General features: G+C 33.9%; 3 protein-coding genes and 1 long non-coding RNA gene across 18 annotated transcripts; 2 read left to right on the top strand and 2 right to left on the bottom strand.

Annotated features, from left to right (window-relative positions):
• Positions 1–3,407: 3,407 nt before the first annotated feature.
• CAPS2 (calcyphosine 2) lies at positions 3,408–42,472 on the bottom strand. Of its 15 annotated transcripts, XM_016125442.2 has the most exons (18): positions 42,374–42,401; positions 41,615–41,705; positions 40,535–40,642; positions 37,678–37,727; positions 35,612–35,657; positions 33,958–34,134; positions 31,687–31,809; positions 29,492–29,559; positions 28,249–28,368; positions 23,731–23,805; positions 22,764–22,859; positions 22,585–22,678; positions 17,388–17,506; positions 16,363–16,439; positions 14,642–14,796; positions 11,216–11,335; positions 9,491–9,587; positions 3,409–5,643 (listed from the first exon to the last, which is right to left on the bottom strand). In XM_016125442.2, the coding sequence occupies exons 3-18, from the start codon at positions 40,613–40,615 to the stop codon at positions 5,468–5,470; spliced, it is 1,674 nt and encodes a 557-aa protein (XP_015980928.2). In that variant the 5' UTR covers positions 40,616–40,642; positions 41,615–41,705; positions 42,374–42,401; the 3' UTR covers positions 3,409–5,467. The 15 variants fall into 15 exon arrangements, with proteins under 15 accessions (XP_015980939.1, XP_015980928.2, XP_015980929.2 ...); XM_016125443.2 differs by lacking the exon at positions 41,615–41,705 and having other exon boundaries at positions 42,374–42,472; XM_036237207.1 differs by lacking the exon at positions 42,374–42,401 and having other exon boundaries at positions 41,615–42,311.
• Positions 42,473–48,353: 5,881 nt separating this feature from the next.
• GLIPR1L1 (GLIPR1 like 1) lies at positions 48,354–66,888 on the top strand. Its single transcript, XM_016125439.1, has 6 exons — positions 48,354–48,530; positions 53,943–54,188; positions 57,726–57,826; positions 61,352–61,440; positions 66,683–66,709; positions 66,797–66,888. The coding sequence occupies exons 1-6, from the start codon at positions 48,354–48,356 to the stop codon at positions 66,886–66,888; spliced, it is 732 nt and encodes a 243-aa protein (XP_015980925.1).
• On the bottom strand, positions 63,670–107,619 carry LOC107500334. Its single transcript, XR_004955547.1, has 4 exons — positions 107,135–107,619; positions 69,858–69,977; positions 68,329–68,421; positions 63,670–63,777 (listed from the first exon to the last, which is right to left on the bottom strand). It is a non-coding gene; the product is annotated as an uncharacterized LOC107500334 (long non-coding RNA).
• GLIPR1L2 (GLIPR1 like 2) lies at positions 74,357–88,616 on the top strand. The gene is made up of 4 exons (XM_016125438.2): positions 74,357–74,590; positions 78,628–78,873; positions 81,842–81,945; positions 88,502–88,616. The coding sequence occupies exons 1-4, from the start codon at positions 74,357–74,359 to the stop codon at positions 88,614–88,616; spliced, it is 699 nt and encodes a 232-aa protein (XP_015980924.1).
• Positions 107,620–110,491: the final 2,872 nt, after the last annotated feature.

Here is a 110,491-nt window from a genome sequence, read left to right as displayed (position 1 = left end):
AGAGATTCAGTGACATTAAGTAGTTTCCTAAAGTAATAAAGTTATTTGTAGGAGAGCTGAAGTTTGAAATCAATATTCAGTGACTTTAAAGTTGGTGCTCTTTCCACAACATCATCTATATTAAAATATTACCATAAGTGCATACTATTTCTTGATGGAGTGGTCATCTGAATACTTCCTCAAAATTACTTTTCCTTGAAAACATATATTTTCTGAAAATATCTTCAGTAAGAATCTCTTCAACTACTGGATAAGTATGCAACTTGCATAAGTGACACATAATGATTTCCTTGATTTGTAGTCATTTGTTTCACATTGGCTTTTTCATAATCTGAAAATCCCAATTTTTCCATTTATTTCTACTTTTCATTTATATCTACTCATTCAGCCATGGCTCAGAAATCCCATTCTAACTTAATAAAAAGAATACTTAAAACAACAGGGACATTGTTCCCTCCTTGTATAAAATTGGTCATCAAATAGGCAATTTTTATAATTCATATCGTTCCAAATAACTACCTTGCTTGAATATTTAAGAACTATATGTCAGCTTACATGTGCTATTAAAGAGAAAAATCTATGAACACGTATCCATTAATACATCTCTGCAATCTATACAGTTGAATGCCCCCAAATCTTTCACTATTCCAGTTTTTATATGGAACACTTTAATTGCCACCTCAATGTGTTAATAAACTTTATGTTTTCATAGTGGTGAATGATTATTCCTCCTAGGATGACAGACAATACTTCCATGTTCCACTGTGTCTAGTTTATGCCTGTTATACCAATCACGGACTAAGGGTGTTTGAGTTTTTAAATCTACTACTTTAGGCACAAAGGAGATGAATGTACACCGAGTTGCATTTGTCTGCTAGACTGTGCTGAGTCTAAACTATATCACTTTATCTCTATCTGTCATCTACCTATCTATCTATACATGTGTGTCTCTAAACATATCCCTACCTATATTCAATCCTCATATCAACTATACCATGCCATCTTTGGATCTGTGATGCCTCCTGCAGTGTCTGACAGAAAAATGCAGCTGTGAACTGACAACTAAATTGGAGTAATTAAGTTGTGCATAAGTAGTATGTTCTTTATGGTGATTAACTGTGATCCCCCACTAAAATCTTTGAGGTAGGTGAGAATTTGCTGCACCTCCTAACTTCATTACCCAGTCGTAATGAAATAAATTTTAGACCAAATTCTACCACACACACAGATATTTATTGAACAAGCGTGTCTTAGCAAGGAGCCGCAAAGAGATCACGCAACCTTTGCTGTAAGCTCAGTGAAATCCCAGCAGTTTGTCCTTGGGAGTTCCAACCACCACAGTGTGTAAAAGGCTCTCCAGAGGGAACAGCAGCAACATTCCAGGGGCAGGATCTGGTTACTGTATTTTAAAAGGTGGGCACCCAGAAGTTGTTCTAATCTAGAGGAGAATCAAAGATGATTTAGGAGTCTAAGACACTATTTTCATGGGTAAAACCCATTATGCTTAAGAGGCTAATTAACAAGGCATCTGAGGTTGACTGAGTTTCAGGTGACTGAAGTGTTGCCTAGCCACTGAGCAGTGAAGCCTTGTTGATAAATTGCTGATTGAACCACCTCTAGTCTGAATTCTTTATTAGGGAAACTTTATGCCCCTATAGTTGAAGTTTGCATGGAATAGCACATTTATACCCTTTACATGGCCTATGATAAAATGTTTAAATGCAAAAGTGTTCAAATGTAATAAATAACACTTTTATCCAGTCAACAAATACACTGCACTAGACATCAGAGTCATAAAATTAAATATGATACGGTTCCTATCCGCAGTGAGCTTACCATCTATTAGGAGAAACATAAGCAAAGTAGTCACTGTAGTATAAGTGATAACTGTTGAATTAAGGATACATCCCTGTGCCAGTGGGATTCCCAGGAAAGGCAACTGTGTCAGATTTAAGAGTTTGTCTAATTTAGCTTTCCAGAAGAGAGTTAGTTCTTGAGGTAGTATTAGAACACCAGTATGAGGTAATTTTAGACACTATATGGAGGAAATAATTTTAGAGCAAAGCAGCAGACCAGTGAGAGCACAGAGGTCTGAAACCTCATAGTCCATTTTAAAAACTGAAAGTAGTTCAGAATAGCTGGAGGAACATGGAGAGTGAGTTGACTAGAGGGAGATGAACTTAGAGAGATGAGATCATGTAGGTTTATGTGTTAAGGTAAGGAGTTCGAACTTTTCTGCAAACGAGAAATCATGGAAGAATTTTAATCAGAGAAGTAAATAATATACATTTTAGAAAAACCACTCCAACAGCAGTGTATAGGATGGAGAGGAGGCAGAGTTGATGAAGGGGTAATGCACATGAAAAGTGGAAAGAGCTTGAGCAAAGTAATAAGCGTTGAGAACAGTGAAGTGAACAGGTTCAAAAGAAAGTAAGCAAAGGACTTGAGATGAGTGAGCTATATGAGAGTGTGAGGAAAATGCAGAATATCTCAGAGCCTTGGGGAATTGCAGGATAGTGCTACACAATAAGAATAAAGGACTAACAATGAATGAAGTGATGATCAAATGAACAGTAGCTCCAACATGGGGCGTTTTTTAAAAAAATTATATGAAGCCATCCAATAAATGCGTTTGCTTTAGAAGTTTGTATAACCATAAAATAAAATGGAAGGCCGTGACAAGATCTCGTTTTCTCCTGCTTGGCTTGTGTTTGTTGTATAGGCTCAGTCGCTTCTACTTCTTTAAGTACGTTCACTACAGATGTTTGTCCTCACTGGTCAACCTACTGGAGATTATTACAGTTTATCACAGTACGTGTTTTATTTATGCATGCACTATAAACCATAATCCCACAAATGCATGTTAATGTACATAATTCTCTCATGAAGCAAGTGGCAATTAGACTGATTGGAAATCCAAATGTGTTTTATAGCTGTATCAAAATTATGAATTATTCTAAGTGACTCTCCCTTTGTAGTCACTGGTTCATTAAGTATGTATGTTTACATACTATAAAATTTAAAACAGAAACCAACGCTTGTATCTATACTATATGTGTTCCATCATGCAAACACATATCTTTCCTAACTAAAATATAGCTAAAAATTCCTAAAGAATATCAGTTGTTTTCTAATAAAATGTGAATTTTTCCTGAAAATCCCACAAAACTTTATTTATAAGAATAGAAACAGTAAAATATATCAATATATTAAATTCAATAAATAATACTGCTAACTAGAAAAGTAAGTCTATACCAAAAAAGTAACTACATTTAAAAATCTAAAGGACAATGTAACACACTTAACTATAAATTCATGTAACATCATTACAACACATAATTTAATATTCTAAAGTTAATCAAAAGATATTTTAGAATATTAAAGACTATCAAGAATAATTTCAAAAGTGAATTATTATGTCATGGATGTTTGAAAATACAACTTCTATGAAATGCTTTTCTATTGACTTGAATACTACATAATAGATTTTACTATACAAAAGAAGAATGCAGACCATGAGGCAACAAAAGTAGAAAGATTTATTGTGCCACCGGTTACAATTAAAAAAAAAAATACACCAAATAACGCTAAATATGTATTTTTTAACTCTACATGGAAAAACAGTGAAAAATAGGAAATTAACTACAAAAAAGGTTACATCTCCTAAATAGAGAAACTTCCTGCAAATAACCATTTATGAATATTTATATTAAGAGGGTGGAGGTTCTTTTAAAACTATGCTGTCATAGTAATATGTTAAATCGCAGAAGAATCTCCCCCACCATTTTTTAAAAAATAATATGACAGCCTGTATATTTTCTGATTATATTCACAGGAAAATAAGACATAACAATATTAAAAATAGATTTAAGGAGAAAGAAATAAAATTTTATCTACATGCATACTGAGCATCTACAGTGTTATTCATTTTAACATGAGGACAATTTGTAGTGTTTAAGATGCCTATAGCTGGGTAAATTTTTCCAAGAAAAAGTATGTGACTCAGAAACAGTGTTAAAGACATATATTTGCCAAAATAACTTAGAGCACATTGTTTTAATTACAATAACTTAACTGAAGGAAAAATTCCAAGGAATAAAGAATTTAGCTAGTGAAAATGTTTATATATATTTTATACATATTTTCTTTCTGATATTTAAGTAGTTTTAGTACCTTCTCAAACCTTAAAAAAGTGCTACTTTGAATAAATTGGGTTTACACACATCACAGTTTTGATAATGTTGCCAAGGGTATAGATGAACAAAGTTATATGCTAAGAGTTACATCCTATAAAGTATATATTTTCATTTATAAATCATTCATTTTACTCAACATTATTTTTTTCTACTTTATATTAATACATATTAAATTTAAAATTATGAACTTAGAAACAACTCTGTGAAGTTCTCTCTTCTATTTCCAAAAAGAAGTGAGGAACATAAAAGAATTTAAAAAGAATGACGACAACATATCTAACAAATAAAACCTATCTAGAAGAAAGTGTTTCAGTTGTTTAGTATTACACCTCTCCCCGCAACCCCTCAAAAAAGGTTTAGAATAACTTACATTCATCTTAGGACACAAAATATTTTTTTACATTTTGGTTAAGAATTGCTGAATTATCCACTCGTCCATATATTTGATAATGCACTTTCAGAGGTCTTTATTTAAAAATCCAAGAAAACATTCTCCCTCCCATTTTGTATTGTTTCTAGCCAAGTTTTAATTCTGTGCAAGTTATAAGGATTGCAGTTAAAAATATAACAAAAGAACATATAGAACTGGTCACTAGAATAACTGCATTGTGCTCTACTGAACAAACAGCAACACATAATGCAGAAGAAAAGAATTCACAAGACATCAATGTTTAAGCAAGCATTTTAGGGATAAGCCCCCATCATTCAAAATATTTGTTACAGAAAACATCTATAACCATACTGCATGGAAAATTTCTCTTGTATAACTGTAATTCCTTTAACATTTGCATATCTTTGAAACAAACTGAACTATTTCAATCTCATAAACTTTGAACCCAATTCCAATTCATCAAATCAAGAATGGTGACTCTTTTATTTTGAAAAATAGATAACAAAATAAACAATGGACAAGAAACTTGGTTACTATATAGATGACCTCATATAGTTTGATACAGATATTACTTTCCTATGAAGGCTAATAAAACAAACAAAAAAACCCTCTGAAATACATTCAAGATAAGTACTACATCAAAAAAAGACAGATCTTTTCAAACTTACAGACCTGTGCCTGAACACACACATATCCCTACATCTGTCTTTACAAATATTTCTCTTTCTAAAGCCAACTTTTTGAGAAAATAAATAAATAAATAAAAAATAAAGAAGGCCCTAAAAAATATATTCTAGTGTTTAATCGTTGATCATACTTTACATTGAATTTATTTCTCCTTTAAAATGTTTGGTGCTAATGACACACTCACTTAAAAAAACTAAATCCCCCATGGAGTACGTAAGATATTAACAAAATCTTCATCATCTACTATTTCTATACTTAGACCTTCATAGTAATCTTCAAATTCACCGTAGGACACTCCATCAGACTTGCTGCAGTCACCTTTTAATGTTTCTAGAAAAGACAATTTGATTTCTTCCTCTGTGGTATGACCTGTAAAATAATACTGACTGTGTAATAATCTCTTTAAAAGTACAGGAAAATGACATGATGATAAAGAAATACCTAATCACCTTATAAAATCTTTTCAACCATTTGAAATCTTATGTCAAACTACCCTCCAATTTATTTAAACATTTTCTTGTATGAACTTGAATTTAATGCACAGTTGAGGCATCTTTTAAGCTTATGATGGGAGTACATCCTATATGTATAAGCAACATAATAGTTACTAACATAGCTATTCTTTTATTTCTTAATGTTTTAGAGGACTTGGCTTCATTCCCATTAGAAATAAGGAAAGAAGAAAATACATAAATAATTTCAAAGATATACAGCCTGTTAACACAATAATGCAATGTGTGAAAGCCATCTCTACATCCAGGCATTAGTTATTTTACGAATCAGTTACTCATAACCACAGCTAAAAAATATTACTGCAGACAGGATTCAGAGGCCTGTGAAAAATCTTTGCTGGAAGAACTTATGCTTAATTAAATCATTCTATTTTAATCTTTGACATTAAGTAGGCTGTTTCCACTGGGTTATATTAAATATGACAGACTTTATCTTATAGGAAGATATTGAGAATCATATTGTAAAAAAAATTGTAATTCTTTAGATTGTTACTTAAAGAGATAATATAAAATATCTGATCCTTTTTAAAATGCATTTGAATTTTTAATTCAGAAAGAATTAAGCTATTTAAATAAGGAGCTTCGATCATATTATGGTCAGTTAGAGAAGAGTGATTTCAGCTTAACTCCCGTTTTCTTAGTATACCTTCACCGACCACCCCAAATGTAAGTACTCCATCATAGAACTCATCTCACTAATTTACCACCCCCTTCACCCCTCACCCTCTATGCTGATCGATTCCCAGGATCCTAGAATAGAACAGGAAAAAAAGATATTCATTAATTTTTTTTATAAGGAAAGAGAAGTTAAAGATGAAAGGAAGCTACAGAAGATGGTCAGAAAACGCTCAAAGAAAGTAACAGAGGCTCACATACACAGGGAGAAAAATCGATGTGACCGTAAATCATTTTAAAGTCATATTGGTTTTTAAAATAACATACTTAACTGGTAATATCATCTTCATTGTCTAACAGAGTAGGCAAAATTAGGGTAAGATTTGGATCTTTTACAAATACCAAAGGTTTTCTAACAGACTTAGATAATAATTCATTGTAAAGTGTCTTTCAAACTAAAGAATAAAACCTGCTTTGAATAGCAAAATGTTTGCTGTTTTTTAAAACGTATGCGAGAAATAGCAAATAAGTGATTATTTTAAAAAATGACAGGTTGAATAAACAAGGACTAAACAATTACTATACAGAGATGGTACTATAAAACAATAAATTGAATTTGTGATTGAATGTCAGTCAAGGATAAAAATTGAGATCTAATCTATATAAAAATATATATATATCTGTTGGCAGAAGAGGTTTCTCCCTCTGTTGACCATCCATACTTTTGAACAGATAAGTTTTAACACTTTTTTCTAATAAAAACATTTTTTATTTAAATTTATTTCAAATATTCAAGAATTTGAAACCTCTTTGGTGTCCCTACTCAGGAAATACCTACTTTCTATCATTTGTAACTAACTGCTCTTTGCAGCTCTTTGAGAACAGAAAGTATTTTAATAAACAATATTAGACTTCTAATACTATTATACAGAAAAACATCAGATAAATCCCATTTCTATTAAAACTGAAAATACTTTTTTAAGTAAATTATTTAAACAAAGTAAAAAGAAAATATTTTCTGCAGTTAAATGAAATTATGTGTGATACAAAAGTCTTAATTTGAAATGAACTGTAATTGTAAACACTCTATATCCCAGAGATGGGCATCTGAATAAATTATAAGTTGTAATGATAAATAACAAAATAAGGTTTTTGTTTTTCTTTTTTAAAAAACAGTAACAGTAACAGGTTTTCCTCTTAAGACTGTTTACCTTGCTAGCTTACCTTCCGTAATATGAATGCTGACATGGTATATCATTTCTTAAACTAACAAAAGCTTATCCAACAACAAAAACAAAACTCTCATCAACAATTCGATGACACATAAAAAACTAAAGCTACTTAAGTTACTTAATTAAGATTATTAGAGGGGAAGAGACAAAGAGAAAAAAATACAGCATGTGGAAATCACCTAATTTTAAAATAAGTAAACTATCTTGTTCTTATATTTCATATGATTAAATAAAGAAAAAAGTAGAGAATGACATGAGTTTTAAAATAAGATATACTAAATCTAACTAAATAATACTATGAATTCTCTTATGGTAACTGTAGTTCCATTGATAAATAAATTACACTAGTTTGACCTGAAATAGATTATTAAAAATTGAGAAGCCAGTGATGATTAGCTTTAATCATACAAATTCTGTTTTTTTTTCACTTCACAATTAAAAGTAATAAATAAACCATTTATAAGGGTTAATAACAATAAACCAAAGTAATTACAGTGCATCTTCTTTTAATATTGATAAAGAAAAATTATAAAATAGTATTCTATATCATTTAAAATAATATAATAATAAAAATTATGAATTAGAAACGCATAACTGCAGCTAGAAAATATTACTGCAAACAGGATTCAGAGGTCTGTGAAAATCTTTGCTGGAAGAACTTATGTTGATTAAATCATAAATTTATTAAATATAAATTATAAATGATCAACAAGTATACAAAAATATGTTTAACTTCCCTAATAACGAGGAAAACACAAACAAAAAACTTTTTAGCCTACCAGATTGGCAAAAATCTGAAGTGAAATGAATTCTCCACCTAATGACAGTATAATCTGGTATAGCTATCTTACAAAGTAATTTGAAATATCAATGAAAACTTAAAATGTAGATATTCTAGGTTTTGCTATTACCCCAAGGGAACTGCAGAAAATGAGCCTAACAGATAAGCATACCTGTTGCTTCATATTTGCACATCAATAATTAGAAATTAAAAGTCTTCCAATAGGAGATCGGCTAAGTAAATTATAGTACATTGGTTTTTAAAATAAATAATATGCAGCAGATAAAAATAATATGGCTAAATGTAGATTAACATAAAAAGAACTTCAAAACCTATTGTTGAGTGTGAAAAAGCAAACTACACAGGATATTTAGTGAACCTTTCATGAAAAAAATCTTCAAAAAGTATTAGATATTTATAGTACATATACAGCTATGAAAATCCATAGAGTAAAAATCAAAATATATATATAAAATAATAATTTTTAGCTCGATAGAGGGAAATATATTGGAAACAGGAGAGTTACTGTGGCCAAATGCCTTTTGTATAATAAGAATTCATTTGCAAATCAAATATATAAAAATTAAAGTCAGAAGAAATGTCATAGCTAATAAATCTCTAGAATTACTTTGAGATAATTTCTATATCCTCAATTTTCATACATATGTATGTTCATTATATGTGCAGCTCCATCCTTAAAGTAAGACATTACCTCCTTCTACCTAAAATATTTGTTTATAAGCATGTTCGGTGACACTCAGAGAACTTGCACATGTAATTATCTGTTCTCTATATTTATTCTGTCCTAATTCAAATTCCTCATTATCTCCTCAACAGAAAATAAAAGTTGAATCATGATTATTATAAACATCAAAGAAAAAAATAAGCATAGACAATAATAGATCTAAGAAATTTTAAATGAAGAACATTGAGTAGCTCTCACTTTTCTGGTTTAAAAATTATTTATTTCTCCCTTAATGTCCTCAGGTCCACTACAAATTATATTTTATTTAAAGACATTACTTTTATTAACTAATATTTTAGAAATCTAACACATTTTGACTCATAAGAATTACCTGAAATTACTTGAGGATGTTTCTTTGCACAATAACATTTTCTTATGTCTATAATAGGCACGCTGCCGGTTTTGTTGAAATCCAGTTTCATAAAAGCCTAAATAAAGAGAGATGCTGTTTTCTATGAAATCATTAGACATGAGAACCTAATTTTCTATTCTGCAGTAGCTTATTTACAGGTTCTAAATGAGACAGTTTAAAAATACTAAACTGGTACATGAAAGGAGCATCATCAACAAAAGAAAGATATTAGAGCAAGATATTAGGTGTCAACCAATGGTTGTTCATATCAATTCAACTCTAAAAGGAATCCCCAGTTTGGGATGTGGTGGAGAAGGAAACTTTATCCAGTGCAAACAGCTCAACTGCATACAGAACAGCTGTGAAAACAGCATGGCTATAGAACAGCTCAACAGTGGTACCGCTCAATTATGAAACAACATGGCTGTGGACAAGCACAGCTGTGAGGTGGCCCTTGGGTGAGGTGGCCCTTGGGTGAGCCAGCCCTTTGGTGAAGCTCCTCTTAGGCAAGGCAACTCTGCTCTGTTCCAGTCTGTTTTGCTCTGGCCTGGCAAGATGTCTTTCTCCAGCCAGAGAAACAGACTTGTCAGTCTTTGGTGGGAAAGGGAAGTCTGTTCCCTGAGACAGAGGGGAACTGACTTATATAGAGAGAAGCTCTAGAATTTACTTGAAACTGATAAACGGCCAAGACAAATTGAACTGCTAGCCTCCAGAATCCTGAGACAATAAATTTATGTTGTTCAAGCCACCCAGTCTGTGGCACTTGTTATGGCAGCCTTAGCAAACTAATATGGTACTTGGTAACTCTAGTTTTGTCTTCTGTTCCCAGTACCAAGATTTATGAAAGAGACAACCCTTCAGTTTTTATTTCTGATACTCGAACCTATCATCAAGATATGTAAAGTACAAACAAATGCAAACTTATAAAACTATGGGGAGAATTTGTTTGGCTTAAGGTTTTTATTGTGTCTTTTGGCCAGTAGGGATTTCGATATTTTCTATTTGAGATTTATACTTGATGTTACTGTTTATACTACTCTATACACAACAGCTTTCTTTCAGTATTAGATACATATTCATTTTATCTTAGGTACATAAACAAAAGAAAAAGAAAACTACATTGCTCAAAAGTATGCTCTAAAAATTGCTACCAGAACTAGAGTAATATGCAGTTTCCTATAAAAATCAGGGCTCCTGTTTTTAATTCCAATTTAACATGATCATTTTAATCTTCATTTTAACATTTAGCATGCATACTATAAAAAACCAGAGAACAATTTTAGTCATCCTAAGATAACATGTATTGAGTCTTGACCCTCGGAAAGTCAAAACACTAAGAATTTTACATATGTTATCTCATTCAATCCTTACACTAACTCTAAGAGATAAGGAATTGAGGCTCGGAGATATTTAAAAGCACATATAGTCACATAGCTAGTATTTTATGAAACTAGTCATCTGTGAACCAAAATCTGACTTCAGATTTTATTTTCACTTTATAATATTTTCCCACGACATACACATACATTCTTTAGCTTTATCCTGGGAGAGTTGCATGTGTATGTATTTATGTTTTACTAAAATCAAAATACATTACAAGTAAAGGGACTTAAAACATTTCAATGGTAAGTCATTAAAGTTTTAAAATAATGAACCTAATAACCTACCAAATGTAACTATTTGAAGGTGACTTAACAAAGTTACCTTTCGCACAAATGATTTCCTGTATTCATTCATTTCACCAATAATGGCACGTTTGAATTCTCCATAATCAACCTTGCCATTGCCATTGTCATTCAGAATTAGCCATGAAGACTCAAAATCCTAGACATAATTACACAGAGACCACTGTTACACCCTTAAGTTGTATATGGCCACAACATAATAGTATTTTGTTACATCTTTTGCAGTCCAAGACAAGGTACAGGACTTAAGTAATTCCAAAAAGTTATCCAATCAAAGGCACTCAGAAACTATTTAAAGCAGTGGTCTCCAGACTTTTTGACACCAGAAATTAGTGCTCTTATGAGAATCTAACGCCTGATCATCTGAGGTGGAACTGAGGTGGTGATGCTAGCTATGGGGAATGGCTGCAAATACAGATGAAGCTTTGCTTGCTTGCCCACTGCTCACCTCCTGCTGTGAGGCTTGATTCCTAACAGACCACAGACTGGTCCACAGTCCAGGGGTTGGGGACCCCTGAAAAGGAACTCTGTGGTGAGCTGTTCTGTAAAGTTAATAACCATGTAGGAGTGATAATAAGTCACAAATTAACTTTTTAAATTTAATTCTTTGCTATACAAAAATACCATTTATTTTGATTTGAACATTTAATTATTTTTATATATTATATCTGTGACAATTGAAAAGTCACCTCACATTCTAGAATGTCTCCAATAACATTAGGAGTACTAATCATATTTCTGCTAGTCTTTAAAGTATGACACAACTAATGTTATTCCATAATTTACACTGGGAGATGTTATTTTGAGTATATCCTTTATGCCAGTTTACTCATTTTACCATTGCCTCTTACTGCTTTGATAAATGCGCTATTTAATAGAATGTTCTATTCACAGAGTTCCTAACAATAAAAAATTTACAGCATGAGATTTCTTAAACTCAGGTAAATATGTTTTCAATGTTTCAATCACGTTGTTAGCTTTAAATGAGAATGTAAATAAAACATCCAACAAGGCGATTGACAGATAACAGATACTCAAAAAAAATTCTCTCCTACCTCTTCCTAATTTTTCAAATAAAACTTTAGTAAGAAACACTAAATCTTAAGATGCCCTGTCTCCCCACAGTTCTCAACAACCCATACATTTTTGTCTGTCCACATGATACAGACTTTAAGCGTCTGTAAAATGATCTTTTAAGCATGAAAATAAACTTGATCTTTAAAATCATAAGTAAAATTGAAGGAAAACATGAATATGCTCACCCAACTCATGGAATACTAGAATTAAAAGTTAACACTTGAGGCTTAAAATAAATAAATTTCAAGAATTGAATAAATTACCAAAAGTGGCCACAAATTTATATACCTCGTTCTTTCTAATATATGGTACAGGATAAAAAAAAAAATGATAGTTCAATTGAAAAAAAAAATTGAAGTAAATTCAATGATAGTATCTCTATAGAAATCAAGCTATTTAGGGTACATAGCTCCTTTTTTTTTTTTTTTTTTTAAATTTCATACCAGGGAGAAGAACGATACCTTCCAACAAACTAGTTCCGTAATTAGACTCAGATTAGTGATACTTGTATTCTAATTTTATAGTGACTTAATTTTGCTTATCACTGCATGGACAGTCTCCTGTAATACTAGAGGGGGAAAAAACAGGGAATATTATTTAAAATATATGAGAAAAAGGGGAAGTTTACTCATATTTTTATAATACATGTTTTCCCTAGGCTAGACACCTCATATATATATATATATTTTTTTTGGTTTTTATTCCTGAAACTAATGGTAAAAATTTAGCAAATCAACCAAAAAGGGAAGTATTATGATAATGCAGAAAGAGCACCAGACTGGCTCAGATTATCTGGGTTCTAGTTTTATCTCAGTTATTAATTACTTGTGTGATGGTGGACAAAGACACAAGGCTTTCTAATGTTCTATTGCTGTTTCTTTTTGTTTTGTTTTATGAATAGAAGAAGTCAAGTTAGATAATCCATAGTGTGTGTCACCAGGTGGGTCAGAAGGTTAAATGTTGCAAAAAATACAAGAAAGGTATGTCATAACAATAATATACAATATCATATTTGTACAGATTTTATAGTCAGTAAGACATATTCTCATGTAATTTTCTCATTTGAGCTTCAAAGCAACTCTGACTATTGGTACTCTCTCTAAATTGCCCATGCAAAACCTGTCAATTTAAAAACTGAAAAGACCTATTCAAGATCATGCAGTGCAAGTAGTAAGGTTAGGACTTGAACCTATATCTCATAAATTCAATTTCTAGTATTTCTTCCACAAAATACTCTATATCTTGTGATGAGACTGTTCAAAATAAAAGAGAACAATGCAAGAGAATTTTTTATCTAAAACTCTTGAAGTAGATGTGTTTCAAATTCATATACTTTTAGAATAAAATCCAATTTCTTAGCATGGCATGTAAGGCTTTAGTGTAATAGAGAGAAACAGGCTTATTTCCCTCCATCAATTTCTTTTCCTTCCTTCTATTTATCTTCCACTTAAACTAATGCATTGTGTATTTATTCAGCACTTGCTGTATGCCAGGTTCTATTTAAGGTGTTAGGAAAGGAACAGAAAACTAGAAGTAAACTGTTTCCTGCCCTGATGGGGCTTACATTCTACTTACAGGCAAAGTCAAATACTTACAAAGTGGAATGAAGAAAATAAAATGGGTAAATGGTAGAAAGAAGACCAGGGAGCAGATGAGGTGCTCCTTTAGACAAAGGTGTCTGGGCAGTACTCTCAATAAAGAAAATGTGGCCTGAATAATGAGAAAACCCAAGATGCAAAGGTCTAGTGGAAGATTACTCACAGCAGAGGGAAGAGTGTGTGTGAAGGCTCTGGGGGTTGGGAGTGAGGGGTGAACCATCTGCAACTCCTGGACAGGCCACATCCCTTCTCTCCTCCATGTCTTAACATGTGCTTCTCCTCTTCCTGAAATACTCATTGTCTGATCCACACTTCTCCTCCTCTCTTGTCTGCTTAATTTTGCATCCTCCAAAAGTCAGCTCAGATATTTCCTCCTCCAGAAATTCTTCTATGATCTTCCCTCTCTTTCTCCATAACCTAGCTTAGAATTTATCCCATGTGTTCTGTAAGCATTCTCTATTTAACAAATATCACAATTATTTTGTAATCATATCTTTCTATCCTTTAATTATGAATACCTTAGAGTACAGAGCATAACTTCTTAGAGCTTAGAACAATGGCTGATTAATATGTTCTTAATGTATACATGATGGAGGAATAAATGTTGAAATTTTAAAAATCAAGAGGACTTGTTACCTGATGGCTTAATACTAATAATAAGGGATAAAGAAGAAGAAGGAGACAAATCAATTACTAAAATATCGATAGAGAAGTGAATATCATTTTTAAGAATATATAATTCACTGCAGTGAAGTATCTGTGGTACATACCTTTTCAGACACTTCTAAGTGAAATAGTTTTAAAGCATGCTCAAAATCTGCTTTATCTAAAAGTCCGTTTCCTTCCTTGTCTATTTGTTGAAAGTATTTTGCCAATCCAGTCAAAATACGGACACCTCTTTTATGTAGCTGTTTTTTTAGCTTATCTGTTTAAGAAGAAGAGAGGTATAAACCAATAGCTCTTATTCGAAAGTGTATCAAATTGTATTCGCCTCTTGTAAGAAAATTAAAGTTGATGTAACTGATATAAGAAATGTCTACCAAATCACGTACAATGCAAAAAAATTTGGAAAATAAAATGCTTTTAATAAAGAGGGTTATATATAAAACTACATGTAAATATACCAGAACTATAGCACCACTGTGTGGTGAAAGTGTTATAGTTTAGATATATAAAAAAAATAATAATGTCCAATTTATCAGCATGAAAATAATCTAAATGCTACGAATAAAACATTATTTTTCTAGGCATCCTCTTAATCCAACACTCCTACCTCTTTAATCTCTTTCCTCTTTCTTTATTGTTACCGACTAAATTACAGAATTGATGCCAGACAAGTCACTCAATAATTCTCAGTTTGAAATTTCTAAAATAGTTTGCAATCTTCAAATTATAACTTATATATTAAATAGCATTAAGGCTTTGGAGTGCTGCCCTATACTTATACATTTAAATCCCTTTTTCCCAGGAATTCATAAGAGGTTACATTCTCAGGACCCTGGCATTCTCTTTGTGGGTCAGCAATTTCATTTAATGCAGTTTGTGCCATCTTAAGAATATACAGGGAATTTACTAAAGTGGCTACTAAATACAACACACTGGAGAAGTAAATGTCACTAGATACAATAGCGACAAATATTGTATTGACCATGATAGAATAAAGGATTTACTAACAATGACACCAAGAGTATTTGAGAGTTGGAATACCAATTCAGAACATCATTCAAATGTTTTTAGCTTTCTTACTCACTGATCATCTTTAAATGACAAATCAGGATTTATCAAAATTCATAAATTATAGGTTGATTTTCTGTGATTACTTGTTTATGCCTTTCTAGACTATGAAATTAAACAAAGGAATTGATTATTTGAGCCAAGTATACTGTGGTGGTTACAAGACTGGGCTCTAGAAATGAAATCTGAGTACATTTTAGTATACAAAGCCTACATACATTTCATTTATTACCTACAACAACTCTGGAAACTTAATAAAACAGGTTATTTTCTTCATTTGAGCAATGAAAGTGGTGCAAAAGATTTACACAAAGTTATATGTCTACTGAATGACAGAGTCCAAACATGAATCTGGCTTCCAGTCTGGTATCTTTTCTTTTACACTAGGGCTGCCACAAAATCTCTTTAGCATATTATCTAATGTATAAGACAAGTATTATGTTACAAAATCAGCCACATTTATTCAGTTCACGAATAAAATTCATCTTATCTCGTTTTTTCTAAAATTGTGAAATCCATAGTTCATATAATACTAGTTATTCAGTTAGATAGGATCATTAAAGTAGGAGAAATCCTAGAAATATTGTTAAACATATATGTGTGTGTGTGTGTGTGTGTATATATATTAGTCTTTAAAATATATTTCGTGAATATATTAAAACTGACTAACAGACATCTGGAAAATACGGCTTTACTACTCACAAAGAAAATGGTTAAAAATTAAAAATACTTGAGAATATAGTAAAATAATACATACCTTGAATGGCCTTGAAGGCCAGCCTATCATTGGCTTCCTGACTGTTTATATCATCCTCATGTTCCACAGAATCAGTTCTGCAATGGACATGTTCACAGAGATAAAAATACATTGTTTTGTCACTCTGAACATGGAAACTCTAAGCTCTTGCCTGCTCTTGACTCAATGAAACTCTCATCAAAGTTAGAAGAGTGCCTAGAGTTAAGTAAATCCTGCTTTTGGCTGCTGATTTAATTACCAGGAGGATTAAATATGCTAAATCAATGGTCGAAATCCTTGAAAACTTCCAAGAACTACTTTTAACATTATATTCATTTTTGTAGCTACTTTAGTGTTCTTTAAATAATTAAAACTATTAAATTTAAAAGCAGTTTTACCTTGTAAAGTATAAAATGTAAAAGTTATTTTTAAAAGCCAAAAAAATTGCATTCATTTCGAGTAATACAGTAAATAGCAAAGTAAAACAAATTTCCTTATAGGCAATTTGTGAGTCTAGCTTCTAATGCACATATAGTACACCAATTATTGTCACTTTGAATTATATTTTTCACCAAGAAACAGTCAGCAACAATAATAGCATACAGTAGCATATATAGAATTAAAATAACTCAAATTCATTATGTATATTTTCAATCAATGAACACTATTAACATGTAGGACCCAAGACATTTTTAATGCTAAAAAAAAAAAATCCACTAAAACTGTGGGGGAAATTATTAATATTGTATTGTATCCCATCTTTTAAATTTTATTGCCTCAGTAGCATTTTGTAAAATAAAAGTGTTATAGCAAAGGCAAATTAATAAAATATCTTTAACATAAAGTGAGACATTTTTATTCTTTACTTAATTGTAACTATTTCCACACATAGAGTGCAAGATAGCACATAAAAGACAAATACAGCTATGCTTTGTTTTAAAAAATATAAATCAAAAGTCAAAATTCTTTGGGATAGAATCTCATTTTAAGATAATAAATAAATGTTTTCACTTACCTTCAAACTGACAAATGCATGTTTGACTTACCTAAGAGAATCCAAAACTATCTGATCAATATTTGTGATGCGAAGTATAAGTAATGTGTTTTCTTTTATGCTTTCTGGAAGTCTGGGATGATCGGAACTCAAAAATGTCAAGTTTGCCCCCTAAAAAATTAACAGATGAATTAAAATTGAGGAAACTCATAAGAAGTAAAATACAACTAATCGTAAGTTTAAATATTCAATTTTGATTATGTGACATAGTATACTTTTTTTTATAAGAAAGCATATTTAGAAACCACTTAGAAACCACACAGACTTCAGCTAATAATATAGGAAAATAAAGGAAGTAATTTCCCAATCAGTCTCTGAATTAGAACAATCTTCTGTTTAACAATCCCTGTGAAAAAAATAATAATAAAAACTCCATTTGAGGTACTTGTTGATAGTAATGTAGTTATACCATTCTTTATTCCTGTTTTTGATATATGTTTTTCTTCTTACAGAAGTCCCTATCAACAAGTACCTCAAAAGGAAAAGAATTAAGTGCTCCAACCAAAAGATAGAGTGGCTGAATGGATAAGAAAACAAGACCTCTACATATGCTGCCTACAAGAAGCTCACTTCAGTTTAAAAGACACACACACAGACTAAAAGGAAGGGGATGGAAAAAGATATTGCTTTGATAGATCTAAAAGGTATTGCACTGAATGAAATGGGGCAGATAGAGAAAGACAAATATCACGTGATTTCACGTATATGTGGAATGTAAAGAACAAATAAACAATGATAACAACAAAAGCAGAAATAAACTGATAGACAGAGAATATTTTGAGGGCAACTAGATGGGAGAGGGATGGAGGGGACAGCAAAAAAAAAAAGGCAAAAGGATTAAGAGGTACAAATGGATAGTTGCAGAATAGACATGGAGATAGAGTATAGCATGAGGAAGATGGTTAATAACGTTGTAATAAATATGTGAAGGGGATGAGGGGTACTAGATTTAGTGGGGCGATTGCTTTGTCAGTTATGTGAATCTCTGATCACTGAAACTGGCATATTATTGTATGCCAACTATAATTGAAAAAAACTTCACTGAATTGTACAATGTAAATACAAGCAATTAATTCTCTATTATATTTCAATAAAGCCAGGAAGAAAATAACAACTCCAATTTTTATAAGAATCATAGAAAGAAAGGATAAGTTATTCAAATCAAAATTATGACATTCCCAACAGAGACTCATGGACATGTATTATAGACTAGTGGTTACCAGAGGGAAGGTGTACAAATTAAATTTATTGGATTTTTTTAACCGTCACCATAAAAAATAAATTTTTTAAAAAATATGACATTCCCAAATACAGAAAAAGTTATTGATCCACATAAAGATGTACTGTAAAATGATAAAATGTGATATATCGCTCACATTTTTTCACCTGATCTTTTGATAACAAACATCACATAAGTGTAAATCATAATTTTAAACTAATTAGAGAAAAAAGCAAGAGTAAAAATATTCCTCTCAGAAATTCTAAATCCACACTTAGAAGATTTTTATTATTTTGATTTCTGGGTTACTCAAATAAATATGGTCAAATAAAGACAAATAGAAATTTAAAATAAAAAGCTTAATTTTCTCTGTTGAAAATAGTAAGAGATTTCTTTCCTCCTCTTTTTTCTGGAGCATTTACATTAGAAAACTTGTAACTATAAATATTTTCCCCTTTCTTTAAAATGTATATAAATTCTTTTGAAATTATAATATTTGTCTTCGGCTATGCTACTGTGAACAAGCCCGATCCCGTCTGATCCCGGAAGCTAAGCAGGGTCAGGCCTGGTTAATACTTGGATGGGAGGCCACCTAGGAAGACAAGGTTCTATAGGCGTAAAAAATAAAAAAATAATAATAATAAGGGATTGTAAACTGACAAGGTTCTCGCAATCTGTGAGGTCAACCAAGGGTTGCCTCACCTAAAAAAGAAAACAAAAAATATAATATTAAGCAATTGAAGAAACTCTGTGATATGTGTAGCAGGGTTATACATATAAACCTACACATGTAAGCAAATGTGTGTATATGTATATGTGTGCATAACGGTACAGAAGTGAGGTATGTGTCAGTGCATCCAAGGCTAGATATTGCATGTATGAATGAACATATGTCAGTGTATATGGGTGCACTTTATGCATGTGTGTATAGGAACATGTATGTGTGTGTTTATTTGAGTATTATATTAATAGCTGGCACTAAAATATATTTAGGGAGTGTTTAGGAAAAGACCTTGATGGAGCATATAGAAAAAATAAGTTTCACTATAACATCTGGACAGCAGAACCAATGCATCCCCCCCCCCCCAAAAAGGGTAAGGTAGAATATTTTTGCACAAAGAAAAGGAAGATTGTGGGGAGGAGAAAAAGGTGGAAGTATATGAAAAATGAAGAGGCGGGCCTTTACTATGGGAAATATCAAGAGATATATTTTTAACAATAAGAATGTCTAATTAATAATTGTAATTTGTTTACACTGCTGCGATAACCTCCCTCCATTATCTATTTCAAAATGTCTGCCACACACCAAAAGCATCTTATACATGGTTTGTACACGGCTTTCACTCATTCTCTCTCTCCCTCCCTCTCAGCCTCCTTTCCTTCCTTCCTTTCATTTGTTCATGAAAGTCATAAAAGAGAGCAGAGTTCTAGACCTGCTTCAAGTGACCTGGAACAGAAATAAAGAGAATAAATTATAGGCTATACTAAATTGCTGGAGACAATGCTCAGAGCTAGGGGTAACTTTAATCATGAAATAAGCATTAAACAGCCTTCTGTAGTTTATGAAATGGAGTCAGAGCTGATTTTCTCTAGCTCTCAAGAGGCAGACTTGAGCGACATGTCTATAGTTTATTTAATTCAAGTTTAAGATGTAAAGTTTTTCTTCACCCCCAGTTCCTCCCACTACATCTCATTGATTCTACCTCCTGTCAACATTTTAATTTTATTTTTCGAATTAGCTTCACACCCATAGCCACAACCTCTTGCCTAATTCAGGTTGTTATAACCTCCTTCCTAGATTTATATCATTCAATCCGCTCATTGAAATGTCATTTCAATGACTCCTCAATACATTTTATATAACTCTTTAACAGGGCTGTTCTTAATAAACTCTCATTCTTGACAATACCCACCTTGAACTCTGTACTCCAGACAGACTTTCCCCACCCTCTCCTATCTCTTTATCTCAACCTAGCTAACACCTTCTCTAGGTCAAGGTTAGATGGCACTTACTTCAGGAAACCTCTTTAAAAACACAAAACTAAATTATTACTCTTCTTATCTGACTGTCCTTCCTATTACAATATAAGTCCACAAACGGAAGGAATGGGTCTAACTTATTCACTGCTCTCCCTCCAATGCTCAGTCTATGAATGTATACTGGTTACATGAATGATCACTGTGGATAGTGCTGCATTTTAATCATCAAATAATATGTGAAAATAATGAAAAAAACAGAGGCAGTAAACTCTCTGATATTACTAACAGGAATTTCTTTTCAGATTTATCTCCTTGGGCAAGGAAAACAAAAAAATAAATAAACAAATGGGACTATATCAAACTGAAATTTTTGTACAGCGAAGGAAACCAACAAAGCAAAAAGATGACTGACTATTTGGGAGAAGATATTCCCTAATGATACATCTGATAAAGGGCTAATATCCAAAATATATAAAGAACACATACAACTTAACAACAACAACAAAAAAACAAGCAATCCAATTAAAAAATGGGCAGAAGACCTTAACAGATACTTCTCCAAAGAGAAAATACAGATGGCTAATAGACATATGAAAAGATGCTCAAGGTCGCTAATCATCAGAGAAATGCAATTTAAAACCACAATGAGATATCACCTCATACCTGTCAGAATGGCTATCATCAATAAATCAAAAACAAGTGTTGATGAGGATGCGGAGAAAAGGGAACTTTCATACATTGTTGGTGCGATTGCAAATTGGTACAGCCGCTATGGAAAACAATCTGGAGATTTCTCAAAAAATTAAAAATGGATATACCTTTTGACCCAGCAATTGCAGAATATTTATCCAAAGAAAACCAAAATAATAATTTATAAAGATCTATGCACCCCAATATTCATGGCAGCACAATTTACAATGGCTAAGATATAAAAGCAACCTAAATGCCTATCAACAGACGATTGGATAAAGAAATTATGGATCATATATAAATAGAATATTACTTAGCCATTAAAAAAAAAAAAAAGAAATCCTACCATTTGCAATGACATGGATGGACCTAGAGATTATTATGCTGAGTGAAATAAGTCAGACAGAGAAAGATAAATACCATATGATTTCACTTATATGCGGAATCTAAGGAACAAAAAGAACAAACTAATCAAAAACAGACTCACAAATATAATGGATTATTTGGTGACAGACAGAGGGAAAAGGGTTTGGGGGCCTGTGAGAATGGGATGAAGGGTTAAAGAAGTACAAATTAGTAGTTGATAGTTGGTCACGGGGAGCACAGAAGAGAGAATGCAGTTAGCATTAATATGATGGCTAGGTGGAGGCCCAGGGGAGGGAGGTAACAATTGGAAGGATCATTTTATGAACAGTATAGATGTCTATCCAATGTACCGAATACTTGAAACTTATTTAAATAAATAAATGTTTTAAAGAACATAAGAGCAACTCATTCTAGAAAATCCTTGTGATGCACCACAAACCAGGAGTTGTATGAGGTGAAAAAAATCACAAGAAGGATAAGCTATCAGATATATGTCAGCTCCAGAAGCCAAGTACCCCTCTGTGTGGAGAAAACTGTGCTCACTCAGAAGATAAGCACTTTTTTAAGTGGAACATTACTCCTGGTGCTACTGAGTAGCCACTTGCCCAATGGTATAGCCCTGTAGAGCCTTTAAAGGCACCAAGAGACAAGCTCTCCTAGGCTTATAGTGCAGATTTTGGTGGGGGCGGAAGGTAGTGTTTATTTATTACGGGGAATAAATGTTATACTTAGATTCAGACCACTGGGATGTGAGTCCGAGAAGCAGAACCTGCAGAGAAACACCAGCCGTTAGCCATTCACACAAACGCCCCTGCTCAAGAAGGACGGAAGGAAAATCAGCTGAAACTTCGAAACCCTGCTCCTCCAGCACCACAAGATCCCACAAAATCCAACATATGGAACTAAGATATTTGCATGCACACACTTAACTTACAATATAAAAATCACCAAGTTGGTACTGTTTTCCTTTTCTTCGTCCACGCTGATGACTATATATATTTTTTTGAATAAAAGGAAGCACATTTGTTCTAGAAGTTAAACGACAAAAATATGAAATTATTCAGCTTTTCTCAGAAGTAATCTTGACAGTTGTAACAGTGTTTTATGGCCTACCTATTTTTCCCAAATTTCCGATACTCGTAAATTGTAAGGGACTGATCATGAGTAAAAAAGAACCCAATCAGCTCTCTGCAAGCATCACGTCCATTTCTAGTAAAAGAAAATAATATCAAAGATGTTAAAATAGGATAAATCTCAAATTAAATAATAAGCTACAATCCTGCATTCAAAGAGGGATAGCATTAACCCCTCAAATGTGTGGCAAATGAGCAAGGGTTATGAGAAGCCTTATGGTTATGAGAAAAGAAAACATACCACCGCTTGCTGAATGAAGAAAAAAGCTTTATCTTACACTGATATGAATATGAATATACCACAGTGTAAATTACTAATTTGATATAGACTTTAAAGATTAAGCAAAAGATCTTTAAAAAATATTGAGCGTGCAAGAAGCCACAGGATATATTATTATTATATATATATACAATTATCCTTTGTCAGAAAATTTAAAATCACTGAACAAATATGATCATTAAAACATACACACACATTTTACCAATAGTGGACACAAAGAACATCAAGTACTATTATTTATTATTGAAAATTTCTAAGACTAAGAGTTTTAAGAATCATCTACCTTGTCACCTTATTGCATCTGTCAATAATCTACTTTTAATTTAAGCCACAAAAATGAAATTACATACAGCAGCTCACATAGAGGTTAAATTTTAAATAGTTTAGAATCTTCTAGAAGTAATATATAACTTTTTAAAATTCACTTCTATTTTTCTTTTTGAAAGATATTTTAAAATAACGTCTAATTAAAATAACGTCTTAGTGGTCCATACATCCTATAACTTTTGTAACAGATTAATTAATATGTATTACCTAAAAATGTTCTAACTTCACATTTTCACTTATTTGTAACAAACTTAACTAATCTCATTGTTGTTGTTTTTATTTGAAAATAGAATATATTTTATAGTCATAAGATGAAAAAGTTTAATAAAATCACAATTACCTTGATATGATCCTGCTGTCAAATTGCACTTTATGAGAAAGCATATTTTCCGTTAATGCAGACTGGGTTCTTATCCTGTTAAAAAATACATTTGTCATTAACCATATTTAAAATTACCTATATTTGATATAAATGATAAAAGTACAAAAAAAGTTATGTAAATATTTTGAAATGCACAAACTGGATTAAAATGAGGTATAAACCTCTTTGTATTTTAAGACTGCTAATTGTAGCAGACACATTAGAAATAACCCTAGGATAGATATGTGAGAATACAAATGACTTTTAGGTGAGATTGCATAGTATTAAAGTGCTATAAAAGTCAATAGTGAACAGACAGCGCATCTGTGAATGGCACTGCGGTAGTGCCAACCCAACAGGCATTACTCCCCTCCTTCTCCTTGCCTCCCTCCTGCTTTAGAATTTGCTTTCATAGGCTCTAAGAGATCCAATTCTACCACTAAACTTCCAAGAAAGACTTTGTTTTGTCCTGATAACACAGTGGCTTGGGAAGACTTACTGCCTGTGATAGTGGCAGGGATATGACACTAGGAGCCACTGTAGCCATTAAGTAACCATGTCAGAAAGGGACATTTCATATAAGAAGATATTTCGATATAACAAAATCTCAAGGAAGCCAGCCCAGAGCTGTGCCATCTCTGAGCCACTGAACTAAAACCAATAACTGCCTATCTCCAGGAAGCTGGTTGTATAAGAAAAATAAATCCTGACTTGTTAAGCCACTATCAGTCAGGTTTTCAGTTATGGGTAGCAGAAAACATTCCTTACCAAAATAACGAAAGAGTGGAAAAGAGTGTTGAGGTTCTGGTCTTGGAATCGGGCTATGAGCCCTCAAATCAGTTATTTAATCTTTATGGCCTTCAGACAGCACTGAATCATCTTGCAAACATTGCCAGTCCTAAAATTCTGTTTAATGTTATGAAGTAAAACCCAAATGCACACACCTTGACACTCTACTACTAATAATCTCCTTTATGCTAAGAAATCTGAAGGTGCAGTGAGGTATCTTTACTTTCCTTCCTAAATAGTCTTATGATGTTCCCATAAAACTGCGGGTATAGCAACATTGTAATAATGTACGTAGTAAGTGCATGGGGCATTGGGATCTTGAAAGGTTATATAACTCTATAAAATCGAGGTCTCTGTGAAAGGCAAGCAAGATATAGCCAAAAAGAGCCTGTAGGCCGAATGAGTTTGGGAACATCGAGTGGAGCCATGAAAGCTCGGTCATCTCAATTCAATTTAATAAATTTGAATTATGTGTTTATTGAATGCCCACTATGTGCCTGAAACAATTCTAAATCCTGAGAAAATAAATAACAGCAATAATAACTGCTACCGTTTATTGAGAACATCCTAGAAATTAGTTACTAGTAAAGTCATTTTAATGTATATCATTTCATTTAATGCTTGCAATACTTCCAGTATTATTTCCATTTTACCAAAAAAAAAAAAAAAAAACAAAACGATTTTTATAGAGCCATACAGTTAGTACATGGCAGAGCCAGAAAAAAACCTTGCTCATAATCATTACATTACATTGCTTCTCAAAAGGTGAACAGAACTCAGTTTAATAGTGTGATAGGTTTAAGTAATAACTTTAAGGAGTATAGAGTCTCCTGGGAAAATTAAAAGAAGTAAATAGTCTTTTTTATTATAAATGGAAAGTTCCATGTTGAGGTTTTAGGTATCCAGTAAGTAGCACCAATAATCTACCCAAGCCCTTGACCAATATAGAAATAAGAATCAAGTAGATAAAGATCAAAATATGAAATTTACTATTGATGAAGCTGTTGGAAACCATGGGTTAGGAAGGCAGCAACGAGAAGCTAAGTCCTTGACCCTAGACTTCAACAGATTAACTTACTCCTTCCCATTGGGGAGAGACATGTAACTCAATGCATAGTACAGAATGTGTCCTTCTGCAGGTAGCTGAATCCCAAGGAACACACAAGAGTAAGGCTGCATTACACAAGCAAATTTCTACTTCCAACTTTATGAAATAGAATTTTCTCCTCCTTCTCTGAGAATAATAAGGGCAGTAAAATCCATAAATTCAATAATTCTAATCAATATCCCCATAGGATTTTTCATAGAACTAGACTAGTTAAATATAAATTTTCTGTTGAAGACAAAAGGGCCTAATAGGCCAAGACAATATTGAAGATAAACAAGCTACAGGTATTTATTCTGATATAAGTCAATACTATTTAAGACAGGATAATATTGGTACATGGATGCATTACAGGTAGATGAAATTAAAGAAACATACCATACATTTTACAACAACTTGATACATGACATATGTGGCACAATAAGTCAAAGAGATAATGACCTTGTGGTAGGCAGAGATTTCTTTAAAGACAATACAAAGGCTAACAATAAATGGAAAGATTGACAAACTGGTCTACATCAAAATTAGGAACTCTGGTTCATCAAAGGATATGATCAAGAGAATGAAAAGGTTACTGCCAAGTATGAAAGCATATGTCCAACAAATATAAGTAAAAAATGACATATAACTAGATTATATAAATAAGGTCCACTTGTCAATATGAAAAAGATAACCCAACAGATATGAAGGGAAATTTCATATAAGAGGATATCTAAATGACTAATATATATTTGCAAAAGTGCTAAACTTAATTTTTCTCCAGTGAAATGCACATTAAAGTTAGCAATACACACTCATAAGAACTAAAATGAAAAATATAGATAATACCAAGCACGCACAAAGATATGGTACAACTGGCACTCTCTTACTGCTACTGGTGAGAATGCTAATCACAACCATCATTTTGGAAAACTATCTGGCAATATTTTTTAAATCTAAACATAGGCATACTAAACAGTGCCGCAATTCCCCTTCTAAGTATGTACTGAGGAGAAATGAGTACATATTTTTCACCAAAAGGCATGCACAAAGTTCATGGCAGCATGATTCATAAACAGTCAAGTGTCCATCAACATCTGTGAATAAACTGTGATATAATTATATAATGAAATACTGGACAGCAGTGAAAATAAAGGACAACTACAAATAACAACATGGACAAAACAAACATAACACCGAGCAAAAGAAGCCAGATAAAGAGTCCAAATGTTGTGATTTCATCTAAGTTTATAAGCAGGTAGTTCATCGAAAATACCAAGATAGAGAAGTCAACCTGCTATGGCAGAGGACGTGGTTAGTAACTGGCAGACAACACAAGGTGGGGCAGGGGTACAGATAATGTTCTATTTCTAGAAACTTGGTATTTTAGGGTTGCATAAATTCTTATGCTATAAACCTAAAACGTGTTCATTGTGTGAATGTGTTTTAGTTCAAAAAAAGTTTTCTTTAAAAAAAGAGAGATTTAGATATGTGATAACTAAATGATGCCCCCCCCCAAAGATGTTCATATCCTAATCCTCAGAACATGTAAAATGCTCATTTATATGATATGATAAAAGGACTTTGCAGATAGGATTACAGATCTGGAGATGAGAAGACTATCCAGGATATCCAGGTTGGCTAAAATGCAATCACAAGGGTCCTTATAAGAGAAAAGCAGAGGGACGAGGGTCTACAGAAAGGAGTGTCAGAGTGACATCACACAAGAAAGACTTAGCTAGCCATTGCTGGCTGTGAAGATGGAAAAAGGGGCCAAGAGCCAAGGAATGAAGTCAGCGTCTAGAAGCTGAAAAAGGCAAGGAACAGAGTCTTCCCTGAAGTTTCCAGAAGGAACGCAGCCCTGTCAACACCTTGATTTTATGTCTGACTTCTAGATCTGTAAGAGAAGAAATTCGAGTGTTTTAGAACACTGTCTAGAGTAATTTTTTACAGCAGCAATGGGAAATTAATACATGACACCTTCATATATTTAAAGGTCTGAAAACAAAAGTTTCCAGGAAATAAGAATAAGGCAAAAAGATAAGTTACAAGAAAGTACTGCCTGAAAATTACAGCAGTTTGAAAATATAAAAAGCTACCGCAGGAATTGGTAGACTTTCTACGTCTCTTAAAGCCAAGGCTAGATGTCAACAATCAGAGAAGTTGTTGAGAAATTTAAGTGGAATGCACCAAAGGACTGTGACACTCCATCCCAACCCAAAGATTTTATAAAATTAAAAATAAATAATAATAACAATAGCTTTTAAACAACACTCACTAACTTTGAATGTATTTTATCAATGAGATTCAGCCAATACATACTGTGCACATACCAATGTCTCAGTTACTATACTGCACAGTTTATACAGGAGGAGAGAGAGGAGAGAGATAGTATCTCCTAAGGCTGTGGCCATTATTCCTAATTACAAACAGAATACGCCAGGGCAAACTTTACTCCAGTATCTTAAGGTGGAAAGAATATGAACTAAACTCCAAAATTCCACTTCTCTTCGTGTAGAAAAAAGCAAAAACAAGCAAAACCTTTCAGTTAGACACAAAATTACATTTGAAAAATACATTGATAACATATTACATCTTCATTTCATATAAGTAAGCCTACTTACTTTGTTTCATGTAAGGTTCGCTTCCTAACTCGAAGAGGTGCTATGTTTGACTCTGGAAGGATAGGAGCACTTGCTTGTTTCTCCGTGGTTACATTTTGTTCTGGATCACTGATTACAGCCCTACACAGCAAAATACAAAGTTCGACAATATAATGGAATAATAAATTGTGCTAGCATTCATATATTTGTAAACAGATGGAAAATCTCATATTCAAAATACAAATTTACACTGCTATCAGAATTGTATATTTGTCAGATATTAAATGAATAATCGCCTGGTGATGGCATGGTGGGGATGAAAACAAAAATGAAGTAAGTTCAGGAGATAATGGAAGGAGATACTTTGAAGATTGTACGTACGTACAATGATTTCAAAGAATTTACTGAAATGTATGTAGAATATCATTCTCTCTCCCACCTAATGAAACAATAACATTTTTAAAGCTAAACTTAAGTCTTATGTCTTCCTTGAAGAAGTCCTAGACTATTCCCGTTGCTTCGGAAATCCTGTATTATATACATGTTGTCACGCAATTTAGCAAAGCATGCTAAAATCTATATAGTTTTCCAGGGGTTATGAAACTTAGATTAAGTTTTACAATTATTATAGTTAGTGCCACAGTTTCCAAACTGTATACCAAGTCACTGTGGGGTGCCACAGGGAACTCACGGGGACACCTTGGGATGCTTTTAATTTTTGAGGGAAACACAGTGACATTTGGTATTTATTAAATACCACATGAATTACTTGCTCAAGGTAATTTACAGTTTCAAGAAAATATCACGTACTCTCCTTCAGTGATGTCACATCTGTGCAAAGCTGGATTTTCTACTGTCCTGTTTTAAAAAACAAGTGTCATGTGGAATAGAAAGTGAGGATGGCCACATCCTAAATGATTCTAAGGTTTGAAAGACTGTGCAGTCCCCCAAAAGTGCTTACATCCCATTAGTAAGTAAATAAGCCTATTTAAAAAGAAAGAAAAACATTTTCTTTCCATTTATGTATATAATTTTTTTCAAATGGCCATTAAGTTGTTATGAAGTAAATGGTCATTACTTGTTTAGACAAAAATACTTAAATAGAACTGATGGGTACTTCTACTGGCCTACAAGGGCTGTGAAAAAATTACTAACACACTATGAGTACATTGAACAGAGAAAGTTTGGGAACCTCTGAGTTAGTAACTTATTAATGGACCAAAGATATGGGTTGTCATGCACAAAAAAGAAATTTAACACTCACCTAGATAATTGGTCTATCATGACTTGCTCTGCAACAGTCTGCTTCTTCTTCTCAGCAACCACAATTTCCTAAAAAGAGAAAATTAAAAAAATCTCATTGCCTACTAAGCAGAATAACACTACAGTTAACACAAGAGCCCAAAATATAAACCATTCACAGTATATGAGGCTGGAACTGAATTGAAATTATTCGACCTTGTATCAAAAATCTAAAAGAACAAACAAACACCTCCTATTATTAAAAGTATAATAACTTTTTCTATGCATATAATCCATTAACACTTGATCAAAAGTAGAAGCTCCTAAGAAACCTGGAAAATTTGGGCACAATCTTTTAAATGTTACTCTACTACCGAATTTAGATTTTTGTTTGGTAGAAACTTGAGATGCATACTTCACACATCCAACTATGCCCCATATAAGGTGTATATCATTTCATATATAACTGCAGCTTGTGTTTTCTAAACTGGTGACATTTTATAATGTTGTTGCTTAGTAATAAATATAAAATAGCAATTAAAAAGTTAGAAAAACTGTGTAAATTATAAGTAAAGCAAGGTACATTTTTTTATCAAATGCGACTAAGAAAGTGGGCACTGATTAAAACATTAAAATTATATACAGAAAAGGTCAGCCTGAACGTAGATATAAAACCCAGAAAGAAGCAAAAGAGATGAGATTAATGAATATAGAGCCCATGCAGAAAGCCCACCTTGAGTGTTGACGCTTACAGTGGCTTATAGTTTGTAGGAAAGGTTAGACCTACCCTCGGGCACATTGATTTAGAGGTCTGTGAAATATAAATCATGTTAGAAGCAGAAGTCACACCGATGCAAAGAATGTAATTATATTGAAAAATGACAAGCAAACTACAAGATATGGACATAAAAACCACAGTTCACTGCTTCTGTTGTTCACTTCAGTAGTTTAAAATTAAATTAAAAATTTATCACCTAAATTTTAAATGTAAATCAATACTAATTTTTGATGCATTCAAAGTTTATTTACATCTCCTCGAAAAACGCAGATAAGTGAGTGCTACCACAATCACATGAAATGTACTTGGTAGTGAATTTAGATATATTGCCACTGATAAAGTAATTGTAAGGAAGAGATATCTGTCCAATGGGCCTTACATATTGGTGACATGCATTTCAAGTATAATCTTAGACATATCAAAAAAGCCTTATTTGGGACACTATTTTGCCTCATAAAGTACCTTCTTTATTTTTAGAATGATTCTCCTAATACTCTTTATTCTACTTAGCGTAAATATCTAAATGATAATAGGCTTAGAAAATAATGTGTATGTGTTAATAATAAAAGAATTATAGCAAATTAGCAACTTGGGATATCCACAGAAAATCAGACTATCTGGTCAAGATTGATTACACATTGCTGTCGATTCAGAAGATAGTGATTCTGGATGAGTGCGATCTAAATAATATATATTGAATTTTACCTCAGTGACAATGATAATGTGACTGGATAAATCTGCATTGCTTTGTTATTATTTAGGTTATCTAAACCAGAGTTTGCCCAACTTTTGAGCCAACACACATAGGTATTCCATCAATCCATTACAGGTGTGCCTCAGATATTAATCAACTGGGAGTATCTGGGGTGGCCAGTGGACTCCCACTTCACACGGCTTAGTATGAATTCCGCAGGACACTACAGAAATGCTGTTATCATCTATTTGTACCAGAACTGATCTAAGCAATGCTCATCAAACAATATAATTGATTCTGTAGAGAAGATAATTACCGTAGTTAATATTGAGAATCTAGAGTTTTGTTCCCTTTTCCTAGAGAAAGTTTACTTTATTCCTGTTCTTTTCTTTAACTGGTCTGAATTTCTCTAGTTTTATTAGCTTATGACTTTCAAAAAATAACTAGACTGCTTTGGTGGGGGGAACAATGCCAAATAAGCCCACTGATATAAATAGCAGCCAATTAACATTTGCAACAGTATAAACTAAATTTTTACAAACTCTCACATATTCGAGACAATTTCTCCATCATAAATAATATACCAAACATCACTCATCTGTAAAAATGAGGACTCAATTTGCACATTAACGTATGTTCACCACAGTCCAAATTCGTTGTTGAAATTTATTCGATTGTAAGTTATAGACTCTTGGAGGGCAAATTATCTCAATAATGTATCAAATAAGTAAAAACAATAACTTACAGAGTCAGATTTTCTTGTATTCTGCAGTGCATTATAAGGGTTGTCTGCATAACCCTGTTGTAAGAGGGCTTTTCTATCCAGACTTGTAAGATCATCCGTGATTTCTTCTTCTTTTTGTACATACTACATGTGAAAGCAATAAATAAACTCTCATACACATACTTAGAATACTTTTTTAACAAAATAAAGGATTATGTAACCACTGAGCACATCAGAGATTATTTGTGTAGGGGTTAACAGTAGAGACTCTGAAGATCAGATTTCTTGTTTGAACTCTTCCATTTTCTAGCTAGATGACTTCTTTGTGCTTTGGCTTACCCAGGAAAATGGAAATTAATAATAGTAACTACTTCACAAACACATACAGAAAGAGATTAAATAAGATGAGACATGTCCAACACTTATAAAAGTACCTGACAAACCATAAACATTAAATAAAACATGATTACTATTTAACTATCATTGTTCATTTGAGTCTTTATAAAGTTAATAAATGTGGGCACGCCCACTTCTTTATATAATAAAATTTAGAGGTAAAGTACTAAAAGATGGGGTGCATCTTTTGAGGAAAAAGATCCTTTGGGATCCTAAACAGATAAACACTAAATTTTTCACTGAATATAAAATGCACTTATATTCCCTTAACAAAAAAAAAGTGTCTCAATAGGATAGCACCTGCCGAAATTTAATAGATTTCAAGAGATTTTTCCCCCAGGATTTGCTCTTAATTTAGACCTTCCTTGAAAAGTCCATCTTCATACTCTACTCTGTCTTCATGACCTTTGATTGCTACATAAAATTTTGTTATACATTTGTTTGTGATCCGTTGCCTGCCTCTACTGCTGTAAGTACCATGGAGGCAGGAATCCTGACTCATTTTTATTGGAGTATCCCTGGTGCCAAGACAGGACTACGAACTGTAAGCACCTGACAAACATCTATTCAATGAATGAATGACAAATCTTGTTTAAATATTAACTATTGGGAAATCAATTTATGAAGACATCTTCTATTTTTATTTATTTACTTGCTAATATATTTGTCAGATTTTCTTTTGTTCCAGCTTGTTTTTTTAACCTTACAAAAGGGAAACGGTGACATTACCACATGATATCTCAAATTTTACCTCCTCAAACCAGACTTGCTTGTGGTCTTCCCTACCCTTCCAATTGCTCAGGCCAAAAGCCTTAGAGTCATTCTTCATCCTCTCTTTCCCCCAAGCCTACAACCAATCCATTAGTAAATATTTTCAGCACTTCTTTCAAAATCTATCCAGAGTCTTACAGATGCAAAAGGGGTGTGAAATACTCCTGCCAATTATTATACATACTAGATTATTATATTTGCATACATTGTTTGGATCTGAGAAATTCATTTTAATATAAAGAAAACTTAATAATCTCATAACTTTTGTTATTCTTTCAACTAAACATCATGTAATTTAGTTAGTTCTAGATAATTCCTACATGGATTAGGAAAAATAGGTGATATGCCACACCTACTTATAAATTAATTTTTTTCTTACCTATTGGAAAGTGATAAGCGAATACAACTATCAAACTTCCCTGAAAATACATTACTCTTATAAAAAGTTAACTGCATCAAGATTTGTATTCAACTGTTCTCTTCTTTATGGCCAGTCATATCATAAAACTGTTTCCAAAATTTTATTTCCAAAATTCGCAATTTTTTCTGTAAGCTTATGAAAAGCCATTAGATGTTTTATGTTTACTTTGCTCTTATAGTCACAAATGGTGAATTTATACCTAAGTAATACTAAATGAAAGTGTAAAAATTTTAACAATTCATGATATTAAAAAACATCTCCCAAAATGAGATAGAACACAATTATAGAGTAATGACAGTTTTAGAATAAAACAGCATCACAGGAAAGTCTGAAACCACTTTTCAGCTTAATATTTAGACTATGAGCTCAAGAGTCAAGACAGCTACATCGAAAACAACTATATCATACAATGTCTTAATTTCGATCCAAGGCAAGTGAAAAATTTCCAACAGAGAAAACATGATTAGGTCATATGACTAGAGTTTTCACATCCAAAAACTGTGATAATAACCCTTTTGGGCTATTGTGAAAAATAAACTAGTTAATGTAAGTAAAATCCTTAAAATAATCCCTGGCACATAAAAATAAATGTTAGCTATTATACCTATTATGATTAACAGGAAGACACAGTAGACAAAAAGATGTTTCTATCATGAGTGGGCATTTTAAATTTCGTTCAAATTTTATAAAACATCATACATTACCTTGTCACCTATCTTGTTTCTTGGAGACTGTTCATGTGTGATATTTGATTTTGTCTTTTCTGCTTTTCTCTGACTATACCATTTATATCCTTCTTTCATTTCAGTCTTGTATTGCTCATATTTTAGTTTATATTTGCCTGCTGATGACAGCGAATTTTCAGGTATTATGTCCTCCTTCTAAAGGTAAAAGAAAAAGTATGCAATCCACCAGAAAAAAATCAAAATATTAATTTTTCTTATTAACATTAATGAGTTTATCACTTACCTTAGCATTTATGCCTAAAAGATAGACTATGATATCTATCTTCTAAATAGGAGATAGTTAAAATATTTAGCTGTAAAGCATCATGGAGCAATCAGAGCAGACAGAACTGCTCAGAATGGGCAGTGGACTTAAATACTAGTCATAGTCAGCCTGTGCCTTGTTTCCTAATAAAATTCAGTCCCGCTTCTAAAATAATTTGCAAGGACAAAAAACTTTTCTTTCTTTTTAGGAGTTTTAGATAGGCCTATTTTCCCTGCCCCAGGAAAAACTTCATTGTTAATCAGTTCTTCCAGAATAGTAAGAATTAGAGATCACTAATACTGAGAAGCACTGGTTGCCACTTCTAGAATATTAAGATGTTCTCTCTTCTGGCATTATTTGGTTCCCTTCTGCATTTCCATAGGAGTGAGAGACAATGGAGACAGGAGGTAAGAGAAATCTAAAAGAAGTGTTAAGCAAACACATATTGGCCCAGAGAGAGACAGCCACTCCAAAAGGAATATAAAGCCAGTACAACCATTAAAAACTGTTGATATTATCCAAGTTTAACACAAAGGAGAAAGAGGAGGCAAAGCTTCAGTGAAAACTATTGCCTGATACAGATTAGGGTACTACTGGTGCGTTTTATCCAAAATGAGACTGAGGAGAACCAGAATAGGGCCAGTTACATGAGAAAGACTAGCCAAGACAGAAAAGCAAGTCCTAACTCATAGATTACTGGTCAGAACTTGTGTTCATAACATGAAATAAAACACTATATATGGTGTGAAGTAGAAATATGTTCCAAGGAGATAACTTGGAATTAGTAGAGTTACTTATTTATTCCACAGTATACTAGCAGCCTAAAGTAGGAGTCATGTTTCCAAAAGACCCATCTTAAATTTTTCAGCTAGCAAGATCTGATCTAATAGTTTGCCATAATGTTTAAATTCCTAGATTTCCTACTAGAATAAATGTGTACTTTACCAATTTTGCAAGGCATTTTAAAAATATCGTTCTATGGGAGGAAAAAAATGTAAAACAAAGTAAAATTATTTTACCAACATTATTATTTGGGATGTTAATATATAAAATGCTTAGACCAGACAAAATATAGACTGAACATAATGAAATTTCTGGATTAAATATAACGCTAAAATGCAAACTATGATTCTGAATGATGATAATAAGAAATAAATACTAACCATTTAATTTAGATGATGCTGAGTATCTGGTATTTGACATAATGTGACCCAATCAAGAGATGAATTTCGTGGGTCAAAATGAATATGCGCTGTACTAAGTGGAATATATAAAAAATCACCTTAAAAATAAAATTAAATACTTACTATATGCTATATATAATATTGTGTTCAAATGTTATTATATTAAATACCAAGTAAAAATTACCTCATCATCGGAGTCAACAAGGCTTCCCAAATCAAGTTGTGGGACCCTGAAAGAAATAATCTATGCATCTCATAATTTTAAAAATGAGACATTGTAATAGTTTCAAATCATATATACTGGATTTTCTATAAAAAAAGTACACTGAAGCCAGTTGTGTACCAGTGCCTACCATCTGTGATAAGTTTCTGTTCAACGTTTGGTGTTTTTTGAGCTATTAACAAAATATTTTTTTTAAATAAAATTATATACACTTATAATGAAATAAGTTATATTTCAACAATGGTAATAACTATATCAGAAATTTAATCAGTGGGGTTAATTAATGAAGTTTTAATGCTTTATATTCTTCTATCATATGATCTTTGAACTAACTCTCTTCCAGTATAGGAAATGATAATTTTTTTAGGCCTTAAGCTATGCCCTATACAAAAAATCTTATATAATGGTTAAGAACAGTATTTATAACATTTAAAAGCTTAAGCCAAATTAAGACTTCACTTGGCAATAGCTTTGTCACTTTGGGCAAATCACATAACTTTTATCGATCTTGACTTCTTCGTCTGTTAAATAAAGATGGCAGTGCCTTTTAGAAAAAAAGAAAAGAACAAAGGTAATAAATACTCAAAAGTCATCACTTCTTAATAATTTTATTGTACTTCACTATTATCTGTGTCCCAGATGTTATTCATATCTTTGTATCTGTGTGGTAATATAATAGCATGCATCTCTTTCCCCATCTGTGTTCACCGATATTACATCAATAGCTTGAAATCAATCACAGTGGGATTATTTACACAGAAATGGGTAAATGCTATGAATCAGGACTTGATTTATTACTTTGTTGATTTCTGAGACTTAAAAAGAGGGTGGAGAAAATGTCAACAGTGCATATTAAACCTAAAAATGTATCATGTCTTAACTGTCACATCGTGAATAACAAAAAACTAAGGAACTATTATTGCTCCAGTATTCAAAACTACCTCTTGAGACAGCAAAGAAATCTCTCACTTTGTGCTACAACAAATGAAAATATCAACCAACATTCATGCTGGAACTACACTCGTTCATCAATTGCAACCATAGCTTAGCTACAGATACAGAAGTTCAGCAAAAAAAAAAAATACAGAAATTTTTCTGTGACAATCTATTGGCTATATGGAATTTACAATGAAAAGCTTATGTATTCTATTAGTATTTGTAAGTTGCTTACTATATATCCTTTATAGCAGTAAAATTTATAATCGACTTAAAATATACTTAAGCTTATCTATAATTAACAATTAGAATTTATAATAAATTTAAAGTACACTTTCGGAAAAATGTTATGTTGATAACATTCACCAGTGCACAATTGATGGCCATCACAAACTCAGTATCTAGTGCTTCCACCTGGATCTATTGTTGTCTAGATGAGCATACAGGTATCTATTATGCAGAACCACAAGAAATTGCCAATATTTGCCCATTTTTAATCTATAAAAATGTCAATTTCATGTGGCTCAGCCTAAGTTTTTGATTTCTATTTCTGAGAAACTCGGTAATCTAAAATACTTGAAAGAATATAAAAATCACATCCTTCCAAATTTTAAAAGGGAAAAATGTGAAGTATAAAATGAATGTCTTCTAGTCCAAAATAAAATCATTTTAATAACATTGATAAAACTATCATATTCTTCAAGGTAAAAGTACAGATAAAGTTCCCATCAAATTCATTTTGACTATCCTAGTTATAAAATGAAAATTCATAGATATTCTTAAATAAATGCACTTAGCTGAATATTCTAAATAAAGCAACATTAAACTTTTTCAAGAAAATATATTAATAATGTTAAATAAAATAAAATAAACAAGAGAAGTATTACCCTTAATCCTACTATACTATCACAAGAGCCACTTTAATTTTGGCACAGTAATTTTCAGGCCATCCATATTCATATAAATTTTTCTGTGGTTCACAATTATAACTATATGTCTATAACTTTGCCTTCTTTTTTTTTTTTACTTGTCAGTGCATTATATAAATATTTGCCCATTATACAGCTCAAACATGAAGAAATGTAACTTACACAGGTAGACAAGGATTCTGCATTGTCCATGATTTGGAAGTCCATTCTTCCTTCAATTAAAAAAAAAGAGTCAGTACACATATACCCTTTATTTTTACTTTAAAAAATAAGCAATGAGTCAATGCAATAAATCTAATTATAACTTTTCTCAGTAACTTTTATATAATAAATATTTATTAAGCCCTTTACGTCCTTGAGACACAGAACTAGGATGATAAGCAACATAGATAATGCCTACCCACATAGCACTCTATCTGCTGGAGAAGACATTTACTCAAACAATAAAATGAAAAGTAAACTGTATGATAGAATAGCTAAACATAGCGTGTGTACCCAGCTTACTCTAGGGAACTGAGGAATTCTATACAAAAACAAAACAGTAACCTTTAAATGGAGTTCTGAAGGATAAGTAGGAGTTAGCCAGATGAACAGAGAAGGGAGAAAAATCGCTTCAGCCAAGAGGAACAATGCGTGCTGAAGTAGTATACATGTCACTATAAATTTGTTTACTCCTATAAAATGTAGAACATAAAGATTGAACTCTAATATAATCTATGAACTGTGATAGGGATGTGTTATGTCAGTTCATCAGCTGCAACAAATGTACCACTTTGGTGGGGGAGGTTATTAATGGGGGGAGGCTATTCATGTGTGGTATCAGGGGGTATATAGGAAATCTCTGTACTTTCCACTGAATTTTGCTATGAACCTAAACTGTTATAAAGAATAAAATCTATTAAAAAAAAAAAGACACGATATAAATAATCCAACATTTTAAATAAAAGGCCAGGTGGTAAATATTTTTGGCTTCATGGGCGGAGGAGTCTCTGCTGCAACTACTCCCTCCACCCTGCTGTCATGAGAATACACAGATAATTCATAAATAAATGAGTATGGCTGTGTTCTAATAAAACTTTATTTACAGAAACAGCTGTGCCATAGTTTGCTAACCCCCGAGGCAAGGGATTTATAAACTATAATTTATCCTTACTTAGGGTTGGTTAGCACAATTTCATATTCTGGATTGGCCTGAGGATTTATAGACTAATTTATATTTATTCTGGATTGGCTACCACCAAAATGGCTTCAATATTTTTATAATGGTATGTATACTGTTTTTGCAAACCTTTTATTATGAGTTATTTCTACATTACTACTTTAAATGATCATTTTTATATCCATATAATATTCTAGCTAAAGGTTGTAGCATAATTTATGTAATATTCCTCAATTGCTATATATTTTCCATATTTGATTCACTATTTAAAAAAATACTTAAAAAAATCCTTTTTTTTTTCACTTGGCTTTTTCTAGATTTTGGATTATTCCCATAGAACAGATTACCAGAAATGAAATTATACTTGCATTAAATAATTTGACAACTTTTGTAGTTCAATACACACTGCCAATCTCATTTCTAAAAATGTGGTACCAATTTATAATTCAGCAGCTCTAGTTCTATCTTCAATTCACATTTTCCCTTAATTTAATAGAGGCATAAAGGTAAATCATTACATTAATTTTCATTCCCTTAATTATTAGTGGTCTGAACAGCTTTTTATTATTATTATTATTTCCTACAAGTATCTATCAGTTGATGTTTGTAATGATATTTGAAGCATTAAGTACCACTTTACAAAGTTTATGTATTATTTTTTGCTTTTAATTCTAGCTTTTAGAACATGCTAGAAATGGGGCTAATAAATACAATATTGATACTTTGTTGATAAACTCTAAGAAACAATAACCTAGATATCCGATATTATTTTTTTCTTAAGGAATAAGATTTCTAAAATAAACATGAACTTGTCCCCCAAAACTAGACCTTCCTAATAGGGAGATAAAGGCATTAAGACTTAAAGAAAGATATATCTGGACAGAAAAAGTTAATTTTAGAAATCATTTTTTAAGAGCTTAAACTTCGAGCTTTTCCTAGCAACCAGGAAAAAAGTTGAAGCCTCAATAATATAATAACAAATCAGTGGGAAGACTGTAATACTGTACTTGATATTTTGGCTAATAAGAAAGGTTGCTGTGATGCAAATTATTAGAGAATTCAGATTTAAGCCATAATATTGTGAACCATAAGATCCTCAAAGCACCAACTCATTCAAATATGAAAGATGACTGAACACAGAGCTAAGAATACAGAGCTCGAAGTCAGAACTGAAGTTCAAACTCCTGGCAAATCGCTTAATCTCTAAGAGTCTCAGTTCCTCCATCTAAAAAAAGGTTAAAAATAATACCTACCTCAAAGATTTATTGTAAGAATTAAGTGATATAAGTTCTTGAAATATTTATTATGGTTACTGACAAGCATAAGCATTCAATATTTGGAAAAAGAATAGCAAGGAAATATACATCCTTTTTATGTATTTCTAAACTAAAATTTATGTCCACCTAATTATGTGGTAGATACAAGAACAAAGTAGCTTTAAACGTGTACTTCACTTAATCTATGATATACACAAAAGTGAAATTATGAAGGGTGGGAAGAATAAAAGTCCTAATAATAGAAGCCTAAGTTCTCTTACAATCTGGCTAACACAAAATATAAATTGATATTTTTACTTCTTTCTACTATTTTTACATTTTTATATTTTCTGCAGACATACACAGATGTGTTTTAAATAATCATAAGAAAACATTAACGACAATCTTAATTTTTAAAAATAAAGCTAATTCAAGCAGGATCAATTTTCAAGTAATGATTATCTTCAAGTTTAGTGGTTCAATTCTTCAAAGCATGGAAGTATTAATCTTAAATATTTGTGAATATAAGCAGTCATAAAAATATGAAGAGTTAAAATTATTCCATGAATCATTCTACAAGAGAGGAATTCTATAGTACACATACTTGCAACGGCTTCTTTTTTCCAGAGAATGACTGAATTTGATTCCTAGGAGAAGTGGCAATTCCTTTAACCTCTAAGTCCATCAAGTTCACGTATTTATGAGCAGTATACTTCGAAAAAGATAAAATATATAAAAGATAACAATTCTTGCTCTAATTTTAAATGTCTTACAAATTACATAATAATGCAACATGGGAAGAAATCACATGGGCCATCGCTTTTACTTTTGTCTCCACTATTTGTGGAGAAATTACAATATGTGAGATATTTGTGGGGCAAATACTAGTCTGAATAATGACCCCCCCCCAATATATCCATCACAAGGTCCTAATCATCAGACCTTATGAATATGTTACCTTCCTTTACATAAAGGACTTTTCAGATGTGATTAAGTTAAACATTTTGAGATGTGGGGGTTATCCTGGTTTAGTCTAGTAGGCCCAATGTAATCGCCAGGGTTCTTAGAAAAGGGACACAGGATGATCAGAGTGAAACAGAGAAGATGTAAGGATGGGAGCACAGGTCAGAAAGGAACAAAGGTGCTATGCAGCTGGCTTTGAAAATGGAGGGAGAGGTCATGAGCAGCCTCAAGAAGCTAGAAGAGGCAAGGAGGGGATTCCTCCCTAGTGCCTCCAGAAGGAATACAGCTTTATCAACACCTTGATTTTATGTCTGACCTCTAGATCTGTAAGACGAGAAATCTGTGTTGTTGTTTGCTTGTGATCATGGATTGTATTTGCCATGATGATTAGTGGCCAACAAACCCAAGTTGAGACAAGAATGTTGAACAATCAGCTAGGTGATTTTCTCTACACATCAGCCACACAACTATTTATATTTTAGTAACTACTAAGCCACTTCAAATCACTATAGGTCATTTTAAACTACTATAATTCATTTGCAAATAATACAAACAACAAAATTTAAACCCTCAGATTTCCAGGTCCGCCTGTGTAGTGTCTGTCTCTGCCCAAACTGCTGCAACTCATGAGAGGTTACTACGAGCATGCAATGAACATTGCTAACAACAGATCCAAGTCTACCATAGTATCCTTAGTGCTACCAAAATGGAGTAAACTTACCTCCCACTTTTCTCATTTTTTTTAAAAGGATGATTATTTCCAGTTCCAATTATCATTACTTCTCTCTTGACCAGTGATATTAGTGATTAGACTGTTGCATATATCAAATCAGAATGTGATGAAAAGCAAAGAATAAGGTGATCAAATCCAACCCATAATCAAAGGGCAAAGGAAGAGATTTGTAAACACTGTTTAGTATTTAAGCTTCAAGCAAGCGGGGACCAAGTCTATCTCAGAGCTCAGGTGATAACAGACCCAGGTATCTGAATTGAACCTGAGGGCATTCCTAAAAGCCGAGATTATACTTCCAGACGATGTACTAGATAAAACAAATGCTCCACTCTCTTCCGATCTGGGATTCATGAACTGCGGTGGGACACCAGGGACAGCCAACCTGACCTGACCCAACAAGCAGGGTAAAGACCAGGTCCGGAGTGGTAGGATAGAACGATATAAACTGGGGCGATTCCATGGAGAACCCTCTTGAGCCAGCTGGAAAAAACAGGACAAGCTGGAAAGGGACAGCTCCCAGCAAAGGTTCAGGCCAACTCGGGCCTGCGTCTGCAGGTTGCCTGGCAACAGGAGCCTCCGCACTGGGCCTCCAGCTCTTCTCTCACTTCCAGGTAAAAGAATCTAGTCCGCCCAAATCTCTCACTCCATCCACGCCACCCCTCACCCCCAAAGTGAGTGGGCCCTTTCTCCTCGTCCCCCGCCCGCTCCAAAGGTGACCCTGCAGCCAGCCCCCTCAAAGCTACTCACGGGAGAGCCCTCCGTGAATAACTAGCAGCGCCCTTCGGTGCCTCTCCCTGGGACCAGCTCTGCGGCGCCTCTAAACCCCGGCGAGGAGCTGGAGCGGAATCACTCATTGGCTCTTCTCCCGCCCAGAGAGAGTTCCAAAGCCCGACCCAGATCCACGGCGGAAGTATAATTCTTCATTTAAGTGAATTCGATTTAACATATTTTACAGAGCTCTACCAGTTGTCAGCTCCCAGATAGGTGTTTTGATGGGAAAAATTTTTTAAGCATAAGTTCTCAAAAAGCTTGCAATTATTTAAAAAGACAAGACTGCAGTATAGTATGATAGAGATATACAAACATATAAATATTACTTTAAAATGTGTGCACATAAACACATATGCATATATATAACATATTACATATGACTATATAATATATATGGCTACAAATTAAAATACATATATAGTGGGAACAGGCCTAGGAAGCAGGAAACCTCCATTTCATTCTTTGCTCTGCACACAGTGTCTTTGGATATCAATTCCTCATCAATAAAAGGAAAGGTCTGGTTTGAGATATTTCTAAGGTTCCATTCCACTCTAATACGCTGTAACTTCCCTGAATTACACAGCCAAGTGTCAGATACCCAAACTAGAACTAAAATCTTATGAAGCCTAATCCAGTTCTCTTCCCACAAAATCAAGTTGTTTATCTAAACTGCATTTGGAGCCAGGTTTAAAGTAAAAAAAAAAAATACAGTTTTACAGCATAAAAATAGTTATCTGTGGGTATAAGGTGATCTTATTTCTTCTGTCTCTTCCCTGTGCTCCATAAAATTCACATACCCAATAACGCTACCCAGAAAGAAAAGCAAAAACAAACTGAAAAAAAAAAAAGCAGGAGTGAAACAAAAAACTAAACTTCAACTTTAAAAAAATTATCAAGAACCTTAAATTCTAATGCCCAGCTGACCTTGCCTATTCCACAAATAGATATTCAAGGAATGAAATGCCCTTGTATATTCCTAGCACTTATGCTTAGTATGCCAAAATTACTTCAGGATGTTTGAATATAGTTCTTTAAGCCATTAGTAACATGGTCTAAATAAAACACATTTGTTCAATGCAGACAGCGTGTTAAAACGACTATTTATAAAAGCAATGATCTTATATTATGTGTTGATTATATAAATTTTACTTTCTTGCCAGTTTTCAAAATATTCATTTCTCTACAAAAGATCTGTAGTTATTATAGCCAATTAGTTTCTATATACATAAAATTAAACTAAATTAGCTTTATGTTAACCTATAATATTTGCAGTACAAAATAATTTTTATTTGAAGCTTAACAAACATCCATTGAACACCTACTATCTGCACATATCCAACATTAGAAAAAGTAAAAATATATGAGCCTACTTCAGTATTATTTTTTAAACTATCGATTGAGTCTAAAATATTTATCGACCTGCTAGTATAAGAAGAATAAGATTTTGTTTCTAAAGAAGCTCAAAGTTTTATACAACATTATTAGAAAGTTAAAGAATGCTCATTTCTTCAATAATTCATTCAACAAATATATATGGAGGGCAAGAGGGTTCAGTGTCTGCTTTAGGTGCTATAGATATATAGCAGTGAAGAAAATAAAGCCACTGTTTTAATGAAGGTTACAATCTAATAGAGTCACCAAATGTTAAATAAATAATATAATAATGTCAGGTAACAGCTAATGCTATGAAGAAACATTTAAGACATTAAAGGAATAGACGCTGACAGGTGGGGGGTTCCATGATCAGATATGGCTTCACTGACTAGAATCCTGAGGACAAACTGAACAGCAAGGGCAAAAGGTCTGAGAAGAAAGAATCGTTGTAAGCGTAAGTCCAGGGAACGTAGGACAGGGGCAAGAGATTAGTCACAGTCAGGTTAGGTAGTGTCTTGCAGGCCATACCTAGCACTTCAGATTTTATAAGTGTGATAGTGAGTCATTACAGGGTTTTGAAAAGATGGGGGGCTTATGTTTTAAAAGAAATAATCTGGCCATTCTATGGAAAATAAATTATAATGAAGCAAGAACAAATACAGAGAAACTGAGTAGAAGAATGTCACTGCCTTTGTTCCAGCAAGAGATGATGGCAGCTCTAACCAGGATGTAGTCTGCCCACAGAATAAGAAGCAGCATTTGGAGTCAGGATATATTTTTAAAGTAGAGCTAACAGAATTTATAAATTGATTGAATGTAGTGTATGAGGGGAAAAGAAAAAAAGGTAATAACATAGGCTCACGAAGTGTTAGGAAGGGTAAGACAGTATGATGGTTAATTTTATGTGTCAACTTGGAGAGACAGTGGCGACCAGTTGTTTATTCTAACATAAGTCTAGATGCTTTGTGAGGATAATTTTAGATGTGATTAACATTTAAATCAATAAACTTTGAGTAGATTATTATCTATACTGTGGGTGGAAGTCAATCAGTTGAAGACCTTAAGAGCAAAGGCTGAAGTTTCTCAAAGACGGGATCCTGCCTCCAGAGGGTAACATGGAAATTTTGCCTGAGTTTCTAGGCTTCAGGCTCAAGACTGTAACATCAGCTGTTACTGGAATCCTCAGCCTGTCGGTTTGCCCTACAGATTTTGGACTTGCCAGCCCCCACAAGTGTGTGAGTCCGTTCCCTCAAAAACACTGCCATTGTGTGTGGGTGTGTAGGTGTGTATGTGTATGTATATATGTGTGTATAAAGGGGGCCGTGGAGGTATATGTTCTCTTGTTTCTTTTTCTCTGGATAACCCTGATATATACAGGGGGGGAAATAAAAAAATAAAGTAATCACATATAAAAACCATGAGATAATTTAATGGTAAAAGATTCTTCGAAAATGGGAGAATTCATAAAAGGAACTGACATTTGATTAGAGTCTTAAAAGATTCATTTATTAATTCATTCATCAAATATTAAACTCCTCTATTTAGATGCTGGGATTACAGTAATAAAAATAATAATAAATAATAATAAGTATGTCTGTGTCATTGGCCTCACATTCAATTGAGAGGAGAGGCGTTAACAACGTAAAGTAAATTACATCATAAAAGGTGAAGATAAGGGTTATAGAGAAATACACAGCAGAAAAGGGTCGATAAGAAGTGATAGGTGTAGGATGAGTAATATGAATATCATAGTCAGGTATTTTGAAAAGATGTAATTTGAGTAAATATTTGAAAGAGCTTATGAATGAGCCACGTAGCATTCTGGGGGAAATAAGTTCTAGGTAAACAAAACAAAAGCAAACATCTTGAAACAAGAGCACCTTGCCTTTTTCAAAGAACAAAGAGGCCTGAGTGTCTGAAAAAAGAAGGGGAGAGAAGTAGGAGATGAGATCAGAGACAGGCCCTCTTGTATGAGGTCTGAGATATAATCTTATTTTTCTAAAAGATTTTTCATATATAACTCTTCATCTAGAATTTATTTTGGTGTAAGGAAAAGAATGAGATCAAATCTTATATTTTTACATAGAAATAAGTTATTACCAGAGAATATTTATTAAAAAGTCCATATTGTCTAACTCAACAGAAATGCCATCTCTATAATACATACCACTTCTGGGATGGGTATGTGAATACTTCTTGGCTCTTTATTCTCTTTATTTTATCTATTTGCTGTTGTTCCAAGAGCTAAGGCTTATAGTTCATAGTCTCTGACCACAAATGTAATGAAATTTAATCAATAACAAAAAAAGGATAAAAAATACATTTGGAGAAATTAAACAACACACTCAGTAAATCAAAGAATAAGCCTTAAGGAAATTATATAATTTATAACTGAATAGCAATAAAATCAGTACACTCTCGATCCTTGAGTTGCAGCTAATGTCATAATTCATGAACATTAATAACCTTAAATACGTGTATAAAGAAAGAAAAAAAGAAAACCCCATTCTGATTCTTGACCTCTATTGGGTTAATTAAATATCCTTCATCTGTCATTATTCCTTTACTTGTTTGAGATTCCTTTCTTTTAAGTTATTCTTAAATTATTAACATGTGCGCATCACATGAAGTCAAAAAATACTCAATATCTTTATCATTATCTTCTCCTAGCAATTCAAGGACCTTAGACTAGTTCAGGTATAATTACTAAGGTCTCCCATTTTCCACATAATTTTTGCCTAGTATTATCGTTCTACCTTCTATTTAATTTTCCTTAAACACTTCCTCCAGTATCAACATACTTCCCTCTTGCATCCCCTTCAAGTATTTGCTTAAAAGTCACTTTCTCAAAGACATCCACACTGATCACCCTATTTGAAATCAGTATCTGCCACGCCCATCTCTACACGTACACACTGTTCCCAAACTCCTTAGCCTGGATTTATTTTTTCTATAGATATTATCACTGTTTTATTTTATACTATAGAATTTATTTATTATGATTATCATTTATTGTCTGTCTCCCTTCACTAGAATTCCAGAAAGGTAGATTACTTTGTTTTGTTTTTTTATGGTTATAACCTAAGCACCAAGAAGAATGCCTGGTAAATAGCAGACACTCAAAATATTTAGTATGCTAAAGACTATATATGATCACTCTGACTTCTGTCTTGAGAATAGACTACAGGAAGTTAAGAATGGGAGCATAAAGATTCATTAGGAAGCCATTGCAATTATCCATGAAATCAAGGAGGCGTCATTTCGAACAGAGAACTGTGGTCAAGGTCTGAAAATATAAAGACAAAGCCAACAGAATTTACTAAGGCACCAAAGCCTTCCAAGTTTGAGGCCTGAGCAATCAGTTAAAAAGATGAAACTAACATTAACTGAGATAAGGTTGGGATTGGGGTGTGAAATATCAGAAGCTCAGTTTGGACTAAGTATGTAATGCTAATGTCACATGCACTATAATTCTCCACAAACCGATAGTAGACCAGAAATGTTTTTTCTATTGCTCAGTAGAATTTCCATTAGGACCTTTAAATTTTTCCTCATTTTATAATTTAGTTTCCTGATTTCTAAAAAAATGACTACTTACATCATTTTTTTTTGGTAGATAGCTCAATTGACTAGAGTATTCAGTAGCTATAAATATGTGCTCACTTAAATACCACTATAAATAACTTCAAATCACGAAAAAAAATTATTTATTTGAAACATAGATATATACTGAAAATGTCATTTAATATCACAGGAAAAAATGTGGGTTATTATTGAATAACAGGATAACGGATATAATGGGTTTAAAACATTAAGCCAATGAAGTTGATTTATATTCCAATGTAAGTAAAATAAGCAATCAAATGCATTTCGTCCCAGTTTTTAGCATACCAGCTCAAGTAGTCTTTATCTGAAGTTTCCTAGTCTCCAAAAAGGTAGGTCTGTTCCAAACTTATATATCAAAAAGAGAAGATTTTTGTGAAAAGAAACTATTTGGGTACACTTTCCATGTGTCTACTTTTATCTTTCTAGGCAATCGGTCTCTTCAGATAAGAAAACAAGAAAATCTTTAACAAAATTATAATTTAGGATCACACTATATCATCGCTGTATCTCCAATCTCTGAGGAAACAAGCAATAGAATGCTTGTTTATTAGTTTATTTAAAATAGTAAAAAAGTTATACATGAAAGCTGAGTCTATGAAATAAATATATAGTGTTTTGCACAGGCCTGATCCATTGTCAGCATATGATACATGTGATTTTACATTAACACTGTGCAGCCTCCATGTTTCAATCTAGATTACAATCCAAGCGCCCTTCCCAGTGCTTCTAGATTGAGTCCACAGAAAAAACCTTCTGGATAGTTAAAACTCTGTAGCAGAGGACAACTCAAGGCAACTTCTATCACCTGATCTGCCTCCCACAGGCCGTGACCACTGCAGCCTAGGCTCCTGTACATCCTCGCGCTGGGCTCGCGCCTGTACGGGCTAGCGGAGAGCGCGGTCCTCAGGGACCAGAGAAGAATGGCTGGCTGAGTCGTTACTAATCCGCGCACCCAGGACATTCTCTGCGCCCTGCCATGGTTTTCTGGAAGAAATTAAGTTGTTTATGGACCGTAGGTCTCTGTTTAGTAGCCAGTAAATCGTCTCCCAGAACTCCTACAATCACAGACCAGAATTTCATAGACCACTGCGTCAACGTTCACAACGAATTCCGTGGCCAAGTCGAACCCCCTGCCGCCGACATGAAACACATGGTGAGAAAGAACCTGGCTGGGATCTTATTACTCGAGTTCATCCTAAGGTGTCTGGGCGATAGATTTCATGGACGCATTTGCATGAATTTGGCCGGGACTTTCAGCATGCAGTTAAAAATCACACCTTGGCTGGCTGTCTCCCCCAGGGTGGTGTTGGAATGGATGAGAAAGGAAAACTTGAAGCTGTTCCTTGCCTAGTCTTATACACCTACACATTCTATATAAATAAACACACACACACACACACACGCACGCACATACACACGCACACACACACACACATATATACATGTATATATACATGTATATATGTATATATACATATATATGTATATATACATTGTTTATATATATACACATTATATATGTGTGTGTATATATATATGTACACACATATATATATACTATATCTTCCAAAGGAAACAATGAAAGTATGAATGTAAATTGACTTAAATTTACATAGCTACCTGCAGTACAGAGGGGAGAAAGGAATAGGGTGGAGGAGACATGAATAGAAATGAGCTTTCTTTGAATTTATTTTGTTTTATAGTTGGACTTTGTAAATGTGAACTTTTTTACCCTATACTTTATTGAGTGCGCTTCATTTCTTTCTGTGGATCCATATTTCCACTTGGTGTAATTTTACTTTTGCCTAAATGACCTTAACATTTGTTATACTGTTAGTCTGTGGGTAATTAATTATATCAGCTTTTCATGTATGAAAATCTTTATCTCCCCTTAGTTTATGATACATATTATCACTAGGCACACAATTCTAGGGAGAACTTTAAAGACGTTGCCCCACTTCCTTCTATATTCACATGAATTATTTGTGAAAAGAAATCTATGGATCATTTTCTTTTTCCCATGTATATCATATGTACTTTTCCTCTGCTGCTTTTAAGAATTTCTTACCCCTTGTTTTTGAACAATTTAATTATGATGTGTCTTGGTGTAGTATTGTTCATGTTTCCTGGGGTTTATTGAACTTCTTGGATCTGCAGGTTTTAACCACATTAGAAAAATGTCAGCCATCATATATTCAAATATTAGACCCCAATTGTAAGTGTATTATGCCATTTGAAGCTGTCCCACAGCTCACTGATGCTCTTTTCATTAACAAAGAATTTTTTTCTCAGTCTTATTTTGTCTACTAATTTTAACAGCTGTGTTAGGTCTGGTCTAATTTCTGTTGATTAATTTGTCTCATTTTGGGTTATATTTTCTTTTATTGTTGCATGCAGATAATTTTTTATCAGATACCTGATTCTGTATATTTTACTTTGTTGGGTGATGGTTATTTCTGCATTTCTATAAATATTCTTGACTTTTCCTGGGAAGCATTTGTTACTTAGCCTTTGATCCACTTGAGTCTTATTTTTATGATTTGTAAGTCAGGACAAAAGTTGGGTTTACACTAGAGATCATTATCTCCCTCTAATAAGGAAAGTGCCCTCTGAGTACTCTACACAATTACAAGATTGAGGTTTTCCAATCTGACTAGCAGGAAGAGGCAATATTCTCAGTACTCTGTGAATATGAGGTAGTCTGCCTCATCCTTTTGTGTGATGCATCCCCTAGCCTTGGGTATATATATCTGCTGATAAATACTCAAAGCGACCCTATGAACATCTTTGGAGCGCTGCCTCTGTGCAGGTCTCTCTGGTACTTCTTTATGGCCTGAACATTCCCTCAGGGGAGTAAGCTAAGGCAATCATAGATCTCATCTCATTGGTCTCCCTCATCTCAAGGATCATTGGTTCTTGTAGCTTGATGTCATGTTTCTTGGTAACAGCTTTTTCACATATGTATTTTATTTTTATTTTTTTAAGTAGGAAGTAAATGTGGTCTCGTTATTTCACCTTGGCCAAAAGCACAAGTGCTAACTATTGGTTAAGTCTTCAACAGGAGTTTTCCCTATTTTCCACTACTGAATCATCCAGGAAAAAATAGGTACCTCATATCTTCTATCAAATTCTATAAATGTCAGAAAATGATAGACACTGATGTGTTAACAAATAAACTTTGAAATCATGCAGGCTTTCTTTTTGTTTTTTATTTTTTATTTTTTATTGACATACAACATTATATTAGTTTACAGTATACAACATTACTTTGATTTGATTTGATATACATATATATGTATATATATTGCAAAATGATTCCAGTAAGTTTCGTTAAGGTACATCACTTCACATAGTTACTAATTTTTTTCTTGTGATGAGAACTAAGATTTAATCTCTTAGCAACTTTCAAATATACAATACAGTATGCTTAACTATACTCATAATGCTGTACTTTATAGCAATAAAACTTGTTTATCTTATAACCAGAAGTTTGTACATTTTAACTACCTTCGCACCTTTCACCATCCTCCCATCACCACCATCTGGCAATCATCGATCTGTTCTTAAGATTCCACATATAAGCAAGATCATAAAGTATTTGTCTCTCACTGTCTTCACCATAATTCATTCACCATAATTCCTTAAACGACATAGGTTTAGCATCTCACTTACACCACCTCTCCACATCACCTCTTCAAGCAGTACCTTGGGCTATTTACATATCGATTCCATCATGCCTACATATGTTCTTCAAAGTCAGCAGTGAGAAAGTTAGAGGGCTGCACAGAGTTTTTATGATCAAGCCTGGAGACGATGTCTGTCATTCCCACCTGTATCCCTCTGGCTAGAATTAATCTGATGAAATTAAAATGCTTGCATTAAATATCTCTACCACAGATTGCTTTTATGGTCATCAAATAGTCTTTCATTCCTTTTCTCCCATGTATAGAATCAATTCGAGGCTTCCTCCAAAAGATAAAACCTAATATTCTGTCCAGTTACTGAATCAGAGTCTAACATTACTGAGTGGTACACAACAATCTCTTTAACAGGGTTAGTTGTGGATATTCTTGGCCCCATTACTATGTCTGTCCTCCACAGAAACAATAGTCAATGCTAGCACAAAGACAAGCAACCATAACAAACAGAAAGTAGAAGAAAGGGAGCAATTCTGAAATCTTTTGAGTAGATATTATGAAGATATACTAACAGGGGAGTCGGAAAAGATCTTTGATTAGAAGTGGTGGGAATTCCCTTGTCCATTTTTTTTGTAGTCCCTATCTTCTCCCTCTAAATGTTCTTCTCTATCCATCATTCTCTTTGGCCCAATTTAAATTGGGCAATGGGAAGCAGGCCATTTTTGAAGCCTGCATGGCCTTCTCAGACTGCTTTCTGCTCACAGACATTTAAAGTCCAAGGGTCAGTATAAGTATCTGGTGTTCAAAGGCTTTTTCACAAGAGTTTCAAAAACTCTAGAGGTCTTTCAGCTATTTGACTCCAATCAATTCCAAGTATCAATACCCACACTGAAAGAACTATTTAAAAAATTTTGAAGTCTATTTCTTTGCTTTCTCACCCTGTTCCTTTTCTTTTACATCTTAATGTCAGTTACCTTAAAACATGAGTTTTGGGAAAATGGGTACCCCTTTAACCTGTTCCCAAAATTGTAACATCGAGAAGTGAGGAAACAGCTCTTGAGAATTGCTGGCAAACGATATTATATTATGCTAGAATACTGATTTCATGGCAAAAGGAAAGATTTGACAAGTTGATCTTTTCTCTTACCTAAGAGCTTCCACAGTTCAAGTCTCTCCCAGACTCTGAACCAGTGTCTGTCTCCAATGTAATCAGCGACAATGTTCACAAACGTACTTACCATTTATATGTGCCTTTTGTTATCAAATCATGTAGTGAAAGATGCAGGCGTTCACTGTTGGGTTCATACTGAACCCATTCTAAGCTTCGAATAAGGGGAATTTTTTATTTTCTGATAAATTGTGTGTGTATGCGTGTGTGTGTGTATGCGTGTGTGCGCACGTGCACGTGTATGTGTTCGTAATATGTAATGGCCTCTAAAGCCTGTGCCCAGAGCAGGGAATTCTTCCTACTTACACGTTGGGGAGCTGTGAGTTTAGATTTTTCTCATGGCTGCACCCAACTTCCAGCAATAAGTTCTATAAAAGGTTAGGCTAGGCTGTGGTATAAAATAAACTTTGACATCTCATGTATTTATTTTCACTAAATCAACTTCAGTGTAATTTTAATCCTCACATTGACAGAGGACAAAAAGTGTGATCTTTAACAGTTTGGGTACTCCTCTTCCCATTATTATACAAAAACAAAACAACACACACACACACACACACACACACACACACACACACACACACACACACAAAACAATAACCTGGGGTCTTTGTTTCAAAATACAGGGGAAGCATCTTTGAGAATCAAGTCAATAAGTCATCATTACCTTTCTAAACTAGTCACCATTGGGATGCCAATAACATTGTCCTTCCAGGTTTGGATATGGTACTGCCCCCATAACAATCCTATGGCACAGAAATCTTAAGGGAGGCTGGGAAAACCATGAGAGATCTCCTACCTTCCCAATACACTGTCCTACCATTCCCTCCAAAATCTTCTTATGTGTTCCAGGTTCTGATTCTGGTAGTACACTTTATGTTGAGGTTCTAAAGCTTTCAGCCATGCCAAATTCTAGAGGCAAGGAATTATACAGACTCTTTCTACCTTGTTGGGAATGTCTTCTTTGAAGTTATGGAGATAGAAATGGAAAATGCAATGACCATACCCTTAAAGAATCATATTCCCCCCCTCCAAATGGAATAAATCCACTTGCCCTATCTCTCCTGTTAAGTACAGCAAAAACCTTGTGTGTATAAATATGTGTGTGTGTGTGTATACACATACACACATACAAAAACAAATATAAGAAGATTCAAAGAGAGAGAGAAAAAGAAGACAGATCAACTGGGGACTATATGACTCAAGAAATGACACAGATGAGTTCCTTGGATTTTGTGTTTGACTTCTATGCATCCTGGACTCGGTCCTAAAGAAGCCTGAAACTCAGAAATATCAATGAATGTAGAAAATAAAAGCCTCTAGAAAGGCCTACACTCTCTTCCCAGAGAACCTGGAAAGGGGCAGCCTCGTAAGGCAGAAACCTTTTTTAACAATAACTATCCTAGCCTGGATGAACAACAGAGGAAAAAACAACCCTCCTAATCTTTTCAGCAAAGGCCAAATGAAGAGCCTAGATGACCAGCTTCACATTACTTCAATCACATTCAATTATATACTGAATGTCGCTACTCTAGCAGTATCTGCTAGGCACTGGAAAGACAAGATGAACTGTCAGAGGGAGTGTTAATAGAATGTTTCTGAAGCAGAACTAAAAAAGAAATGACTGTGAACATAATAAGTATAAAAAAAATTATATTTTATTAAAATAGTAAATAAAATTTGACCGATTACAGTCATTAGAATAACTTTAACCCCAAAAATTATGCACAATTCACTTTAAATTATTTTTATCTTTCAGACTTGGGATGAAGGCTTAGCGAAGGTTGCTGAAGCATGGGCAAAACAGTGCAAATTTCAACACAACTCCTGTATAGGAAAATCTTTTGAATGCCATCCAACTTTTCAATATATTGGAGAAAATATCTGGTTAGGAGGATTAAGCATATTTTCACCAAAATCTGCTATTCTTGCTTGGTATAATGAAAGTAAAATATTTGATTATAATACTCTTTCATGTTCTGGAGTTTGTGGCCATTATACACAGGTAAGTATTTGACATTTTATTGATTTATTTATTATTTATGCACATTTCAATCACAAGACAAAGTTTTTACCATTTTCTTTGGAGTTTCTTGAGTTTCCTGAAAATTCACCATCATTTGAAAGATATTTTTATTGGGTTTAGAATTCCATGGAGTATTGTGTCTGTTTTTTTCTGAACTTTAAAAATTACTCCACTGTCATCTTACATTATTTCCATTTAGAAGTCTACTGTAAACTTTTTTATTTATTCCTGTGTACGTAATATGTCTTTTTTTTCTGACTGCCTTTAAAAGGTTTTCTTTATTACAGGTCTGGAGCACTTTCATAATGTCCTGAAGTTTTCTTCATGTTTTTGTACTGCAGTTTACAGAGCTTCTTGGAAGTACAGATCTATAATTTATATCACATTTGGAAAAATGTTGGCCATTGTTTCTTGAAATATTTCTCTCACTGTCTCTCACTTGTCTCTTCCCAGCGTCTACTTACCCACGTTGAAGGCCACTTGAATTCTTCCACAGTTAATTGATGTTCTCTTCTCTTTTCTTCAATTGTATTTCACTCTTTGATTATTTCATGTAGTATTGTTGCGCGTATTTAAGTTCACTAATCTTTTCTTCTGTAATATTTAACCTACTATTAATGACATTTAGTTTATTTTTCACCTTAGATGTTAAAGTTTACATCTCTAAAAGTTTGATTTTTGTCTTTTTTATATCAGTAAGTATATCTAGAATATATAATCTTTCATCTATCTTTTTAACAATATGGGATATAGTTATAATATTTTACTGTTTTCCCTGACAATTCTAGTGTCAATGTTCGTTCTAGTTTAGTTTCAATTGTGCTTTTTCCTTTAATTATGGGTCAATTTTTTTACTTCTTATCATTATGCATACATTCCTTATAATTCCAACTTTATAAATTTTGTTTTGATGGATGCTAGATTTATTTATATACCTATAATATTCTTAAACTCTCCTCTAGGATCCAAGAAGGTTACCTGGACTTTGACTCCTTTGGTTCCAGTTTTTAAAATATGTTAAGTGGAAAAAAGGCCATATTTATTTTAGCCTGGGATAATTATCTCCCGGCAGCGAGGAAAAATTCTTCTGCGTAGTCTACTCACTGCCCCAGAAATTATAAAATGTGCCAGGCCGGCTAGTGAGAAAGGCCTTATCCCTGGCTAGTGTAAGCCCCAGTGCTCTTTCCTATCGACTTCGCAGGTGGTTCTTTCCCAAGTCCAGGGTAGTTTCCTCACATCCATGCTTTGATTGGTGCTCTGCTGAAGTGATGAGGGTCCCCTCCAGATCTCCACAGTAGTGTCATTGTTATATTTTCACCTCTGCGGTACTACACTCTCGAAACTCCTGCCTCCTTGGTCTCTCCAGACTCTCAGTTCTCTCTCTCAACTATGCGAATCCATCAAGCTTCTCCTGGTTTCCCTACCATCCCTACCCCACTGGCCCACTGGCCATGGCCTGGAAACAAAGCAATAAGCGGGGACAACTATAAGGCTCACATCTCTCCCCACCCTCAAATCTAAGGGGGCATCATCCTTTGTTGTCTTATGGCTAGTATCTTGTAAAATATTATTTCTTATAATTTTTCCAATTCTTTTGATTGTTTCAGGAGGGAATTTTTGGTGAGAAATGGAAGTCACTTTTTAGCCAAGTTAATCCTAGACATGGCACAGAGCTCCTAGGAAGACCCATTTAAGGAAAAGAAAGAGCTAAATTTCTTCTCCAGAGTTAAACACCTGTATAAGTTAACTAACATATAGTCTTAAAGCAAGTCATTTTTTATCAGAGGTGCACTGAACAAGGAAATTAGCAGCTTCCATGCTCCCCTTCTATTCATCACTCTTTGTCCAACAACAGGATGCTGTAAGTCTGGAAACCCTTCTCAGAATAGATGTTGTATGGAAAGAATATGGTTTGGCTACTAACAGGAAAATTGAGAGAATGGGATCAAATACCAGGTGTCCTGCTAACAAGCAGAATGCAGTATCCCTAATATGATATCAAGGCTGAGTCACAGCCTTTATGTAATCCTTTATCTCCTCTTTTGTTGTAAGGAAAAAAGAACCTGTTTTTAAATTCCTTTTCTCTCTTAGCCTTGCTACATCGAAATGGTTGCTCACCCCTCATTGGCTAATTTACACATATGCTTAAATAATCAGGAATAAGTAGACTTCTAACAGCAGACTTCTAAATGGAAAATTTTTTCTTATTGGTTCAACAACTGTATCTTGCTTAATGTCCTAATAAACTGAGCTAAAATTTTCTTACAATTACCATCTGCAGATATTCATATTGAAGTTACAACCAAAGTTCATATTGTTACATCTAGTTCCTTTAATGAAAGTAATACATTTTAAACCTATACTGTTAATATTTATTTTTACCATTCCCAGAGCCAAAAAAAAAGAATCGCAATTTCGATATATTAAGCAAGTAGAATTTCATGGAGTAGTCATTCATGGACCAAATCTTTAAACACAATCTCTTAAAAATGCATATACATGCAGCCATATAGTTAATTTACTTTCTAAAACATTTAGAATTATTCAGAAAGAATGAGATGTTTTAAGGATCTAACTTAATCTCATTTATTAAGTGGGAAACTAGCTCAGAGTTGATGTCACTCTCCAAACCCCACATATGGTTACAAGCAAAACTTATCTCTTTGCAGTTCACTGCACTTTTATTGCACTTTGCTGCCCCTCTGGCAAAGAGCCATTAAAATATATTGTACAAAACTGTTGATTCTGGCTACACCTGGGCCATGGGAAATAGTGACTAATATATCAGTTTATTAGATATGTCAATGCATTTTGTTAATTAAATTCCCAAATGGAGTAAATAATTATTTTTCCCTTTGTTCATTTGGGAAATGGGAGAAAATTCCATTCTATCATTATCGAAAAGTAATACCAATGATTTCACCACTTTATCTCTCTCTCCATGGCTAAGATTCCATAGGAATTTTATTCTTGTGAATAACTGCTATCCTTTGCAATTAAACAAAAACAAAGATTCACCATCCTTATGGCAGGTATTTTTTTTTTTGCAATAAACTCAATATATTTTTAATCTCTATTTCTGTCTCATGATTTGACAGAGGTAAGAATATGGTTAAGACCACAAAATTTATAATGTGGTCATTAAGTAGAATTTTTAAGAGAAAGAAATAAAATTATGGTTTTCATTTACTGTATGATTTTAATATTGTTTATATGACATACCCATTGACAAAATAAAAATATATTTCATAAACATCTAGAAGAAATTACTATTTTGGTTATATATTTTCTTTTTTGTGGTTTTTTATTTTTGAGAATTTAGTTAGTAGCCTTCAAGAAAGCAGCCTTTAAAAATTGTTTTCATGTGACTATTAGAAAGTAAGAAAAAATAGCCAATAAATATTTCTGTACATTCATTTTTTTTTGTAGCATGACGAAGATTATATAGATTTCCATAATGCACTGTTTATATAGAGTGGTTTTGCATATTTTATTTAAAAATTCCTTTCCTTCCAGGTGGTTTGGGCCAGTTCATATAAAGTTGGTTGTGCGGTTAAAATGTGTCCTGATCTTGGGAATGCTGACACTGCAATATTTGTATGTGACTATGGACCTGCGTGAGTGATTTTGCCATTAAAAATATTTTACACTGAAATATAAATGTTAAGAATTGTTCCCCCCAATAGGATCTTATATTAAAAAGATATATATTTTTTTGACAATCAAAATCTCCCTCTCTAATGCTAATCAAAAGAAATAGACGAAAATAGAAGGGAGTGAAAGAATATAAACTTGTGTAAAGAACCTGTCATGAAATATTTGCACTTGAGAGTAAAAATGATATGAGATCGTTGAGTAAAAAAAGAGATAATATAAACTACATTGTCACATTAATAGCTAAACACTGGGACACAAAATAAGTTAGCTTACCTAATATTATATAACATAACTGGAATGAGTAAATGATTGAGAATGATGGTGAAAAGCACATTTTTCTAAAAAAAAAATACCATTATTTTTAATTGCCTTGATGATAATTGCACATCTAAATAGCAATACAACATAAGCTAATGGGAGGCTCCAAAAATGAAATTTGAACTTTGATCACAATAGATCTGTAAAAGAAAAAAGATAAATCCATTAATAATCCAACTTTTTAACAAATAGAAAAAAATTGAATGAAATTTACAAAAAATAAAAAAAAGGGCAAAGAATAAATATACAGAGTTGGTTAAAAAAAAAAAAAAAAGGAAGCTGAGCTATGCCAAAATTGTTATGGAAAAGTACAAATGTGTATATCTCTGTCTGTATTTTCTTCCACTCTCTCTCAGAAGCAGAAACCAGAATGACAAATGCATAACTTGTCATTACATCAAAGGAAGAGAAACAAAGTACAGATGAAAGAAGTATAATAAATAAGAAGATGATAGCCTCATCCCTACATTTGTCAATAAGCATATCAACTATAAATGGTACAAACACCCATATGAAAAAGCAGTGATTGTGAGCCTGGATAAGAAATTGAGAATCACTTATATGCTGCTTACAGAACATACTTTAAATATAAAGACACGAACAAATTAAAAGAAAAGGAATAGAAAAAGATTGACAATGCTAACATTAGTCAAAATAAAGCTGCAATGTCTATATTAATATCAGATAAAGTGGATTTCAGAGAAAAACAAATATTACCAGGGATAATGTTAATGGGATTAATTAATGAAGAGGCTACTTGGATGAAATAGAAAAATTCCTGAAAGACACAAATTACAAAGAAGAAATAAAATAAAAAGATAACTACAGAGCAATATCGCTTATGAACAGATGTACAAAAATTTTAATCAAAATTTAGCCATTGTATCTAATAATACAGTAAAGGCTTAACATACCCTGTCCAAAAGAAGTTTATTCCAGGAATGTAAGACTGATTTAGCATTCTAAAATCAATCTATATAATATTTCATATTAATTAACCCCAGAATAAAGATCATATGATCATCTCAATAAATTGAGAAAAAGACAAACACTCATTTCTCTAAAAAGTTCTCTGCCAACTGGATAAAGAAACTTCTTAAACCTAATAAAAGGCATCTATGAAAAACCTATATGTAACATTATATCTAATAGTACAAGTTTTTTCTGTAAAGTACCAAACAGTACTTGTTCTTTAAAGAACAGATAGTAAATATATTAGGCTTCACATCACACATACATTCTGTTACATATTCATCTTTGTATTTTTGTATTGTTTTAAATTACTCCATAGAAATATTTAAAAAAAAAAAAATCCTTAGCTCATGGACTGAATAAAAAAAGACCAGAGGTCAATTTGGCCTGTAGGCCATACTTTGCTGACTGCTGGTCTACAGGTCTATAGATAAAACACAACAGAATCTATGAAAACCCTTATAGAACTAATAAGTAGGTTTAGCTATTTTTCAGTATACAAAAACAAAATACAAAATTCAATTATATGTCCATATACTAGCAATGAACAATCATAAGTTGAATAAAAAGACAATACCATTTATAATAGCATCAAAACCATGAATTATCTTGGATAAATCAAGCAGAAGACATAAAATACCCGTCCACTGAAAAGTACATAACATTCGTGAGAGGAATTAACACGGATACAAATAATTAGAGAGATATACCTTATTAATTTAGTAAAAGACCCAATATCGTTAAGATGTAATTTTTATTAAACTAACCTATGGATTCAATACAATCCTAATAAAAATATTGACAGGCTTTTATTGTAAAAATTGACATATTAATTCTAAAACTTATATGGAAATGCAAAGGACTTAGAAGAGTGAAAACACATAAGAAAAAGACCGTATTTGAAGGGCTGACATTATTGTTTTCAAGAATTATTACAGTGTCTGTGGCCATGCTCCCCTGAACAAGCCCCATCCCATCTGATCTCAGAAGCTAAGCAGAGTTGGGCCTGGTTAGTACTTGATGGGAGACCAACCTAGGAAGACAAGGTGCTGTGGGGGTAAAAAAAAAAAAAAAAAAAAAAAAAATTATTATGGCTAGAATAGTCACAAAATTGTGATATTAACATAAAATTAGACACTTAGATCAGGGGAACAGAATAAAGGTCAAGAAATAAACCCACACGTAGTAGACCACATATGTTCAACTAATTTTTCATAAATGCACAAAGGCAATGCAGTAGAAAAAGATTTTTCAACGAACGGTGCTGGAACAATTTGTCCTCTATAACAACAAAAGAAAAATTGGATCTATACACATGCAACCTATAGAAATTAACACAAAATGATTCTAAGAGCTACATGTAAAACCTAAACTATAAAACTTTTAGAAGAAAACATGGAAGAAACCACTGTGACCTTAAGATAGCCAAAGATGTTTAGCTACCACACCAAAAGCATAATCCATAAAAGAACAAAGTGGTAAATTTGGATTTCATTAAAAATTAAAAATTACTGCTATTCAAAGACACTGGTATGAGAATGAAAAGACAAGCTACAGACTAAAAGAAAATCTTTGCAAAATGTCAGATAAAGAATTTATATCGAGAGTAGAGGAAGAACTCTCAAAATTCAGTATTAGAGAAAGCACAAACACAGAGCTGGGGAAAAAAAGTTTTGTTAAAATGTATCAGCTTATATTTTTGAAAAGCAGGCATAATAGCTGCCAAATAGTTGATTAAATGGTACCATTTTTTGGTACATCATCAAAGAACTAAGTAAAGACTATGGTACTATAATTTTACATTAAACCATAAAGCATATGGTTTTAAATGCAAAAACATTTGCAATTTAAATTTGGCTTATTCCATTTACAAAATCAAGTGATAATCCATCCCAGTGTTTTACAACAAAAAAAATTTGTGGCTGACACATACATAATTACATCGGGTTCACATCTAATCTGTCTTCTATTAAAAAATCAAGACTATAACTGCCATATGTATTAGCAATATCCTATAAAGAAGTTTTAATAGTTTCTTTATACAAAAGAAATAAGCATAAAATTGGGAAGAAAGTTACTTTTCCTTTCAACACTTATAACTTAGCGAGTACCCAAATCAACTTGCATAAATGCTTGCACAAAATTAAGAGAAATTAATAGCAATTTGGCTAATCAATGTTTCTCTTTTTTTATAGAGGAAATTTTCCAAACATGCCCCCTTACACTCAAGGAGAACCCTGCTCTTTGTGTGAAGAAAAAGAAACTTGCGAACATAAGCTCTGCCGTAAGCAAAGAAGAAAAAAATATTTGTAATATTTTATTTGGACAGCAAAATTTCCATAAGTTCATTATATTTTAATATTTGGCTCCACAAGTTTAGAGAGAATTTATAAACAAGATTTTATTTCTGCTATATGATCATATAAATCATTTGTCATAAATTATCGTATTTAAACTCAGATGATCCCTCCTTATTCACTGATTTTCTCTCTCAAGGCTAAAAGACAGAAAGAAGTGAGGTAAAAATGTGCTGCTACACAATATGGATGTGCTGCTATCCAAATAATTATTACTTAAAATGTTTCTTATTTGTATTTGCTTCCATTTGCCTCCTTTTATTAGTTATTATTAAAATAGTAGCTCAGAAGTAACATATTAATCAATGTCCAAATTAATTGTGATTTAAAACTAATGTTTCTCTTCCATCATCAGATTTTAAGTTCTTAGAACAAAGATACTTTTTTAGAATAAGTGTATAAATTCTTGATTGATGACAGAGTGAAATGAAATTTTGAAACTAAAAATTTTAAAAAGATGTGATGCCACAAAACAAGACAGACACACACACAAAAAATGCATATTAAATAATTCCATTTCTAGAAAGTTCATGTTCGGGCAAAACTAATTTACATTTGGAGTCAGGATAGCAGTTACCTTTGGAGGAGAAGAGAAGTTAGTAATTAGAACAGGATACCAGAAGGTTTATCTAGTTGTGTTCACTCTGCAATAATTCATCAAACTTTCCATTTATGAAGTATGTATGTTTCTGTATTCATATTATACTTCAATTAAAGAATGGATTAGAAGTATGGTTCCTCTAAGTTCAGATTTCATTCACAGTGATTTAAAATATAAACTTACTGCATTATCTTCCACTAGGAAACTAAATTTTTCTAGTCAAGGAGATATAAAGATAACACCTTTTTCCTTCACTTCCTTTTCCTGCTCAGTATTCAAGCTACTGTCATTTCTCTCTTGAACTAGAACAGTTTACAACTTTTCTTCTTACTCTACCCCAAACCAGTTTACACAAAGAAAACCAGATCAAAGCACTTCTTTTCTTCAAATTACTCAATTGCTTCTTACTGCAGTTAAAAAAAAAAAAATCTAACTCTATACCATGTGGCCGACAAACCCAAGCATGATCTGGCACTTGCCTCTGTCTCCTAACATATTTTTTTTTTACCCTCCCTTTGACATACCTCTTTCTAAAAATTCCAGCATCCGAATCACCTGTGGTTCTGTTTATACTCTCAAGGATTGTTTTTATTTTTGCTGAATTTTGGTAATATGCTGCTTCTTTGTCTTTCCCTCCTTTACATGCCACTCCTCCCATCAAGACATGGAACTTATTTCTCCTCTCCTTGAATAAGGACTTAATATTTTGCCAGATCTGGGCCTAACCTTTAAAGAGACCTGGCAGCTTTGGCTTTTACTCTCTTGGCACCTCTCCAGCATATCAAGACATCCACGCTCTCCTGCTGGGGAGGCCACATTGAGAAAGGCCCTAGAAAAGGAGAGGTCAACTTCATGTTTCAACCCCAACTGAGCTCCAGGGAAATGTAGCCATGTCACTGAACCCTGATGACACCACATATAGCAGGAGAATTGCCTAGTAGAGCTGGCCAACCCAAATAACTCTGAGAAATAAATTGTTACTGTTTTAAGCCATTAAGGTTTGGAAGTTTCACAGCAGTAGATTGTGGAAACATTTGGTATGACTAACAAGTTTATATGTAAAACCACAAGGTAGAGAATTCTCTTTTCCTTTACTGAAGAGATGGGCCCAGGGTTGTTCACCTTAATCCAAACACAACTTAGTCAAGGCTGGATTAGAATTTATATAAATCTCGGTCCACTTCTGTTTTCCCTTGTTCCAAAGGTGTAGACTTCTAGAACTTTCCACTGAGAGGCTGGTATATTCACTGTTGCCTTTCCCTGGTGGGTCCTGAACTCTAAATCTATTGCTTTAGCATGCTGAAATTACTTTAAAAAAAGAAAGAAAGGAAGGAAGGAAGGAAGGAAGGAAGGAAGGAAGGAAGGAAGGAAGGAAGGAAGGAAGGAAGGAAGGAAGGAAGGAAGAGTCTCCTTTGATTTCCAGAGGCCTTCAGCCTAGGTTTTTAGCCTCTTGCCCCTCTCAGCCTCAAAATTAAACAAATAGCTTGAGTACAAAATACACGTCTCTTGGGTTCATTTCTTCCACCTCTACCTCTTACCTGAATCTTGAGCTTCTCAATTGTCCAATTTTATCTCTCTAGCCTTGCAGGGCCAATACCAGCTCTGCTGGATTCTCTGTTGCCGAAAATCAACCAAGGCCAAGCCTCGAGTTTCAGCCATAGACCTGGGCTCAGAATAAAAAAAAAAAAATGAACCCAATGAAGGAGAAATTTTCATAATAACATCAGCACACCCCTACAGAGCTCCTGCTCTGAAATCTTCACCTTCCAGTCTTTGTTGCTTTAGCGTGTCTCTGATGCTCAAAACATTATTTTGTTGTATTTTATTTGGATTCTCTTGCTTTGCTTGATGACAGTTTATGTCTGTTACAAACTACTCCATTCCAGAAGCTTAAGCAGGTATTGACATTGGGTCTCCAAGATAGCGTCACACAAGCTACAAAGGCTACAATAAACTTTAATACCTTGTAGGAGGTGTTCTCCCAGCTTCCTCCTTTTCCAAATTATTCAGAAATTATTGGACTATTCTTGGCCCTTTGCTCTTGCAAATTTATATTAAAATAACCTTATTACCTCCACAGAAAGCCTTGAAATTTTGGTTAGAATCACATTGAATTTATAGGTAAATTTAAGAAGAATTAACATCTTTACAGCATTAAGTGTATTTGGGTCTTTTTAAACATCTTTCAGTTAGGTTTTGAAATCTTCTCAGTAAAGTTCTTGCACCATCAAGTTAGATTCCTTAGGAACATGTATTTGTTGCTCTAAGTTATACTTCCTAACTGACTTTTGCTGATTCATAGAAATCTAAATTATTTTTATATTCATCTATTTTCCAGAAATCTTACATAATTATCTTATTATGGCTAATGGTTTGTTGATTCTCTAGGATTTTCTATAATAATTGGGTTATCTGTAAAAAATACAAGTTTTGTTCTTCTAATTTTTCTATCAGTTATTTATTTCACTAATAATGGTCAGCAAATCCTCCAGTGCAACATTGAACATAAGCTGTAATAGTAGACACCATTCTCTTGTTCCCGATTTTAAGGACAATGTTTCACCATCGCCCACATTTGCTTTAGATTATTTTTAATTAGTCCTCGCTGCCAAGTTATTAAGTTTTCTCTTTTCCTTGCTTTGCTATGAGCTTTTATCTTAAATGAATGTTGAATTTCACTAGATTATTTTTCTGCATCTCTTGAAATGATTCCAATTTTTTTTTTTTGCCCTAATGTCTTAACATTATAAACTACATCCAAGGATTTCTTTCTTTTTTATTTTTTTCTTCTATAGAAACTGTTTTGAAAGTAATACTTGTAACTTTAATTTTTAAAAATTTATTTGTGTTTTAAATTCTTCTTTGAGCAAATACAAATTTTTCTGAAATTGGTCCATTTCACTAACATTTTAAAATTGTTGTAAAGAGATAGAGACATGGTGGTTCTTTAATTTTTTAAATCTTTATCATATCCTATTTTCTGTTCTATTTTGTTTATTTATTGTTTCCCTTGTTTTTATTTTTAAACACCTTTATCAAAGTATGATTGACATACGCAAAAAAGCTGTACATATTCAATATATACAACATAACCAGTGAGATTTATACTTTCATATAGATATTGAGAGTTAAGCAATGGCCTGGTAATCAAGTTTTAAACTATCACTCCAGTCCTATGATAAATCCAACATGGCCATTAGGTTTATTTAACAAATGACTAGATTCTCGTTGGCATTTTACTTAAAAATTTCCCATTAATTTTAGAATTATCATTGGCCCATAATTCTCCTTCTGCATTTCTGCTTATCTGATTTTGACTTCAAGGTTGTAGTAGCTTCATAAAAGAAGCTGAAAGTTGGGAACATTATTCTTTTAACATTTTGGTTACAGTTTGTGTAACATTTCAATTATTATTGTTTGAACATTGGAGAAAAGTTTTCTGTAAAATGACTTCGTGTGTGTGTGTGTGTGTGTATGTGTGTATGCACACATGTGTGTGTGTGTTTGTGTATTGGTAGATTTTAAATTACTGATTTTATTTCTTTACATATTATGTGATATACAGGTTTTGAAGTGGAAATTAGCAAATTTCTATTTTGTCCAAGTTTTAATGAAATTCTTATATTTTTATTTCTTTGCTGTTGTATTACATTTACTTAATTCCTATAACTTTTGATTTGGCCTTTTCTCATTTCTGTTGACAGTTTCTCTAGAAAGCCAACTTTTAGCTTTGTTGATTTCTTATTTGAGAAACAGGAGATGTAGCATAAAAGTTAGATGTACAGGCCTTGGAGTCAAATATCTTAACTCATGAGGTGATTAAGAGGATTAAGTATGTCACAGTGATTTAAGGTCAAAATAAAGTAATTCTCAATATATTTTAGCTATTATTACAGTTAAGTTCCTCATTATTTTCTATCTTTGACCCAGTTTATTTTTTTTCATAGCGCAATCACTCTCTGAGATGATACTTTTTCTTAATTTTTACTTATTTATTCCATTTTAAAATTGAGGAGAGATTTTCTCCCCCTTACTTTTCTCTAAAGAATTTTCTTTTTTTCTGATAACAATTATATCCAAAGGCTAGAACCTTGCTCAATACATAGACACTCAAAAAATAAATAAATAAAGTTTTAAATGACATAAGTTAATTCTTAACAAATTGCAGAAACCTGTTTTCTAGAATGGTAAATATGGGGGGGGCAAATTTGATGGGGAGAAGCACACAGAGCAAAATTCGGAAGGCTCTGGGTACCCAAAACTCAGCACAAAGGAATTAGGTTCTTTCTGGGACTTTATATGGGCATGGCAGAGCTCCAAAAATAAAATTAACTACTGTATATAGTTTTGTCTATGTTTGGATTGAGTGCCTTCTATATAACAGGCATTTCTAGAAATATTTGCAGATATGACATTGATGGCATCATACAGATATTTAAGTGCTGTGGGATTTGGGGAGGAAGCTTTCACTTTCTTAGGCTAAAATGCCAAACTAAATTTCCTAAATCGATTATCTTATCCTAAAAGTGAATGCTTTTTATTTTATAATATTATTTTTTCTATTTTAGAAAATAAAGAACTTGATAAACCTGAAAGTACGTATAAAAATATTTCAGCTTTGATTCAATAACTTCTTCCCCTTGAAACTAATTGAGCTCTTAAGTGTTGTGTTTTATTGACAGAATATCCAAACTGGACTCCACAGGGGAAAGCACCTCAGCTGAAAGCATGTGATCTATTGTGCCTAATTTATGTTCTGCTAACAATGTTTTAATTCTCATTTATGTATGAGAGAAATTCTTAAAGGTAACAATAAAGGAAATGCATGGCTAAATATAACTCATCGCTTTCGTTATTGTAACTTCTACATTCTTGTGTATTATCTAAATTTAACATCGTTTTTAATTTAAAAGATGTGTTGCAGTATAGAAGGGGTAGCATTAAAAATATTTAAGTTTATTTTTTAAAATTATAATTTTACAGGTATCAAAAGAGTCTCATTCGTTAATATTTTAAATTGACATTTCAGTTAAGTAGATCTAAAGAACTAAATATTTCAAATATTCGATATTTTCTTTATATGCCAGTAGTCCCCTTTAAGAATACCACCAAGAATATTTGGAAACAGAATAACATTAAGGTAAATTTTAAATAGCACATGATGTTATATTATTGACATAATGAATATTGGGGGAAAAAGATGAGAACAGATTAAATCAAAGAGGAAAATCAATTAAATTTTAAAACTTCGAAAGGTAAATAAATGTATGTTCTGAAAATTAAAATTATAGCCTTTTAAGAGGTTTTGTTTCAAAATGTGCCCTGTATAAAACGACAGAATTCAGATAGCATGTTTTAAAACTCTATTTTAAAAAGTACCTATAGTACAGTTAACAACATCTCTACAAACCAAAGAATTGCTCAATTCTGGCATTTCTCTTGTCTGAACACACACCCGAACACACACACAGATTATTCAATTAATTCAATTAAAAAAATCATTCATGTTGAATTATTGACTCCTGTGGACTAAATTATCTAGACCTTTCTCTTCTCAAACATGGTAACCACTAATTTCCCTAAGCTATAAATACTAAAAAAAAAAATTTTTAATGTATTTGTTTTGGTTCTTTTTTTTAAAATTAATTAATTTATTTTTTACAGTGACATTAGTTGATGAATTCCAATAAATTTCAGCAGTACACTTTAACAGTAAGGCATATATATATTTACATTGTGTGTTCATCTCCTACAGTTATATTTCTTTCTGTCACCACATATTTGACTCCTTTTACCCCATCTACCTCACCCCTACCCCTACCCCTCTTACCTTCTGGTAACCACTAGTCTATTGTCTATGTCCATGAGGCTCTGTTTGTTTATCCTGTTCATTTGTTGCTTTTAGGTATATACCCCACGTACAAGTGATATTATGTGATTTTTAACTTTTTCTGTCTGGCTTATTTCACTCAGCATGATTTTTTAATGTATTTTTAACTTAACTGAGTTATTTTGTATATACTGCCAAATACCCAGGAATTTCTACACTGCTGGGTGATTTATGCCTGTCTCAATAAAGAAGGCAAGTGATTTTGTATTTCAAATTGGTTTGTATTAGGGTTCTCCAGAAAACAGAACCAACAGGGGGGCAATTGAGAGAGAGATAGAAAGAGAAAGGGAGAGAAAGGGGAGAAACTTTTACGAATTGGCTTACACAATGTGGTGGCCACAAGTCTCAAATCTTTAAGTTAAGTTGGCAGGATGGAGATTCAAGTAAGAGTTGCTGTTTCGGTCTTGAGTCTAAAGTCTGGAAAATAAGACATATTTTGCATTTTGCAGTCTGAAGGCAGTAATACTTCAGGAAATCTTTTTCTTTATTCTTAAGGGCTTCAACTAATTGGATGTGGCCTACCCGCATTAGGGAGGATAACCTTCTTTACTTAAGTCAATCTATTATAAATGTTAATGACACCATTACAGCAATATCTAACCTAGTGTTTGACCTAACACTAGCCACCATAGTCTAGCTACATCAACACACGAAATTAACCAGTACTATTCATTTAACTATTACATTATTAAAATTTGAATTTATAATTAATTATTCCTTAACCAGTAGTTTGAACTCGCTAAAGGTAAACTAACATATATAGTATACTTTGTTTATTGTTATATTGTCTCCATAAATTTTTAAATAAATATTTTCACTAAAAATTAAAAGTCTCTGATTTTTAATACACTTACTCCATTACTTATTCAGACTCAACATTCATCCAAAAGCATATAAGTTCCTTACATCAGATTAACTGAAATTCTGCATGCCACATAAAAATGAATCTTTATAGAATTATATTCTCTGATTTTCTAGGCATCCTCTTGAACTAAAATCCCACATTTTTCATGTCTTTCTTCTGTATTTGTTGTTACCATCTGAATTATAAAATTGATACCAGGCAAGTCCCTGAAAAATTACCACTTCAAAATTTCTAAAATAGTTTGCAATCTTCAAATTAAAACTTATATATTAAATAGTATTTGGGCTTTGGAGTGCTATCCTATACTTATACTATATTTAAAGTAACCCTTTTTTCCAGGAATTCATAAGAGGTTATAGTCTCAGGACCCTGGCATTCTCTTTGTGAGTCAACAATTTCACTTAATGCAGTTTGTGCCGTCCTAAGAATATATAGGGAATTTACTAAAGTAGTTACTAAATACAACATATTGGTAGACTGTCCATGTCTCTTAAAGCCAAGGCTAGATGTCAACAGTCAGAGAAGTTGTTGAGAAATTTAAGTGGAATGCACCAAAGGCTGTGACAGTCCATACCAACCCAAAGATTTTATAAATTAAAAGATTAAAGATAAATAATAACAATAGCTTTTAAACAACACTCACTAACTTTGAATGTATTTTATCAATGAGATGCAGCCAATACATACTGTGCACATACCAATATCTCGGTTACTATACTGCACAGTTTATACAGGAGGAGAGAGAGAGGAGATAATATCTCCTAAGGTTGTGGCCATTATTCTTAAAAACAAACAGAATACCCAAGGGCAAACTTTACTCCAGTATATTAAAGTGGCAGGACTGGGAACTAAACTCCAAAAATTCCATTTCTCTTTGTGTAGAAAAAAGCAAAAACGAGCAAAACCTTTCAGTTAGACACAAAATTACATTTAAAAAATCCATTGATAACATATTACATCTTCATTTCATATAAGTAAGCCTACTTACTTTGTTTCATGTAAGGTTCGCTTCCTAACTGGAAGAGGTGCTATGTTTGACTCTGGAAGGATAGGAGCACTTGCTTGTTTCTCCGTGGTTACATTATGTTCAGGATCACTGATTACAGCCCTACACAGCAAAATACAAAGTTCAACAATATAATGGAATAATGAATTGTGCTAGCATTCACATATTTTTAAACAGATGGAAAATCCCATATTCAAAATACAAATTTACACTGCTATCAGAATTGTATATTTGTCAGATATTAAATGAATAATCACCTGGTGATGGCATGGTGGGGATGAAAACAAAAATGAAGTAAGTTCAGGAGATAATGGAAGGAGATACTTTGAAGATTGTACGTATAATGATTTTACTGAAACGTATGTAGAAAAGCATTCTCTCCCCAACCTAAAAAAACAATAACATTTTTAAAGCTAAACTTAAGTTTTATGTCTTCCTTGAAAAAGTCCTAGACTATTCCAGTCTCTTCTGAAATCCTGCAATATACACATGTTGTTAAGCAACTTAGCACAGCAGGTGCTAGGCAAACTGCTCTGGGCATTTTTGAGGATCCTTTTGTCCTACTAGGCTATATCTGAAAATTCCCAGAAATTATCTAATCACTTGGAGGAAGGGTGATCAGACTTGCCAGGTTTATCCCATTCTAACTCCATGGGAAGGATGGTAAACGGTTTAACAGTAGTCCCCATGATTGTTTTATTATGCATCTCTATCAGTAAAAATATATATATATCTCGCAGTGACCAATAGTCCTAATTTGCCTGATGAGGTTTCTTCCCAGAATATAGGAAAACACAATAAACCCAAGGCATTTCCTAACAAACCAGGAAATTGGTAACCATAAACTTAAACCAAAGGTATATATGTACCATTAATTACATGTACTATGTATATTTTTATAATAGAGCATTATGTATTTTAAAATACACTAAAATTGAAACTGAAAAAGGTGACATAAAATATATTTTAAAATAAGTGCTAAAGAGATGTTTATGCCAGGAAGACAATAATCAAATGATTCATATTATTCACTTGCACTTGTATCTTTACTATTCATTTTATTCACTTGCACTTGTATCTTTACTATACTTAATTAATCTGCAATATCTTTTCAGCTATTTTTGCAAGATACGTGATCATTCTGTGATGCTTGATTTAGTTAAAACTGGCTAATATAATCTGCAATTAAATCTATCTGGACTCACACACTAACACAAAAAATAAACAAAACCCATACTCATCACTCCCAGTGGAACTCACATTTTCCCTCAGGAAGGGTATGTGCCCCTTGGAATGCCCTCTACTCAAAACCACCAGGAACTCAACTGGAGTTGCACACATTGGATTTGTGCCTTGTGGCTAATGAGACCATACTAACTGTCATTAAAATAATTCAATAAGTACATATTAAGAATGTATGTCTGACAAAACGTTAAGTGTTAAAAACTATTTTAGAAAAAAATCATTTTAGGCCTTGTTGATATAAGTGAAAATGAGACATTATTTATTAGTAGTAATAATTTATTAATAGCAATACCGAACACTGATTTCAATGTGCAAAACACTAAGTGCTTCACATAATTTACATAATCCTCTCAAAAATTCTGTACAGTAAATGCTATTAATTTTCATTTCTTGAACTACTAGGAGACTAAAAACTATTTTCATAAACTGCACTCAGATTTGCAAACACTTTTTGAGTGTTATTAAGATAGTCTGTAGTTACACTGTTCTTTGTGGAAGGATTTCTAGTTGTTGCATACTTATAACCATACTAAATAAAAAATGACCTCAAGAATATAAGAGTAGGGGTGGGTCCATAGTGTAGCAGTTAGCATGTTTGCTTTACACACAGAAGGTCCTGGGTTCACACCCCGGTTGGAGCCATGGACCATGCACCAGGCCCAGGGTGCACGCCAAAAGCTCGTGGAAGGATACGCCTTGCCTTCAGAAACCCAGTTCTTAAAAAAGGAAACAGCAAAATTCGTAGGTCAAGGGTGGAAGTGGGGGGTGAGGGGAATTAAAAACAGGGAAAATATATGTTTATATAACAGTAATGTAAATTTAGGAGCTAAAATTTCATATAAATGTTCCCAGAGTTATACTCGATTTTATGGTTTTCTTTGAGAAAGGCAAAGTGTAGTTTAGTTCCCGAGATGATCTTCCACCACATTGTTTTGGGCTTTTTTGTGTGTGTGTCTCTATTCACTTTATTCATTTTCCTAATGTTGCTACTCACTTTCTTAGGAATTTTAAATTATTCTTTAATGCGTCTAAATGGCGTATCGGTAATTTTAATCTTTGACATTTATCTACTAAATCTTTCTCAGTTATCCTCTATTTACGTTTTAATGAACTAAAGTCCATCTTCCCACTTTTTCTCAGTTTTTCCAGCTGTTTAAATGGAGATAATATTTATTTCTTAAGGTTTTTATCTTTTAAATGAGTTGAGATTTTCCAAGCATTTAAAACAGCACAGGATAGTTTTGGAAACTGTAGTGATGATTATATAGCACCATGAAGGCAATTGCCATGGAATTTCATACCAAAAATGGGTAAAATGATAAATTTTGTTATATATATTTATCATAATTAAGAAATCAAAAATAAAATAGTACCTGACACTTAGTATAGATTTTTGAAATAAATATAGTATTTTCTATTCTGTTTTGTAATTGTTTGATGATTTGTATCACCTTTAACTTAAAGCTCCGTATAGATACACTATGTACTATCTTGTTCACCATTTGCAGCTCTAGCATCCAGCATGGGCTCTGACACAAAGGAGGTCCTAAAGAAATACCTATTAAATTAATGAGTGAAGTGTGTGGCAATGGAATGAGCTGCCTAAGAGATGGTTACTTCTCTGTTAGCATAATTATGTAAGCAGAGGATATGATGATCACTTATTAATGATGTGGCTGGCGAAGAATATGTCTAATATGTGGGACTAGTAAAAGTGTCTAAAATTTCTTTGTAATCTAAGATTGCATCAATTCTGTTTATCTCATGCTTTACTATAGCAATTTTCATAATCTAACAGTACCGACATAACAAAGGAATTCCATCCATCTTTCAGTACTTGCCACCTTTACTGCTAAAATAGGCTCTGGTGATACTAAAACACCCTTAGCCTTTTTGACCTGGCACATTACATATTTTTTCTTTATTTAGAATGCACTCTTTCACCTGTGTACTTCACTTTCTTGATGTCACATTCTCCAGAATGGCTTCCCTGGTTCTCGAAAATGTTAGTTGCCCTATATGATGTAATAACATTTTGGCTTTGTATTTTTCACGTGATATAAAAGTCACCAATTTGCTAGATCTCTAAACTGTAAGCTACTTGGAAGCAGGGTCTGTATCTTGTCCACCTGTCTTTCTCAACCCTGTAAAACATTGCCTGATCATAAATATTTACTAAAAGACTAAAGGTATGAATGAGATCATCTTGTGAAGTCTATTGCTTTCAATTGTGTACACCATAGATAATTTTTAAAAACACATTTCTTTGTAGATATTTTGTTCGACCAGTTGCAATCCTTTCTTTGTGGTAAAATTCTGCCCCGGTGTTAACAATAGCTTAATGCTATGAAGTACAATATGTTATACGCAAATGTGTATCCCCAAACAAATACACGCTTTTATTTTGTGCCCTGAGATTATATTCTTCAAAGCAAGTTTTCTTGAACAAAATGTGTGGAGGTAAAAAGCCCAGGCTAAAATCTGGTAGGACATAAGCCATTTTTATGTAAAAGAAGAAATGAAAACAAAAAGATCTTACCTACTGTGAACTAGACAATTTGTCAGAGAAGAATACTGATATTCCAGACTGTCTATAAAATGTTGGTGAGAGAAGAGATGGAAATATTTGAACCTGATGAGAATTTGATGACCCCTATTCTACCCTGTAAATGCTGAGCTTTCCAATCTTCTATTTATTTTGTAATTTTCCACAAGGGATCATTAAAACACTGAGAGAATAATATCTCAATAGGAAGTCCACCTCGAAAAACGTATTTTTTTTGTCCATGATGAAAATAAAGGGGTGGGGGTGGGGGGAGGGGTATCCTGCATAACATTCTCAACAGGTAAGAATAAAAAAAAAATAGCTGAATTTTCATCAGTATCACAAAAGAATGCTCATTTACCCTTGCATAACTAGAAGGTTCCTCAGGCATGCTCATTATTCAGCAACTGGCATTTACTGTACAATGGCCCATTAATAAACGACGACACATGATTTGGTTTCAGAAATCCTCTCTGGATAACATCTAACTACATTAATTAGTTTAGTGAAGAGCTTGCACTCATTTAGCTCAAGCCTCTTTGGTGAGTTCGGTCCACGGTTGGAGAGAGCTTTCCCCACCCTGCAGTCCTGGCTTCCCCCGCACATTTGTCCCTCTGCACCGCCGCGTAGATTGGCGGGTCACCGGGGCGGGTCGGCGCGTGCGCACTGGCCTCCTGCGGCCGCGGGGACCATGGAGGCCTCAAGGCTCTTCGCCTTGGAGGGGTACTTTCAATCGGCTCGTTTGACGCGAGGGGGCGTTTTGAAGCTGTGGCTGTGCAAGTCCTGGGTACTGCTTCTGGCTTCCAGTTTGAGCGCGGAATTTTTGCCGCACGAAGAGGACGTAGATTTTATCAATGAGTACGTGAACCTCCACAATGAGCTCAGAGGCAACGTCATTCCCCGAGGGGCTAACTTGCGCTTCATGGTGAGGCTCTGAGGCGGTTGCCCGAACTTCCAGCAACCCTTGTCACGACGGCCCCCTAAGCCTCATAAAGCCTGGGCCACTGCTCTGAGGCTCAAGGATCACGTGGAGACGCACTTTTAGTTTGGGTTTAAAAATATGTACCACTGTCACATATTTATTACCAAGATTTTACACAGGGCTGAGACTAGGGTGAGTAGAGGCACACATCTGAGCTGCAAAATTTAGGGCGCCTTCAATTCGAAAAAATGATAGTTTATTTATTTATTGTTTTATTTAAAAATCAGCGCAAAAATATTGATGAAAATATCAATTTAAACAACAGGACTTTTGGTCTTGAATTAGGGAGCGGTGAGTGAAACACTCGATCAAGATGCAAGTGAAAATTCAGATCCCATTTTTCCATCGGGAATGTTTTTACACTAATTTTCCCTTTTAAAAATATTATTGACCTCGATTATTGAGTTTTTTGTATCCACTCTAAATTTTGCTCCCGAGGGAGTGTCTCAGTCATCTCGCCTTAATCCATCCCTGATTTTGCATTCTCTCACAACGTTGTTTGTACTTCTTCTACATTCACACCTCCACCCCCTCATTTCTTTTTAACATCTCATTAGCTCTTCCCTTGTTGCTATGGGGTCTTTGCGATTGTCATTAAAAATGACTACAAAATTAATTAGGTAAATAATTTTTTTATCAGGCAGTTAGCTTCCAATTTACATTATAAATGATATTACAAGGACTATCTCCCTAGACAAAGTGTTTTCTTCCTTCTGGATTAGTTCCTTAGGATAAATTCCAAAAATGGGATAAATAAATTAAGTATGTAATATTTTTAATTTACATGATGTATGACAATACTTCATTTTAATGTTAATTTTTAAATGCTATTTTGATTGGTCCTATTTTAGTTCATTCTTGTTCATTTTCTTTTCCTTTGGTTTTGTCAGTGTGTTCCTCTTCTGTTTATATATTTTCTCCTACAAACATTAGCATTTAATTCTATTTGCTGAAGATAGTTTTTTCCAAGATAATTTTTTGGCTTTTGAACTTAATCATAGAATTTGGGGATATTTGGGTTTTAGTTATATTCCCCCCTTTCTCGTTTATTCCAAGTTCAAAGAGTAGCCTCCCTTCTGATAATTAATAAACACACAATACTGCATAATAAAACTTCTTAAAGCTTATGTATTTCTAATCTGTAAATATCTTTCAAACATAAAGAAAAATATAGAAAATATAGCAGACACATGTGTCCCTGATATATAGATATGTAGATATCTATTATATGAATATTTTTAAAGGAATATTATATTGAGTACAGTTAAAAGCTGGTGGCTTATCAAAAAACATTTAAAGAAGCAATAATGGTAAGGGGACATTTAGACTATAAATATTGAGAGTTTGTGAGGACTATCCAAGAGTTTCAGTCTGAGCAAGGCCACTCTGCTGACCTAAATGGCTCTTTGATGACCTTTGGGGCATTAGCTGCTGCTACTCTTTTACTAGCAGTGGCCAAAACTATACAGTGGCGCCATGAAAGAAATCAATTTGCCCATCAACGCCAGTGCCATAATTCTCTAGCAACGAGCTCTACCAACAAAAGACTTTTTCATTTTTTTTGTTGACAGCTGGACATCAGCTCTAAAGCTGTCTCTCCCGAGTACTAACTGGTAAAACTTACACAACTAAATTTGGACTTTATTCCCTTCATCTCCCCTTGCCTGAAACAATAGTGTAATTAAACTATCATTGTTTTGGAGTATGTTATTTTTTATTAGCTTATTAAAATACATTATAATTCCCACAGTGAACCTGTGTTCAATAATATACTAGCAAAACAAAGTCAGTCTCTGCACATAATTTTGCCACCCAAACAAAACAGGATGGAGGTTCCTCAAAATATTAAAAGTAGAACTGCCTTATGATCCAGCAATTCCACTTCTGGGTATATATCTAAAGGAAATGGAAACAGGATCTCAGAGAGTCATCTGCACTCCCATGTTCATCCAAACATTATTTACAATAGCCAAGATACATAAACAACCTAAGTATCTATGAATGGATGAATGGATAAAGAAGTGGGATACACACACACACACACACACACACACACACACACACGGATATTATTCAGCCCTAAGAAGGAAATCCTACCATTTGCAACAACTCGGATGGACCTTTAAGTCATTATGTTAAGTGAAATACAGGGAAAGACAAAAGCTACATGGCATTACTTACACGTGTAATCTAAAAAAAGAAAAAGAATACTCATAGAAACAGAATACAAAAGTAGTTACCAGGGTCTAGGGATGAGGAAAATAGGAAGAAATTGGTAAAAGGGTAGTGACCATAGTTAATAACACTGTATTAAATAATTTTTTAAAAAGAAGAAAATTTAGTCTCTGAAAATACAACTGTAATTTTAAGGTCGAACAAAGGAATATGTAAGTATTATAACTTTTGCACACCGTCATGGGAAGCAATGAAGTAAAATACTTATGAACTTGGAGTTGAGAGTTAGACTTCCTGGGTTTAAATTCAGGCTCCACAATTTACTGACTATAAGTGGCTATATGAAATCTTCTTAACTTGTTTGTGTTTCTATTAACTTCTTGAGGAACAGAAAAAAAAAATGCATACCTCATAAGGTTATTTTGAACATTAAGTGAAATAATGCATAAATAACAGAATGACTGATACATAGTAAGTATGTGGTATATAAATAATATGCAAAATAAAGCAGTAGAAGGATGATCCATGAAATGTTTGCAAATGAGAACCAATCTAAAAGGCCACTAATAGTAGAGTTGGTAACATTATATGCTATCTATACTATGGAATACTAGGTAGAAATTGCAAAAATTATGAAGATATAGATGTGCTAATATGGAATAATCTAAGTGAAAACTGCAAGTTGCAGACCGATACTATTATGTATATATGATTACAAGAATGCAAGGGAAAAAATCACAAAATACCCATTTAAAATATCCATCTGTATCTTAGGTGTGAATGTGTGTGTATAGAGATGGAAAAATGTTTACATAGCAATTTTTAAACAATGATTACCTTTGCGGGGGAGTAATTGGGAAGTATTCTAAAGGCCTGATTTTTTAATTTTGTATAACATTTTTTATAGTGTGTGTGTGTGTGTGTGTGTGTGTGTGTGTGTGTGTGAAATTAACTAAAAACTCAAGGAAATCTTAGTATTCGTTTTCAGAAATATTTACTTTCAGGTACACTGTAACATGTACTTAGCATTTTGGTTTTACAGCTATTTTGTTGATTTTTTCAATGTGCGTTGTTTTTGTTCTTGTTCTTAACTAAACAATGAAATTAATGAGCCTCTAAAAAATGATAAAAGTATACATTTCTGGATAGTTCCAGATAGCTAGTCAGGGAGCAGCATGTTGTGAAATTTTATCACATTTCTGGGAATATCCATAAAATTTTACATGTGCCTCTTTTATAACATTTACTAACTACCACTATGTGTTAAAATGTTTATATGTATATATTTTACATATATACTTATATACATACATATATAATATCCCAGGTTGTTATCCCAACAATAAGCGACTAGGGAATAAAATTTATGCCTGACTTCATATTACAATACAATAGTTTGCATAAAATCAGTGCTTGATAAATAGTTCTTAGATAATTATTTTAAATGATTATATTATGTATAAAAGGCATGAGATTAAAAATATATATTCTGAAGATACCACGTGAGTATTATACAGTCTGAATAGACTACATTTAATAGTATTATAATCACTTGCATTATCTAACAATCTGATTTTTTACCTACAAATATATGTATGCATAGTCCTTGGTCTCAGAAAATAGTTTCATTTATGATTATGTCAAAGAAATTTTTCCCATAGAAATGCCACAAACAAGACCCAGAAGCACAAAGTTAAAATTGTTTTTCTTAAATCTATCTATGAAAACTCAAGGAAAATAATTTAGAGTACAAAAAACTTCATTATTATGATTTTGTTTTCTTTGCTTTTTGCATTTTTTTTCAGACTTGGGATGTAGCTTTGTCACGGACTGCTAGAGCCTGGGGAAAAAGATGTGTGTTGGAGCATAATGTTTATTTAGAAGAACTAAATATGGCCCATCCTAAATTTAATGGTATTGGTGAAAATATGTGGGCCGGCCCTGAAAATGAATTTACTCCAAGTGTTGCTATCAGAAGTTGGTTTGCAGAGAGGAAAAAGTACACTTTTGAAAATAACAGTTGCTCTGGTGACTGTTCTCATTATTTACAGGTATCTAATTTCTATAATATTAATTTAATGGACTCCTTAATTGTTTTATTACTAAGTTTTTATTGATTGTTTCAATTTTATAAATAAACTCAAATGGTAAAATTATTCTAAAAAATCAAAATTTTTATCAGTCCTAGATCATTAAATTATCTATAATCCCATCTCTTATGTAAACTATATGATTAAAACATTCCTTTAAATTAATCTCCATATCCAAAGATGAAAGGTTCTTTTCTGAATATAATGCATACTGGAAAAGGAAGTGAGAAACCATCAAATAAAAACTGTTTTTTAAATCATTGACTATAAACATAAGTAAAAATCTTAATTTTTTGCACAGATCAGTAAGCATACTACTTACTATATACCTGATTGATTAAAACATTTAAAATGCAAATTAATAGTATTTCCCTGTCTCATGTCTAAACTAACCATCTACCTTTACACTATATGCTCCAAGAATACTGAACCACTTGTTATTTCCTGTACTTAATTTCATTATTTCACACATCACATTCTTTTAAAATCATCTGTATAAGATACTACACTAAGGGCAGGGACCTTGTCTTCCCATTTGTGTACTCTCTACACAATGATATAACATTTAGGTCTTCAATAAATATTTGTATCAAGAATCAAGAAATTATTGAACGAACTTCCATACTGATTTAAAATATTATTTTTCAATCAGATGCTATGTTTTATGTAGAACTTAAAATTTTGGAACTTTTTCATGTTGAACTTGTCTTTGTTTCATCAAATGAATTATGTTTCAAAAAAGTTTGATCTTTCTTCTGAAAAGTAATAGTGGTTCTTCACTGTCTTATTCATGTCAAAGGTAGACTTAATATGACTTCAGTACTCTCAGTAACCCAAGTCTACTCTTTGACCTACTCCTCTGCGTTTCTTACTCCGTAATTCTAGTATTCAAACATTTTTGTTTCCTATGTTTGACCTAACTCTGTTGCAGACATTCTCTTCTCTATTCTCTTAATGCATCACTCCTTAGGAATCAATTTTTAAAACCACTAAGGCTTGAGATAAAGAGAAAAGAAAACCAAAATGGTTCTTCTATACCCCACAGAGTTAGCAAAACAAAACAAGTACTTTTGTGTAACTCGAAAGAATAGAAATATTAAAGCCATACAGAGGATTTCTGGGAATGTTACTAGTGCTTAGATGACTGTGTTGTGTGAGTGCGTGATCAGTCCTTGGATCGCCCACGAAAGATTTGCCTTGAGGTCCGACGCTAGAAGAAAGACAGCAGGCAAAAAGTAGCAAACAGAAGCGATTTTATTAAGTAAAGCAAGCAAAGTTCACTTGAGAGAAAATCCAAACAGGCAGCTTGATTGGAGTGCACTGAGAAATTGAGGGTCCTAGTTTATATGGGCCATAGGGGATCTTTCTTCTGGGGGGGTTCCTTCGGGAGGGGAGGGAGGGAGGTGAGGGAGGGGGGAGGGGGAGGGAGGGGGAGGGAGGGGGAGAGGAGGGAGAGGAAGGAGGAAGGAAGGAAGGAAGGGAGGGAGGGAGGGAGGGAGGAGGGAGGGGGGAGGAGAGGGGGAGGGAGGAGGGAGAGGGAAGGAAGGAAGGAGAGGAAGGAAGGAAGGAGGAAGGAAGGAAGGAAGGGAGGGAGAGAGAGAGAGAGAGAGGAGAGCAAAAAAAGAAAGAAAGAGAGAAGGAGGAAGAAGGGCGGGAGGGAGGGAGGGAGGGAGGGATGGAGGGAGAGGGGGGGGAGGGAGGGAGGGGGGCGGGTAAGGTCCGTGAGGGAGGGAGGGGGGTATGAAGGGACGGGCGTTAGTTTCTTGGGGGGTCGAGTCCTGGTGATTCAGTTCATTAGTATTCATTCTGCTCCTTCCTTCCTTCCTTCCTTCCTTTCCTTTCCTTTCCTTTCCTTTCCTTTCTTTCTCCTTTCTCCCTCCTACCTCAAATGACAGGACTTTCCTACTCCTTCCATACACCCTCCTACTCCAAGCCCAGGCCATGTATGGTGTCTGCCGGTAGGTGGGAAGTCATAAGCCAGCACTGTGGGGACTTTTTGAGGGTAGGTGCATGCTCAGTTAGCCAATTTTGCCCACACTAGTTGAGGCCCCCAGAGTAAGAACATATAATGGTCATATGCAGTTGAATGACTGAGGGGGAGCGTGGCGAGGGGGGAGGGGACGGGGCGGGGAGGAACGAGGAAGGCACCAGGAGCCACCAGATCTCTAGCCTGTCCATCTAGTTTGTATATATGTTTAATTACAATATTCTTTTGCATACATTCTGCCTAGCAGACTTGCAGCCCTCCTTAACCCTTTATTGTCTCTCTCCCTCTAGCTCATATTTACCTATCTATCTACCCTGTCAAAAATATCTTTAATTATTCTCATATTTTCACTCCAATTTAAGATGTGCTTTTTCTTCTATAAAAATTGAGCCCTTTTATTCATGTTTTTAAAATGGAGGCCCAAACTCCAATTTTATAATGAAATTTCTTCAACAAGAGAAGAGAAATGCTAACAGCATTCAATCACTTATCTCTACTCCTGATTTACTTTTCCTTTCCTTCCATAAACGTCTCTTTTTCTACCTTCTATTCACAACTTTCATTCTTTCCCAACCTTTTCTCCTCTCTTTCCCTCTTCCTGTATGCCAATAACCTAGAACTCTCAGATTCAACAAGAGTTTGAAAACTGATTCAGCAGGTGGGCCTTCCTTTGGCTTTAAAGCATTATTCTGGATCAGTGTTTCTTGAACTCTTTATCTACAGTATTGGCAGAATCTATTAAAGTTTTCTCTAAATACAGTATTGAAAATGCTTTCTTAAACCCATGACAATTCTCTACCTGCATCCAAATGAAGAGTAGTTCATGTTTCGTCTATTGTTTAGTTAAAGGTTTTATGTGAATTGCAGATACTATTGTTTATAATATGGCAGAGTAAATGTTTAAAATTAAATTTCATGTTTTCCTTGAAATTTTTGTTTTAGCTTGTTTGGGACAGGTCTCACAAAGTTGGTTGTGCTGTTACTCCATGTTCAAAACTTGGATATATTAGACATGCAGCAATTTTCATATGCAACTATGCACCAGGGTAAGTTACTTCAAATTTTAGAAAGAATGTAAAATTAAATTGGAAATTTTTCAAGATTAAGTTTTCCTAATTTTCAATATATTCTTATAAATGTCTGTGAATTATAAAATAATTGAATATAAGATAGTAAAGACTTCATATTGAAATATTTTCAATTTCATATTGAATAAGTCATAATTTGGGCATATTGATATTATGTACAGAGTAGCCAGGTGTTACTTCCTACAAGAATTTTAAATTTGGTATTATTTCATAATATCTGGACTAATTAGCATAGGCTTTAAATTATTTTCCAAAATAGTTTATTCTCATGTTAGTAATAAAAGTCTAAAGAAAAAAAAAGGTTAGATATGTTGAAATGTCTGTTGCATGAATTATTTCAGAAGTACATCAGTTTTGTAACATGAAGAACACTATTAATTGACTAGTCTTCGGAGACACATTATTAATTGAGGCTAATCTCATACATATAAGAAATCAGAATATCTCAGATATAGAAGAGTACTTTAAAAGTTCTAGTCAAGCTATCCATAAATTTGAATTCTTTCTTACTTACCATGTGATTATTTACCCTATATCTGAAAACCTTCCTGTGACAGGAAATAAATACCTTCCAAAATAGCCTCCATCTCTGGAGAGGTCTGTTGGAAAGTCTCAAGTTTTCTTACAGGTCAATATGATACTATAAGTAATATTATTAAAATATCCTACTAAGCAAGAAAATATCCTAATCAGTATGTCAAGCCAATGGTAGAAATTGACTATATGCTAGTAGTATTGAGAAGGAATTTCTGCAAAATAAAATGCTTCTGAGACTAAATACTGATTGTATTCCCCCAGATAGGGAAAACAACAGAACAGCAATACATCAAAGTAGACCCTGAAAGCCCCTTCCTGATGGAAAGCTCGACTGACTTCGAATGTAGACATGCAAAACAAGTCTGGAATGTAGTCATTGCAAAATTCTTCAGATCTCCTTTTATTCCTAAAGACTAGAAGCATTGGGATGATATCTATTACATGTAGAAACTTTTGAAAGTTAACTATTAATTAGTATTGAAAATTCAGAGAATTAGGCACTGATGGTGGAGAAGGAAAAGGTTCCTCTGGGGCACTAGCCCATTTATGCACTCAGCAGCTATGTACAAGGCTCTGATCTATCTATAACAAGACCAAAAAAGGCTGACCATATTTAGTTTATAGTCTTGGAAGGGAGACAAACAATGAGTAAGTGAACACATAAATAAATAATTTTTAATTAGAAAATAAAATATACCATAAAAATAAAGGAAGATAAGTAAACAGAATAACTAGTATGGCATATAAATAGTGTAGTTACAAAAAGAGTTAGCATTTGAGCTGAAAGTCAAATAAAAAGAAGATAGTTAAAGAATAATTCAGGTAGAAATAAGAGCATGCCTAAAACTCCTAATCTTGAAATGAGTTTGAAATGTTTGAGAAATTATTAACTGTGATTAGAAGTAGGAGCTGGGGTAAAGAGTCTTGTGACTGTTATACCAAATAGAATACCATAGGCCATATTAAGAATTTTGGAATTATTCTAAGTAATGGAAAGCCATTAGAAAGTCTTAAGCAAGTGAGTGACGTGATCTCATCTATGTTTTGAAAAGAACTCTCAAAAAAATTTACTCTTGCTACTGTGTCAGGAATGAATATAGGGGAACAAAAGTGCAAAGAAGAAGAGAGCGTAATTAAGAGATTGTTTCTATAGTATAGGCTATAGACTGTGGTATCTTAGATTAGAGTTTTAGCATGTGGATTAGTTTTCTATTGTTGCATAATTTCCACAAGCTTAGTGACTTAAAACAGCACCCATTTACAAACAGTTCTGTAGGTTATAAGCCCAGATGCAGTGTGGCTGGATTCTCTGCTCAGTGTCTCAAAGGCCAAAATCAGCGTGTTGATTGGGTTCGTATCTGGGGGCTCTGAGAGAGATTCTCCTTCCAAGTTCATGCAGGTTGTTAGCAGAATTCAATTCAATGTGGTTATAGGACTCGAATTTTCCTTTCCTTGCTGGCTATCAGCCAGGGGTTGCTCTCAGTTTCCTGACACTGTCCACATTCCTTGACCCATGGCTCCCACCATCTTCAGATCCTTTTCATGCTTCAAACCTCTGGCTCCTCTTCTGTGACCAGTTAGAGAAAACTCTCTGCTTTAAAGTGTCCACCTGGCTAGTTTCTCTGTTTTAAGGTCATCTGTGCTATGTGACATAACTTAATCATAGAAGTAAAGCCCATTCTATTTACTGTTCTAGGAATTATACAAGTCATGTATACCAGGGATGGGAAAGCTTATAGTCCATATTAGAATTCTGCCTACCATAACAGAAATTGTGAGGAAGGGTCAGTTTCCAAATATATTATGAAAGTAGAGCTAATAATACCGGTGGATGGATTTGACTTGAGGGGTAAGTGGAATAGCACAATCTAGAATGACACCCATGTCTTTAGTTCAAACAACTGGGTAAACAATGATACCATTGACGCAGGGAAGATCAAAAGATGTGTTTTATGTTTGAACACATTAGCTAGAAATATAAATATGGGAAATGTAAATTAATCCTGAAAAGAAACTAGCTGTATGGAGGTCTGGGGTAAGTTTCTAAGTAGAGGTAACAGAGTGCGTAGAGGCCCCGAGATAGAAATGAGTCACAGTCATGAATGAGATCACCTTATGAGAGAGCGAATATGGAAACTTAATTTAAGAACTAAGTCTTAGAGTACTACAATATTTCAACTTCAGGCAAAGGAGCTAGCAAAAGAGAAAGAAGAAGGGCTAGCAAGATAAAAAGGAAACCAAAGCAATGCCAGTAAGAAAACTTGGAAGCCAAGTAAAGAACATGAGTCAAGACACCCAAAGTGGTTAACTTCATGAGATGCTTCTGAAAGAATTAAAAAAAAAAAAAAAAAAATGAGGAAGGAGAGATGACAATTCCATTTGATAAGGTGAAGGTATTTGGTGACCTTAATAACAGTAGTGAATTTAGGGGTATCCCATGACTATGGTGATAAGACAAAGCTACTTCTAGTTGTTAGGATTACTCTTTTTTCCACCTAACTGTCCCATAGGCTTTTTTGTCTTGAAATATCTATCAACAATGTTTCCTTTGATACAAATATTGACAAGTCCACCTGTGAGGGATCTAGGTTGGAACATATATTAGTCAATTTAGTCCATGTTTTATTTGATATGTACTCAAAATAGGCAGCCATAGCTAAATTTTTTAAGAATAGTTGGTAGAAAAATAAATCCATCACAGTATTATGAAACAGTAGAAATGAAAATAATAGAGACAAATTAAAAATTAAAAATAAGAATGTATAATGGGCTGAACGGTGACTGCCCTACCCCAAAAGATATATCCAGGTCCTAATACACAGAACCTGTGAAAATTAACTTACATGTGAGAGTGAATATTGCCTTACATGGCAAAAGACTTGATTAAGATGAGGATCTTGAGCAGAGGAACTTATCCTGGATTATTTGACTGGGCCCTAAATGCAAAGCACATGTATCCTCCTAAGACAGAGGGAGGGGGAGATTCATCACTAGACACATAGAAGAGGAGGAGGCAATGTGACCATGGAAAAAGAGGTTGGAGTGATATATCTACAAACCAAGGAACTCCTAAAGCCACCAGAAACTGGAAGAATAAAAATATTTCCCCCCTGAACTTTTGGAAGAAGTATAATTCTGCCAACACTTTGATTTGAACTTCAGGCCTCTAGAATGGAGAGTAAATTTCTGTTGTTTTAAACCACCCAGTTTGTGGTAATTTGTTAAAGTAGCTGCAGGAAACTAATATAGATGGAAGAATAAAACAGATTTGGCCATAGAGAAATATGAGTCAGTGACAACCTTGAAAAATTTTCTCAGAATACAAAGATGGAGAATAGAAATCAAAATATATGCGAAAAAAAAAAAAGGAAATACTTAGGACAGATAAATCTACAAATTGGTGTTTCTAAAAAATAGAAAAGAATAAATGGAACAGAAATAGTGATCAAAGAAATGTTTCTAATCTATAAAGATACCCATATAAAGATTAAGATACCTTATAAGGTATCAGAAAAAGAAAACTGAAACAATCTTTACGTGTATAATATTTTATTGATTATTTTTCAATTTCAAAGATGAAAAAGATAACACACATAGAGCAACTTGATTGCTCTTCATGCTAAATAAACCTCAAAGGCGAAGATTCATACATTTCCAAACGAAATAAAACAATAAAATCAAATAGTATTGATTAGATTAGACTTAAACTCCTTAATATGATTTAAAATGTGTATTTAAGTGGAAAGAGCCCATAGGATTGAGGGAAATCACTTGAATCTAAGCCCGGACTCTGAGAAAAAGTAAATGTTGATGTCCAAAAGTGTTTAGTAAAGAAATTCTCTTTATTTGATAGTTAAAGAAATACAGTCTGGCATGTAATTCTATTTCCTTTACTTCATGAAAAGACAACTAAAATATATCTTCTAGCCTCCCTAAAAATTTGGTAGGGCCATGTGACTGAGCTTTGGCTAAGGAATATAGGCCACTTCCAGGCCTGGCCTTTAAAAACCTCTTACATGATCCTTTACACTTGATCTTCTTCATCTGCCGGCTGGATGCAGAAGATCTGATGGAGAATTCAGATGTCCTAAAGGGTGGCAGAACCATACGGTGACATGAGCCAGTGCCCCAGAATGACTGCATGGAGAAAAGCTCTTCTCTACCACTGCCGACACCCAAGTACTATGACATGAATTCTGCCTACCACACAACATGGAAATGGCAAGGAAAGGTCAGATTCAAAATATAGTTTGAAGAGAGAGCTAATAATACCTGCCAATAGCTCTCACTTTAGGAGTGAATGCCTATGTCTTTATCTGAGCAGCTGGATGAATGGTGATTCCATTAAATCAGATAAAAAAGATTTACAGAGGAGCAGAACTTGAGGGGGAAGATCAAGTGTTCTGTTTCAAGCACATGAGCTGGAAAAATAAATTTGGGAAATGTAAGTGAATCATGTGAAAGAGCTAGTCGGATGAAGTTCTAGGATAGATTTCTAAATAGTAGTGGAAACTGCACGTATAAAGCTCTGGAGCAGAACTGAATTCCCTGACTGAAATTACCTCATGAGAAAGTTAAGCATGAAAAGACGGAAAAGAAGACTCTGAAAGACTAAGCCCTATGTCTATCTGGAAAAAGACAGGAGGAGAGAATTATAAGAAGAAAAAACAGAGATTATGTATATATTTGATTAGGTAAAAATTTAAAACTAATTTATACCTAAAGAAATATCAAAGATAAAGCCAAAGAAAAAATAATATACTGAAAATATATATTTGGAGTGCCAGGATACCTGTGGTAATTGAAATCATGGGAGTAGAAGGCATTGTCTGTGAGAGAGAACAGAGCGAGCCGAGGAAAGGGCCTCTGAAATATCAGCCAACATTTAAAGGCAGTTAGAAGATAAAATGGGAAGCAAGTACCTAACAAGAGTGTCTAGATAGGAGAAAAAAAACAGGAAGTTTTGCAATGAAGTGTAGGCAATGAAAGTTTCCATCACCACCAGAATGTGTTCCCATGTTCCCATTCTGGAACAGTATAAATCTATTATAAAATTTAAATAATGGTCTTTTAATGGACTTTGGGTTGGACATAGGTGTAGTAACCCATTAGGCTATCCAAATATCATGTTCTTATTAAGGTAGGGCCTGGACATATGTCCTATAGGTGGCAATATACTGAAAGTATGGCCAGATATGAGTCTCAGAAAAGTTCCAGGGACCTCTATTCCTAATTTTGGTTTTTATAGCTTCTGAAACACACTGAGTAAATAAGCAACCCTGTTTGAATTACCAAGATTCATGACCCTCCCCTCACTCAAAAATATATTTTTCCTACCTATCTCCCCTATCTTTCTTATCCTAGGGCTTTTATATAAGCGTCCCAATTCATATCTACCTTTGGGCCTCTTTTCCTTACTTAGCTTTGGGCAACTGATGTAATAATTTCTCACTTCTCCTCTATGCTCTGTACAGTGGATTAAACCAACTTTGTAAAATTCCATTAAACTTATTTGCTTGTTTATATATTTATGTATTTCTCTTGTAGACCTCAAAGTAATTCATGTAGCTGGGTCTTTGGAACAATAGGCATTTCAAGATTTTATAAACTCTTGAGAAAATTAATATATTATTTCTACAGAGCTTTTTATACATGTGTGCCAACCAGAAAGCAATTAATTATAAAACATTCTATAACATCCAATTTTTAAAGGAAAATTTTGCTACAAAGTAAGATGAAAGAAGCTTTAAAACTCACTCATATTTAAATATTTTGTTTCAATGACATGGAAATTACTTTCAGAAAAGACTGTTTTCTGGGAGAAAAAGAAAGGGAAGATAGCATCTCCTATTTAAGTACTTCTTTGAGTCCTTTTCCTTAATTAAATCACCTTTATAACTAAAATTAGTAACGATATTGTTTAAATAACATAATATTTGAGACTTGTTCTAACTAAATGTTTTCTGCTTTTTTGTAGAGCAGTTCTGACGAGAAGGCCTTATAAACAAGGAGTAGTTTGTAGTCAATGTAGCAGATATGACAGATGCACAGATTTTCTATGCAGTAAGATAAAGAAAATAACTTTAACATAAAAAATCCATAATGTATAGGACCACAAGAAAAATGAAGTGTCAAATGCTAGATTTTTCATTGTCATGTTAATATTGTTCCTTTGATCAGAATGGTTATTATATTAGCAAAGAAAAGTTGAAACAGTACTGCCTTCAGGTTCTTCTAAACTACACAGCCTTTTCTTCCTTCTCTTAACTCTATTCCTGTCCCTAAGGATATAGCAGAATGTCTGAAAGAAGGAATGAAAACTAATACCTTGAAAATTCTTCATGGTTAATTCCTGAAATAGCTTATTTGAGAATGACTGCTCCAAAAAATAGAATATCCCAACATATTTATAATGAGAAAAGAAGTGCAATAGCGAATGTTTAATAGACTTTTGTTTTTTAGTTTCTTTCCCCCCAAATATTCAAAAGTTAAAAGTAGAATATATGTTTGATTAAACTTTCAGTTTCTATCAAAAGTAAAAGTATATAATTCAAAAGTATAATTTTGGAATATATGTGATGCTTAGAGAAACGTGGTAGGGATAAATTCTGACAGTGAGGGGCATACTATGCGTTTGCGCCCCTGCTGTGATGAGTTCACCCTAACGCTTCTGCCCTTGGCTCACTTGAATCAAGATACAAGCCTTGCTCTTCCTATTCCTCTTTCTTTCTTGTCCTCAAAAATTCAGTCCTTAAGGGCATTAGATTGGTCAGAACAAGATAGGAATCCACACAGAGGGCAGCCAGGCGTGACATGTTAGAGCCTAAGCAGGATGACAAGGAATCCATACACAGGACGGTGGCTGTGGGGAGACAACCGAAGCAGGACGAGGGTGCTGTCCACATGGGAACCTGGTCTTGTATGGGAAGTTAGAGCCCTCATAGAATGAATCAGTGTCCAGACATGAGGTCAGGCTTGGGTATCAGAGACAGATCAGGATGAAGGAATGTCCGTGCAGGGATGAGTCAGTATGTGGTGTTTGGGCCCAAGCAAGGTGAAGAGAGCATCATCACGGGGTTGGAGAGAGAGGCCTGGCATAGAGTATAAGAGCCTGAGCAGGTGAGGAAGGCATCCATGGAAGGATGGTATGACACCGGTTGTTGAAGCTCAAGCATAATGAGAAGATTCACATAGGTGTGGCCTTGCCAGAGGTTTTAAAACCTAGGCATGTAAAAGGGTATCCATGAGGTGTTGGAGTCCAAAGTAGGTGAGGAAGGCTTTGATGTGGGGGAGGTGGCCTGGCATGGGAGGGGTCAGAACCCTTCTACGGTAAGGAGCAAATCACACACTAGAGCAGTCCAGAGTTGGGTTTCAGAGTCTGAGCAGAGTGGAAGGGGGCCCAATTGAAGAACCAATTTATAGAATACCAAATTAAATTCAGAATGCCCAGTTAAATGTGAATTTCAGATAAATGAAAAATGTTTTTAGTAAAAATATATCCCTAAAAAAGTATCTGTTGTTTTTAAAATTCATATTTAACTGGGCATCCTATATTTTTATTTGCTTAATCTGACATTATCAGCCTGATATGGAATATTAAAGCCTAAGCAGAATGAGGAGGGGACCCAAGTATGGTAGAGAGCAGAGGCAGTGATGGGAGATTGGAGGCATCCTGGGGGATTTATTAAATGAGTAAATATATTACAGATAATGGGAGCCAGTTTTCTTACTGTCAGAGAATGGAGTGTAAATATGTAAAGTTGGAAAACAAGCATGAATCTTGTGACAAATTAGAATTAGAGGTATTGGAACTTGAGGATTTTAATAAATATAAACATAGATGTAAATATTTATAGACATACATGTGTATATTCCCTAGCTCTTAGGTGGACTTGAAGCGGTGGGCCCTCCACCCCCAAAGCAGTAAGCACAACTAGCGCACGATCTTGGTTTCTAAATTGTAGTACACTAAAAGTAACTGGGGCTCATTGGAGAAAAGTTGGATTCCAGGGCCGGGGCAGAGAAAATGCAAGATAAACCCAAAATATCTTTTTACACCTGAAAGCAAGGAAGTTCTCAAAGAGTGATGGGACATGTAACAAATAGGACACACAAGGACACAAAAGCCATCTTAAAGGGTTCTCACTGGTCAAATCTGAGACAGTTTGAGCATGGAAATAAGGATAATAGTAATCAATTATAACTCATTGGATAAAACAGGAAACTATAATTCAGATTGATATAAATTAATAAATTAAAGTTTGGTAAGGAATAGTACATTTAAATAGTTCCAAAATAAAAATACTTAATTACTAAAGGTAATTAGTAATTAGTTACTAAGAATAAAATCACAATGGCAGAAACCACCCTAACAAAGTGATCAAAGTGAGCATCATCGGCAATGAGAAAATCGAAACCAAAACCTGTACCACCTGAGAGGGTGCAGTGAAAAGAGCAGAGCATCGTTTCTGTGGCATTCCTACCAAAGATGTATAACCTAACCTAATCCCAAGGAAGCAGCAAATAAATCCAAACTGCAGATTTGTTTTTAAAAGATAAGGATTTGTCTGCAAAATATCTAGCTTGTTATCTTCAATAATGTCAAGATTATGAATGTCAAATAAGGAATGAAGAATTGTCCCAGACTGAAGAAAATAAAGAGATATGAAAGCTACCTGTAATATACAATCCTGAACATGATTCTTTTGCTGTAGAGGACACCGTTAGCACAACTGGCAAAAATTGAATGAGGTCTAAAGATTAGATGGTAGTAATGTAATAATGTTAATTTTCTGATTTTGATGGCTATATTATGATCACATAGAAGAATATCCTTGTTTGTAGGAAAAACTAAATACTCTGGATGACGAAGTATCAGATGATGAAGGTTTTTGTTATAGTCCAGGGGAGAGAAGACTCTCCTATTGGAGTATTTGTAAGAGAAATAGGATGAGACTAATTAGTATTTATGAAGCAAAATTAGGAAGTTTTGAAGACTAATTTGATATAGTGGTGAGAAAAATAGTCCAATATAAATATCAGGTTGAGGTTTGGTGACTAATGGTGTAATTTATTGAGATATGAATTGTACGAATAGAGGAAGCAATGGAAAATAGATTATGAGTTCAGTTTTGATCATTATTAGTTTTAAACAACTGTTTAACAACTGAGTAGGTAAGACTAGTAAGCTGAGGTAGAGATCAGGGCTGTATTTCAGAATCATTAGCATATTGATAAGACTAAAAATATAAAAAAGAACTCACTGAAGTACAACTTATAGAGAAGAATAGTAAATGCTAAGAATGGAATCCTAGAGGGGGAAAAATAAAAAATACTGAAAGAGAATGGGGGAAACAGTAGGAGAGAAACAGAAGAGTCTCCCCTAGTGTGCTCACTGAGCTGGCAACATGGAGATCTTTAGGGACCATAGAGGGGTTTCAGAGGAATAGTAGGGTGACAACCAGATTTCAGGACTTGAAAGTGAGTGGAAAGTGAAGAAGTAGAAATATCTAGGGTAATATCACTGTCAAGAAGCTTGGTTGAGGAATTTCAATTTAAAGTGGCATCATACCAGTAGGTTCAAACAAAGCTTCTCCAAATTTTTTATTTAGCTGATCAGAAAATATTTATTTAGTAGTAACTATGTGCCAGACATTGCATCATGCAGTAGGGGTGAAATGATAAAGAGATAGACATACTTCCTGTCCTCATTGAACTTACAGTCTAACTAGTAAGATAGGCATTTAAAATAAGAAAAATATTATAAAGTACAAAACTATCATTTAAAAATTTTATTTATATAAAATTCTGTGAATTTTAATATATGTATATATTCTATTTATCACCACTGCAATCAGGATACAGAGCAATTCCATCATGCATGCCAACATTAATAATGAAATAATAATAATAACAACTCCCTTGTGTATCCTTTATAGTCTCACAATCAATCCTCCTGCCCCTATTTCTGGCAACCTCAAGCTGTTTTGTCTTTTTGAGAGTGTCAATATATGGAACAGTTTGTAACCTTTGAAGACTGACATCTTTCACTCAGCAAGATCCTCTGAGATTCATCCAAATTATTGTATATATTAATAGCTCATTGTTTCTTTGCTGAGTAGTATTCAATTACATACATGCACCACAGTTTGTTGATCCATTCACTCATTTAAGGACATTTGGGTTGTTTCAAGTTTTTTGGCAATTATGAAGAGAGCCGCTATAAACATTTGCGTATCGGTTTTTGTGTAATATGTTTTTATTTCTCTATGATAAATATCCAGAAGTGAGATTCCTGAATCATGTGGTAACTATGTATCGAACATTATAGATAAATAGCAGATTGGTTCCAGAGTGGCTGTACCATTTTGCAGGAATGAATGGAAATTCCAGTCACTTTGTTTTTTTATGAGCACTTGGTACTATCAGTATTTTTTACTTTAGCCATTCTTATTGGTATGTAGTTGGTGTGTAGTGTAGCCATTCTAATCTCTTTGTAGTTTTAAGTTTCATTTCCCTAATGGCTACTGATGTTGAACATATTTTCACATGCTCTTTGCCCTTATTACAACCTCTTTGGTGAAGTGTCTGTTCAAATCCTTTGCCCACTTTTTAGGTGGATTGCTTATTTTATTTTGAGTTTTGTGATTTCTTTATATATCATAGATATTGAAGGAGAACAGAGTTTGCGACCCCAAAATATGCCACTTTGGGATGTTGATTATTTTAGGTTGGTTAACTTTAAGAAACAGCAGATAGGGAAATCAAGTAGAGCTTAAGCTCTGAAAGGACATTTATCTTAGTAAGGGAAATCTCCCTCTGTAAGTGTGTTTCCCCACTGTGGCAGGCTTGCTTTCACTATAGATGGGAAAAAAGGCTTTAGGCTTAAATCTGCACAACAATCTTACCCTTGTTTTCTGTGCTTTGCATAATAATGACCCTTAACTAACTGCCCACCCCTAGCATCTTTTGTCATTAGATGAAGGTGGTATTTAAGGTGATGATTTCTGCCATTTTGGGGAATTACTCAGTTTTCCTGGGTCTCTCCCATGCTGACAGGAGGTATACATATTATTAAACTTTAATTTTTTTTTTCTGTTAATCTGGGCTAATAATTTGATTATTAGTCCAGCCAGAAGAACCTTAGGGTAGAGGATATTTTTTCCTCCCCAACAATATAAATCCTTTGACATGGTTTGAAAATATTTTTCAAATGGCTTATCTTTTCATTCTCTTAACTGTATCTTTCATGAAGCTAAGTTTTTAATCTTAATCAAATCCAATGTACCATTTTTTTTTCTTTTACAGATTGTTCTTTTTAGTCATCATGTCTAAGAACTCTTCACATAACCTCAGAGTTCAAAGGTTTTCTCCTATGGTTTCTTCTAAAAGTTTTGCAGTTTTACATTTAGGTCTATGATCTATTTTAACTTAATTTTTGAATAAAATGTAAAGTTCATGCTAAAGTTTTGTGATTAATTGATTGCACATGGAAAACCAAATATTCATCATTTATGAAAAAGACTCCACTATTTAATAGCTTGTGCACAGTTGTCAAAAATCAGTTGAGCATATTTGTGTGGATATGTTTCTGGGTTCTCTATTCCCTTCCACCGATTTATGAGTCTATCCCTCAACCAAGCCCACACTGTTTTGATTACTGTAGCTATAAATAAAGGTCCTTAATATCAGGTAGAATGATTCCTCCTACTTTATTCTTCTTTTAAGTATTTTGTTTTAGCTATTCTAGTGCATGGACTTTCCATGTAAGTTTTATAATAAGCTTGTCTATGTCTACAAAAGTCTTTCTGGGATTTTGATAGAAATTGCATTAAACCTATTGATCAATTTGGGGAGAATGGATATTGACTGTACTGAGTATGCCAATCCATAAACATAATTTCTTTCTCCATTTGTTTGAGTATTTTTTGAGATCTTTTATCAGCGTTTTACAGTTTTCAAAATATAAATTCTGTACATGTATTATTAGTTACCTCTAAATGCTTCATTTTGGGGAGCTTTTGTAAATGGTGTTTTAAATTTCTTTGTTATCTCTTGGTTATCGATTTCTAGTTTAATTCCAAACATACTGTAATGGATTTCAGTTCTTTTAAATTTTTTAAGGTTTGTTTTGGACCTAAGATAAGTTCTACCTTAGTATCTATTTCATGGGTACTTTAAAGGAATGTGATTCTGCTATCATTGGGTACAATGTTCTACAAATGTTTATTAGATTCTGTTGGTTGACGTTGTTTTTCTATATTCATGATGGGTTTGTTTGTTTGTTTGTTTGTTTGTTTTGTCTAGTTCCATCAGTTTTTGAGAGAAGGATATTAAGTTTCTGGCTATAATTGTAGTTTTTTCTATTTTCCATTTCAGTTCTGTCAGTTTTTCCTCATGTATGTTGAAACTCTGTGGTTAGGCGCACATACAATTAGAATTATTATACTTTCTCCTGGTGAATTGACCATTTTATCAATAAATAATGTCCCTCTTTATCACTTGTGATTTTGTTTACACTGAAGTGCAAGTATAGCCACTTTAGCTTTCTGTTCATTTATATTTATTATTAAACTACCTATATTTCTTATAGACAGCATGTAATTGGGTCATATTTGTTAATCCATTCTGACAATATCTGTTTTAATTGGTGTTTTAGACCATTTGAATTTAATAAAATTATTGATATGTTTAAATTAGTTCTATCTACCATTTTATTTTTTTTACCTGTTTTTATTGCTATTTCACTTTTTATGCTTTTCTTTGAATTATTTAAACATTTTTCAGTGTTCCACTTAATGTGTTAATTGTGATTTTAACATATCTCTGTATAAATTTTTAATTGTTGCCCTAGGGATCATTACATGTATTCTTAAGTTTTCAATCTATTTAGAATCAATATTTTACCACTTTAATTAGGATGTGGAAACTATCTAGATCCCTTTGTTCTTCCCCATATATCCTATCTTATATGTCTATATATGCTGAAAATGCCATTGATATTATACTTTTTGTTTTCATCTAGCAAATATATTTTAAATAACTCAAGAGGAGAAGAATAGTCTATTATCTTTACCCAGATAGTCTATTATATTTTTCTTTTATGACTCTCCATTTCTGATATTCCAAGTTTTCTTCTGCTATCATTTATTCTCTATATGAAGAATTTAGCAATTCTTTTAGAACAGGTCTCCTGGCTACAATTTCCCTTAGGATTCCTTCATTTGAAAATGTCTTTTTTCTTCACTTCCGAAGGTATTTTTGATGAATATAGAATTATTTTCTTGACATTTCTTTCTTTTTAGCACTTCAGAAATATTGTACCACTTCCTCTGACCTCTATGGTTTCTGATGAGAAACCACAGTCATTTGACTCCTTATTGCCTTATAGGTAATGTTACTTTCCTCTGCCTTCTTTCAAGATTTTTTTTTGGTCCTCAATATTCAGCAGTTTAATTATGATGTGTCTGAGCATGGATTTCATTGGGTTTATTCTATTTGATGTATGCTTAATGTTTTGAATCTAAGTTTATATCTTTTTCCAAACTTGAGAGGTTTTCAGCCATTATTTCTTCAAATATTTTTTTTCAGCACCACATCACACGATTTCTCTTCTTCTGGAACTCAGGTGACATGAATGTTAGACTCTTTCGTTGTTGTCCCACAGGTTCTCTGAGGCACGCTTTATTATTATTATTTTTTAATCTTCATTCTTCCTTTCTTTTAGATTGGATCATTTCTGTTCATCTCTTGTTTAAGTTCACAGACCCTTTCCTTTGTCAACTCTGTCTGGCTGTTGAGTCCTTCCAGTGAGTTGGTTTTTGGGTTTGTTTGTTCATTTTAGTGAGACCCTGAAGTAGAAAACTCAGCCAAGCCATGCCTGGACTCCTGACTATAGAAAATGTGGGATAATAAATGTGTATTGTTCTAAGCTGTTAAGTTTGTAGTAATTTGCTACACAGCATAGAAAACTAATAAAAATAATACTGAAAAAGATGAGTACATGAGCCGTACCAAAAAGAAAAAGAAAAAGAAAACCTCCAATAAAAAAATGATAAAAAAAAATAGTTATGCTGCCATGAAGCAGTTAGAAAATGAGAGTGAATATATCATCTTCAAAAATACTTTAAAAAACAAAACAAGAGATCAAAGGAAAGACACAAAACCCAAGGAAGATATGGCAATGCAACAATATGAAACTGTGAAAGAAAAAAATAAAGCCCTATAGAAGTGAAGAGCACATTGAAAATAGCACAAGAAATAAAAATTGCTGGAAAACACATAAAGGATATGGAGGTCATAATTGAGAAATGCAGGCAAGGAATTTAAAAAGATTAAAGAGAAAATGTCAAATATGCACTGATAAATCGGATTCAACATGTGAATAATTGGAGGCCCTGAACAGAACCAAAGCAATAGAAAAGAAAATAAGCTACAGATAGATATTTAGATATTTTAAGAAATAATTAAAAACTTCAGAAATAGAAATTCTTTAAACATTGGAAGTGCATAGTATGGAATGTAAATTGGTACAGCCGCTATGGTAAACATTTGGAAGTTCCTCAAGAAATTAAAAATAGAACTACCATATGATCCCACAATTCTGCCTGTAGGTATTTATCTAAAGAAAACAAAAACGATAACTTAAAAAGATATATGGACCCCATGCTCATTGCAGCATTATACACAATAGCCAAGATACGGAAACAACCTAAGTGTCTATCGATGAATGAATGGATAAAGAAATTGTAGTATACCCTCCCCAAAAAAAAAAAAAAAAAAGGGAAGAAAAAAAGATTGAAGTATACATAAACAATTATTCAGTCATAAAAAAGAAAATCTTGCCATTGTGACAATATGGATGAACCCTGAGGGCATCGTGCTAAGTGAAATAAATCCGTCTTAGCTTAGCTTCTTGATTCTGTAGGTCTAATTCTTCATCTATACTAGAGAAGCTTCAGCCTTTTCTTTATATATTTTTTCCAGCACCACACTTTCTCTTCTCCTTGAGACTCTGATGACATGAATGTTAGCCCTCTATGCAGGATTCTCAATTGCCAATATCATTACTATTACACCAGTGTAAAGTCAATTCTGTACTGTAGAGCCAAAACCAGGAACTAAGTACTTGTCTGTGAATAGAGGAGAAAATTCAGGCTGGTCTCAAACTTCTCTACAATAATGGTCAATGCTAAGAGACAATAGAGTGATGCCTATATTGTTCTTAATGCAAAAAAAATGTCAACCAAAGATTTATGTATAGCCAAACTTATTCAAGTATAAGCAAATAGACAGGAACACACAGTAACTTGTGGTATATAGTTCTCATGTGCAGTTCCTTAATAACTCCTAGAGAATGACTTTCGCTAAAAAGAATGGATGAATGGAAAAGCATAAAGCTGTGCTGAAAGAACCATCCATAAGCATTGAATATTAATTGATAGATTAAAACAAATCTGAAGGCTATAATTACAAAACAAAATATAAATATTATAAATGTTGGCAATATACAAATGATGTAATTAATAAAATTTCAGAGGGGAAGAGAAAGGTAGAAAAATCTGTTTAACCTCCTCTTCTTTTAGAGCTAGAGGTCAAAAGGTATTAGTTAAAGCTGATGAATCAGAGATGTTTGTTTGTATTTAAATATTTAATCAAGTACAAAAGTAAAAGAAGAATGTAATCAATAAAAATTAGTGAAAAGGAATGAAGGAAGATGCAAAGAAGAAACATACTAAGTACATCATTGCTCATACCAAGCAATCAATAGACACACATACACAGAATGCAGTAAAAGACTTTTTTTTAAAGGAGCTCTAAAATAGGAATCATTACATTGAAAAAAAAAATGAAATAGTAAATAAGACCAAGCGCAAAAGGCTAAAATAACCTCAAAGATTCAAAACGAGATCAGTTCATCTCCAAGGTGCCTCCAGAATGATTTCTAAATTTTCCTCTAAGAATATTAACATTGCAAGACAAAGCCCTAGGTTGCCATTTAGGCTCTCTATGTGTTAGAACTCGTTTATCCTCCCACTCTCCTTCCTAGTGGAATCCAGGAATGGTCATCTGACCTTCTCTGCCCAGGTGAGCAGAGGAAAGAAAATTTATTTCCTGAAAAGTGTTGTGATAGCATTGGGCTAAATAGCAAAACAATGAATGTGGAGTTAACTTTGCCTGCTAGGAAATGAGCAACTGAAATCTCCTGGAATTAAGAATTAAATGAGGAAATTGAGTAGATTCAGAAGATTAATATGAAATGATTGAGGTGGGGGGAAGAGAAATGAAAATAAAAGATATTATAGAATCCTAGAAGGCTGAAAATGGAACAATCTTTAGAAGGTCGACATGAAGTGACTTAAGGTGACAAATTGATTTAGACAGAATTAGTAGTAGAATTCACATCTTCTCACTCCTATACTTCCGCACTCTCTCTCTAGCAGACCAGGCTAACTTTTACTAAAAGAGAAAATATTGTACTTAATGACTAGCTGTTTGTTGGAAGTGAGAAATTAATGATAATCACATAATACCTGACAACTAGGAGGATGATGTCATTATTGTTGGGGAAATTGTCTTATATTCTACAGAAAGAAGAAATTTTATGTAATTCTTTGTCTTTCTTTTTTCTTTCTAGGTAATGCAGGTCGTGACCAAGCCGAATGTATGTATTGTTGTCTTCTATTTCTTGAATACTTTAACTGCTTTATATGAAATCCAGCTTTCAATTGCTCCTTTATTTACAGATTATCGATTTTGGTATCCAAAATGGGAAGTGCCCCGGCCAATTGTGTGTGACCCACTCTGCATATTTATTTTCTTTTTGAGAACACTATTTTTTTCACTATGTGCCACAGTTGTTTTGATAATACAGTCTTATTTTCCAAATATATTATTGGAAGAACAGATGCAGTTTACCTCTGAGGTAATGAAGCCAGAGCATGAAAAGTTGGAGGAAAAGATAGAGAAGGAGGACAAAGAGGACAAAAAAGAGGGGAAGAAGGAAGAGGAGAAAGGAATGGAGGAGGAAAAGGAGGAGAAGAAAGAGAAGGAGGAGGAGGAGGAGGAAGAAGAAGAGGAGAAGGAGGAGGAGGAAGAAGAGGAGGAGGAGGAGGAGGAGGAGGAGGAGGAAGAGGAGGAGGAGGAGGAGGAAGAGGAGGACGAAGGGTGAGGTACGCCGCCATCACAGAACAAAAGCATAATACAAAAACAAGGCAAAAAATTTATGGAAAGAACATTGAGCTTTAAGAAAGAATATGTACAAACCACTATTTCAGTACCTTTTATTCCCTTCTCTTTTTCATACTGTTCAACAAACTTAAATTTTGAAAATAAGAAAAAAAAAACATGTGTTTTACAATAAGTACTGTATGTAAGGAAAGCTCTCGGACACTAAGAACAGATAAAAGTGTGATGATAGAAACACTGAAAAGAATTTGACAGTCTATAACACTAAGGTTTCACTGTGTTATCCTGATAAAGAAGGAAATTGCCATCTTCTAAATATGTTCTTAGCTTTATTGTTCTAAATCTTTTTAAAATGGGTTAACAAGTTTCTCAAGTATTAAGATCATACCTGTAAGGTGCTTAGGAACATTTCAAATTCAGGACAGTCACTTAATAACTTTTGGTTTTGTTGTTTTATCATTGCCATTGTAGTTGCCATTGCTAGTGGTGATCATGGTGGTAGTGATATTTCTCATGTGATATCAAAGCATCAAATGCCATTATTTATCATTATAGTATATATGTTTGGAATGGTTTAAGTGGTATTTGTGCATGCTATTAGGAAACAAATTTATTATTTCTACTTTATGTTCAATATTTCATTAAAGCCTTATTGTAATTCTTTACAAGGCTATATAATTTGTTACTACTAAGGGCTAATAAATGTCAAAAGTTTACTTAGTTGTGATTGAGCAATCTGACTACTTTTGAATTTATGTGATAAAATAAATTTTTAAAAATAATTATTTACTTGTAGTTATTCAAAAAATATAGTAATATAAATTAACTACTTACCATTTATAATACAAATAATAAACTGAATGAAAATACCTAACATAATGAAATACATCAAATGGTATAAACTCTGTTTACTAACTCTATTATATTAAAAACCTATTCTTAAATGGGGAAAGATGAGAATTATACAAAAAAGCCCTGAACTGTTCTCTCAGATTTGATGGTTTATGGGGTGTGTGTGTGTGTGTGTGTGTGTGTGTGTGTGTGTGTGTGTTTTCAAGAGCTCTTAAAAACAAAGCAAATTCAGAGTACCACCTGAGTGAAGGAAATGTGATTATGGGCAATATTAGACAAGATCTTTAAAAATATGTAATATCTGAGGAGTATTAATGATATTTCCCCTTATTAAACAGATTTGATAGATCTCATGATTAGAGAAAATCATAGCCACTAACCTTCTGACTCATTCCAGGTGGGACAGTGCAGCAATGGTGACTAGTCTGTCCCACTTAACACTAACCAGTGTAGAAAATAAAACTATATAGCTATAACTTACAGGTTAAAAGAACCCTTGCCATGTCTCTTGGCAAGAATGTGCCAGTTTTGGAGAACAGAACCACAAAGTTTGCAGAGCACAAAGTTACCTAATGGGTCATTTTTGAATGATGGTATTTAAGCCACTCCAGTTTCTACCCCTTGATTCCTGGTCCCAAGAAGTCTTCCTATGGCTATATATCCTCACAAAGTATTGCTTCTAAATTGGCATGTTAGCTGTTCCTTCAAAAGATCATCCCAATTATATATCAGGCCAGAAGTTTCTACACTGTGTAATGTGTATAAAATACAACCAGTGGATTCCACAGTCGGGGCTCCCCTTCTGAAACTCTTTTATCATGAAGTGAGACCTCTGACGGGATGCTAGCTTGTGTGGTGGTCTATTCTTGTGGATCAGGCACTCAGGTGGTGTTGGCTAAGACTTTCAGGGCAGAAAAGCAAATCTATACCCGGAAAAAAATGTTAGAATGGGCATCTATTTCAAAGAGAACAAACCATTGGCTTTTCCAGGATAGAAAGAACCCAATGTTGTCAACTTGCCACCAAGTGCCAGTTTGTCTCCTTAAACAATAGTGCCATGTCAGGGACTCAGGATTCATCTCACTGTTGGTAGACTGTATATACACACAGGTACTTAGATGAGCACTGATAACTAAAAGTCCATGCAAATGGACCTATGTGTGGTATTCATGAATTCCATCTACCTATCATGCTACTTTTGGGTTAATAGAGGGCAAAAGTTAGTTAATGTCAACGAATGAGTCATTTTGTCCACTTGGTTGTTCAATGCCGCTAGTGGGTACTAACCTATAAAAAGTTTTCACACACTGTTCTCATTCCCACATCTCTGTTCATGTGCCTCTGCTCCATACCCCATATTTCTGGTCTTTCAGTACTTTCCCTTCTAAACTCCTAAACTTTGGCCAGGCATCTGCTCCTGTCCATGTGACCATATTGATTATCATCTCAGGCTTCTTATGCTTCCATATAAAATGGATCACCAGGTGTACCACTCAGAGCGCCACACTGGATATTTGCCCTCACTGCTGTCTTTCAAGGCCACCCCTGAGTATGTCTGTAATGTAGCTATTGTCCACTTTTAGCTTTGCACCTCCACATAAAACCAACCAAACGGTAGATAAACTGTGATTTGACATTTTTCCATTACCTTTATTTAGAGGCACAGAAACCCCCTCAATGTAGTCATAGGTATGAGCTGAGAGAGGGGGTGCTGGTATAACTGTGATAGGTAAAATGGAAATCTAGTCTGTCTGCTCATGTAGGTTATTCATGCCCTCTGGTCCTGCCTGGATTTGATCCCATGATGAAGCTTTGGTTCAACATCAATTCAGATCCTTTGTTCAAGAGTTCCCCAATTGTGTGGATAATCCTATTCTCAAGTATACATTCACTCAAGTAAATGTCCGTGGGTCCCTTTTGTGAAGTATGAGGGGAATCTTCAAAGTGGCATTCTCCTGGGAACTCAGCCACCTACCTATTCAGACACTGCTCTCCAGGTGTGAAAACTGGTTAAGTTCTAATAACTAAGCAAAGAGTCAGGATTTCTTACCACTTGCCTCCTTGGACAGCTACTGGAACCAACTGTGCCAGTTTGGATCCTGTAAAAATTGAGGTATCAAAAAATACAGTATGGGAAGGGTGTGGGGAGAGTAACTTTCCAATGGAGAAACCTAACAAACACTACCTCAGCCAGCTGACCAAGGTTAATATCAATATTGTTAGGCCATGTTAATATCACGCTTCTTTGACATGATGTGATGAAAATGGCATTTTACTTCAGTAGGCTTCTTCCCAAGAACATATAATCCCAGTCTAACCATGAGAAAAACATCAGACAAATTAAGGGATATTTTATAAAATACTGACCAGTACTTAAAAATTATCAAGGTGAACAACAGTAAGGGAGACCCGAGGAGAAACCATCACAACCAAGAGGAGTCTAAGCTTAGAAGCATGACTACTAAATACAATATGATATCCAGAATGAGATCCAGAAACATGAAAAGGGCATTAGGTGAACACTAAGAAAATCTGAATAAAATGTGGACTTTAGTTAATGACAATGTATCAATATTGGTTCATTAATTATGACAAATTTACTGCAAGATGTTAATAATAGGGGAAAGTGCATGAGGATATATGAGAACTCTCTGTACTGTCTTCAATTTCTCTGTAAATCTAAAATTGTTCTAAAATAAAAAGGTTTTTACAAAAATTAAAGCAATATTTTGCGGCACATAAAAATTATATAAAATTCAAATTTTATTGTCTATAACTAAAGTTTTATTGGAACACAAAGACACACAATAGGCTGGGGGAGCAGATAGTGGAAGCCTTCAGATGACAATGCACATTTGAAATTCAGTCTGAAGAGGCTAAGACTGCAATGCAACTCGGGGAAATCTCAGCCCACACAAGGGGGAGCTGTGGTGCAAAACATCCCCCATGGAGCTCTTCCAAGTTAGAAGAACTATGTATTGGGCGGAAATGGCTTGAACAGCTGTCCTACTCAGTCGTTGACAAGGGGAAAGTGTAGCCTTGGCTAAGATGCTGTAGACCAGGGATCCCCAACCTCTGGACCATGAACCGGAACTGGGCTGCACAGCAGGAGGTGAGCAGAGGGCATGCAAATGAAGCTTCATCTATTTTTGCAGCCGTTCCCCAGCGCTAGCATCACCGACTCAGCTCCACCTCATATCATCAAGCATTAGATTCTCATAAGAGCACCAGTCCCTGGTGCCAAAAAGGTTGGGGACTGCTGCGGTAGCCGATTCCAGCTACAGCTGGACGCTATCAGCTAACTGCACTCTCAGTGGCAGATTCTGTCGAGATATCTGAGGGGTATGCCTCTATGCTTCCACCTGCAGTAACTGACACTTCACATGGGTCAAAGCACATGGGGAGGAGAGGAGGGTATAGATGAAAAAGGCCACATAACTAAACCTGACAAGCAGGGGAGCCCTGCACAGCAGGGTTCACAAACTCAGAGACTGAAAGTAACCACACAGGGTGGTCTGAACATAAAAATTCCTACTAAAAGCCAGTCGTGGCGGGTAGTCACAAGCTAGGCCTGTAGCTTCCTTGACAAAGCCCAATCTTTATCTTAATTGAGCCTGTCTATTGTCTTTTTTGCAACATAACTTTGAAATGTCAGAGTAATTTTCTTTTCCAAACCCTTCCTGTCACAACCGTTGGCAGCAGAGCTTCAGACTACAGAAACCTTCATTGTTATCTTGTTGCCTGAATATCATCTCTTGTGCTGTAAATGTTTACAATCTGTAACCACCAGTGAAAAAGAAGTATGTGCCTCTCCATTTTGCTTTTTATCCAGCCCAGAGATGTCTCCTCTTTGTTTTCTCCCACTTCCTCAATCTACCACTAAGGGATTTCTTGTAACCCTCCTTATGTGTCCTTTTTTTTTATATATATATATAATGATTAAAATAAATGGCAAAACTGCCATTCTCCAGAGTATTTTCTCAGTCTGTCAAGATTTTCCTTCCTGGCAACTGTTGTCAGTTTGGCTCAAATAAATTCATAAAAATTCTCTACAGGTTTGGATGTTTCTTATGTTGACAAGGGAAAAATATTTGTAAAAAATGTAGGGGGAGGTACATTCTGACGAAAGAGTCTGAGATTAAACTCTCTTCCAAGAGGAAAACAATTTCTGGAGGATGAGATGAATATTTCAGTTGACTGGCAGGCTGAAGCTGTACGACAAGGATCAGGAGCAGAGATTTCTGGGTATTGGGCTCAATGTACAATATAATCCAGGTCCTCAGGCAAGAACCATATATCAATATTAAGGGGAGAGCAAGATGCCGTGGGAAAAAGAGTGAAAGGTGTTAGATTTAGAAAATCAGTAACAAGTTCTGTTACAAGGAGTGTCAGAGCCCATTGTTGGAATGGATATATTCTGAGTCAGTAGGAAACCCAGCTGCGGACACTGAGTGAGTAAGGAAGGGTTCATCAAATGGGAATCTGGAGTACTCAAAGCTGAAAGACAGGACAATTTTAACAATGCATACCTTCCCTCCCCGCTGTGGAGCACAGGGGAAACCACAGCTAACAAAATGAATGTTTAGAAGAAAGCAAAGAAACTCGGGGCCGGGGGGGGGGGGGGGGGGGGGGGGGGGGGCGGGGGGGGCGCGGGGGGGGGGGGGGGGGGGGAACCTACAGTAGAGAACTAAATGTTGAAAGCAAACAGAAAAATTGCTATTGAAACCTCCATTTCCTGTGGGTTTGAGCAAGTTCAAAATAACGTCCTCGGTAATGAGGAATTAACTATTCTAAAAATGTGCAGCTAGTTGAATAGTGTAAACATTATCGGATAAGTCTCAATGCTGTAAGATTATATTGGCTACATTATCTCTTTGACCATTTATATCTTGTGTTGCTACCTGTAAACACTTAAGTTATGTTCAGAAGCCAAACAAGTTTAACTCAGGAATAACTAAATCTAATAGCATTATTTAATATGAAGTAAAGACTTCATAAACATAAGCATTAATCTATTATTATTTATTCATTTCTGCATTTTTATTGATTTAGAAAGTACATTTATCCTGTTTTGAATTTATAATGCTTTTGAAAATTCAGCCATTACAATTATCTTAGGATAATTAGTATCAGAAAGGACTTTATAAAGATACTTTAAAAGAAGACAAAAACTGCAAAATAAAATATGGAAAAAAATTATTTTCTTTTGAAAAATGAAAGTGAAAATTTAGAATTTGAGTTCTTTTTTCTCATATTTAACAAACGTTTAACTGAGATTTACAACTACAAACTAATTCTTAGAAACACAAAAGAATAAAATGTGCATTGATTGAGGGTATTGGATTGGCATAATTTTTTAGCAAAGTTAAATAGTAACACAAAACAACATATTTCACATTTGACTTTCAATATAAAGAGGATGATTAAGATATTATATATATATATATATATATATGTATGTATGTATGTATCTCAGAGCTCTACATCAATTTTTTCAAGAGTTCTTGTAATAATTTGACATTTAAATCATTCTCTTTTTAAGGACTAAAGGAGTTATTATTTTGATTATTTGGTCTCCTTTAAATAATAACTGATTTAAATTCAAGCCAGTATTTTATTTGTCAACAGCTTTTTAATAAATTTCTGAAATACTAAATCTTTTGCAAGAATTGCAGTCTTATGTTGCAAATGATTTATTGTATTGCATTTGCCTTGTATTGTAAGATGTTGACAGCATCACACAATTAGCAAGAGAACTGCAAAAATGTTCACACTTTCTATAAGAATTAGGTGTTGGTAATATGGGAAAAGGAATACTTGAATTGGAAGCCATTCTATACAAATTTATTAACACATTTGTGTGTTATGACTTCTCTAGCTGCCCTATGCCACCTTGTAATATGGCGACTTAAATATGAATACTTGGGTAATGAGAATGCCTGTATTGTAATTGTTATACAAGAATATGTCATGACAGAACCTTCTGATGGTGAGGCAGGGTAGCATTACCAACAAGTTTTTTCTCACTCTAATCTTATATTAATAAGAAATTTGAATTTACTATATAGTTTAGAGAATTTTTTTAAAAAATCCTTGTAAATACATCTTTATACACAAAGTTCCTAGTTGAAAATACACCTAAACTCTATTAGTCCATACTTCTGTTAGTCACTGTATTCATACTAAATATCATGGATAATGTATTTAAAAATCACTGTCTAATAAAAATATAATAAAAGCTGCATCCTATTTTGAATTTTGTTGTAGAGACATTAAAAAAGGTATTTAATCCAATATATCCACAATATTGTCATTTCAACATGTAATCAATATTAAAAGTATTGAGGAGCTATTTTACATCTTTTATTTCATACTGAGTCTAAAATCTAGTGTATATTTTACACTTAGAACATGTCTCAATTTAGACTAGCCACCTTTCAAGTGCTCAGTAACCCCATGTAGCTAGTGACAATGATACCAAATAGCACAAATTTAAAGATCGAGCTCTTGCGAGTGCCTCAGCTCTAGAGCACATTTTATCTAATATATGAATAGGCTTATGTTTACTTACTATGATTTGAGGTAGGGCTTCTGAATTAGATGGTATGCTGACTGAACATTTGTGCCCCTTCCAAATTCATATGTTGAAGCTCTAACCCCCAGTGTGGTGGTGTTAGGAGGTGATGTCTTTGGGGAGTAATTAGATTTAGATGAGGTCATGAAGGTGGACCCCCATGATGGGATTAGTGTCCTTATAAGAAGAGGAAGAGACCAGAGCTCTCTCCTTACTGTGTGATGACAAAGCAAGAAGGTGGTTCTCAGCAAGTCAGGAAGAGGGGCTTACCAGGAAACTTATCAGCTGGCGCCCAGAAGGTGGAACGTCCCAGTCTCCAGAAACTGAGGAATGAAGTTCTGTCGTGTAAACCACCCAGTCTAGGATATGTTGTTATAGCAGCCTATGTTGACTAAGACAAAGGGAAAGGGAAAGACAGTAAGGGGTGATGTAATGAAAACAGACTGCTTCCCCCTCATAGTTTAGTGGAGAAGAAAGACATTCGTTAAAAAAAAAAAAAAAAAAAAAAAAAAAAAAAAAAAAGCAGGAGGAGGGCACAGAGGAAAGGGTATGCTTAGGGGAGTCAGAAATGAAAGAGAAAAGGCAACATTTGAGTTGGACTGAGACATGATGAGTAAGATTTGACAGAGAAGTGAGAAAATGGGTCAAAAGGAACAAAAACACTAAGTTGCAGAAAAACCTGGCATTTGGTGCCTGCTGAGAAGCTTACCAGATCTCAGGGTGGGTAGGTAGCTTGAGAATTGCAAAAGGTTTGAATACACCACTGTTCAAAATAAAAAGTGGATCTGATTTAAAATGTTGCTGAGCAACAACAAGCTGTGATGATACCGATCGGCATAGTTTTTTCTAGTTTCCGTAGTTCTACTTAGAAACTAGAAAAACAAACCTTTTTTGATCAAGGATTGGCTGAGCTAGCTCACAGGGAAATGCCAAGAGATACTGGTATGAAAACGCTTGTGAATTTTGATTTTGACGCTTGAGAGAAAGAAAATAAATAAAAACAGGTTAGAGTGGGGGATGATAGGCTGAGAGAATAGCAGATGAGAAGCTTGGGAGTCACCATAAATATGTAGAACAGATTTAACAGCAGGGACAGTGCCAGTGCTTGAGAGGTGGGCGGGAGAAAACGGAGGCCAGAGTAGGAATTTGGAGGTCTGAGCAATTCCATTTGGAGTCCGGAAGCAAACTCCAATTGGTAAGGTCCAAGATATATCTCTGAATGATTTGTTAAAATCAACTGGAGTAGAGTTGGTTAAAGAAGTTTGTGGGCAGAGTGTTAGATAATTCAAATGGAGGCAAAGACTATGGATCAAGACCTAAGTCCTCAAGGATTTCAGGGGAGGTCTGAAGATGATGATGACAAAGTAGAATTCATTGTAAATGAATGCCGTACAGCTCAAAGAAGCATACGAAGGAAAGGCTATGTAGCAATGGTCTGGAAGCAGCAGTAGGAAGCTAGAAGAATTTTGGTACCAACATCCTAAGATTCAGTGAATAAGAATGAATGAGAATCTTTAGCTAAGCACTTTGACGAGGATCAGATATCATCGGGCAAAGAGAAGCAGCATAGTGTAAAACGGTGATTCTCAAACTTTAGCCATAGCCCAGAAACACTGGGGAGAGCTGATTAAAAGTACTGATGGGTTGCTATGGGGTGTATATTGTAACGCACAACAAGATGTGTGAGTCATTGGTATAAAAAAGGGAGATAACCCTGAGTTTAATTTACTTCCTCTTAAGTGTGAATTTGAACAAATGACTCAACGGTCGGTGGCCCTTGACTTCCTCATCAAAAATGTAGCTATATAATACATACTCCCCAGGATCTTTATGAAGTAAACATTAACTGAGAACGTGCAGGGCCGTGCTATACCATGACATGAAAAATATAAGGCCATGGATTGCTGTCTTGCAATTGGATTTTAGTGAACTGGCAGAAAACAGCTGCCCTATTTGAGTAGGTGAAATAATCCATCATATAACTATTAGGCTTCCTTGGGCAGGGTAGAAGCTAAAGGGCAGAAGGTGAAGGCATGTGGCTATTGATAACTGTGCACCAGCTCTCTCAGCCTCTCTAAACAAAAATTGATTTTCCTGTATACGATTTACAATTTGTACAAAGATCTTTGCGCTGTTACTGAGTGGCTGCTAGTGTAACTGCTGGAGCATAAGAATCCTTCTCTGAGGGCACCCCAGCAGAGAGACCCTAAAGAAACTTCTCTCTTGCCTTATTCAAATCAGAATGGCATTACTGCAGAGAGAAACCGAAAGGGGAGCACAAGACAGATTTTTATGCTGAAATTGAGTTAACTCATATTTGGACCCTTACTACACCAGATCCTAAGTAATTTCCTCGCTTCCTTCCCTGCCCCCTACGTTATATTCTGCTCCCAATAGTCAGAATTAATCCTTTAACAATATAAGTGAGTTATGTAACTCCTCTGCTTGTAACCCTCCAAGACTTTGATCTGGAGATGAATAACAGGAGGAAATAGCCTTTGCATTAAGTTTCACTTTCTCATGTGCGACAACAAGGTATGAGCTACATATGCATCTGATCGTACATAGTCTCAGAGAACCAGTGCCAGATACTAGTTAATGCAGTAAAAACAGATTATATTCAGAAACTGTTGCAATAGGGAAGAGACCACAGTATAGAACTGAGCTGAATTCTGAATACAATAAAGATAGCTGGGGATTTATAGCCAAAGATCAGAGTTAAGGGGGAGGGAGAGCTGGTGGATGGAAAATTACTAAGGGCAGGTCAGAGTGATCAGATGTCAAGGGTGGGGACTGAGGAATTTGACTAGATATTGAGAATGATCAGATGTCAAGGGTGGGAGAGATTCTCTCTAAACTGACTTGGCAAGGTTCTTGCTAAAACTGGTCTATGCAGGTCTGGCAAGGATGGGGGAGGGGCAAGGTTGACATGTTGTCCAGAACTGGGCTTAGAGAAATCTGACACTTTAGAGAACTTTTGCTCTTAATAGAGACAGGATTTGCAATCAGACAGATCCTATGTTAACATTTTACTAGTGTCATGTTACTGATCTAATTATTTAACCTCCCTTTGTCTCAATTTTATCATCTGTAAAATCGAGATGGTAATATACAACTCACACAGTTATTGTGAGAACATAGTGAGATAATAAATACGAAAAAGCTTAGGTTGATGTTTGTCGTCACTGTTGCCAACTGACCTAAACTAACATGGACTCGAATGCCTGGTTCTTTTCATAAAATGGGTAACCTCATGCAGTACGAGCTAGTTAGACAAATCCTGCTAAACAATCATTAGCAAACCATTACAAAAACAGTTCTGCTCTGTCCTTAGACACTCCAGCCATACAATTG

The sequence above is a fragment of the Rousettus aegyptiacus genome, unplaced genomic scaffold (assembly GCF_014176215.1).
Source record: "Rousettus aegyptiacus isolate mRouAeg1 unplaced genomic scaffold, mRouAeg1.p scaffold_m13_p_2, whole genome shotgun sequence".
Lineage (NCBI taxonomy): Eukaryota > Metazoa > Chordata > Mammalia > Chiroptera > Pteropodidae > Rousettus > Rousettus aegyptiacus.
This window is presented reverse-complemented; position numbering and strand designations above follow the sequence as displayed.

Bases quoted from the DNA above. Each gene is read 5' to 3' on its own strand.
- GLIPR1L1 (XM_016125439.1), top strand. From the start codon at position 48,354: ATGGTTTTCTGGAAGAAATTAAGTTGTTTATGGACCGTAGGTCTCTGT. The intron at 61,441-66,682 runs GTAAGCAAAGAA...TTTCTATTTTAG, and splicing joins TTGCGAACATAAGCTCTGCC to AAAATAAAGAACTTGATAAA. The intron at 66,710-66,796 runs GTACGTATAAAA...TTTTATTGACAG, and splicing joins AGAACTTGATAAACCTGAAA to AATATCCAAACTGGACTCCA.
- GLIPR1L2 (XM_016125438.2), top strand. From the start codon at position 74,357: ATGGAGGCCTCAAGGCTCTTCGCCTTGGAGGGGTACTTTCAATCGGCT. The intron at 74,591-78,627 runs GTGAGGCTCTGA...ATTTTTTTTCAG, and splicing joins GGGCTAACTTGCGCTTCATG to ACTTGGGATGTAGCTTTGTC. The intron at 81,946-88,501 runs GTAAGTTACTTC...GCTTTTTTGTAG, and splicing joins ATATGCAACTATGCACCAGG to AGCAGTTCTGACGAGAAGGC.
- CAPS2 (XM_016125443.2), bottom strand. From the start codon at position 40,615: ATGGACTTAGAGGTTAAAGGAATTGCCACTTCTCCTAGGAATCAAATT. The intron at 22,679-22,763 runs GTAGGCCATAAA...TTTAACTTCTAG, and splicing joins CGGAAATTTGGGAAAAATAG to AACAAATGTGCTTCCTTTTA. The intron at 16,440-17,387 runs GTAAGTCAAACA...TGTCCATTGCAG, and splicing joins ATAGTTTTGGATTCTCTTAG to AACTGATTCTGTGGAACATG.